Source organism: Chenopodium album, chromosome 16, assembly GCF_948465745.1.
Source record: "Chenopodium album chromosome 16, dcCheAlbu1.1, whole genome shotgun sequence".
Lineage (NCBI taxonomy): Eukaryota > Viridiplantae > Streptophyta > Magnoliopsida > Caryophyllales > Amaranthaceae > Chenopodium > Chenopodium album.
This window is the reverse complement of record NC_137849.1, coordinates 32,117,445-32,247,279: the sequence shown is the minus strand read 5'-3', so window position 1 is coordinate 32,247,279 and position 129,835 is coordinate 32,117,445. Positions and strand designations below refer to the sequence as shown.

General features: G+C 37.2%; 6 protein-coding genes and 1 pseudogene across 9 annotated transcripts; 4 read left to right on the top strand and 3 right to left on the bottom strand.

Moving 5' to 3' along the window:
• Positions 1-31,473: 31,473 nt before the first annotated feature.
• Positions 31,474-36,539, bottom strand: LOC145586373 (protein phosphatase 1 regulatory inhibitor subunit PPP1R8 homolog). Of its 3 annotated transcripts, none has more exons than XM_081643195.1 (3): positions 36,393-36,539; positions 34,685-35,174; positions 31,474-32,656 (listed from the first exon to the last, which is right to left on the bottom strand). In XM_081643195.1, the coding sequence occupies exons 2-3, from the start codon at positions 35,119-35,121 to the stop codon at positions 31,834-31,836; spliced, it is 1,260 nt and encodes a 419-aa protein (XP_081499321.1). In that variant the 5' UTR covers positions 35,122-35,174; positions 36,393-36,539; the 3' UTR covers positions 31,474-31,833. The 3 variants fall into 3 exon arrangements, with proteins under 3 accessions (XP_081499321.1, XP_081499323.1, XP_081499322.1); XM_081643197.1 differs by having other exon boundaries at positions 34,685-36,076; positions 36,393-36,408; XM_081643196.1 differs by lacking the exon at positions 36,393-36,539 and having other exon boundaries at positions 34,685-36,378.
• Positions 36,540-42,178: 5,639 nt separating this feature from the next.
• Positions 42,179-55,620, top strand: LOC145586372 (3-hydroxyisobutyryl-CoA hydrolase 1-like). 2 transcript variants are annotated; one of them, XM_081643194.1, is made up of 15 exons: positions 42,179-42,299; positions 42,431-42,497; positions 43,759-43,839; positions 45,765-45,833; positions 47,603-47,666; positions 48,070-48,149; positions 48,293-48,376; positions 48,997-49,081; positions 50,932-51,017; positions 52,552-52,673; positions 54,031-54,091; positions 54,237-54,341; positions 54,799-54,900; positions 54,980-55,021; positions 55,140-55,620. In XM_081643194.1, the coding sequence occupies exons 2-15, from the start codon at positions 42,459-42,461 to the stop codon at positions 55,275-55,277; spliced, it is 1,158 nt and encodes a 385-aa protein (XP_081499320.1). In that variant the 5' UTR covers positions 42,179-42,299; positions 42,431-42,458; the 3' UTR covers positions 55,278-55,620. The 2 variants fall into 2 exon arrangements, with proteins under 2 accessions (XP_081499320.1, XP_081499319.1); XM_081643193.1 differs by having other exon boundaries at positions 48,067-48,149.
• A 14,378-nt stretch (positions 55,621-69,998) lies between these two features.
• LOC145586370 (NADPH-dependent pterin aldehyde reductase-like) lies at positions 69,999-77,862 on the top strand. Its single transcript, XM_081643192.1, has 5 exons — positions 69,999-70,488; positions 70,601-70,670; positions 71,931-72,124; positions 74,439-74,611; positions 77,645-77,862. Exons 1-5 carry the CDS (start codon positions 70,243-70,245, stop codon positions 77,712-77,714), a joined length of 753 nt encoding a protein of 250 aa, XP_081499318.1. The 5' UTR covers positions 69,999-70,242; the 3' UTR covers positions 77,715-77,862.
• Positions 77,863-85,005: 7,143 nt separating this feature from the next.
• On the top strand, positions 85,006-85,626 carry LOC145584076 (uncharacterized). Its single transcript, XM_081641014.1, has 2 exons — positions 85,006-85,448; positions 85,584-85,626. The coding sequence occupies exons 1-2, from the start codon at positions 85,006-85,008 to the stop codon at positions 85,624-85,626; spliced, it is 486 nt and encodes a 161-aa protein (XP_081497140.1).
• Positions 85,627-87,975: 2,349 nt separating this feature from the next.
• Positions 87,976-88,665, top strand: LOC145586369 (ubiquitin-ribosomal protein eS31 fusion protein). Its single transcript, XM_081643191.1, has one exon. It carries the CDS (start codon positions 88,020-88,022, stop codon positions 88,488-88,490), a length of 471 nt encoding a protein of 156 aa, XP_081499317.1. The 5' UTR covers positions 87,976-88,019; the 3' UTR covers positions 88,491-88,665.
• A 2,268-nt stretch (positions 88,666-90,933) lies between these two features.
• On the bottom strand, positions 90,934-122,321 carry LOC145584075 (aminotransferase ALD1, chloroplastic-like; annotated as a pseudogene).
• A 3,800-nt stretch (positions 122,322-126,121) lies between these two features.
• On the bottom strand, positions 126,122-127,112 carry LOC145584074 (uncharacterized). The gene is made up of 2 exons (XM_081641013.1): positions 127,016-127,112; positions 126,122-126,705 (listed from the first exon to the last, which is right to left on the bottom strand). The coding sequence occupies exons 1-2, from the start codon at positions 127,110-127,112 to the stop codon at positions 126,122-126,124; spliced, it is 681 nt and encodes a 226-aa protein (XP_081497139.1).
• Between the last annotated feature and the right edge of the window lie 2,723 nt (positions 127,113-129,835).

Below are 129,835 nucleotides of genomic sequence, written 5' to 3'. Positions count from 1 at the left end.
TTGGTGTGAAGAATATGAGAGGTATGAAGGGGTATTTATAGGCTCATGAATGAAGGAATTATGGTAGGAGAATGTAGGAAGAATTATGGTAAAAAGTATTAAGGAAATTACTTGGAGAAGTGAATAAAGAAATATGGAAACTTTTGATATTAAGGTGTAAAGAATAATAGAATTTAGGAAAGTGTGTTTGTCACGAAAATAATATGGAAAAAGAGATTACTTGGGGAATAATCAAAGAAGATATAAGGTAGGGAAATAAGATGATCAAATTTTTGTGAAATGGAAAATAGGAATTAAGGAAATAAGGAATTTGAGGAAGATAATTAAAATACAAAACTAACAAAATAATTAACCCAAAATCAGCATATGGTGGCTGAAAATATTGAGCATATCTATGCTCATATTTTCGGACCTCCACTTATAGTTTTAGGGAAATATTTGCTAGATTTTAAGGATTAAAAATGATTGCGTAAATAATATATTTTGTATAAAATAATTAATTAGGAAATAGCAATTATTCACTAAACAAAATAACTTAGAAAATCATATTTTCTACACATAGAAAATCCAAACATCATAGTTAATAATTTAGGAATTTTTGGCCCTTTTAAATAAATAATAAAATATAATTTTGTTTAATTAAATATTCGAAATATATATAAATAATCCGGTTTTTAAAATAAAATAAATGGATAATAAATCTTATGTAAAATAAAAAAATAATAATTAAGTTTTAAAATACTTTAGGTGCCGAAATTCAAATATCATTTTGGCTCCAAAATTCAAATAGTAAAATAAATTACTAAAATACCCTTTTTAAGAGAATACTAATTAGAAAATACCTTTCAAAAATACGGGGTATTACAAGATCGTTGTCTCTTCAATGTAGATGTTTTGACATCATTGTGACTCAATTTATGTTTAAATTAAAAGATAACTTTTATTTTTTATGTGATATAAAGGAAGTTAAGAAACTCAATCTAATTTACTTAAATAATTTATATTAGTTAACACGTTTTGACTTTAGCAATATTCATGCACTATTCTTTGACCGTATTTTGTGCGTTATACGTAACGAAAAATATAGTTATGTGAGATCTTATTAGATTTGTCATAATATATATTTTCAAAATATCAACTTTTTATAATTTTTGTTTATCGATAATTAAAGATATAATGATTAAATCAGTGCATCAGCAAATTAAACGTGACTAAGAAAACGTGTCAACTAAAAAGAAAATGGAGGAAGTATTATCTAACTATATGCAAAAAAAACTACTCCCTCCATATTTTATTACTTGCTCCACTTTTCTATTGCGGCAGTATATTATTACTTACTCCATTTCCTTTATAAGAAACCTTTTAACATATTTTATTAATTTTTTCTCTCCTAGTGACCCCTAACTACCATATTTTAATATTTCCATATTCTCTCTCTCCTCCCAACTATTACACTTTATTCTTCCGTCAACCTCACTTCATTTATATTTTATTACTTGCTCCATTTCATTACATTAAAATCTCACACCCAAAATATATTTTTAAATTATCATTTTTAGAAAAAATCTTTGCAGTACGAAATGTTTTTGATAGTAAAATTAATTCATTAGTAAAAAGTCATACGGAAATTCAATTCTAACAAATACATAAGCTATTAAATCAATTAAAATTTTCCTTCATAAAAATCAAACTACGATCATCGAGTTAATGTTACATTGTTAAACATCTCCCACTAGGCTGGATAGTACAAGCTTGTTGGAGAGACAATCAAATGTTTCTTTATAGCTATGAGATTGTTTTCCATCTGATTTATATGAATATATTTGAAAACTTGATAACCATTATGATCTTGCATAATTTTTTACCAACAAAACCATTTCACGACAATTCATTAGACCTACTATATCACAAATTACAAATTAAGAAAATTCTTCCTCAAAAAGAGAAGATAAATTTTGTTTTTCGAAGGGGAGGTCGAAAAACCCATATCTTTCAAAGGAGATCAGAAACCTTTTATTTTGAGGTAAAAGGTTTCGCTCAATAGGAGGAAGCATATTTACAATCTTAAAAAAAAAAAAAAAAAAATCCTACTTTATAGAAACAAGAATTAGGCTTTCCACTAGTAAAATCGATGGAACCCCGTCAGAAATTAACAATAGAAAATTTAATACTACTTCCGGTTCTTATTACTCACAACAAAGGGGTACTATTTATAAGACATAAAATATTCCTTTGTTGCGAGTAATAAGAACCGAAGATAATACTAGCCTATTGCACGACTTTAATGTCTTTGTTATGCGGTAATTCAAGTCAAGTCAATTGGTGCATCACAAAATTTAAATTTTTTATTACTATATAACAATAATTTAGTTCATTTAATTCCCATCACAAAATCTAGTGATTATAGGTCAAAAAAAACAAATACTCGATAAAATATATGACAAAATAATCTTAATCATTCCCATTAATTAAAAAATTAACTAAATAAATAAATTAAATTAAACTTTGTATTTATAAAGTGATAAGACCCTAGATAATTCCCTTATTTTTCCACATAGGGTAAGTCTTGTATGTGGCTAGCCACACGGTGTGACCATATTAATTTATAATAATAATATTCATTTATATGTATGAGTAACCTCATTTTTTTCATAAGAGTAACTCCATGTTGTCCATAAAAGTAATTTAAATTTATTATACAAGTAAAATCAAGTAATTCAGAAATAAGTAACCCCATTTGTTCATTCGAGTAACCCCTATTATTTTGTTTTAAAAAATAAAAGAATAATTCCACTAATTCAAGAGAATAACCCCTTTTTCTCACTTAAGTAACCTACATATACGTTAAGGTAACCCCATTTAATTTTATTGTAAGACGATCAGTTTAAGGCCGGATAACTTTAACTAATTTTATTTAACTTTTTTTTTTGGTGTTTAGAGAGTCACAAATGGCGGGGGTGAGAATCGATCACAGGATCTCCTGGAACCGGGAGGTAAGCTCTAACCACTTGAACTATCCCTCACTCTCAATTTTAAGATAATTTTGAAGGATTTATGTCTTCGTCGTGTGCAATTACTAGATATATAAATGGATCAAATTATGGAGATAATTAAGTTCGTACATTTGGGTCGTCGTTATATCATAACTAGAGGTACTAACGATCTTTGGGCTAGTAAAATAGCCCAAAAACCCAATTGGACGGATCCTATAAGGTCACACAAAGGGCCTAGATCGAGCACGAGAGGACGAGACCCATGATGGGCCTCATCCCCTATAGTGGTCGGCCATATGGAGTAAGGTTGGAGGGTTTTGGGCTTCCTAACCTAGTCTAATTATAATGTGATTACAAATAGACTAGGTGCCTAGGGTTTGCATGACACAGTAATTCATTGATCAGTAAGATCAAAATCTGAGTTAGCAAACACGAAATCAAGCCTCTCAAACTCTCCTTTCTCTCACGGCTCTCTCCTCCTCCCTTGCGCCAGTGTGGTGGTTCGTGGTGATGGTGGTTCATGGTGGTCGGTTAGTCCATTAAAGGTGGTGATCGCGGTTTTCCTCAATCACTCGACCAATCTAGTATTGGTGGACGGCTCGTTCGAAGCTCGTGGACTAAGTAGAAAAGCAACGCTTGGGGCTCTATTCTCTCCCTAATTTGTCAATCAATTGCTACGTGGAATTCACGCTTCAAAGGTATGATTATGTGTCTTGTGTGTTATGCATGTGATCTTGGGATTAGGTGCTTGATTGAATATTATTCATGATTTTCCGCTTAATAGTACCTATAAACTCCTACAGTGGTATCAGTTAGCCTCTTACATGAACACGCTTGATTATAATAATACGATTATTTAAGTCTATGTTAATTTTATAATCAATTAAGAGGGAGAAATTAATTTAATTATGGTTCAATTGTTATATTTAATGTGATTAAACTTTTGGAATTGATTAAATACGAATTTAATTATGCTCAAATAGCCATGAGGAGGACCGAATTTAGCCCTAAAATGTTCGAAATTTTTGAACCCCCTAACCCTAATTTCGAATTTTTCGAAAATTCATAGCCCTAAAATATGATTTTGTGCTTGATTTTTGATTTAATTCGATTTGTTTTAATTTTAATTGGATTGATTTATGCATAAAAATGTTTTGTGTATAATCATCGATTTAATTTTAAGAGTTAGAATTAAATTGGGATTAATTTTTTGATGAACCCTAATTTTAATATTGAATGATGATTTAATTTTAAAATTTGGACTGATTTAATTTAATTTTTATAAAAGTTATTTTAATTAATTAAAACACAAAAAAAAATAGTTTTAAGGCCGGCAGCCGCGGCTGGGTGGTGCAGCCACGACGGCTGCCGACCAGGTGGCGGTCCAAGAGGGAGGGAGGGCAGGAGGTCCTGGAGGTGGCTGGACAGCAGCGTGCAAGAGTTGTACAGCTACTGTCACAACCACGCCAAGGCTGCAGCTGCTGCCTTGCGCGGCAGTGGCTGTTGCAAAGCAGCCAGCCACCGTGGCTAGCCTTGATGCCTTATGGCAATGGCTGCCGTCCAAGGCAGTCAGCCACCGTGGCTAGCTTCGGCTAGCCAACCACGGTGGCCAGGAATAAACTACACAACTACTCCCTAAACTTTGCACAAAGTTGCAGATCACTCACTAAACTTTCAAAAGTTGCAAATCACTCACTCACTTGAGTTTTGACCTTCAATAACAGGTAAAATGCAAGAACTCCCTAAACTTTCTGACAACTCCCTAAACTTCCTCACATGATTTTTAATTAGCTAGTCATTACAAAAACAACAACAACAACAACAATAATAATAATAATAATAATAATAATAATAATTATTATTATTATTATTAAAAAACCGATTATTATGTAATAAAATTATACTCCATTCTAACAACAGCTATATATATACTCCAACAACTATAGTTCAATATTTTTGGTTTTTTTTTATAATATATATTTTTGGTTTTTTATTTTTTTTTTATTTTTGTTGTTTTAGTTAGAATATTTTATAGCCACATACTAATATAAGTAAACAACCGCGCGCTATTAAACAATCTTAATTTCAACATCACAAAAAAATTCTAAACTTTTTTCTAGATCATGTTCGTTTCACAAAATTTGGAACTTTAAGTTTTTTTTTAATAAACGCACGCAACTGCAAATTCATACGACAATGAGAGTTTTTTTTTGTAAGGAGGCGATAAGGGATTTTTAGTACTAGGTTCTCGACTAAAGTCTGCTAATTATAAATTTTGTTGTGTTTAATGTGTATAATAATTCAAACATTTTTTTTTTGAAGAAAAGACAACCAAACTAATTAATATGTGATATATAATGGCACACAATGAATATGCTCATCTTGTTCGAAGAACAATGATTCCTAATTGTTTGATTTCGTAAATCATTCTTTCTACTCTGATGTTAATTGGATCATCTAATTTTATTTTTTTAAAAAAAAAATGAAAAAAACGAACCAAACTAGTGCAAAGGAAAAAATGAAAAAATAAATTTTTTTTTTCCAAGTTAAAAATTTAGTTAGTTCCCATTAGCTTACAAATGTATGATTAGATTGTTAAATTAAAAAAATACCAAAGTTTAGGGAGTTTACCTATTAGTATAATAGTTTAGGCAAAGTTTAGGGAGTTAACCTGCTATATCAGGTTACTACCTAAAAAATGACCTCCAGCCACCTGAGTAGTGAGTAAATTGCAACTTTTAAGAGTTTAGTGAGTAAAGTGCAACATTTGGCTAAGTTTAGGGAGTAGTTGTATGCTTTACTCCGGTGGCCAGTGTGGTGGTGCTCGGTTTTCAAAAAAAAAAATCTGTTTTTTGAAAAAATATTTCAAGATAAGTACAAAATTATTTTGGATAAAATCGGTTTTATTTTGGATAAAATCTTTTTTTTAGGATAAAATCAAATATTCAAAAGTTGTTATATTTGATATTATCAATATTTAAAGTTGTTAAATTGGTAATTATCCATAATTAAAGTGGTTAATTTTGGATAAGATTGATTAGGATATTCTGAGCATATTTCAAAAGGATAATAATTGATTTCAATAATGTGATTATCCCATAATTAGATTAGGATAATTGATTTTAAAATTATTTGATTGGCTAGTAATTAGGATAGAATCTTCTAAGTTTGTTAGGATAATCATGGAAGAATAAATATGATTTATCTTTCTAGATTAAAATAAGATTTGATTGTATCTCATGCTTAAATTAAAATATATGATATTTTATAATTGGTCATGAATAATACACGATATTATCTAATTATGATTTAAAATATAAGATATTTTAGGAAATGCGTTGCCTTAATTATGAACATTCGATGTTGTAGTTTAGACAAGCATGTTGAGTGATTTATTATATGACACTTTTATAATATATGATATTATGTTGCTATATATAGACTAGTATGGCCCATAGATTCTAAAATACGATATGCGCATCGTGATGTATTTTTGTAATCTAAATACGGTCTGCATACCGTTAAGTATTTTTGTAACTTTTATTTAAAGTAAATAGATTAGTTATTTAAATAGTGTTAGTCCAAAAAAGCCCATGAAGTGAAGGCCCAAAGGAGCAAGGTGGATGGAGATCCATGATGATTCAAGTGGGAGATTTTCATTTCTAGTTTTCTTAGGACTAAGGGGCCATACTATGTCACGTTTTATTGCATTAGTAGATTATGCATGATTAGATTTTATTTATGTTGATTGATGATGCGCTAGAGTTCACTAAATAATCACAACATAGTAAATCTAGGTGCCAGTAATATTGAGAATGCTTTTCCTATTAGATACCCAACAATCCTTGGATGGTGAGTGATAGGTCAGCCTCCGCAGAGTGTCACTTGTTATTCTAGGCATTGTGGGATAGATCACGTTCAACATATTTAATTGGTTATGCTCAACAAGGTTACCTAAAGCATTTAGAATCTTGAAGCAAAGGGTAATAATTAAGCATGTGATGGTTAATTATTCAACCAAGAGTTACAAGAGTTGTAATCAGTAAAGAGTTTACTCACCTTGAAAATGTAATGCTTAATAGTAGGGCCTCAGTCCGGTCAACTATTACATAAATAAAGGATCTTGGAATCACTTAAAATTCAATTGGGATCAATTAATGTTGTATAAAGTGCTTTAAAGTTACCAAATTGATTCGCTTATGGTACTTTAAATTTAAATTAAACATAATTATTAAACTTTGCCTTATTTTGAATTAGATAGGTAGCCGTAATCACAATGACAACAACATTTACAATCTTCGACCATTCCTTGAGAAGGATAGGTTGACAGGAGAAAACTTTTCCACTTGGGAAAGAATGCTAAGGCTCGTTATGAAATCTGAAGGTAGAGAGGATGTCATTGACACCCCATTGCCAGGACCTCTGCCAGAAACTGCAATTACGGCAGAAGTCAAGAAGCACAAGGAAGCTCATGATAGAGCTGTGCCTATCACTTGCTTGATGATTGCTACCATGGAACCTAGTCTTCAAAAGTGTTTTGAGGATCAGGATGCGTACACAATCATGCAAGAACTCAAAGATTTGTTTAAGAAACAAGCTAGAGTTTAAAGGTATGAGCTCCATCGTGAGATTCTAGATTGTAGGATGGAGAAGGGTGCCACAGTTCATGATCATGTTTTCAAAATGATCAGCCTTATTCAAAATATGGAGAAACTGGGGCACCCATACAATGATGAGATGGCAACAGACATCATTCTCCACTCACTTCCAGAAAGTTTCAACCAGTTTATCATGAACTTTAACATGACTGCGACTGCAAAGACTATGAATCAATTGCACGCAATGCTGGTTAGTGCTGAAAAGCAAATCCCTAAGGAACCTAAGAAGGAAGTTCTTATGATTCAAAAGGGAAAAGGGTTCAAGAAGAAGGGGCAAAAGGCTAGTGCCAAGAGAAAGGGCAAGCAAGTTGCCAAAGCTCTTGAGAAGCCTAAGGCGAATCCAAAACCCTAGGCTGCAAGTGAAAGTGAATGCTTTTACTGCAAGAAGAAGGGGTATTGGAAACGCAATTGCCAGAAATACCTTGACTTCCTCAAGAAGAATGGAGCATCAATCTCAGGTATTATGTTATAAACATTTAAACTTTCACTTAGGTATGTGATACCAAGTTGTAGTGCTTAACATTATCAATGTTGCGCAGGAACTGCAAGTAAGTGAAGCTGGAATGGAAATGGAGCTTGAAGGTGCACTAGAAGTGTTTGAGTGGCCAGAGATAGCTTCATAGTTTTATTTTCTGATCAGTTTATCATGATTTTAGAACAATTTTCAGTTTTTGATGAGACAATATTTCGGTTTTCTTGTTTGAATACTGAATTGGTTTTTACTTGGCTTGGACAAGTGTTGATCTATGACCAAGGTAATAAATTGTTTTTCATTTATGCTAGATATGAGTTATTTTGTTTTATGACATTGATATAAGTAGATCACAAAAGTAATATTAGATGATTCAAAATAAACTTACTTATAACAAAGTAAGATTAGGTCACATAAACCATTTGCACATCCAAAAATTACATTGGATGGACTCTTATTCTAATTTGATTATGAATCATTTGAGAATTAGAAGTCATGTTTGATAAGGTAAGATGACCAAGTTGCCTTTTAGTTGAAAGGGTAAAAGAGCTAATGACCTTTTTGGAACACAAACATATGATGTATGTGGACCATAAGTTCAAGAATTAGCAAAGAGATTTAACTATTTCATTGCTTTTACTAACGATTTAAGTAACTATATTGATAATTACTTAATGAAGTAAAGCTTGGAATCATTGAAATGTTCAAAATTCAAAAATGAAATGTAAAATCAGTTTGAGATAAATAATTAACACTACAATATGATTGTTGTGATAAATATTTAACTCGAAAGGAATGATCATCTAAAAAGGAATTGTTGAATTAGTTCACAATCCAGAAACATTACAATTAAAATGTATGTTTAAAGAAGGAATCAAAATTTGCTTGCCATGGTTCGATCCTAGCTTAGCTTTAATGATTTACAAATATCATTTTGAGGATATGCATTTACAACAACAATTGCGAATATACTAAATAGGAAACTTAACCAAAGCAGTAGAAAAGATGTCATAAGAGTTATGGACTGGAAATGTTCCAAAGTTATCTTTTCTAAACAAGATTAAGGGTTATGAAATCAATGTAAAATGTTTACAAAGATGACATAATGCACCCTAAATTAGACAAATAGTTCTTCATGGGTTTTCTCATGGAAATTAAGAGGTATTATTCCTACAATTGCGTAGAAAACAAAGTATTTGTTGCTCGCGATAGTGTCTTTATAGAAATAAATCTCTTCCTACAAAGCCAAGTGAGATTAAAGCTAGATCTCGATAAGATTCGAGACGAGCAACGAATGGATGTGGATAACACAACATCAGAGATGAAGGCATATGAAATCAGCTAATTTGCTAAATCATATGTCGAAGCAAGCTAATTCAACTAGCGATGCTTCTATTGTCCCACTTGAATGAAAGTCTTCAAAGAGTTGAAGAGAATAATTCTATTGTTGCTCATACCTATTGTAGGTTACTTAGGATCAAAACAAACAGTTTGTTGAAATTTTGAGAAAAGGTGGATTCTAAAATTTTCCTAATGGAATGATTGGAACCCATGCCTTACAAGCAAGCTTTGGATAAGTACCAACTCAGGAAATGGCTTAAAGTCATGAAATCCAGAATGGACTCCATGTCTATAAAGATGTGTTAGTCCATGATAGTCTTACAAATAGGGTAAACCTATTAGTTATGTAAGCCTATTCAGATTATTCTAGTTATGGAGATCAAAATCACCTTCATGAAATGTTCTTGATGGAGGATATGTATATGATACAACTTAAGAATTTTGAAATCCAGAATTCCTAGAAAGTTTTGCAAACTTCTGAAATTCAATTAATGGATTGAAGTAAGCACCAGGGAGTTGGAACATTCATTTCGATCAGGCAATCAAATAGTTTGATTTCCTCAAAGAACGAAAAGGATTCTTGTAGAGACAAGAAGTTTAGTGGGAGCAATTAGTCTTCTTGGTCATTGTAGACACCCAAATGTGTCTCCCCAAAACCAAACCCAGTGATGAATACCTTTCATGTCATTTGATTATCGAACGAAGTGAAAGTGTGAAAAGTCTAGTGATGTGGATGCTTTTTTTATTAAAATATCTCTCTTTCTGTTTTTGAAAATATTTCTTTTCTTACCCTATTTATGAAAACTTACAGTCCAGTTTAGTTTGATCCATGATATGGGTCCAATAATAGTGTAGTTGTATGGGGCTTGAAAAAACCTTTCCAACGATATATTATAAGCCCAATTCCGATGAATAATGAGGAATTTATGGCCAAAATACTAAACTAGGCCCAAACCGGATTTTACCTACGACCCAATGATCATATGGAGGGTCCAAAGGTTTAATCCTATTCCTAAACTAATTAGGATTTATTAGAAGCTTATATGAGTTTCTAAAAGATCTTAATTATCTTTTTTGAAAAGATAAAATCAAAGAGTTTGAAATTGAATAAAACTTTCCTTTTTTTTAAATCCTAATTCTATTCGAATCTAAAGATGTTCAAAGACATTCAGATATTATTTTTGTGCCTCATAATCTTTATCCAAATCTTATATGGTTGGATATATCTTGAAATTATTTTTCCAATGATATATTATAATATTAATTTCGAGCTATAACGAAAAAGATATGAAAGAAATGCGAAACTCTATTCAAAACTGACACCCTTCCACTATTTCGGCCACATCTTTTTATCTACAAAGGATTTTAACGACATATCTACAAAAATTATTGGGTTGGAATGTAGACTTCAAGATCTTTCCAACGACATATTATATGACTTATTTGGACTTCTGGGTCAAAAGATATGATAAAAAAAATCCACAAAAAAACTGTTCCAGCGCCAAACGACAGGTCTGTCGCCTGGCGCTGCTTCTGTCATCTGGCGCTGACTCCTGTCGCCAAGGACATGAGGTATTTTATTCCGAATGGGACTCGAACTCTTTTCTATCGTTTCTGAACTATTTTTTCTATAAATAGGGGTCGTATCTCCCCGTTTTTAATCATTCACAACCATCATCTCTCTCTTTCTCTCTCTAGAAGCTAGAAGCTTTCTCTCTCTCTATTTTTTTCTAAACCTAGCCAAGTTCGAGGTTACCTTCGCCCTAGACGTGAAAGGTTGATAATTTCTGAGGGTTTGGTCCCAAACCTTATTACAATTCTTTGATTAGATTTACTGTTTTAATATTTTTCCTTGAAGTTACTAACGTGTGTATTTTGTTATTAGAAAGAGATATGAGGCATCCAAGTAAGTAATTTAATTGCTTTATTGATCTTTTGATATAGAAATCATGCTTAGATTATTTTGTTGATTCCTAGTATCATGTTAGGATGTTTTATTGCTTCCTAGTATCATGTTTAGGGTTAACTAAAATTTCTAATATTATATATTATTATGATGCTTCCTATTTCTTTCCTAATAGCATGTTAGTGTCATGTTAGGATTAAAGCTTTAATCTTTAATGTTTAGTGACATGCTAGGGTTTGTTATTAATCTTGTTAGTATCATGCCTAGGATCTTGCTATTATTCTTATGCTTTACTTTTAACATGATTATGATTATGATTATGATGATGATTATTATTATTATTATTGTTATTGCTTGATCACACCTTTTATGCATATTAAAAGGGAATTTGTACTTATAATCACGTTTAATAAGATAATTAATAATCTTGTTTAGGATAATATGATTATAATTTAAGTGATCACCAATAATAGATTTGTTTGTGCATTAATATTCAACCAACATAGATAAACAGGTTTAGGGTTAATCTATTGATTGTATGTTAGTCAGAAAGTGCACATGAATACGAGAAGAATAAAGTAGAGGCCTATTTTTAGGGCAAATTCAATCTCCTTTAGGTTGGATTTGTACCTTCATCCCCGAACTTCCAGTCATGGTTCCAGACCTATTGGAGTTAATGATCTCCTTGATCGTTAAGGGGTGTAACCTTCACCCTGTGAACGGTTTACAAGTTCCTAAAACTTGTTGGCAACACTTTTGCTCTAGCTTCCTTCCCTTTGGACGCCACCATGCTTCAGTGTATGATCACAGTGGGGCTCAAGTGTGGGATTCTTGAAATATTCCCTACAGTCATGTATGTAGATGACATACAATTCATATGAAATGACATATCAATGCTTGAATCAGTCAAGCAGTGGTTAGAGAGTTGTTTCTATATGATAGACTTAGGAGATGTTGAGTGCATATTGGGAAGCAAGATCCTTGAAGTGAATCTTGAAAAATGATTGGACAACATCGAGAGACTTATGGTGATAAGGTTCTTGATAAGTTCATGAAGCAAGACTCTAAGAGAGGATGTTTTCCCATGTTTCATAGTATTACACTCAGTAAAACTCAGTGCCTTTCAAAAGCTAGTAAAGTTGAGTTGTATGGATGATGTACCTTATGCTTCTGCAAAAGGGTCCATTATATGGGCTATGATATATACAAAGCAAGATGTAACATATGACTTGTGCATGTGTAACAGGTTTCAAGTAAATTCAGAATAAGCATACTGAAAGTTGCTAAGAGTAAATCCTTGAATACTTGAGAAGGACTAAAGGAATGTTTCTAGTTTATGGTGTTAAAAGTAAACAAGTTGTCAAAAGGTTATACGGATGCAAGTTTTCCAAACGGGCAAGATGACTTTAGATGTTAATCTAAATACATTTTTGTGTCTGTATGGAGAAGTACAATAAGCTTGAAGAGTTCAAAGCAGAATGTTGTCGCATACTCAATGTCAGAATATGTGTGTTTAGCTACAGTAAGAGTAGTTAAGGAGGAAGTTTGGATCAAATTGTCCTGTGACTAAAGGACACCTTTATCAAAACAAAGGAGCCAGGGTCACATCACAAATCCAAACAAATAGATATGAGATATCACCTCATTCATGAGATCAATGACAAGCGGGATGTCGTGATCTGCAAAGTTTTATTATGAGTGAGAAATCACTAAACCCCTTCCATAGACTAAGATATGAGAGTCATATTAAAGACTTGGATTGAAGCAAGTTATGTAATTTAAGTTGTGTATGTTTTGAGAAAATATATTACATAAGAAATGCATTAATTTGCAGAATTATGTTTAAAATAGAAATTTCATTTCTCTTATTTAATTATGGTTTTGGAAATTAAATAAAATGTCCAAAATAATTATGAATTGATGGGCTCATCAGGTTGATGACCTGGTGAATGAAACCCCACAGGTGAACAAAATTCATACATTATTTAAGTTCCTAGTTCGAAATCATTAAAGTGGACATAAATGATTTCAATGAATGGACTAGCATGTAAGATGGATTGGATAGCGCAGTTTCATGGGCTATAGGGGCATAGTGATGCTCGGTCAATCACTTGGATATGCATGAATGATGTATGATCGAACTATTGACCTACTTTGAAGTTCAAACATAAAGCTTCCGGATATATTAGTGGATTCCTTTAACATGAGTGGAACATTGATTTCATTCAATGGATGTTATGACTGTGGTACACTCAAACGCCTACCCGTAACTGGAGATTATAAAGGGTGTTTCCTGGTTATTTCAAAAGTTGAGTGGGAGCCTTGTTGCCACAACATTGGATTGAGTCTACCTATTAAATTAGAGAATGTGTCATGGCCGCTTGAAGAAGGAAAATTCAGAAAATACGTGGCCGCGTTCAAATGCATTACTCTGTAATCATTTGGTTTTGTAATTCTAACTCAAATTTCAAGAAACGATTTGTAGATTAATATGATCTTGACATGTGATGCAATCATATTATCAAATCGACACATATTGACTTATGGAATTTGAATATTACACACTTGTCTCAGACAAGTGGGAGATTGAAGGATTTATGTCTTCGTCGTGTGCAATTACTAGATATATAAATGGATCAAATTATGGAGATAATTAATTTCGTACATTTGGGTCGTCGTTATATCATAGCTAGAGGTACTAACGATCTTTGAGCTAGAAAAATATCCCAAAGCCCAATTGGACGGATCCTATAAGGTCACACAAAGGGCCTAGATCGAGCACGAGAGGACGAGGCCCATGATGGGCCTCATCCCCTATAGTGGCCGGCCATATGGAGTAAGGTTGGAGGGTTTTGGGCTTCCTAACCTAGTCTAATTATAAATACACTAGGTGCCTAGAGTTTGCATGACATAGTAATTCATTGATCAGTAAGATCAAAACCTGAGTTAGAAAACACGAAACCAAGCCTCTCAAACTCTCCTCTCTCTCTCACGGCTCTCTCCTCCTCCCTTACACCAGTGTGGTGGTTCGTGGTGGTGGTGGTTCGTGGTGGTCGGTTAGTCCATTAAAGGTGGTGATCGCGGTTTTCCTCAATCACTCGACCAATCTAGTATTGGTGGATGGCTCATTCGAAGCTCGTGGACTAAGTAGAGGAGCAACGCTTGGGGCTTTATTCCCTCCCTGATTTGTCAATCAATTGCTTCGTGGAATTCACGCTTCAAAGGTATGATTATGTGTCTTGTGTGTTATGCATGCGGTCTTGGGATTAGGTGCTTGATTGAATATGATTCATGATTTTCCGCTTAATAGTACCTATAAACTCCTACAAATTTTAACTCGTCTTATAATAAACTAACTTACAACTGCCTTTTTGCAAAATTTGTGTACTTTTTTATATCAATTTTAACAAAGATATGATTTGTTTGGGCCCAATTTACTCCAATTGGGCCAGTCCATAAATGATTCAATTACAAAGCCCAAGGTTAAGGTTCAACCCTCCAATCCATGCCAAGTCAGGTCAAAGGCCCAGTCAACGTGGCAAGCCCACTTAATGCAAAGCCCACTTCTCCTATTATATCAAGGTATAAAAGCAATCAATCTTCTCTCTCTATATTCATTCAATTTAAGCCTCAAGCAACTAATACTCTTGCAAAGCTTTCTCTCTCTAAACACGATTCAGACTTTGGCATCGGAGGGGCCTTCCTCGGCACACCACTGTGGCCAGTTACGTGTGTTTTCTGTGCGGGAAATCCTCAGCCCAGCGACCACTTGGACTGAGTTCAGTCTTCAGCCCACCAGAAAGGACCCGTCCGAAGGTCCCATTGTTTTCACCTGAAACAATTTGGCACCGTCTATGGGGAAGACTTTCAAAAATCAAGCCAATCTCGACCGTTCTACATTTTCTTGGTAGTATGGCTAAGAATCGTAAGAACCAAAAAAGCTCCAAAAATGGAGGCCCTTCGTCCTCGAGGAAGAGCCCAATGGCGCCGGAAAGAGGTCCTCTCTCAACGCCATCCCAGTCCCCACCTTATTCATCGCCCCCGGCAAGCAGGTACTCCTCGGGGAGGGTCAGCTCGAAGAGGGTGCTTTCAAAGAGATCATCATCTCCGTCCAATCATTCTAGACAAGCAACCGATTCCTACCACCTGAGTCGGTCTGATGCTAAGAGCCACCTCGAAGACATCACTCTCATTCTCAGCCAAGGATGACCCCTCAGTCGGGGCCCTCCACGGAAGAAGTGGCGAGAGCCGTAGCGGTTCTTATGGAGGTCATGAAGGCCCAAACGGGCAATCTCCAGCCACCTCGCAACCGTTCACCCTTTCCGCCGAGACATTTGCGGAGGAGAACCGGTTAAGAGAAGGAAGGAAAGCCTCTATCCTACTGGGAGCTAGGGAGCAAATGGGATGAGGATACTTGGAGGACTGAGAGGGAGAGGAGAAAGAACCTTTAGTTCTTCGGGGAGTCCACCCAACCGAACTCCCGCAGCTACAAAAGCAGCAATTCCGCCTCTGCGCAGGATGAGCCTGTCCGCCGAAGCGTCCACGAACGCCTCAGCTCAAGGGAACTGAGTGTGCATAGCCGCCTCTCTTATCCCGAACATACTGAGCCTCACCCGGAACCTTCCCAGCCAAGGAAAAAAACCACTCCTACCTCTCTAAGAGGGCGGAGCGAGGTCCCAAGGGCTAGGAATAAGGGAGAGGCTGTGATGCTCCCCACCAGCTCGCCATTCGAAAAATGGATCTTAGAGGAGCACGTGCTGACAGTGAAAATTCCGTCGCACATTACGTATGATGGTACTTCAGATCCGAAGGAACACATTGCCTCTTAAGAGAGGCACATGCATCTGAACCTCAGGTCCGAAGCGACCTGGTGCAAATACTTCCCTACCACTCTCAAAGGTGTTTCATAGGCGTGGATTACCAAGGGAGTGCAGGAGGGGTCGATCACCGAATGGGATGATCTCTCCTCCAAATTCAGAAGCAAGTTTTCTACGGCAAACTACCGAGAGAAGACAACTGCAGAGCTCATGGGCTTGCAGCAAGGCGAGGGTGAGAGCCTCCGAGACTATCTGACTCGCTTCAGCAACGAGTCGTCTGGAGTCACAAGCCTGGACCAAGGACTGGCCGTTTTTGCTCTGCAAAACGGGCTGCAAGATGGCAGTAAATTCCTTGATTTCATGGTCATGCACCCTCCACGGACCTTGAAGGAGACCCTGGATGCCTCAGATAAATTCATCCGAGCCGAGGAATGGAACAAAGCCAAATCTTAACCTCAATCTGGGGCTGGGAAAATAAAGCAGCAACAATCTGAAGGCCACGACCAAAAGAAAGGGAAGGCAAAAGCCTCAGAACCGTCTTCAGCTCCTGAGCCGAAGAAAGACAAATCTGCCCCGTACACGGGTAGATACGAGTCTTATACCCCGCTCGCCCTTCCTCGTGCTAAGATCTATAGCGTGACGAAGGACGAGCAAAAATACCGAAAGCTGAGGCCATTTTCCCAGTGGCATCAGCAAAAATGCAAGGACCGATGGTGTGAGTTCCACGAGTCACCGAGACACCACACCGAAGACTATATCCAGCTGAAAGATCAGATCGAGGATATGGTCAGTAAAGGTTACTTGAAAAAGTATCTCGCGATGCGCCGCGAAGAGAAAAAGGCCGAGAAAAATCCTCGACAGGAACTTGATTTCCCCGGAAAGAACAACAAGACCTAGGAAAAAGAAAATCCTAACATCCTTGCCATTTCGGGGGGGACAAATTCTCGGAGAGAGCGGAAACGCCACTTGAGGGCACTAACCCATCAAGTTAATAATGCTGACATCCGATCGCCTCGGTCTCCGGTGCCGAACATGACGTTCACAGCCGAAGACTGCCGGGGAGTGACATTCCCCCATGAAGACCCGCTGGTTATAATCACAACGGTAGTTAACCACAACGTTTGGTAAACCCTCGTCGACGGTGGCAGCGGCACGAATATTCTGTTTCGTTCGGCCTATAACCAGCTGAAGTTGAAGACCAAGCATTTAAATCCGGTACCCTACCCAATATCAGGATTCAACGGGTCTACATCATATCTTGACGGGAAAATAACTCTTCCTGTCACCATTAGCCACGACGAAGCAGCCAGGAACGTTATGGCCGAATTTTTAGTCATGGACGTCCCATCAATATACAACGTGATCATGGGGAGACCTATGATTCACAACATCCAAGGGGTAGTCTCCACGTATCATCAGTTGATGATCTATGTTTCAGACGACTCCGGCTACCCCGAAAAAATTCAAGGCAGCCAAAAGGAAGCTGCCCGATGCAACTACCTCAAGCCATCCACAAGTCGTTCTGAAGATAACGAGGATGAGGAGTAAAAAGAAAAAGAAATGGAACGAAGCGCAAAGAAGCCAAAAGGCCTAAGTTCTTCGGCCCAAGGAGCCCTGGCAAGAGAAAGCTCGCTAGGGAAAGAAAAAGCCGGTTCCTCATCTGAGCCGAAAGACTCAGAAAACCCGCCAAAGTCTAGGAGACCTGCTGATATTGAAAGTAGGCCCGATTGTGAAAAATCCGGCCCCAAGGCAATGAAGCTGGATCAGCAGACTGAATCAATAGAGTTGACTGAAGGAGACCCTGAAAAATGCGTCACCATCGGACTAGATCTCGATCCAAATGTTCGGGTAGAGCTCATCCAACTCCTTTGGGACAATAGAGATGTGTTCGCTTTCTCAGCGGCAGACATGCCCGGGATAAACCCGAGCCTCATCTCCCACAAGCTTAATGTCGACCCCACGTGTCGATCCATTAAGCAAAAGAAGCGAAACTATTCCGCAACCAAGAACCGAGACATCACAGTCGAGGTCAAGAAGTTGTTGGACGCAGGTTTCATCGAATTCTGCCAATATCCGGAATGGTTGGCCAATGTGGTGATTGTTCAAAAGGCAAATGACACCTGGAGAATGTGCGTTGACTTTACGGACCTAAATAGAGCTTGTCCAAAGGACTTCTACCCCTTGCTGAGAATCGATCAGCTAGTCGACTCGACGAGTGGACATGCTCTGCTTAGTTTCATGGACGCATTCTCGAGGTACCATCAGATCTTCATGCACCCCGATGACCGAGCAAAAACGACATTTGTCACGAACGCCGGGGTGTATAACTATAAAATGATGCCCTTCATGGTAAGCAAGAATTCGAAGAAGTGTGTCTTTGGCGTGAAGTTAGGGAAATTTCTTGGCTTCATGGTAAGCAAGAGAGGGATTGATGCCAATCCCGCAAAGGTGCAAGCAGTGCTCGATCTTTCCGAGCTGAAAACAAAGAGGGACATTCAGCGGCTCACCGGGAGAATGGCGGCCTTGTCTAGGTTCATCTCTAAAGCCTCGGACAAAGGGTACCCTTCTTCAAAGCGCTAAAGCTCCTAAAAACAAAAGAGCTCATCTGGGAAGATGAGAAAAAGGAAGCCTTTAAGCAGCTTCAAGAGCATCTGGCTCAACTCCCGACGCTGACTCGCCCAGCCGAAGGAGAAACCCTGTACTTATACGTGGCAGTCAGCCCAGCCACTATAAGTGCAGTGCTGCTGAGGGAAGAAGAAAAAGTTCAGTAGCTAATCTATTTCGTCAGCCACACTCTGACGAATGCCAAGACTCGCTACCCCCTACTCGAGAAAGTTGCATATGAAGTAGTGGTAGCCGCTCGGAAGCTGAGGCCATACTTTGATTGCCATCAAATAGTGGTCTTGACTGATCAGCCGCTGGAAAAAGTCCTCGGCAAAGTTGAAAAATCTGGTAGGATGGCGAAGTGGGCCTTCGAGCTCATAGAGTTCAGCATCAGCTACCAGCCGAGAGCAGCCATCAAGGCTCAAGCTCTAGCCGATTTCCTAGCCGAGTGCTCGTACCGGGAGACGCTATACGAAGAAAAGAAAGTCTGGACCGTTTTTACGGATGGATCCTCCACCGTAAATGGTTCGAGGGCAGGGGTAGTGATAACCTCTCCCGAAGGCAAATCCTTTGAGTAAGCACTCAAATTTTCTTTCAAAGCTTCGAATAACGAAGCTGAGTACGAGGCAACGATAGCTGGTCAAGAATTGTGCATCTCACTGGAAGCTGAGCATGTCTGCCTGAAAACAGACTCTTAGCTCGTTGCAAATCATATCCGAGGCGAATATGAGGCCAAAGAGCCCTCCATGATAGCATACCTTGCGAAGATCAAAACAGTCATTGCAAAGCTGAGAACTTTTGAAGTTCAGCTGATCCCAAGGGGTCAGAATGCGCAAGCCGACGCACTCTCCAACTCGCCAGTTCAACTCTAACCGAGCTGAACTGATCTGTATATGTGGAGGTGCACTAAGAAAGAAGTGTTGACAAAGTGCCTAAAGTGTGTTGTGTCAACCATGAGCCGAGCTGGATGGACCCCATCCTAGCTTACAAGCTTCGGGGAGAAATTCCCGAAGATAAAATTTTGGACTCCAAGTTGAAGCGAACCAGCTCAAGGTTCATCGTCTTCGGAGGAGAATTACTGAAAAAATTCTTCTCAGCCCCGTTGCTGAAGTGCGTGGGACCAACAAACGCTGATTACATCCTTCGGGAGATTCACCTCGGCATCTGCAAGAACCACATTAGGGGAAGGACTTTGGCCCACAAGGCATTGAGGGCAGGGTATTACAGGCCCACCATGATCTCAGATGCTAAGGAGTTGGTCAGAAAATGCGAGAAATGCCAAAAATTCGCACCAGTTATCCATCAGCCGGCCCGAGATTTTCAGCCGATCTTGAATCCGCTTCCATTTGCCCAATGGGGGCTGGATATAATAGGTCCCTTTTTCGATGCTCCATATTAGAAAAGATGGCTGATAGTCGGCATTGACTATTTCAGCAAATGGATTGAGGCCAAAGCTGCTTCGAACATCACAAAGAAAACTGTTAGGAAGTTCATCTGGCAGAACATTATCACTCGCTTCGGTATCCCGAAGGTTTTTGTCTTTGGTCATGGGAGGCAATTCAATAACATGTCGCTGAGGCGGTACACTGACCAGTTCGGCATCAAATTGGCATACTCAGCAATGCGTCATCTGCAAAGCAACAGGTAAGCCGAAGCTGCAAACAAGCAGATCCTCAATGCTCTCAAGAAGAGGGTGGAAGATTAAAATTCCAAGTGGATAGAGGAACTCCGTGGAACCCTCTAGTCACTTCGGACGACTGAAAAAGAGGCTACGGGCCATTCACCTTTTGAGCTGGTGTATGGAGCCGAAACTGTCCTCCTAGTGGAAATTGGTTCTGAAAGCCTACAAGTGCACCATTTCTCAGCTGAAAATGAGCAACTCATGAAGGAATCCCTCGACTTCCTAAATGAGGTAAAAGACTCGGCCCGAGACAGAATGGCTGCATACAAGTAGAAAATCAGCAAGTTCTACAACCGAAGGGTTCACGCGAGGCCTCTCAGAATTAGGAATCTCGTTCTTAGAAATGCTACAGCTGTGTAGAAGAGTCGAATTCATGGGAAACTCTCAGCAACTTAGGAAAGGCCCTATGAAATTTATGACGAGCTTCAGCCTGGAACATACCGACTTCGGCAGTTGGATGTAACTGAGCTGAAAAATCACTAGAATGCTGATGTACTTAAGAAATATCACGTGTAAACCCTTCAGGGCTGAACAATCTATGTAAGTGCATTTTCAATGATTAATAAAAAGGCATTAGAGCCACCATTTCTACAAAAATCTTGCAAGTTTTTATTTTTCTACTTTTCTCATTTTTCAATAAAGGTTCTCCCTCAGCACTATCCGAAACATTGCCCCTCAGAGGCGTTATGTTTCAGACTGCCGCTGAACCAGCCTAAAATGGAACAATGATCTCACCACCCAAGTATCGCCCCTTAGAGGCATTATACTTCGGATAGATCAGTTCTTGGGGGGAAAGAGGTCGTGGACGAGTCTGAGGTATTGCCTTAAGCTGGCCCTGTACCTCGGCTGGCTATTATTCGAGACATTGCTAGAAAATGGCCCTGTGTCTCAAATATCCATTCCCTCGGATAAAAAGTGAAACAGTGAGAAGAAACAAGAAAAATAGCAGAAACTACAGAAAAATTTTACCTAGAAATTTTGCTACGGTAAAAGCTTTGTCTATACCAAAAGACAATAGCAATCACCTTAGAAATCCGAAGACAGTCACTTCAGATTTCTAGGGGGCAAGGAGCACTCATATTACCTTCGGAAAATCTCCAAGCCGAGGTTCCATACTTAGAGAAATTTTGCGAAATTTTTGAAAAATTAGAAAAAGCAAAGAAAAGCTAAGACAACAAGAACAAGGCAATGGAAAGAAGAAAGTAATGCATATTATAAAAAGAAAACATGCTCGGATCACCGGGCTACATGAAACTTCAGTTTTAGAAACACAAATACCAGAAACTAAATCGGCAGCCGCCCTCAATCGGCAGCCTGGACCTCGTCCTTAAACTTTTGCTCAATCCGAGGTCGAAAGCAAGGGATGTTCACAACCCCATACTCGTTGATCAGGGCCTCGCCCTGGTCAATGGTCGGAAAGACATTCTACTCCATCTCCTGGAAGAAGGTATTGAACGCAGAGGCCATCTTTTTGCACTCCTCTTCGGCCTCAACAGCGGCCTTCTCAGCCTCAGCCTTCTTACATTCAGCTTCCTCGAGCTTGGCCTTCAGATCATCGCTCATTACGATGGCCAGGAAATGGTTCTGAGTAGTCTGCAAAGTGGAATTCGAAGAGCAGATGTAAAAAAGAAAAAGAAAAAAAAATACTTAACTGAAAATATAACTTAAGTACGAGAATTTACCTGCATCCACGAGGAAAGGATCCGGCACCCTGTCCGAAACCTCAGGAGCACCAGCAGCAGCTCCAGTAGTCTAGTACCTCGATCTCTCCAACTCAAAAGCGTTGGCAGGATCGCCGAAGTACATAGTGGCTGAAGGACGCCACGCATCGAGCGTAACTCTGGCGCGATCGGGGACCGGAACAAGGGGAGCTGAACCAAACCCCATTTCAGAGGAATGTAAAGTCCCAAAAGAGCCAGCCGCTGAAAAGGAGGGCACATTGTTCTGCTGCTCTGTAGCTTTCTTCTCTTCCTCAGCCTCTCTTAGCTTCTCTTCAGCAAAAATTTGGGGGATGTTCTCTAGGATCTCCACATTCATTCGCCGATCTATAAGTTCGGAGCAACGGATTTGTGTTTCGGAAGCTTAATCTCAGTCAATAAGCGAAAATTCAAAGTCGCACTGGGGTTCGTTGTGGGATTTTTGCGTGAGTTTGAGTGTGGGTTGCAAAGAAGTGAGGAGAGAGAGTGGGGCGGAAGGACTAAATATTTCCAGAAATGGGAATTCTAGGAGTCTGCGCCATTAAGCCCCTACTAACTCACCTTAAAGTAACCGTTAAACACACTCCCTCCAATTAAACTTCCCACTAAACCTTCCAACTTCCTTAATTACTCTCTAAACGGTAGTTATTTCACCAATAACTGTCCAATTCAAATTTTTTAATTAAATCATTTACTTCCCTCCTTTTTGCAAGTCAAAACCCGACTCGTCATGCTTCCAAATCGGGTCTGGGGGGCAAGTTGTTTGGGTCTAATTTACTCCAATTGGGCTAGTTCATAAATGATTCAATTATAAAGCCCAAGGTCAAGGTTCAACCCTCCAATCCATGTCAAGTCAGGTCAAAGGCCCAGTCAACGTGGCAAGCCCACTTGATGCAAAGCCCACTTCTCCTATTATATCAAGGTACAAAAGCAATCAATCTTCTCTCTCTACATTCATTCACTTTATGCCTCAAGCAATTAATAATGTTGCATAGTTTTCTCTCTAAACACGGTTCTGACTTTGGCATCGGAGGGGCCTTCCTCGGCACACCCCTGAGGCCAGTTACGTGTGTTTGCTGTGCAGGAAATCCTCGGCCCAGCTACCATTTGGACCAAGTTCAGTCTTCAGCCCACTAAAAAGGACCCGTCCGAAGGTCCCATTATTTTCACTCGAAACATGATTTATTTATTTTTTCAAACAACAAAGATACTACCGAGTATAATATTACATTTCATTTTTAGTTTAAAAGTTGTGATAAAGATTATTTCTAAACATCTAAAAATAGTGTTATTCTTCGTATGATACTTTTATTTCGAGAATGAAAGAATAAATTTTCCTTTAACAATCAATCAATCCAGCACCCTCTCTCGTATGAACAACGTATCATCTTCATGTAGCTCAATAAGTGACGAAAATTTACCAAAACAAAAGTCATACAGTACTTGATCGATAAATAATAAAGTTCTTTTCTTAAAAAACTTTTAGTTTTGTCCTAGATTCTCTTGTTTTATTATGAGAAATTCAATAATTCCTTGTTAGGTTGTTGCATAACCATTATGCCAAGACACTTTACTTTCAATCCAAATAAACAAACAAAAGAAATTATGTATTGGATTATTGGACACTTTGCTTTCCTATGCATGGAAACAAAGATGAAATTATTATTGCGTTAGACGTTTAACTTTATTATTGTATATGTAAATAGAAACGAAGAAAATATAATCATATTATATGAATGTTAACTAATTTCATCAATAAAACATAATTAAAGATGATGAAATTTATAACTATTCTGAAGTAATCAACTCAAATTTTCATCCTTTCATAATAAATATCAACAAACCCAAAAAAAAATTATTCTATATGTCTTTCTTTGTTGTTATTGCACCATTGCTTCTTCATTTTTAGTGACATTGTAAACATGAGTCCCAATTGATATCAACAATTCAATACAGAATACTTGTGTTTACATAACGAGGAAAGATATAACAGCATTGATCACTTCTTATTATTCCACCCTAGTAAGTTAAAGGTTCGATTTTCATAGAAGACGGGATATAATAGTTTATTCACTTAGCTAGGTGTGCATAAAATTGGTCGGCCCAAACCCATATACTCGTCTCATATGAAAAAACTATGAATTCATAATTTCAGCCTCCACTAGGATGGCCACAAAGAAAAAAAAAAAAAAAAAAAAAAAAAAAAAAAAAAAAAAACCTTAAATAAGAAAAAAATATTTTAAAAAGTATAAATGCTTCGTTTATTTGCCACCACCTCTTAAAGCTCAAAAGCTAAAGTTATTACCTTCTTTACAAGCTTATATGATGAATCATTGGTGCTGCCTTTACATTTGTGATCTAAAAATTGTGCTCACACACCTTGATTATTGGCCCTTTAAAACACCAAAAGGGAAGAAATGGGTGAAAGATATTTTTTTTAATCAAATCTGTCCACATGTGCCCTATTTTCCTTAAAAAATTTCTACTTAATTGTTTAACTTTTTTCTAGATTTTATTGATCTTATGACACATTAATTTTAAAGAAATTGAAGTCTGTTCAATAAAAAAAAATCCACTATGTATGGAAAGTTTCACATATTTTTAGTGTTTTATGTTCAAAATATTAGTCTAAACATAATACAAGTAGTAGGTTACAAAAATGTGTAAAATAATACGATCCGAGTTATATACTATTGCATTTTGCGTGTAGATGGATGATAAATGGAAAAGGGAGTGGGGTTTAGTGATTTATAAATTAAATATTCATAGTAGTTTGATATTTTCTTTGTTTTTTATTCATTGTATAATTAATTAGGATTTTTACAAACAAAAAAAATATATATATAGAGAGAGAGAGAGAGGGGGGGCTCATGTAAGAACCCTCCTCTATATAAGAACACATTATATATAAGAACCCATCTGGACCATTGATCATATTTCATCTAAAAGCTGAAATTAATTAGTGAGTAATGACATTTTTGTAATTTGCAGAACATACACCCCCAAATGTATTACTTTGACGAGTTGACGTTTCATTTTTTGTATCCTCTTTGAATTCAGCAACCCACTTCTCTCCCTCTCTCTCCTCCATTGAAGCATGTATTTAAAGCCGCATCTAAGCTTTCTATCCTCCATTAAAGCAGCATCTAAGCTAACTATTCTCCATTGAAGCGGCATCTAAGCTAACTATCTTCCATTAGAACATATTGTAAGTTAATTATAAATATATTTTTCTTTTTTGCAATTGGACATGCCGAAATTACGTGCAATTCAAATGAAATTTCTAACTTATGTAGTAAGTATATTGAATTTAAGATTAAATTAGTTATTGCAATTTCAGATTATTTTTTTCGATTTTTTTGGCGAAATTTCAGGGGAGGGGTGTTTGAAGGTTAATTAGGCTTGTAGCTTGTCATAGTTGGTTAGTAATGGGCTGGGAGATTATTAGGAATAGGATTAAAAGTTATTAATTCTTATAGTTTGCTAGCTACTTGTTAAATAATGCAGTGTTAATGTTTTGTGTTTTTAGGTAGTAATTGAGTTCTAATCAACATAATGTAATGTGCACCCCAAGTGTTTGATAAAAGTCTCTGATACGATGTTACATATGTTTGAGTTCTAATTAACTTAATACATATCATTTAGTCTTAGAGGTAATCATAATTTGCGTAAGTTGCTGTTCTTGATCTAAATTGCATATTTATAGCTTTAGTACTCATCAGTCTACATTATCGGTGCTTGTAATTCTTTGGTGACTATTGGACTTTAGCTTGCTCATATTTTTTGGATTGCCTAATTTAGTAATCAATAAGATTGGCTTCTCTATGTGTTTTAATCTCTTTTGTCTATATCAAAAGAAACGGAAGCAAAGCAGCCCGTATACTTGCAAAAAATAGTCTAGCTCTTATTGCTTTTTATGTTTGGTTGGAGGAAGATCTTCCCCCAACGTCATGTTGGTTGTAAATGAAGATATTTTTGATTAAGAATAGTTTGGTTGAATTTTATTAAAAAAAAAAAAGGTTTATCAACATTTTGAGCTCTTCACCTCTGTGACTTGAGATAGTGGTAAGTGATGACTTGTAATTTCTAGTTACTTTGATTTTCGATTGCGCTAAGAAAGTCTTCTTAAAACGGGTTGTGATGAGTCGTATAATTCCTATGGTTAGTCATGTGATAATTGGAGTTGTTGTGCATAATTACTTAATTAGTCCACTATAATTAAATTTATATGTACAACTCTTTTTTTTCCCCTGAGATTTATTTTAATAAAATTTTGTAGATTTTGCCACATTTTTGTGTTTTTGAATCTAGCTATAACTATAAAATAAATTATAGTTTAGAACGTAAAACAAGTTTGCATAACATAAAGTAATTCACTATGTTCCAAAGTTTTCCCTATGTTCTAAAGTTTACCCTCCATGTTCTAAACTTTACCCTATATATTTTATAATTTTCGCTCTATGTTCTAAACTTTAGTTCATTATGTTCAAAACTTTGTCCTTTATGCTCTAAAGTAGTTCATTATATTCTATAGCAAAAGCAAATTTAGACATAAGTATGTTCTAAAGTATTTCTCTATGTTCTACGAAAATTTTAGAACATAAAGTAATATCCTATGTTCTAAAGTTTTCCCTCTATGTTCTAAAGTTTACCCTCTATGTTCAAAACTTTACCTTATATATTTTATAATTTTCTCTCTATGTTCTAAACTTTAGTCTTTATGTTCTAAAGTAGTTCATTATACTCAAAACTTTGTCCTTTATACTCTAAAGTAGTTCATTATATTCTATAGCAAAAGCAAATTTAGACATAAGTATCTTCTAAAGTAATTCTCTATGTTCTACGAAAATTTAGAATATAACGTAATTTATTATGTTTCAAAGTTTACCCTCTATGATTTAAAGTTTACCCTCTATGTTCTAAACTTTACCCTATATATTTTATAATTTTCTATCTATATTCTAAACTTTTTATGTTCTAAAGTAGTTCACTATGTTCAAAACTTTGTCATTTATGCTCTAAAGTAGTTCACTATATTCTATAGCAAAACCAAATTTAGACATAAGTATGTTCTAAAGTATTTCTCTATGTTCTATGAAAATTTAGAACATAAAGTAATTTACTATGTTCTAAAGTATTTCTCTATGTTCTAAGAAAATTTAGAACATCAAGTAAATTATGTTCTAAGTAATTCATGTTCTAAAAGTAATTCACTATGTTATAAGGAAATTTAGACCCTAAAATAATTCATTATGTTATAAAGTAATTCACTGTGTTCTAAAGTTTTCACTATGTTCTAAAGTTTTCCCTTTATGTTCTACAGCTTTCCACTATGTTCTAAAGTTTTTCTTTATATTTTAAAGTTTACCCTTTATGTTCTAAACTTTATCTTATATATTCTAAAATTTTCTCTCTATGTTCTAAACTTTATCATTTATGTTCTAAAGTAATTTATTATGTTCTAAACTTTATTCTTTATGCTCTAAAGTAGTTCACACATAAAGTAGTTCACTATATTCCAAAGTATTTCTCTATGTTCTAAGAAAATTTAGAACATAAAGTAAACTATGTTCTAAAGTAATTCACTACAATCTAAAATTTAGAACATAATATAACTATGTTCTAAAGTAAGTTAGTATGTTATAAGGAAATTTAGAACATAAAATAATTCATTATGTTCTAAAGTTTTCCCTCTATGTTCTAAATTTTTCCCTCTATGTTCTAAACTTTACTCTATATATTCTAAAACTTTCTCTCTATGTTCTAAACTTTACCATTTATGTTCAAAAGTAGTTCATTATGTTCTAAACTTTATCCTTTATGCTCTAAAGTAGTTCACTATATTCTATAGCAAAAGTAAATTTAGACATAACTATATTCTAAAGTATTTCTCTATGTTCTAACAAAATTTAGAATATGAAGTAGTTCAATATGTTCCAAAGTATTTCTTTATGTTCTAAAAAACTTTACAAGATCAAGTAAACTATGTTCTAAAGTAATTCAATATGTTAATATAGCTATGTTCTAAAGTAATTCACTATGTTATAAGGAAATTTAGAACATAAAATAATTGATTATGTTCTAAAGTTTATCCTCTATTTTCTAAAATTTTCTATCTATGTTCTAATTTTAGTCATTATGTTCTAAAGTAATTCACTGTATTTAGAAGTAATTCACTAAGTTCTAAACTATTATTTAACAATCTTTGCATGCTCTAAACTATTATTTAGCACATGTAAAATTATATTATTGTTGCATATCTTTGTGTATTATATTTTTCAGCATGTTCTAAAACATGATTTCTTTTGTTTTTATTATTGATTCATTATATTTTTTTATTTATCTACTTGTATATGGAGTATACTATGATATGCATATAATGGGTATACTTTTTTATATTAGCACTACTTTTTATTGTTAATTAGTTGTGTTTTTGTCAAACCTTGCTTGATTAACACTAGTCTTAACTTGGGATAGCAGCATTTGCCTTGAAGGACTACTGTCTACTAATGATTGTATAGCCAATAGAATGAACCAACCTAAATGCAAGTATACAAGGGATAGCAGCCTTTGCCTTGAAGGACTACTGTCTACTAATGATTGTATAGCCAATATAATTAACCCACCTAAATGAAAGTATTCAATCATCGGATTGCAATAAATAACGCTTAATATTGTGAATAGAAGTGCATAGGAATATGATGTGATAAAAAAAAATTACTTTTGTGATTATTTCATATAGTTGTTATTAATTTTTTTCTAATTTGAGTGGTTTATATACATTAACCTACTAGCTCAACAGGTAGAGCATTGTGCAAATGCACAAAGGATGTGGGTTCGAATCCCACGTAGGTTCATTTGTGTAACACAAAGATAAGAGTTTGTACGTGGGTTCGTATAATTTAGTGCCGATTTATTTTCTTTTTATAGTTTTTTTTTAAGTTATTCTTAGAGATAACCTATGTAGGAATTGAACCTACATCCCTATGCATTTGCATAGTGCTTTACCATTTGAGCTAATAGGTTTATTTATTTTTTTTTAATTTTTTTTTTTTATATATACATAGCATTTCTAGCACCTATGAGAATTAACAAGATGTAAAATAACGTTTATAATTGAACCACAAGCCAAGATGTCCCTCTAACTAATTCCGAGATGTTTCATGTAATCAATCTCTAACACAATCTTGTTGATGTTTCATGTAATTTTGAGATGTTTCATGTAAAATTTTTATGTCTATTTTTTTATACTCATATGTTTTAAAAATTTTCTCTATTTTTTATACCCTTATTATGTTCTAACTTTTATTTATTTATTTATTTTATCCAGGTTCTAAACTTTTTTCCCATGTTCTAAGCACATGTTCTAATTTTTTTTTTCTATGTTCTAAATTTTATTCTTATGTTCTAAAATTGTTCAGTCTACGGTCTAAATTTTTTCCCTATGTTCTAAAATTTGTTTATGTTCTAAATTTCTACCTGTATTATAATTTTTTTTCTATGTTCTAACTTTTTTTTTCTATGTTCTACACCTATATTCTAATTCTAAACCTATCTTCGATTCTTTTAGCACTCACTAATTAACCACAATCACACTATTAAACTGCTAGCACAACACATAACCCAAACACATTCCATAATCCTTCTCTCATAATGGAATGTACATCAGATGAGCAATAGTCATACTAGTCATAATAAAACAAAAAGGGAAAATTAAAAGAAGAGCAAAGCCATTTAAGGTATTTTGTTAAAAGTGTAAAAAAAATGTAAAGAATTACATAAATGCCATTACTAAAGGAGTATTTTAGATGGTTAGATCAAAACCAATGAATGGCTGAGATGGATACTTATATAAGATTGGGTTATTATATAGAGGAGGGTTCTTACATGAGCCTTCCTCTTTATATATATCACAAGAAATTCTGTAAAATTTGTCAAATTAAATGACATACTGATTAGTATAAAAATCATGGAATATTGTTAAAATCTTACATAAAGCAATTTTTTAATAAAGTATATTATACGTGCTCAATTTGAGAATTTATCAGGTCGCCACATACGTAATTACATGTCATTTAGTAAAAAAGATAAATGCACCACGATAAAATATATGTATATATCGGGTTTTAAGAATCGTATGGATACGCAATATCTCTCTCTATTCAAATACACTTTACTTTACTTGTAGTAGTCATTTCATTGTTTCTAGAAAATACTAAAAGAGTAAAAGGGAAAAGGAGTTGATGTTTGAATGGTAATTTTGGTGCAATTATTTGCTCGAATGAATGAGATGTCGATTACTCCTTAAATGGCTATAAAGAGGTTCAAATACTTGCATAGGTTCAATGGTTGAAATAAGCTAAATACGTTACCACTTCTTTTACATTTGTTTCACATTATATTTTTTGTTTTACCTTCGATTATTTTGCTGCTTCTCAAATTTTTTCTTTTATCTTCAATTATTTGCTACTTCTCAATTTTAATTTATTTATTTATTTATTTTATTTGGTTTTTATACCAGGATAATGAAAATCGATCCAAAAACCTCCTAGAATTAAGAAGCAACAAGGACAGGGTAAGCTCTAACCACTTGAGTTACCCTCACTTTCTGCTTCTCAAATTTTCCGTTGGTTTCACATTAAATTTATTTATCAACAAATATCATTAGTGCTTATCCAAATTTTTGCTAACACTCCACCTTTCTCTCTCAATAAGGCCATGTTCTTTTGAGCGGCTGTGGTCTACTCTACTCTGCTGAGCCTTGCTCAGTCAAGTATAAATTAGTTGTTTTGCTCTGCTGACATGTGTTCTACTCTGCTCTACTGTGTTAAAATCTACCTTGCTCTGCCATAAGCTCAAAAGAACCGAGTCTAACTCAGTCGCAATGATAATCAAGTAAAGTGCCAAAGTATCCCATACTAAATTATTTTGGATACGAATTTAAAATTTTAAATGAACAACTAATTTATAGTGCACTAATTCAAGCCAAGTCTTGAACACTCAATGTTCCGTATGTGTTCGAGCAACCAAGGAGCAGGTAATAGCAACACTTCAAAAGGGATCTTCATTTCTCAGGCCCAACAAAGTAATATGATCCTTAAGAGGTTTGAATTTCACACCATAAACAAATGAAATTCAAAACATATGCAATCAAGCACTTAAGGGCATCAAAAAGTGCAGGTAGGTAAGTCACCAGAAGCAGGAAACAAAGATATAATTTGTTTCAGAGGGATCCTTAACAACATTACACAAAAAATTAAAAATCAAATAATAAGCTGTACTTTTTAAGATGTAAGAATCAAGATGCAAAAATGCAAAAGCTGTGATGTGAGGCTCAGATTTATGACACACATGACGCACCATACAAACTCAAGGGACTGTGAGTTTAAGCACAATCCGACTATTCCGTACAAAGCATTGCATCTATACAGCAAGAATCTAAAGATCAAATCCTAGGCCTCACACAGATGGTGAAATTGCACCAAAACAGAAAACTAATATTAAAATACAACAAAATCACCTCTCTAAAGATGCCTCCCTGTCTTGAGCAAAAAATTATGCATCTCAGTCAATTGATTTCATTGACAGTGGCTAACCAATCAAAGAGCATTTTTCCTTTTAAGAGAGGCAGTCAGGAAATTTTCCGCCTGATCACTTGCCTCAATCAGTCACCAAATAAGTCATCGTCATCATCAAGAATATTATTGCTTCCTGAAGCAGTGTTGGACAAAACATCCTTCATCCCGCCATTGTTTGAGGGAGATGGTTCTCTACCAACAGGGTTACCAGAGGAGATTGCCCATGACGAACCCACCTTTCCAGAAAAAGAATCTCCATATAGGTCATCATAGATGCCACTTTTTGATGAGTTAGATTTTTTAACCTTGTTCAAGACTTCCTGTAATTTGTCAGTAACGCCTTTTGGAGAGACATTATCTTCCTTGACAGACGTCTGGCCTTTCCCTTTTGGAATCACCGTGATTTGGACTAGTGACTCATATTGACCAACAAGGCTTCCCTCTTTTAGACCAAGAGGACCAGGTTCTGTTTCTACATCGGCACCATCAGAAATCCCAACAACTTCAACCAGCTCACCCCCAACTTGGTCTCTGAAGGCAACTCTAGATTTCTTCATTCTCTTAGCTGCCCTAGTTGGTGGTTGGCTATCATCATTACCACTGGATACAGCAAACAAGTTTGTGGATCTAACAAGGTCTGATTTGCTAATACCATAACGATTTAATAGTGTGTTATAAGTAACAAGAGCTTCCTCGTCAGAAGGGTCAGGGGGTGGCGGCAAATCAATTTCTGTGGGTATAGGAGGTGGAGGGAAAAGAGCTGCTTCATTCTTTCTCAAGATATAAGTTCTAGTTGATGCAGCAAATCGCAGAGACTGCCCCACTTCAAGTTCAACAGGTGTATCTTTTGTTAACCTCTCACTCGCAACAAATGTACCATGTGCAGATCCCAAATCCATAACATATACGCTGCAACAAAGCCAGGTCGATCACAACGTTTAGCAAATAATTTCAACACGTATATCTTTTGTCAAAATAATTCTCTTAATAATTTTTCCTCCACTGAGCGAGGAGAAGGTCTTGCACATTTAATCACATCTTAGAGCAAAATCCAAACTCCAAAATGACTTTAAGTCTTTAACATGTTACTGACCATGGGTGTTTAATAAAGTGCTCAATGGAAAACTTATAGCTCTCCGAGATACTGAAATTGTTTCAGGTATTAAGTAAGAACTTATCATCAGATAAGCTATTTTGCAATATACTGAATGCACATTATATACTCTAAACTGTAGCAATTAAAATGACAAACTACTTAAGTCAATCGGGACCCTATTTAATGAATATCCTTACAACTATAGTTATGAACTCTCTTGATTTTACTGTACTTTTAACACTCTGTTTGGATAGAGAAAATTGGAGGGAAAGGAGGATTAGAGAAAAGAAGGGATCCATCCTCCCCAATTTGGAAACCATTTGGTAAGATGGAAGGGAAAGGAAATGGAAGGATTCATTTTCCCTCCCTCTTTAATAAACCAAATCCTTCCAATGTTAGAAAGATTTGGAGGGAAAATGTAACCTTACCTTCTACCTCCCCTTCCTTCTTCTTCCCTCCCTTCCATTTCCCTTCCACTTTGCTATCCAAACAAACTGTTAAAGTGGGGGTTTACAAGTGAGATTTCATTATTGCTGGTTTCATCTAAGGTGTGTTGGGCCTTCAATTAGGATCTTTAAATATTCTAAGCCTCTTTCCTTAATTAATTCTTTTAAGTATTGTCGTTTTTATTTTACAAGGTTGTTTAGTTTCTTTTTCATGTTTGATTAGGAAACCAGACAGCACTAGGCATAAATATAAGCTTAAGTGTTGTTTTGAGAACAAAGTAACTTAATTATTATTAGAAGTTGAGCATATGCATTAATTTTCGAGTGTAAGGGAATATACTTAACCTTACGTTGGCAAGTTACAGGCTTCAATACAACTATCCTTTTAATTTACAAGTCCTACTGAATCACAGCCCCAAATAGAATTTAGAAAGAAATGTGTTCTTGATTTTCATTCACCCCACTACCCATCAACTATTTAACTTCTTTAGATTTTCTTCAAACAATTGCCTAAAAAATACTACATCCAGTTCAGGGTTCCCTAAGTATTACTCACTTTCAGGTTTTTTTGTTTTTATAAGTTTTAATCACTTTATCGTTATTGAGTTTATTCCTTTTATGCCAACCTTATATCAACAACTAATCATCTCTCTCTCTCTAAAAGCAAAGACACCCACATGGCCACATGAGTGGTGATAAACCAATTTATCATCACTTCCTCTGCTTTACCAAACTAACAACCAATCAAATAAGTGCTTAGAATAAATTTTAACTAATAGTTGTATAGCATATAGGGCCTATGTTTGATTTTCATGAAGAAAAATGTCCCATAGTAAGTGTTGCTATGGAATGACATTCTTTTTGTTCATAATGTGCTAAACAATTTGACTATAAAACTTGAACATTTCGACTGTCTGACGTTTCATTCATTTTTCACTCATTACTTGACCTGAAATCACAAAAGATGTATATACTAGGAGCACTTTCGGTTAAGAGATATAAGTGTAGACACTAAATAAGCATCAAGTACATGCTAGGAATAATAATAGTTAAGAGGGGAATGGGTACCCATTATTTCACGTATTGTGAAATGGAAAGGTGGCTGCTGCTGCTGCTGCTACTACTACTATTAACGTTGAAGGAAATTCAGAATTATTGTACCTTGTAGGAAATTTACTAGTTGGCCCCAGAGAATTTTGTTCCTTTTAGTCATAGACACTTTGTATCACTTAAGAAATTGATAGATGCTACTCGGATATAGTATGAAATCTTGTAGACATGGTAATTATCAATGTAGACAAAATAATGTAATTATTTGAAGAGACAGCCCAGGCCAAAGAAGTACACAAGAAACAAGGTGAAAGAAATTAAAAAAAAAGGTGAAAGAAATCAAACCTTCCATTTTTATGTGGAACAACAGCCGCATGTTGACGTGAAACAGATTGATGATCAAGCACAAAATCACATGTATGTAACTGCCTGCCAAAGATGTGCCTCCTTTTGTCAAGATTAATCCGGTCAAGGACTTCTCCATCTTTCACAACCTCAAGATAATATACACCAGGACGAGGTTCAATAGCCCAATCTGGAGGCTGCCAAGTAGATTGTCCCCCACCAATCTGGGTAACATTGGGAGTTGTCGTGGAGGGTACAGACACAGCTGCATCCAGAGCCGGTTTCTGTGACTGCACCTGTCCTTGTTGAGTAGGATGCTGAGGATAAGATTGTGTTACAGATTTAGGAGGTGGCAAGGAAGATGTTTTGGGAGTGACAGCAAAGGGCTCCAAGGCTTGTGCCTTCTTAAATCTGTCAAGACCTGCTCTTCCATACATTTATTTTTTTTATACCAACCAATCCTGGCAGCAGTGGCAGATTCTCTGAATTTCTGGAATAAATTTAGCAGCACCAATCTCAGCAGCAGAGAACCGAAGAGCAACCAAATAAGACTCTAGAATTACATTTCTAACCAAATAAAGTTTAATTGATCGGCAAGGGCATAGCTTAAACACTCAATAAAACACTGCATCTAGAATCGACTAAAAATTCAATATGGAAATAGCAATAAAGAAATTCTTCCATCCAATTGACAGTAATAGATTAACTGTGTGCTTGAGTAGCAAACAACTGCAGAATAATTGCAGTGATGGCATTAACAGAATAAATGAAAAAGGAGGGGAGAGAAAAAGAAGGAAGGGTTAATTTTGAATTGGAAACCAGCCAAATTCATCCACCCCACAACCTTCCCTTCAGTAGAATTCCTGGTTAATCTTTGATGCAACTTTATATATCTTCATTCCCCTCTTTTCTCAATCCAACACGGAAACTTTTGGTTCATAAACTATATTTTGAGTTCCGTATAAGTCTATTTCTATGTTACTTCCTCTATTTTTATTTAGTTGGAGCATTTTTCTACTCTTCATTCTTGCCAATACATAATTCTAAGCATTAGATCTTTAACTATCCACAAGTAAATGTAAAAAAATTTAATCTTTTGAAAGAACATTAAGAAGAATTTTAACAGCCAATTGGTGGTTGTGATCTGTGATAATCGGTTCTAATAGCCAAAATTATAAAATTACTTGAATCCCTTGAAGTAAGTTATAATACAATGTGTAAGTCAAAATAATCCGGGGCATCAGCCGGACCTAAGGGCCCAATTTACAGGTTTATCTTGAACTCGGTACTCGATTTAGGTAAGCTTGGCTCCAGCTCAAAGCACGACGAGCCTTAAATCCTAAGCTCGGCTCGGGCTCCAATAGCCTCAAAAAGCTTTAGCTCGGGTGTGGGCTAGATTAAGTTCGAAAAACCAACACATAAGCAACCAATTCTGACTCAATTAGCAAATCAGGCTCGAAAAAATTCACATAAATTTCTTCTAGTTTTCAAAATATCAACGAAAATTGCACAAAAACATAATTCAAGGAACAAAACCGCTCATTATAATCTTTCATAACTTCAGAAAAAATTACAAATAGTTCAATATTATATCCAATATGAAGAACCCTAAATCGACTAAACTGGCAATTAAATCAAAGATAGTGAGAAATTAAACCCTAGACAGTGAAATTGATATTCGATAATTAAAAAAAAAAAAACATCATACCTAAGAAGCTGGTTGAATGGAGGAGAGAAAGCTTCGGAATGCGCTTCAATGGAGAATTCGGAGTATGGTTCAATGGGGGAGAGAGAGAAAGGGGTGCAGCGTAAAAGTGAAAAACTCCAAAGGTGTAAAAAATAATACTCCGTACTGTTTCCGTATATTCTGGATGATTTACCAAAATACGGTTACTTTAAAAGTTATTTAGGCGGCGTTTGGTTCACAGAGTGGTATGGGGTTGGAATCAGGAATGGGGTTAAGGTGGTATCGGGTTGGAACTTAATACTTAATACCATGTGTTTGGTTTAATTCTGGAATGGAATATCTCACTATTCTCTCCTTTATTTGATACCTAAGGGAATGGAATGAGCCAAACCCACCTCCCCCAAATGTTTCTAAACCCCATACCTCATGGGTTTGAGGTGTGGGTTTGAAATTCATATTTTTGACAATCAAATATATGGTATGGGTTTTAGTCATTCTAAACCCATACCTCATACCTATATTTCGTGAACCAAACGCCCCCTTACACTTTTGCGTCGGAATGAAACTTAATTACGGAACTACTGTTCATGTAGGCTCGGATAAGTTTATTTTTGTTTTTTTATTTTTCAGAGGAGCGGTTTTACCCTTTATAATGCTACTCCGTATCTATACTTGGAGTGTACTAAAGGCAAACCGCTACCTTAAGTAGAGGTTTTAGATTATAACCGCTACTTAAGGTAGCGGTTTGTCTCTAAAGAAAAAATCACCCCAAATGTATTACTGAGGCTACGTGGAATGTATTTGCGTAAATAAGTTTCATTCCAACGCAAAACCGTAAATAAGTTTTTTAAAAGCTATATTTTTGTAAATCATTCGTATATTCTGCCTATTGACGGACAAAGAGTCAAAAGGTGTGTTCAGCACTAGCTTTTGAGTAGCTTTTAGATAGCTTTTAGTGGTTTGACCAAATCAAACCACTACTTAACAAAAAATGTGAGTGTTTGGCAAAGTAGTGATTAAGGTAGCTTTAAGTGGTGGAGGTAGCTTTTAGTGGTGGGGGTAGCTTTTATGAAAAGTTAGAAATATTAGCTTTTGAAATTAGAGATAGCTTTTGAGGTAACTATTGAAAATTTAATCTATAGTTTTAAAAATAAAATATTGATTTTTATATGTAACAGCTTGTCAACCGCTATTTTACCGAACATTTATACCTAAATTATTAATTTTCACATCTAACAGTTTGTGATAGCTAACAGCTAACAACTACTTATACAGTTTACAGCTAGCTACCTTCACAGCTAACAGCTACCTTCACAGTTATATTTTGCCGAACACGCCCAAAGACTCCAAAATTTAGCAATTCACCATCGTTATAAATTCCATTGATATAGTTTGTGGCCCGGACGATGCCCCGGATTCCGTTTAAGTACAAATTAAAAAAACTATCTTAAGTTTGTATAATTATTTAAAGGAATGTTAATTAAGTAATAAAATGGCATTGTTGTGGAATAAAAACAACAAATACAATAGATTAAAAGGAAATTTTATTTTTGTTGAATAAATGTGAAATAATTTTCCACTTAATATGACAATATAATGGTATTAAAATATCGAAATTCCAAGGGGTGTAAGGGTTTTAATGTGGTCCAAATAATTATATGCATCGACATGTCATAAATCTCATGATGACTTAAGAGTGACATATGTTATCAACATGTTGTCCCTTTGAGTTTTAATAATATTATAGATATGAAATTCACAATTTTCAAGAAAAGGAAAAGTCATTTTTTTTTTTTGAATAAATGGAAAAAATCATTTTGGCCTTATTTGGCAATTGGCTGCTGGCTGTTGGCTGTTGGCTGTGAGCTGGTTTGATTGGCTGGTTGTTTGTATTGGCTTTTTTGTTAGTTGTTTGACTCTTTATTAGTCTAAAAACATGTTTGGTAAAATTGGTTGTTAGATGTTATTAGTAACTTAGGTAGCCAAAAGCTACTCCAAGTAGCTTTTTCATTTTGGCTTAAAAGCCAGCTTTTCAGCTGGCTGAAAAAGCCATTTACCAAACACAAGTTTTAGATGTTTGGCCAAATGAAAAAGCCAAAAGCCAATCAAAAAGCCAATGAAAAGCCATTTACCATAGGAGTAATATGAATATCAACTTTGATCAATCAACTTTAAATATAGGTTTTTTTTTTTTTTTTTTTTTGATGCAATCTCAAATGTAGTTTATTCTAGGAAGATTTGTGTAAAAGGATTAGTGGTTGATTTTGTTTACAAAGACTTTTAATGAAAAGTTGTGCAAAAAAGACCTTTTATGAAATTGTAATTCCAATCAAAATTACCATGAATTTATTTGTCAACCAAATAATGCTTTAGCGTGATGATTTGTTTGTTGGTTGTATAAAAGGACATGCTTGCAATTAATAAATAATGTAGAGCTACATGCTAGCCATTGTGGAGCTATATAGGTTGTAACTAGAAGTGTTCATAAATCGGTGCAGACCGAAAAAATGGACCGGATCACCTCAGACCGATCCCGGACCGAGTTATTCGATCCGGTCTTCGGGTCTAAAAATTTATTTTTCTGGCCTTCGGTCCGTTCCGGTCCAAAGCCCTAAAAAAACCGATGTTGGACAAGATCAATTTTTTTTATTAAAATATGCGTGAAACCTTAAATAATGGTTAAGATTATCCTTAATAAGCTTAGAAAACTTTAAATTTATAAGATTTTTTGTACTAAATATACAAAAAAAAAAAAAAAAGACGTTAAAGTGTAGATTTTCCTTTACTTTTTTTTCGAGTTTTCCATAAAATTATTAAAAAAAAATTAGAATTCTTTATTAAAAAGTTCTTAAATCGGTCCAAAGCGGCCGGCTCGGGTTTTGGACAAATTCTTTTGGTCAGTTCCAGGTTTGGTCCTAGCTTAATCGGTCCAATCTTCGGTTCTTAAAATTCTAACTTTTGGTATTTGGTCCGGTCCGGTCTTGGATTGATGAACAACCCTAGTTGTAATTAAGCCAAACTACATAGCTGGGTAAGAGGATTAGGACCTGTTCTTTAGAGTTACTCTGCTCTGCTATTATGAAATGTGTTCTGCTCTGCTCTTCTCTGCTTAAAAATAATACTTGATATTGAATTATTATAATAATAATAATAATTAATAATTAAAAATAATAATATTTAATGTTGAATTATTATAATAATTAATATTTAATAATAATAATAAATATTTAATATTTAATAATTATAATAATAATAATATTAAAAATTAATAGTTAATAATAATAATAATAAATAATTAATATTTAATAATAATAATAATTAATATCAAATAATAATAATAATAATTAATATTTAATAATAATAATAATTAATATTTAATAATAATAATAATGATAATAATAGTAATAATAATAATTATAATAATTGATTTTTTATAATAAAAATTAATATTTAAAGATAATAACTAATATTTAAATATAATAATAATTATTAATTTTTAATAATAATAATAATAATAATAATAAATAAATAAATAAATACATAATATTTAATAATAATAATAATTTATATTTAATAATTTATATTTAATAATAATATGATAATAATGTGATAATAGTAATAGTGATAATAATAATAATAGTAATGATAATAGTAGTAGTAGTAGTAGTAGTAAGAATAACTGATTTTTCACGAAATACCACTGAGTTTTAACAAAATTCACCAAATACCACCAACTTTTTTCAAATTCACCATATACCATTCAGTTTTTACACATTATCACACAATGCTTATTTTTTTAACGGACGTTAGGTTGCTGTTTGTGTAATTTTACAAATTCACCATATACCACTCTAAATTTTTTTTTTCACCATATACACACTAATAAAACTTATTTCACCATATACCCAAAAATTAATAATGACTACTTTTCCACCTAGGCAGCCTACACCACCACCAACAAAACTTGTCACTTGAAGAAAATCTTATGGTGTCTTCAGCAAGGCTATGCAGGCATCTGTTGTAGGACTTGGAGGCAAATCCTGACATTATAGTGGATTCATTGCATATTATCTTAATGTGAAGCCGAGGTTATTCTACAAAGTGAAGACATTATCTAGGGTGCAAATTTATGGGGGTTTTGCTGATTCGTATGGATTGTTACCCTAATATGATTAAAGCTACAAATCATGGATCCTATGCACTTGTTACCTAGACTGATAGTGAAAGTGAAGGATCAAAATTCAAGGCTTGTTTTATTTCATTTGCAGCTTAGGTGAAGGGTTTTTGGGTGGATGTGGACCCATCATAGGCATAAATGGTGCACATCTTAGTGATTATTATAGAGGCCCGGCATAATGCTCACTGCAGTTGCAATTGATGACAATAATGAATTTTTGTCATAGCATACAATCTTGTTGATACAGAAAGTATAGATAGCTGAACATATTTATTTAGGAACCTCTGGATTGTGTTTCAGCAGTATAGATGTCAAAAATATGACTGGACATTCATTAGTGACAAAATGAAGATAAGTAACTATATATGCATGTTCTGTTTTTGTACCAACCTACACTAACTACTTTTGTTTCTTTTATGAAGGGTGTTGAATCAACTCTGTTTGACATTTTTCCAAGACTAATAACATTTGGAGATTCATAACATGAGGATGAGGATTTAGAATGTGTGGACAAGTTTGTAAATGAACTTAGTGGTGTGGTTGTGCTTTAACTCCCTATAGGTAGTTGCTTTTATTATACATAAATTAGGCGTTAGAAAAGCAATGGCTAGTGTTTGTTTTTTAAAAAAGCAGAAAGTACCTGTTATTATTTTTGGGTATATAGTGAAATAAGTTTTATTAGTGTATATATGGTGAAATAAATTTCCTCAAAGTGGTATATGGTGGATTTGTAAAGTATCATAAACAACAGCCTAACGTCCATTAAGAAAATAGGCATTGTGTGATAATGTGTAAAAATTGAATGGTATATGGTGAATTTGAAAAAAGTTGGTGGTATTTGGTGAATTTTGTTAAAACTCAATGGTATTTCATGAAAAATCCGTAAGAATAATAATATCTTTAAAAAAAAAAAGTAATAATAATAATAGTAGTAGTACAATACCCCAAAGAAAGAACATGGCCTTAGAAGTTTAGAACCCAGGACCTTAGGTAGATAAGGTAATGTTCTAACCACTAGGCTACTAGTATGTGTAAACACTATAATACACTTTGTATTCCAATTAAACAAATTATTACTAACCATTTTTTTTTTTTTAAAAAAAAATCTATTAGGCAAGTGCTCTACCAGAACCTATAGTGGCTCTGCACTGCCTCTATCGAGCTATGTAGTGTCACTCCGCCCTATACACATAAGTATATTGATTTGTTATATTTTTTATGCACTCGTTTGTTTGTTTGTTTGTTTTTTTTTTTTTTTTATGGTTTATTTATATAAAATGATGTAACTTATCATTGTAGAGGTTGTAGCTTACATCATGTAGGTTGAGGATTAATGATGTGGCAACCCAAAACTTCATGTACATGTAGCTAGCTATTGTGAATGCTCTTATGATCATTAAAGTATGTAAAAAAATGAAATCAGTGGAGGCAAAAATTTGTTTGACAATGACCCCTAGATATAAAGAGGTGTTAATTTAAGTACTTGAGTCGGGTTCAATTAGACCGGATCGGATTGAATCGTCGGGTCAATTTTTGACAAGTCTAGCATATGTATTGTTTATGTGGGCCCTTTTTTTTTGTTGCACTTGCGTTTGAGAAACTAGCATCACGAGCTTCAAAACAAAAGAAAACTAGCATCACAAATTCACATACCAACAATAGCATGATTAGCATCTTCTCAAACAGGAAAACCAAGAAAACCCCCATATTTTCCTGCTAAATTGCACACAAAAATTCAACAGCCTTCAACGGTAACAATATTACCTTCATTTCTCTTTTGATCAAAATCTTTTTATTTTTTTAATCACTTTCTGAATTGAGAGTGTGTAATTAGCAAGTTATTCTTTTCCTTTTTTTTTTTTTGTTAATTTTTTTTTTCCAGATTTCTAGCAAGCGTTGGAATATTAACAATGGCGTCGGGAAATGCTCAAAGTTCCGAGTATGATCAGGTATTGATTTGATTTCAGTAGTTGCTACTTGTCGTTTAATTTTATATTTACAAATTTGTGATTATATGATATTTCATTGTTGCTGCTTGTTTAATTGATTAATATTTCATTGTTGCTGCTTGTTTAATTGATTAATGAATTTGTGTAAATTAATTGACATGATTGTTCGAGGGCGATTCGGGTGATATACGAAGTATTTTTTTGAAGGGAAATTCTTTATAACTAGAGAAATCTAGAATTTGTATATGCTAGAAATGCTTAATTTCTACTAATGTTATTGGGTATTGGTGATTTGGTGATCATACTTGTATTTGAATTTGGTTCAAATGATTTGTTTTATGATAAGAGAGGAAAAATTCAATTAATTAGATTTATCATATCTTGATTACATATATCTTTAAATGCATAATCGACATGATTAGTTGTATTACATTAGAATCAATTGGATGCATAATATGGTTAAGTTGTTCTTTGAGTATGTCTTGGGTTTTGTCTAAGAGTTCGACTTTATTTGAGTTATTGACTCTTAGGTTAAATAGCTCCATTTTGAGTTTATCTTGGGTTTTGTCTACGAGTCGTTTTTATTTGAGTTGTCGACTCTTAATTTAATAGCCCCTTGAAATTGTTCAAACCTTTAAAATTAGTATAAAAAATCAAATTTGCTTCTCACTTGGAAATATTTGCCTTCATACTCATAATATATGAGTAATAAGGACCCCTTCTGTTTTGCAAAAGAGTGATTACAAAATTGACTTGAAAGTATCAATTGACAATGAGATACTCCATAGTATTTTCTGTAAGAGTTTAGTAATGGTTGATGGCTCGTTGTATGATGTTGTCGTCAATTGTTGTATGATGAGATACTCCATAGTATTTTCTGTGCATAGTGAAAAGAGAAAAGCAGGTCAGCTGTTTCTTTTAAGGTTTTGAGCTTTTATTCAAAATACAACCAATGCAGCAGGGAGCCAGGGATTACTTGTGATGTTGTGACTGACCAATCCATGTATATGGCTGTTCGTTGCATGGGTTTCTTATTTGTTTTTTTTAGGATGTTAGTCATGTTTTTTTTTATTTATTTATTTTTTTCGTGAAGTTGCATGTTTATTTTAGTGGGTGTGTACAGTCTGTACTCTGTACACATATTTTGTTGCAAGTTTCTTGATAGAATTCTAGCTTATACAGTGAAATTATTTAGTTGCTACTATTCTTCATTTTGCCAAAAATCTTTCCTGCAAATTTATCTTCGATTTTTTCTTTTCAGATTTTGGTTCAGGACAAGCAATTTGTGAAAGCGATTATAATGAACCGGCCCAAGCAATTGAATGCACTCTCTGACTATATGGTAAGCAATTGTTGTGGCATGTGGTGAACTCTAGCACTGCTCCACCCCCCCCCCCCCCCCCCCCCCCCCCCCCTCCTTCTTCTAAGGTTAATGTAGTTTGTCTTTATGAGCTTGCACATTTTTGGTTACCGTTGAATTGACTGATTGTGTCCTTTATGTGATGCACTTATTTGAAATTGATGTATAGAATAATTAAAATGTATGCTTTAGAATCTACAAAGTTTATTAGAGAGAATTGCGTAAATGACATTATATTCCAATGTAGAGTATTAGAGAGAATGCGTAAAAGACATTATATTCCAATGTAGAGTATTGGGATACAGGTTTTCATCTAACTACTTTTGGTGCTTCTATTTTGGGCTATTTGGGAAGTGTAACTGGTGTTTTAATTTCTAGATATGATTCTTGCAATTGGTTAACATGTATTATATTCTTGTGTTCGTATTTTGTTAAGATGTTTTTTCTTTGTTAAGAAAGAACTTGTTTCTTCCATTGTACTTCAAGCCCCTCTCAAATTTACTATTTCCTCATCAGCTATAAAGTGATTTCCATCTTATCACTTAACCAGATTTCTAAAAGGGGTTTGGTGTTTGGATTATTCTTATGATCTGAGTTTGTTTCAAATCATTATTGTAGGCTCATTGCTGTTAGCCTAGAATGAGTTTGTGGGATTTATTGTTACTCCTTTTGTTTGTGTTAAGTGCAAAACTTTCCATCTTCTTCTTCCTTTTCATTTTTTTTTTTTTAGTAAAACATTAATAAAACTGGAAATATTCTACACTTTTTAATCATTTACTTTCTCCGTTTTCTTCTATATGCAACACATTTTTTTGGCATGCTTTGTTTAGGACTTAATTAGTTAATTAGCGTAGGTAAACGAGCTAATTTATCAAAATAATTTTAACACCAAGATTAGAGAAGGGTTAGGTACTATATGTATAATTTTTTTGATTAGTTTGTCTGTTTACAGTATGTAATCGCTTCTTCAAAGCGTGTGTAGTGGCGCATCTAGGATTTGGGTAATAGGAGTACGAAATTAAGTTTAATAAAAAAAATTTACAAAATACAAAGTAATATGTGGAGCGTAATAATTTTTTCTTAATTAAATTTTGAGTTAATAAACCATTTAACTATTGTATTAGTATTTGCGTGTACTATACACCCTATCTTCCGACAACAAGGCTATAATTGAGTAACGAAATATCTTTATAAAAAGAGATTGTCTAAGCAACCTGTTATGGTAACAATAGATCTCTTTAATCAAAAGTACAAGTTGGAAAAATAAACAATATCACCTAAGAGACCTGTTATTGTAACAACAGGTCTCTTTGTTCAAAAGCACTACTGTGGAATATATATCATCTAAGAGACCGCCTGAGACCAGGTTTAAAATAGGCGGTCGGCGGTCTTTTAGAATTTAATACTTGTACAAAAAAGGCGCGCTGATTAGGTTGTGGTAGACTACTGATAACAGTACCTAAGAGAACGCCTATTAGATGCAGGCGGTCTCTTTTTGTTTCAATTTTTTTTTTTTTTTTTTTTTTTTTTTCGCGGAATGGGAGTACAGTTGTAACTCTATGTACCCCCCTAGATCCGCCACTGAGTGGGCCAAAAAAGTGTGTTGCATTTAAAAGAAAATGGAGGAAGTATATCTCTACACCCATAGTCTGTACTTTCACCTTACCTATTATGTAAACTAATTCAACGCTGGCTCCTAAAGCTTTGGTTGCACTTTACAAAAAAAAAAAAAAAAAAAAAAAAGAGGGAGTTCATAACAAATTTATTATCTTTGTTGGTTTCGGAAAATGAAGAAAGTAATAACAACATGAAGTCTGTAGTAATTGTGTAATCCAATCCTTTGCACTTAAAGGGATTTGTTAGAATAGGGTTGATCTCCATTTTACATTTACATTTGTTCTATGCAGATTTCTCAGATGTTGGAACGTTTTTTGGCGTATGAGGAGGATCCTAATGTCAAGTTGGTTCTTTTAAAGGTATTTTTTCATCCACTCCCTCCATGCCCAAGTAAAAGTCTCTTTGCTTTTTGCACAAGTTTATAGGAACATGGAAAAAAAGAAAGATACTGTGGTTTTGTTTAAAGGTGAATATAAAAACTAAGATATTGGAGTTTGGTTGGTATTGGTGAATAGAAGAGTAAGATTGTGGAATTTGGCTGATTAAAAGTAAAATAAATAGACAAAGGTGAAACGAGACTTTTATTTAGGAACAAGGTTTTTGGGAGTAATAAAACTATTATTTGGGTACAAGGGGAGCACTCCATTTGTTCATGAGTTAATTATCTACCTGATAAAATTCCTTGGAGCTGTGATTCGGTCAAATTTTTTATTTCTACTACATTTTGTAGATAAGGTGTTTTTTATTTATTATTATTATTATTATTTTTTTTTTAATGCATGTCAATCAAAGATTCAAAGGAATAGTGGACTAGTGGTACATAAAATTGTAACTCAAATTGTATTTGAGTATTTGTTTAGGTTCTACATTGTAACATATTGTTCAGGAGAGTTTAGCAGCATTGTCAAGTGTTATTTAGGTATGCCTTTAGGGGCGAACCGGTTATTACAAAGATTTAGAGGTTAGATGGATGGAAGAACGTGTTCTTCTCACTTAGTGGCAGTAAAAATTAAATTCTCTCTTCTTTGATTTTTTATGATCTGTAAATAAGTTATAGATTCCCGAAACAAGGTGGTGTGCAGATCGAAGACTGAAGAGAGCTTACCTTAATTCAATACCATCTTCTTCAAGCTAATAATTATTGAATCATAATGAAATTACTTGTATTGCCCCTCTCCTTTGGTTGATTCTTGGAAATTGCTTTATAGACCTGATGTTCACTTGTTTGAATTATTTTTATGAAATAACTGGAAAATAAGGTGAGGAGAATAGAACCTTTCCTTAATATTAGTAGATGTAAAATGAGACATTTTTATACCGTGACAGAATTCATGTTCAGGTTTAATGAGAGAAATTGTTTAAAGTCTAAGAAGTTGGAGATGATAACTTGTACCTCTTTGTTTTTTTTTTTTTTTTTTCAAATGGAGATGATAACTTGTACCTCAAAAGCCCTTTTCATATGACTTTTAAAGAAAGGTGCCATTTTCTAAATTCCCCTCTCTCTTTTAACATACTTTCTGTGAATTTCTAATCTAAACATGAATCTTGTTAGTGAAGGCGAATGAAGGGACAATAATCTTCTCTGAGTCCTTAAGCTTTCAAAATACCTACCCAAATTAAGTTCCAAAGTCAATTATTTACATTTTAGTACATCTTTAGTTGGCTGGCAAAAGATTCGACGATGTTATTGAACATGCAGCTGACCCATGTAATATTTTGTACCTTAAGCTAGCAGATTCAATTTTTGTCTCCAGTTATAGATTATACTTTGTAATAAATTCCATGCATAGTTTTGATTTTTGATTGAGTCATAGAAGGAGGATCAGTATTTAAGTCTTTATCCTCAAGCTGTTGTTCGGACTTGTTCTTGTATTTATTTTATCATCATTGTTTTATCAATACAAAATAGCTGCTATCAATTGTGTTTCTAAGGTTCATTTTATGTATATCCTTTGGTGTTTTTTTATCCAACAAATTGGTCAAATTTCCAATGTTGGGCTTTATATGCCATGCACTTTATGGGACATGTGTGATAGTTAATCACAAGGTCCTCTTTCTTTAAAAGTCTATGTTGTGTACTTGATATCAATTTATCAAATATATGTGCCTTGTTTAACTTTCTTATCAGGGAAAGGGAAGGGCATTTTGTGCTGGAGGTGATGTTTCCGCTGTGGTCCGTGACATTTCTAAAGGTTGTTTAATCTACTTTGCAGACTTGATATCAACTGTCTTGGATTGCACTGTTTGTCTAAACACCTTAGTCCAATAAGAGTGGTTGCCTGGGAAAATTCTAGATGTCCACATATTATTGATCTTTGGTAGCTATATCTACCTATCAGAAGTCAACAATTTGCTACTTAAAAACTCTCCTATCTAAGCTCTGTGTTTGTATTACTTTTGATGGCAGAAATATTGAAATTGATCTTATTGACTTTCCTCTCATTCTGTCATTTAATCTCTATTTCTTCAACCATGATTCAATTACACATCTCCTTGCTAGACTCTGAATCCCTAATTTGTGTAATTATATTTTTAAAAAATTACTGTATATATTAAATTACCGAGAGTTGAGTAGCTTTTGCCAATGCATAGCAGGTGATTGGAGATTAGGTGCAAGCTTCTTTCAGAAAGAATTTACCTTAAATTATGTCATGGCAACTTACAAAAAACCCCAGGTCATAATTTTATCCACCCCTTCAATTCTCCTTTACCTTAAATATTTTTGAAAAAAATCTTACCTCCTCTGAGTTGCCCTTCAATTCAGTTGGTTAAACTATGTCATATTTTGACGTGACTTTGTGTGCAAACACTATTGAAGGTTTCAATTCTTCATGGGATTGTCATGGGAGGTGGAGCTGGTGCATCACTTCATGGTAGATTTCGCATTGTTACTGAGAATACGGTACCATCTTACTCGGTTTTTAATTTGTTTATGTATTTTTTTTTTTACCCTTTGCATCTCCAATTTAGTATTGCTGTGGAAACTGTTAAACTATCATGTATTCATTTGCATTGATGCTTCATGTTTGATTTTGTGCTCAGCTGGGGAGAATTTGGCCAATATTGTAGAAACTTCTATAATCACTTATGCCTAAGTGGCAGACATTGAAGGCACTACATGTATTTTAAACAAATTTTAACAGAAAGTTTTTAATGTCTTCTTGTGATCATGCATTTTGACCCCATGCTAGGCATCTTGTTTTTATTGTTCTTTTTTTTTTTTTTTAAGAATTGTGAACTAATGTATTAGACTATTAGAATCTGTAGTTTTCTTTTCCATTTCCTCCTTTCCCTTTCCCTTCCCCACTGCCCTTTCCTTTATAGATTAAAGATGCAACTTATAAAACAAATAAAGCCTTAGTTTCTAAATGATTTGGGGTCGGCTAACATGAATTGTCGTTAGGGACCTTCCGCTACAAATATAGAGATGCAACATATAGGTTCTAAAGATTTATATTTGCTAATTGCCTTATAATTATAGTTTTCAAAAGTTGAATGGCTGTCTAAGTAGGCTTTCTGCAGGTGTTTGCAATGCCTGAAACGGCTTTAGGACTCTTTCCAGATGTTGGTGCCTCCTATTTTTTGTCAAGGTTACCAGGATTCTTTGGTAAGCTGTCTCCATTTCATATTGTAAGCTAATTAAGTTTTTGAGATCCAGCTAAGGATATACAGAAGTATCATTGTTGTCTGACTAAAATACTCTTATTTCCCAAAATTATACAATGCTTCAATAAGTCGTAAAAGAGCACTAGCGAAAAATGGAAAAGATGTAGATTGTACAGATAAAAGGTAGAATTTGGAACAACATTTTACATCATCTATCATCTATATTTTTGAAGAAAATTATTTACATGATGAGATCCCCATTACATTACCACATTCTAAAATTTGATATGAGTAATCCCACCCCCTAAACTCCTAAAGTGATGCTGAGGGGCTCTTATTTTTTTTTTTTGGTTGAAATAATTTGGGGTCTCATTTTCTTTCTATCTAACATGGATAATAAATAGGAAAGGATGTTTCTTTCATTGCATGGTAGAACTCTAACCAGAAGTAGGGGTGACTTCATGCTATTTCCTGACACGTCGATCTTAGTTTGAGGGAAATTTTCCGTGTCCTGCAAGTGTATGACAAGTTGACAACAGTTGAAGTCTAAGATGGATATTCAAATATGCAAACAAACATTATTTCTTCCTTGGTATTATACCATCAGCCAGTGTTGATATTGCCGCTTTTCTAGATATTTATTGATTTATATTACATTTGAGTATATTTAAGATACATCAATGGAGTGCAGTGATTCCTTTTATTTTTATCTATACATAAATGTCAAAGCAACATATCTCTACATATCTCCACAACTCATAATTCTTCGGATAGGGAAGAGAAAGATTTAATTATCTTGCTTTGCTAGTATCCACTGAACTTTTAAGGGAGACTAGTAGAAATGCAGAAAACCTTTTGTGTGAAGCTGATAAGAGAACTTCACCTTCCTTTTATCCAGTCCCACCTCCAATATTTTTAGTAAATGGAAATTGTGCAAAATTATATGGAGGGTGCCCCCAGCCCTCTGGCTCACATTGTGATACTGACTAACCACCAATTAGTGTTTATGTTAATGTCCAGCACCCCTGCATCCTTTATGTAATCGTCTCTCTCCCTCTTCCACCCTTCACTCACCCCATCCTCTCTTACAAGCCCTGCTTACAAAAACACCAGCAACAGAATTCATCAGTGGTTCCTGTATTTACTCCAGCTCCCTGCTCTTGCCCATTCCTAGGATACCACATGGCCCTCTTTAATCCTCTTGGCCATGCCCTTCCCTCTCCCCCAGTGCCCCTTTTCTTCTCTTCTTCCTATTAACCTCTCTCTACTTTCCTCCCTTAGGGAAAGGATGACACACCACCTTCACCAGTTGTCTCTTTTAACTGACCTTGTCAACTTTACTACATTGTCAACTCCACCACCATAATAAGACATGGAAATACACTAGGTTGGAATTTATCGTGAATCAAAGTAGAGAGAAAGAATGACTTGAATGGTTGTAATTTGTAATGGACATCATACACTCAAAAAAGATTTGTAATGGAAATACACTCATCAAGGGAAAATGGTTGTAATTTGTAATGGACATCATACACTCAAAAAAGATTACTCATTAGAGTGTCAGCTGTGCTCATATGATGTAGTCTGAACTCCTACACATGATGTAGAAAGAGAAGGAAAGGGGAAGGGGGTTAGAAGACAACAAAACAAAGAAATTCTCTGGATATCCTTAGTGACACGTGATTAATGCTATAGAACTCTTATGTTCTTTACACTTATTTAATTACGATGAAAGGGGGGTGGACTGATTTTATTTTTGTCCCATCATTCCTCTATAAAGAACATAGAAGTGTTTTTTCCCTCATTAGCAAATTTAAGCGTTTGTAATCTGCTTCATGATATTACTTGTAGGAGAATATGTTGGTCTCACTGGAACTAGGTTGGATGGTGGAGAGATGCTCGCTTGTGGTCTTGCAACTCATTTTGTTCACTCCACGGTACACTCTTACCTTATCTACTTTTAAAGAACTCATGTTTACGCATTTGGAGAACAAGATTTCTTTGCTTAGTAAATAATTGTTTGCTCCATATCATAATCAGGATTGTAATTCTCAAAGTAATCACATGTACTGTCTTAAGAATAAGGCTGATAGATATCTTTATTGATAAATCTTAAGAATCCAAAAAAGAATCTTATGTTTGTATTTAGAGCTCAACATCTACTACTTGCATTTCTGAAAGTGGACTCACTGACTGTTCATGAGGTCAAAATAAAAACTTTGACCACATTTTATGATTTATACAAAAGAAATAAATTATCATGTGGGATCTTATTAGATTCACTTGAGTATAAATTCCAAAATTACCTCTTTTAAATTTGAACTTATGCATTGTTGAAGATATTGATGATGAAAAATACTCATTAGAGACCGCGTAAATGCAAAGTGAGTCAATAATAAACAGATTCAACACCTGTCAATATTACTGCATTGAGTTTTACATAATAGAAAACATCTATAAAAAGCATTTTATAAGCTTGGTCCCACGGAGGTGGGAGTTAAATTGCAAACAAGGTTGGGGACTTAGAGATGGGAAATTTAACTTCAATAACTTAGGATATGAATACTCTTAAGATACAACAAAAAACAAATAAATGAATTAGAAATCAAGAAATGAAATAGGAAGGAAATTTACAATGAAAAAATGAAGAAATTAGTGTAATTAGAAGGAAGTTAAATTGCAAACAAGGTTGGGGACTTAGGGATGGGAAATTTAACTTCAATAACTTAGGATATGAATACTCTTAAGATACAACGAAAAACAAATAAATGAATTAGAAATCAAGAAATGAAATAGGAAGGAAATTTACAGTGAAAAAAATGAAGAAATTAGTATAATTAGAAGGAAGACCTTAATATCAATGTTGCATGAAAAGCATTAGAAGAATAGAGGATTCCAGGTTTGGCTCTTGTAATGTTAGTCTCTCTGATCATCAACCTTTTCTCCCCAATTCACTGCAGAAAAAAGGATTTCCTGACTATCACTGTATGAGTATAATTAATCCCTTGAGCAGTTGAGCTAGACTCTAAAGTATCATATCTTCTTTCTATATCTTTTTTCCTAAATTGGAGATGGTTTCACACTTATCCACATTTATCTATGGCAACATACAAAAGTACAATTAATAATTTTATTAAAAAGGTGCATCAGAACTACATTTTTTGTCCATGTCATCTGCCTTTAAACAGAGAAACTTGACAGTAGATAAACTGGTGAAGTAAAGGATTATATCTTCGGCACTGTATGCAGATTTTTATATGTATCAACATTTATGTTGGCTTCTCTGTAAAAGAGCTGTATTTGACGTTTCATTACGAATGATGCTTAATTTCTTTCCGTGATCTGGGTTTGGAAGCATACCATGCTAAAGATCCAGATAACGACAACTGCTGACAAGACTTGTGCTCACATTTTCAAGAATCTCTTTAATAAATTAATTTGTGTGTAGCATTTCTTATTTTTCATTTACAGAAATTGTCTCTGCTGGAGGAAGAACTTTGTGAGGCGAACTTAGATGATCCATCGAACATTTGTAAAATTTTTGATAAATATGCTGAGCAACCTGTCTTGAAAGAGAATAGCGCTTTTCGAAAGTAAGAATTGTGTGATTGATTATTTTGTAAGTTGTTTTAGTTGTATGTAGTTCTATGTGTAGCAAGTTGCTAAAGATGCAACATCTTCAACTATTAGGTGTTCGATGTGCTTTTATGCTTTTCTTTGAACATGTTCACATTCAAGTGCAAATCTAATTTTTGCCTTTCTTTTCATATCATTAAAATTTTAAAAAAGTTAAAGAGTATAAAATTTATCATCATATTATTGCTAATTTCTCATGTCATGGGATGTGATAAAGTTTTACACTGGCTGTCATTGGCCTACCGTAACCCTCCTCCTTTATCACTTTTGGAGGAGGAAGATTTTTGTGGATGAGTATATGGAATAATCACTTTTGGTTCATGTAGCCAACCTCACTTATGGGATTAAGGCTTTAATTGATTGATTGATTATTGTTAATTTCTGCACTTCTTTGTTTCACTTTGAAAATTTTGGTGGAATATGGTATTGAATAGAGACTGCCAATTTCAAGTTGCTAGAGCTTCTGAAGCATTTATATTCAAAGCTAGTGTTGATATGTGGTATCTAAGTCATCTCGTAGTTGTGTAGTTAGTTGTAGACTAAGTAAAGCCACAAAATTATGCTCCCTAGAAGTGAGTTGTTATTGAGATCCAATGCATTAACCTTGGAATCTCTACTGGCATGTTCAATTGATGTTACAACCCTTAAAAGTTGCCCAAAACATAAAAGTACTTACAAAAGCAAACCTCTGTTGCAACTATTGCTATAAGCTAGGGTGGAATCCACCTTAAAGGGCTTCCTTGCTTAAGAGGTTAGGGAACAAAAAGGGGAGAAAATATCACAAAAATATTAGGAGAAAGTCTAAAAAGGTAAATAAGATGGCATTGCTTTACATTACTGTTATGTAGCGCGTATGTTTCTGCGTTTTCTTAGCTCACATTGTTCTTATTTTTTAATTTTCTTTTATACTTTACTCTTTGCTTCCTCTACAAAACCCAAATCTTCTGGTTACTAAAATCATGGAGCCGTTAACATTTATCAAATCTTAAAGGGATAAACTGAAATGAGCCAACCCAATTCTTGGGATGCAATCTTGCAAAGACGAGTAATCAAAATGCTATACCAGAACTTTCCTTAAATACCAAGAGTTATGATCCAAAATGTAGCGATATAACCAACGTAACCCTCCCCCCCCCTCCCCCCCCTCCCTCTCATGATTCACAATCTTTAATATCACCTGTACACCTGATATATTTGTTGAAGGCATAAAGTATACGTGGCATATTATGGTAGCATGGAAAGGAAGAGAAATATTTTATCAGACTTGGCAGTTTTTAGAATTTTCCACCTTATTTTCATCTGTTTGTGTTGTAGGTTGCATATCATTGACAAGTGCTTTTCTCACAGAACTGTTGAAGAAATTTTTTCTGCTCTTGTAAGTTGTTTTAAAGATAGGTTCATCGTATGTAAATGTATTACTCTGGAGATTTTTATATTGAAACTTTTCAGGCTATGGTGATTTTCCCATACATGATATGTAGTTTTCCACATTATTTTAAAAAGAGAATTGTCTTTGGCAGGAAAAGGAGAATGAAAATGCTGAGATAAATGGTGATTGGATTTCGTCAGCAATAGATTCACTAAAGAGAGCATCTCCAACTAGTTTAAAAATCTCTCTTAAGTCGGTATGATTATGTTCTTCAGGTTATACCAGCTAGATTTAAGAATATTGTGAGCTTATCTGACAATATGGGGAGCCCTTTATGTGAAGTTCTTCAAGAATGATTTTTGTCCATGCATATCTAAGCCATAATATTATGAGATTTAGACAAAATGAATCCAGGATTTGAGTGGAAGTTTCAATAGACATAGATATGCTGACTTGCTCCCCAAAGTTTCACGACTAACAATGTATCTATGTATTTTGTTTGTCTTTGGGACTTTTGTAGATTAGTTTTTGCCGGTATTGCTCAACTAGTTTGGTCTAAAGTGCTCTTACCTTGAAGACCATACGACAAGAGGCCATTAAACAGGGTGGGGAAAGTAGAACAAATCTAAGAAAATGGGGGGCTATGTTGAACTTGCTGAAGTTGTACTAATCTTAAAGATGCTTCTATACTAATACAGTGTATTTTATATCAGATCAGAGAAGGCAGACTTCAAGGTGTTGGTCAATGCCTTATCCGTGAGTTTAGGATGGTTTGCCATGTCCTGCGAGGAGAAGTCAGCAGAGATTTCTTTGAGGTTTTGAATGACTAAATTATGTGTCTTTCTTGTCATTTGTGTGCCTTGTGTGGTTCTAAAGTCCATACTTTTATTCCAGGGTTGCAGGGCAATCTTGGTTGACAAAGACAAAAATCCTAAGGTAAATTTATATTCAAGTTTTCCAACAGGACAGAGTGATTATGTCCTGATACTGTCTTCGCTAGGCCTTAATTTCTCTAAATTGGACTTTATTTCTTTGGATGTGATTTTTGGTATAGTGGAGTCCTTCTCGATTGGATCTAGTCAGTGATGAAATGGTGAACCATTATTTTTTGAAAGTGAATGATGAGGGATGGATGGATCTCAAGCTTCCTACAAAGTCAAATTTGCCTCCCTTGGCCATGGCTAAACTCTAGAGATTGTGAAGGGAATGTCAACAACCAATGTCAAATCAATATCTTCCTGTCAAAAAAAAAAATGTCAAATCAATATCTATAGAACATGTTTCATATGTACTAATATCAAGTTAGTGAAATGATGTAAAGAAAATTTTAGGGTTTTTACAATGTAGCACCATTTATTAAAAAATCCAATCAACGGTATTTGTTAAATCAAATGCTTCGAATTTTAACAACAAAAAGTTGAAATAATAATTAGAGGCCAGAAAATGTAATGGCCATAATAGCTCTCAAAATGTGATGTAAACTTTCAATTATTTATCATTAAATATTATTTGGCCCTATGGGTTGTGTTTCACAATTTTTGTCACCATGTATTGCTTGTTTTGTTTAGATAGTTTGACTAGTTGATGACATTAGTTATTTAACATTAAATTAATTTTTGGCCCGAACGATGTCTTGGGTCATTGCTTGTATTGAACACATTACATCCCAACTTTTCCAGTGAATCTTACTTTGAAAATCACGGCTCCCCCACCAAAATCTTGCCATTACACGAGTGGATGCTATTAATGACTGAAACAGGAAATTTGTATATCCCTATTAAATACATCGGAATAGCTTGAATTACATATTTAAGGAGGACCTCCTTTCTTGCTCTTGATAAAAAAAATTTCTTTCTAACCCTGCAATTTCTTCCATATCCTGTTAATTAGAGCACTAAAAATCGTCTTTTTTGATCTACCAATTATTGTAGGAATTCCGAGATATTTTCCATGTTCATTCATCAACCTGTTGCATATTCAAAAGGCTCATCAACTCTTCTTTTTGCTCCGTGCTTACCCCTTTGCTAAAAGAAACCTTCGATTTTTCATAATTAATTTTCTGCCCGGATGCTGCTTCATATTGGTTGAGAATATCAACGATTAGGAGGCATTCTTGTCGATTGGCTCTAGCAAAGAGGAGATTGTCACCTGCAAATAAAAGATGTGAGACTTGTGGCCCATTCCGACTAGCTTCAGCACCATGAAGCTTATTATCTCGAACTTTATTCTGCAACATTCTAGAAAAAACATCAGCTATGTTCCGGGTAAGTTCCGATACCGAGATGCCTTGGGGTTGGTAAAGGTTTACCGTCCAATACGATACCTGCACAGTCAACACAGATGATCTAGCCCGGGGGTTATCCGGGAACAACCACTCCGATGCTAAAGTTAGTAACCTGAGGAGGAAGGTTTTAAGAGAGAGAAAGAGTGAATATAGAGAGAGAAAGAGAGATTGTACCTTTGAACAGGAAAATGTGGCTGGGTATATATAGAGGGATAACCAAGCAGGTGCCACATATCCCTATAGGTGGCGCACCGACCTTATAGGTGGCGCACCGACCTTGTAGGTGGCAGGTGCCTGCGTGGTTTTAAGCTGCTCTCCACGTGGCCGAGAAACCGGCTACTGTGGATGCTAAGCTAGTTTGCTAAATATATCGGCCTAATGGCGACGCTGTCGGTACCATCCCGTACAACTAGCCCCCCAAGTGGGGACGTTGGACAAGTAGTCAACGTTCGCACTTTAACCGCAAAATGCGTATTTGCAGAATTTAAAACTTTCTTCTGGCTTCCTAAATGAAGCATAGTAATTAACGCTATGCTCAATACTAAAAATAAGTGTTGGAGATAAAAAATCTCCGATTTATCCCCAAAGTGAGCAGATTACCGATAGGAAGCTGCTCAGTATAAAGACAAGTGTTGGAGATAAATAATTTCCGATTTATCCCCAAAGTGAGCAGATTACCGATAGGAAGCTGCTCAGTATAAAGACAAGTGTTGGAGATAAATAATTTCCGATTTATCCCCAAAGTGAGCAGATTACCGATAGGAAGCTGCTCAGTATAAAGACAAGTGTTGGAGATAAATAATTTCCGATTTATCCCCAAAGTGAGCAGATTACCGATAGGAAGCTTTGTGTAAGAATGTTGTATTTGGAAATTTTTATGGGCGGGAAAAATTGAAAATAAGCAAAAAGTACAGGGGCACGTGTCAGAAGTCTACCGATATTTGATGAAGAGGTGCTTTAATCCTGGTCGTTGGATTTCATGCACCAAACGTCAAATCAAATTACTGTTCAATTGGGGTATAAATAAGGAATACGAACAGTTCCCATTTCATCTTTCCTTTGCGAAAAATTTCTCAAAAAACTCCCAAAAATTTTCTCAAAAATTCCCAAAAAGTTTCCCAAAAAATTGCTCTGTTGCTACTCCAAGTGATTTTTGGTGCGAAGATTTTCTTGGGTCATACGTTGGTAAACGGAATTTAGCTACTTTGAAGACTTAGTTCCTCCGCCGTACTTTTGCGATTTATTGAAGTTGTTCGCTTCGGGTAGAGGTAAAAAACTTTGAACTTCTCTTTTTAATTTTATTGTTCGATGTTTGTGACTTGTATGTAGTGGGTTTTGATGTTCATGTGTGTGTTGAGTGGTTATGCGTGATTCTATAAAAAATTCTATTGCGGGTGAGGCCTGTGAGGCTGACCCGTTTGTGCACTTGTCCTCAGCGTCAGAAAAGGAAGTTGAAAAGCCTTCTCAGCTTGTTAACATTGGTATATTAGAAGACATTGATCTTGTTGAACTTGAATCTATCAGTGTTATTGAGGACACAGAATCATATATCTTCCTCGACGAATACGGGTCTAATTTTGGCAAAATCGGCGTCCAGAAAATGCCGAGAACTAAACGTCCTAGTGTTAATCCTAACCAGTCCGAGAGCGCTGATAAGCGTCCTGGTAAAGAGCCCCTTGTTGATCCTGAAGCCGAAGCGTCAGGTCCTAATGAAGAAGACATGGGGTCTACTGAACGCAACGCAGCATCAGGTGGGGATGAGATCTCAGATGAGGAAAGTAGAGGTAGTGAGAATCAGGGAGAGGAAGAAGAAGCTGGCGGAAGTGGACGGCAATCTGGGTCTGATAATTCAGAGACTGACTCCGATATCAATGATGACATTAACCTAGGCGAACAAATCATTGTCGAGGAAGCTCTAGACGAAGGTTACAACTCAGAAGAAGATGATGAGCAACACCGACGTCCTCTAGTGATGGCCGATACGCTAAAGGTAAAAACTGTCGTTATTGACGACAAATGGTTAGCAACTGCTGCCGAGAAGGATTATTGTGGTGTTGGGAAGAGGTTTTTCGGGCTTCCTGATGACTATGTTCTTACTCTACCACCTTCTGGTAGTACTGTATTTAACTGCCCAGCTGGGCATATTGCCGTGTATGCTAAACATTTGGAGTTCGGACTCCGCTTTCCACTTCATCATTTCATCGAAAAAATGTTTAGGGCCTGGAACATTTGCATTGCCCAGTTAACTCCTCCTGCTATTCGGAACATTGTATCTTTGGTATGGACGATGATTTATATGGATTTTCCGTTAACTTTGAATCTTGTTCGTAAGATTCACCGTCTTAAAAAAGACAGTCAATCACCTGGTTGGTGGTCTCTTCTCACTACTAACGGTAAAATTACAGTGTGGCCAAAACTGACCAGCTGTAAGATTGGCAAAATCAATTTTATTTTCTAAAGGTTCCTAACAGCTTTGCTTTGCGAAGGACCTTCTACCCTCCTCATACTTGGTTTGATACAATTAGGGATAGAAGTTTAGGCAAGCTTGAAAGAAAAGCTTTTCGGTTTTTTGAGTGTATTTATGTTAACGAGGGTAGACAAGTTAAGGCCGTTCCAAGGGAGTGGCTGCCCAACTGTAACTATATTCTGGGCAACGCTCCCCTGTCTCATGTCGGTCTCTGCCATACTGACGCAATGGGTATGATTTAGTCATTTATTTACACAGTTTTCGTGTTTTATACTTGTATTGTAATTCTTTCCTTGCATGCTTTCTCTGCATATTATAACTGTTATCGTTTTTATATTATTATTTATATTATTTTCGTCTTTTATTATAATTTTTCCCTGATTTGTCATTTGTCTAATATTTCCGTTATTCTTATCGTTGGTTTAACCATTCATCCGTCTTGATTTTTAAACAGGTGTTGATAAGTTAGATAACGCCCGACTCGGCCTTTACCCTGACGGCAGCGTCAAGCATCAGTGCCCTCCCAATCCTCAGAAAAAGCCCGACAATCTTCCCAAATTCGCTACCAGAGCTCAAAAGGGAAAGAAAAGAGACAGAAGAGATATGACGGCTGTTTCTCAATCGAAACCGGCGGGATCCATTGTTCTTCCCCTTAGGAGGGGTGGTGGTACCGGTAGGTCGAGAAGGAGTACCTCAACCAGCGAGCAGGATCAGTCAAAGAAGCGAAAGACAACTCCTGCTTCTGAACAGCAAACCAATCAACCTAAAGCATCCGCTACCGAGCTCAACGTTGTAAATTTGGACGAGGATGATGTCGGTGATGTCGGCCTGTCGTCCTTGCAGCCGCCCCGTCCTGAGGCCGAGAAGTTCGTCACTGTTACCAAGGTGACCACTCAGGCCAACGTCGGCTTATCTGGAGTTAGCGGTCAGAACACCTTTGTACCTGCTTCTGTGTCGGAGTTTATTGAGGTACCACATGTAAAGATTCCTCAAGAGGTAGTTGATGAGCTCTCGGCCTTCCCAGCTGGTAACGCCAGTGAGCCTTGGCGTCCAGTACTGACGGTGAACAGAGGTGAGTCTGTTCATTTTGACGATCCGTCAGTTGGGGGTAGCCTTGGCTGGCGAATGCTGAAAGATCTGCCCACACCTGCCGATAGGCCTACTGGCCGTGTTGTGGCCCCTTGCGGCGAAATGATGAACAGCCTACTGAAGGTATGTTCTTTCTTCTTTTCTACTGAAGTCATATGTCTGTCAAGATAAGTTTTTATGACGCGTGTTTTTTTTTTTTTTTTTTTTTTTTTTTTTTTTTTGAAAGACCGTCAACTCTGCCGTTGAGGTCGTTCATATGTATAGGCACTATCAGAGGCAGGCAGACAAGGCGGAGCTTGTTCTGAAAAAGGCCGATAACGAACGCAGGGCCCACAATGCAGAGGTTGAAGGTTATAAGGGCAAGCTGAAGCTGATGGAGAGCAAAGCAGCTGATCGTGATGAGCTTTTCAAGCGGCTTGAGGATCAAACTCAGCTAAAGGCTCGAATTGCTGATCTTGAGCAGCAGTTGGAAGCCGAGAAGAGCGGCAGAAAGAGGGCCGAGGATAGCCTTGAACTACTGCGTTCAGAGAAGCCGGCCATAAAGCGTAGAGCTGTCAATCGGTTCTTGCGGTCGGATTTGTATCGTAACAAGTTGGTCGATCGCTATACCGGTGGTTGGGTTGCTGCGCATCGATGCGTTTGCAAGGCCGAGGAGTGGGGTGAGGAGAAATGGCAGGCAGTGGAGGATGCGTACAGTTCTGACCGACATCTATCCCCCACTAGCTATGAACAAGAGTATTTTGATGACCCTCCCAGCCTTACTACCATGAAGAATCTCGACCCTCGCGGCCTTCCTGAAGAAGAGTTTGATGACGGCCTTCTTGCTACTCCCCCTCATGATGACGAGAATTGAAGTATTTGGGTCGCTGTCTGCTGTTTCTGTTTCAACTGTTTTTGTGAACAACAACAAAAAAAACTATGTCTGTATAATTTATGTTTCAACTGCTTATCCAACTGTTTTATTATCCAACTTATGTCTGTATAATTTCTTTTGAATCATTATCGCCACCGCACAATAACTTTCTTTAATTATTAGCATCGGCTATCTGCTTGTTTTTATCTTTTGATGATCGTTATTGTGTGCGATATTTTTGTCTATGTATAATAACTGCTTATATTTTAGCTGTTACTTTCGCTGATTTATTCATAATATACTTGCCCCGCAGTTTCTCGGTTAAATGCCTTAGCATTTAATCGGGAAACTTATTACCGGCTTTGATCAATAGACTATTGAAACGGATTATCAGAAGTCCGTTAGTCGTCTTAAATAAATGTGCTTCCTTTGCTCTTGTTTGTTATGATTGCAACCTTTAGCAGGCCGAGCAACGACAGTGGATCAGACCGTCTATTCAACTCACCTTTAGGTGCGTAGTTATCCAACCATCTCGACACTTGAATGGCCGTTTTACGACTAGCTAGGCCGAGTACGAGTCCATATCGAAAGTGGGCAGATGGTTCTCTTGTTTTGCTGATTATTTCATATTTCTTATTAACGGCTTTCCGCCAAAAATAAAATTTGCGTACAACATAGTCTTTAGAAATGACTGATACAATACAATATAGAATAGGTATGCCGATATCTAAGACATGGGATTGAGCCAGTACATTATTGTTACAAAATTCGTATCAGCTGTAGCTAATTAGTATCAGATATATAGGACTAAGCATAATACTTTTTTAGGACAGCGGCGTTCCAAACGTTTTTCAATTGAGCCCCCTCTAGAGTCATTAGACGATAGGAGCCTTGACGTATCGTTTAATATATTTGGTACGGACCTTCCCAGTTAGCCGTGAATTTACCGTCGGCGTTGCCTTTTCCCGTGGCTGCTGTTCTACGCAGCACCAAATCTCCATCTTCTAACGGCCTATGGTTGACGCGCTTGTTGTAGGCTTGGCTCATTCTATTCTTATAGGCTGCAGATTTGATTGATGCCGCTAGCCGTACTTCCGGTAAGAAATCTAATTGCTGGCGCAACAGTAAATCATTTTGGTCCTCGCAGAAGTGTTGAACTCGAATTGTCGGTAACCCTACTTCTGCAGGGATGACGGCCTCTGTCCCAAACGCCATATTAAAAGGTGACTCCCCTGTTGTCTCCTTTGTTGTTGTCCGGTTAGCCCATAGTATTTCCGGTATCAAGTCTGCCCAAAGTCCTTTGGCGTCGTCAATCTTCTTTTTTAGTGCGGTTAGTATTTGCTTGTTAGCGGCTTCAGCTTGGCCGTTGGATTGAGGGTGGCAAACCGCGGCGTATGCGAACTTCACTTTATATATGCTGAGAAAAGTCTTGACCGGATTACAGTCAAACTGCGAACCGTGATCAAACACCATTGCTATTGGCAACCCAAACCTAGTGAAAATGTTTTTCCAGATAAACTTCTTCACCTCAGCAGCAGTTATCTTTGCAACCGGTTCCGCTTCGATCCACTTCGTGAAGTAGTCGATTCCTACAATCAGAAATTTACGGCCTCCCGTCGCGGAAGTGAAAGGTCCGACTATATCCATTCCCCACTGGGCGAATGGGATTGGGTTGAGAATTGGTGTTAGGTCGTTAGGTGGTTGGTTTATTACTGGACCAAATTTCTGACACTTATCACATTTCTTGGCGTAGGATATAGCGTCGGAGCTCATTGTCGGCCAATAATACCCCCTTTTCATTGCTTCTAAGGACATGGATCTGCCGCCTGAATGGTTACCGCAATCACCCTCGTGTATTTCTTCTATTAATCTAGCAGACTCATATGCCGTTAAGCATCGTCGCAAAGGTAATGAGAAGCCTCTTTTGTACAGCATACCCCGAAACATAACAAACCAGACGCTGTCTTTCTTGACTTTTTGTGCCTCGCTTTTATTTGTCGGAAGTACACCCTGCAGTTTAAACGCCAGGATGTCATCGTACCACTCTCGGCCATGCGTCACACAATTTACTTGTTTCTGCTCTTTTTCTTCTATACTTTTACGTTCCAGAACCTCAACCATCACTGTACGCTGTAAGGTATCAAAACATGAACTTGCCAATTTGGCCAATGCATCTGCCTGAGTGTTTTGCCCACGTGGTATCAGATTGATCACAAACTGATCAAGTGTTGCTGTCGTATTTTTGAGTTTCTCTAAGTAAGCCATCATTGTCGGCTCACGTGCTTCATATGTCCCATTGAAATGGCTGGCTACCAGCTGCGAATCCGTGGAAAGCTCCACTTTCTTTGCTTCCGCCGCTATACATAGTTGTACCCCGGCCAGTGCCGCTTCGTACTCAGCCTCGTTGTTGGAAGCTTTAAACTTGAATCTAATTGCATATTCGAAGATATCTCCCTGTGGGGAAGTAAGGATGACACCGGCCTCGGATCCTGTTGCGGCTGAGGAGCCGTCAACGGAAACTTTCCAGATGCCGATTTCTGCTTCTTCTTCATTGTAAGAGGTCTCGACTATAAAATCCGACAGGGCCTGCGCCTTTATTGAGACCCTTGGTTTATAGATAAGAGCATATTCCGACAACTCAATTGCCCACTTCAGTAGACGGCCAGAGGTTTCCATTTTTTGAAGAGATTTTTCCAATGGTTGATTTGTTAAAATCTCGATTGTATGTGCATCAAAATATGGCCGCAGTTTTCTTGCCGCTATGATAACTGCATATGCAATTTTTTCTACTAGGGGATATCGACGTTCTGCAGCGTTTAACACATGGCTTACAAAATATATAGGTGTCTGTGTTTTCTTCCGTTCCACCAATAATACTGTCGCTACTGTTTTTGGGGCTGCCGAGATATAAAGTTGTAGTGTTTCTCCCGTTTCCGGCCTTGCTATTGTGGGTAATGATCGTAGATGATTTTTAACAGCTTCTAACGCCTTGACCTGTTCTGGTCCCCAAACAAAGGTTTTGTTTTGCCGCAGAATTATGAAAAATGGTAGGGCCTTGTCGGCAGATTTACTGATAAATCTTGTTAACGCCGCCATTCGGCCCGTTAACTTCTGTATATCTTTAATTGATCTCGGCTGTGGAAGACTGAGAATAGCTTCTACCTTGTCGGGGTTAGCGTCTATTCCTCTTTCACTAACCATGAAGCCCAAGAATTTTCCGGACTTGACTCCAAACACGCATTTTTCGGGATTCAGCTTCATCCTATATTGCCGCAAGGTACTGAACGTTTCCCTCAAGTCTTCAATATGATCTGCAGCTAGACGGCTTTTCACAATGGAGTCGTCAACATAAACTTCGACATTTCTTCCTTTTTGGTTGGCGAAGACTTTATCCACCAATTTTTGGTAGGTTGCTCCTGCGTTCCTCAGCCCAAAAGGCATGGCCTTATAGCAATAAACTCCGGCATATGTGATAAACGCCGCCTTGTTTCGGTCTGGCTGGTAGAGGCTGACTTGGTGGTATCCAGAAAAGGCATCCATAAAACTTAAGAGCGCATGTCCTGACGTGGAGTCAACCAATCGATCTATTCTCGGCAATGGATAGCAGTCTTTCGGGCAGGCTTTGTTTAAATCGGTAAAATCGACGCACATCCTCCACTTCCCTGATGGTTTTCTAACCATTACGACATTGGCTAACCATTCCGGATATGTGCACGGCTCAATGAAACCTGCCGCTAGTAACTTGTTGACTTCCGCTTGTATCGCTTCGATTTTTTCTGTTGAAAAATTCCTTTTCTTCTGTCGTACCGGTCTAGCTCGCCTATCAACATTTAACTTGTGCACCATTATATCGGGATGAATACCTGGCATTTCATCGGCCGAGAATGCAAAAACATCCGCATTTTCTCTCAAGAGTTGAATTAAGTGGCACTGCATATCACTACTCATATCAGAGCCTATTTTCACTGTTCGATCGGCTACCCCAGGTCGCAGCTCGATGTCAATCGTTTCTCCTCCCGGCAGTGGTCTTGGCACAGTTATTGGCCTTGTATCAAAATTCGTCATTGCCAACTCTTGTGTAGAAGGGGATCGCTCTCTTTTCTGGTGGTGCGAGTTCGCTGAACTTTGTCGGCCAGGTTGCTTTAACGTCGATACGTAGCATTCTCTGGCCATTGCCTGACTGCCTCGGATACGCTCTGTTTTGCCCATGTTGGACACATAAACCATGGTGAGGTGATATGTCGATACCACTGCTTGCACATCATGGATCAACGGTCTACCAATGATAACATTGTATGCTGACGGCACATCTACAATGAGGAATTCTGTCATAACGTCCCTTGCCATTGATCCTTCTCCAATTCTTACTTGCAGTACTATGCTTCCCTCTGGTCTGACTGTTGATCCGTTAAAACCAATAACCGGGTACGACACTGGAGTTAAGTACTTTCGACCTATCATCATTGCATCAAACACTCTTGCGAACAAAATGTTGGCCGAGCTGCCCCCGTCTACCAACGCACGTTTGACGTCACACCCATTGATTTCCAATATTAACACCAACGGATCATCATGAGGAAAAACTATACCCTTTGCATCGTCTTCGGAGAAGGATACACACGGCATCGTTGCAGGCCGAGGTCGTTCATCCACACCTAAAGCGTTCACCACATGCTTGAATTCCGACAAACTTTTCTTTGCGCCGCTAACAGAGCCCCCATGCACAGGCCCTCCGGTAATTACTTCTATGGTTATCTTGCGCCCAGGAGGCGCAGCACCTTGCCGATAAGAATCAGTATGGCCTGGACGATAGGTATCGTCTTGCGTTGGCTGGTCACCTTGCTTCCGATATTCGGTTTGTCGCGCTATCGGTGCGGGCTGTCGGCTTGTTCCTCCCTGAGACCGGTATTGGGAAAGGTGTCCCCTTCTGATAAGGTCTTCAATGTTTTCCTTCAGCTGGATACATTCTTCGGTGTAATGGCCGACATCTTTGTGGAACATACAGTATTTCTTTATATCTCGACCCTTCGTTATCATCGGTGCCGGTCGGGTCCAATCCTCCTTGTGCTGATTTATTGAGTAAATGGCGGCTCTTGGTGTGTTCAATTGAGTATAACTGTTGTACCGTCCCAGACCTCTGGTTGGTCTATTCACTTTCTGGGGGTTCTGTCTTCTACCTCCTTCCATTGAGGTCTCTACTGACACAAACGTACTTTGTCGCCGAGAGGGTTCTGCCGAGACCGTCTGGTTGCTTGCTTTCAAAAGTTCTTCGCTTTTGATATACTCATGGGCTTTGCTGAATGCTATCCCTAAGTTGGGGAAGGATTTTCGCGCCATGTATCTTTTAAAATCACTATCGGCTAGACCATTCATCAAAGCCATGACGGCTATTTCTTGTTGTAACTTTGGAATGGTATTAGCTTCATTATTGAAACGCCGAACGAAATCCCTCAGTGATTCGTCCCTTCTTTGTCTGACAGACATGAGTTCCCCTGAGGTTCTCTGTCGTGCGCTGTTGCTTATGTATTGACCTGTGAACATCTCAACAAGGGTCTCAAAACAGTCGATAGACCCAGGTGGGAGATTAGTGAACCAATCTGAGGCAGCCCCCACAAGTGTTGTAGGAAAAACCTTGCACCATACTGCATCCGTATCGGTATATAACAGCATATGGCTTTCAAAAGCCGCTACATATCTCTTCGGGTCGCCTTTACCGTCATAGGTACACGCCGGCATTTTTATTTTTTCCATTTGCTGATCAAGGACCCCTTGTGTAAAGGGAGACGTCCTTGGTCGAATGATGGCCCTGGATGAGTGCCTCGGCGGCCCGCTACTGGCCTCTTGTCGGTAAGATTCTGATTCTCCTCTTTCCGCACTCCTTGCGACCTGTCGTTCAGAGGGTATCACCATTTCGCGCGATTGTGGTCGCGGCTGAGGCTGCTGTTCGGCCTGATTGAATTGATCTTCAAGGTTGATCCTCACAGGCGACGTCGGCCCCCTTAGTGGTTCTCTCATGGCCGTGACCCCGGCCTCTTTCCTTTTCCGAGACATTGCCTGCATAACTTTGGCCGTTATCTCTAATTCTTCCGGTGTGAACTCTCCCCAGGGATCCGGGATAGCCTGGGTTCTTTCCGGCGTCGGCGGTACGTTTATCGTGTCCTTATAGAGAAAGTGAGTTTCATCCTCCACCGTTATTTCCGGTATGGTGCTTGCGGCTCTGTTGCCGTCAGTGGCCAGGGTGCCGCTATTAAAATTCCGATTTCCTGACTCTGGAATGGGTGTAGTTAGGATATTTCCTTCCATGACTGTGGGAGGTCTTTTTTGGACGATAGAAGTTATTACACCCCTCCTTCTAGCGCCAATTGTTCCGGGTAAGTTCCGATACCGAGATGCCTTGGGGTTGGTAAAGGTTTACCGTCCAATACGATACCTGCACAGTCAACACAGATGATCTAGCCCGGGGGTTATCCGGGAACAACCACTCCGATGCTAAAGTTAGTAACCTGAGGAGGAAGGTTTTAAGAGAGAGAAAGAGTGTATATAGAGAGAGAAAGAGAGATTGTACCTTTGAACAGGAAAATGTGGCTGGGTATATATAGAGGGATAACCAAGCAGGTGCCACATATCCCTATAGGTGGCGCACCGACCTTATAGGTGGCGCACCGACCTTGTAGGTGGCAGGTGCCTGCGTGGTTTTAAGCTGCTCTCCACGTGGCCGAGAAACCGGCTACTGTGGATGCTAAGCTAGTTTGCTAAATATATCGGCCTAATGGCGACGCTGTCGGTACCATCCCGTACAAATGCGATTTTTCTTCTTCCTTTGAGATGTTGTATTATGGAAATATGATGTGTTCTTGTCCCCGTCTCTAACCTCTGAAACCCAGCTTCTAATGTACCAATAAGCTTCAAGCTTTTCATTCAACTCATCAAGGGCTTTTTCAAGTGAAGCACATTCCTTAACACAATCCACCAAAATACCAGATTGTTGTGCCTCATGTAACTCTTTTTCCTTCTCAGCAAGCTGCTTTTCAAGCTTATAGAAATTTTACGCACTCCAAGTAGCTAAGCCTCTGCCCATAGCAGCGATTCTATCCACTGTCAACCGCCCCTCTGAACTGTCCCAAGCCTTCTTAACAGCTTGCTCACACCCATCATCAAGGAGCCTACAAGTTTCGAACTTGAACTCCTTTCTCTTCCCTTTTTTCCTCCTCCCTGACGGTTTTTCTCGCAATAAAATGGTTGTATGGTCTGATATCTCACCATATGTTCAATAGTATAATTCGGAAACATAGTCACCTAATCATGAGAAGCAAGAAAACGGTCAAGGCGTTCATGGACCCGAGTTTCAACTGAGTTTCCTCTTTCCTAAGTGTACCATTGACCCTTATAACTCAAATCACGCAGACTGCAACCATCAATACCCTCACGAAAATTAGGAATCTCACGACGCTCCCTATCCGCACCTCCCTCCTTTTCTGCATAAGTAAGGATTTCATTAAAATCCCCACCAAAAACAATGGGGAAATTAATGTCATCACAGAAATTTCGAATGAGACTCCATGTCTTGTCTCTAAAATTCAATATTAAATGTTTAATTAGTCACTTTGATTAGACATTAAAGGGAGTAAACTAAAAAGTATATGGTGAAATATTTGATCCCATCAACGGTTACAAAATTTCATTAGTGAACTAAAGTTGAAATTAAAAAATGAATTTAGATTTGCTTATTAATTGAATAATAAATAATAAAACAATAATATATTGAGTAGTTAATATAAAGTTGCGAAATAAGGAGTATAAATTAGAAAGTTACAATGTGTGGTTTAAATCATTCTATTTAAAAAACTAAGTATTAAGAGGCGTTGATAGTTTGATGGTAGATGTCGTTCTTAACTTTAGTGGTTCAAATTATATTTCAATCATAAATTTACATTGAATTTTGATATTTAGTGTGGAGGAAAAGGTCTTGACATGTCATTGCTCATGTGACGCCAAATTTAGGAGTAAATAAAGAAGGACACATGGTGATACCATGTTATCCAATTGAGTTTTAATAATATTATTATAGATTATAGATTTGAATAAGGGGAAATACCGGTTTATCAATATGATAAACAAAATATGTTTATCTAAGGGTATAATAGTCTTATTTATGGGTAACTTTGTAATTTCGGGGATAGAAGAGGTTAATGAAGTTAATGGAAACTGGGGGATTTAAAGTGTTTCAATGGAGAAATCAGTAGATGCAATAAAGAAAATCGAGCTCACGAACTACATCAATGTAGGTTAACAGTTATGTATTTAAGACGAAAAGCCGTACCCTTTGGGGTTAGCCATACCCTTCATTTCTCCATTTCTTTTAGGGTTTTCGTTTTTCGCCACCGAAAATAAGGTAATGGAGATGGTCGGTCGCGAGGAGGAAGCTTCAACAATCCGTTTCCATGGTGGAAGAAGCTTCAATAATGGAGTCAAAAGCTTCAAACGACGTCGGCATGGAGGGTCACGAAGAAGAAGTTTCAATAATAGTGATGAGTTGGCATATTTCACTGTTCTTAATATTTACAATTGAACCATTTGATAAACATAATACGTTTATCTAATTGATAAACTGGACAGCCCCATTTGAATAAAGAAAGGGAAAGGAGAAAAAAAAAAGGGAGGGTGGGAGGGAGAGAGGGAAAGGAGTGTTGGTTACAATTTAATGCCTCCATTCCCCTCCCATCTAATTAAGTATACACCCATACCTGGTATAGTCCATATCGATGTTGAGGAGAGGAAAATATAGAGAAAGAGTGGTGAGCGGAAATTTTCTTCCTTCACCATTAAGAGTGCTTTGATAGCCTAATTAGTTTAGCAATCCGTCTTGTGTGTGACTAGCCACACTATGTAACCATTTATAAAAAAAAACAAAATAACTCATATAGCACTGACCAAGTAACCCTTATTATACTGACTAAGTAACCCTTATAACACTAATTGAATAACCCTATATCACTAACTAAGTAACACATTTAACACTGATCAAGTAACCCCTATTATATTACGAAGTAACCCCTGCCATACACACATATAGTGTGACCAGGCATATATAAGACTTTTTTTTTTAATAGTGGGTACATATAAGACTTTGTGATTAGTTTAACATCTTTTACGAGTAATGCGTAAATTTTGACATCACAAATTCGAGCCCTTAAACCCCGGAAAAAAAAAAAAGGAAATTCTTCGATTCGTTTCCCCGAATTCCCCCTTTATTTCTCAGTTCTCACACCCACGGGCCACGGCCACCATTTCAGCTCCTCCACTCGTTGCCTTTTGTTTTCCATTTTTCATTACTCAAACTCCCTCTCTTTAACTTCCTCTACCCATCAAATTAAAATCAAAATTAAGCAAATCGAAAGTCTATAAATCAAATACTAAACTCTTAGAACACAAATTTCCATTGATTGCTATCAATCACGACAGTCATGGCGGCAGCAGCAGCAACAGCAACAGCAACAGCGGTGTCGGGTGGACAAAGAACAGTACTCATAACAGGCGTAAGCCGAGGTTTAGGCAGAGCTTTAGCTCTTGAAATGGCGAAACGAGGTCATTGTGTTGTTGGGTGTGGTCGTTCTCAAGATAGAATTGATTCTCTTCAAGCTGAACTTCACAATTCTCCTTCTTCTTCTACTTCTGAAGAATCATCCCATCTTCTTCTCAATGTTGATGTGGTAATTTTAATAATTATAATTCATTTAATTTGTTCATTTTTTTTGGTGGGGTTCTTTGAATTTTGAATATGAATTGATTAATTGGGATTAATGGGTTCAATTTTGGGTGTAGAGGTTGAATAATAGTGTGCAGGATCTTGCTAAGTTGCTTGTTGAGAAGAAACGGGTTCCTGATATTATTGGTATGTTGTTTTCTTGTTGATTAGTTTTTGATTATTTGTTTGTTATTATTTTGTCAATGGGTTGAAATTGTATGATTATTAGGAGGGCAATTGTATTTATTTATTTATTTTTTTGCTATGTGGATTTAAATTAGGTTGATTAATTGTGAAGGGTATTGGATTTCTCCTCCTCAAAAGACCATATAGTTGGCAAGAGTTTGTTTCGAACAATTTTCTGATTCGGGTTTCAGCTACATATCTCAAATGTAAACTAAGTTGCCCTATGATGTTTATTTAAATCTAAACTATTCAGGATTTCAGGGTCTAAAAGAATTATCCTTTTCAATAGCTTGTCTCGAACAATGGCATGAGTTGGCCTTCAACACTGTTGTTACACCTGCTGTAACTGGTGTCTGTATGTCTTATGATTAAAGGTTTAATAGGAATAGCTTTTGGATTGTTAAGAAGGTAAATTTGTGTAAACTTGGAGACCACTTGTAATGTGATAGACTCGAGCTATATGAGAGGTACTGAGTTAGTAGTATAGTATGTTGATTAGTCCCTGTGTTGGTATCATTTTCACATCACTAGTTAAAATTATATTATCAAAATGACTATTTATTCTGGACCCTCGGACAGAGGGAGTACATGTGGAAAGGTGTTTATTGCTATAGTTAATGTTCTTGATGTTATTTGAAAACTTTACAATGGTGGGTTTAGGCGTTGCATATTTGTCAAATGTGTCGCATTACTCGCATAGCTAACTCTTATCAAGATTTTGAAGTACAAAGTGATTAGTTAAGATGTAATTATCTCTTCTCTTGATGCACTAAAATGTTACTAAGAGACCATAGTTTGTCATATTTTGGTAGGTAACATAATTTTTTGAAGTTTTATTATGAGTGACAGTATACTAATACAGAGACAATATGAACCTAGCCTTTTTACCTAGAGAATTTGGTTAATGGTTATCATTGGTACTTAATGGCGTGCTAAGTTTAGGTATGATGTGAAAAAGAAATTATTGCTAAAGAACTTTTCTATAGAGGAACTTGGAAGATTATTGAATGTAATAATCACCTTATAAAAGCTAAAAACATAAAGCCTGAAGTTGATTTCTTTAAACAACTATGGTTCATGTATCTTCTTGAGAATAATAGTTGCAATTAGTGTAAGAAGAAAGTTTCTTTTTACCAATTTTTTATGGTTTGTATCATTTTTTTATTTTTTTTGTCATGCTTGCATCTATTTTCAGTTAGTCATATTATAAATTTCTTGCAGTAAATAATGCTGGCACCATTAATAAAAACAACACCTTGTGGGAGGTTCCAGCAGAAGAGTTTGACACTGTGATTGATACTAATGTGAAGGGGGTTGCTAACGTGCTTCGTCACTTCATCCCTCTTATGATTGAGAGGAAGCGTGGTATCATTGTCAATCTGTCATCTGGATGGGGGCGATCTGCTGCTGCTCAGGTAAAAAGTTTTGTTGTCATTTTTTTCTTATAGGCATACTTGCATTATCATTTTTCTTGAATGCTGCTGTATGTTTCTAGTGGTGGACTTGAGAGTACTTCAGAGTGATTTAAGGAAAATGCCGGAGAGCAAATTCTGAAAGTAAGGAGATAGAAAATTACAATTTGAATCATCATCATTATGACTACATCTATCTACATCAATAGCTTATAGTTGGTATGAAGAGAAAGTTTTGACTTATTAGGAGTAAATGCAAATAAAGAAGTTGCCAAAGAGTAATGCAGAGAACTGACTTGAGAAGCTAAAACTGCTATTTGCAAGGACAGAGGGGTAAAGATAGAGTATTACTGATGCAATGTTGGTGAAACTATTTATTACTGCACTTGAAAGATAGAAAAGAATGAGATCTTGTGACATTGTTGAACTTTTTGAAGGTTTGTCATGCCAACGTGCAGATTTTAAAATATAAGTTCCTAGGTTATACCAAAAAATTATTCTTTTCTCAGCTTAGAATCTTTGAAGAGTCAACATTTTATGGGGACATGGTTGATATGCGAGATACTTATATATGAATCAAAATGAAGACAAATGTTTCCTAAAAAACAAATGTCTTAAATATCAGGAGGTTACGTGGAACTATGTTTTTGATGCTATCAACAAAACAATCTTAGCACTTTGCCTGAAGTTGATCATGGATTTGCTCTTTCGAAAAGGCTAATGGCTTTGGTGGGCAAAGTTACGATTTTTCGATGTATGTGTAAATGGGTAATTGTATTGCAACGTATTTATGGGTGGCGTAAAAGGGAGGGGATATCTGTGATGGGTAATGGTTAGAATCTTTTGAAGTGTCAAGGAATCATTTTATGGGGAGATGGTTGATATATGAGACACTGTCAAGATTTGGGAGGTTATTCATGAAAAAAAATGATGAAAAATGTCTTAAACTTTAGGAAATTATCATGGAACTATGTTTTTGGTGTCATCAACAAAACAATCTTAGCACCTTGCGTGAAGTTGATCAGGTTTTGTTGTTTTGGAAAGGCTAATGGTTTAGTGGGAAATTTTTTGAATTTCTAAAAGTATGTATAATTGTATTGAAAATATTTGATGAGTGGGACTCAGAAAAAGGGGAGAGGATATTTGTGATGGGTAATTGTCTACTTGCAGGTTGCAACTATACAAAGCTTAAGGAAGAAATAAATAATAACAATGTGAATTACGTTGATTAGGGTTGCTAGATATTATTCAATTAGGTTTTCCTGTGTGATAAGCATATTTGTATTGATTACCTAATAAGAATTTGTTACATTATTCCCTGGTTTGAAGCTGTATGGGATATGTAATACATGCCAAACCAAATCACAATTACAGAAAAATCAGGATGACAAAGAAACCAAGAAACAATGTATTATTGTAAAGATGTTTTGTCAAATTAAACTTTTTACTGAATTTACTTGCCTTGATAAGTTTTTCAATCCCAGGATAAGTTTCCTTGGAAAAGAAATTGTGTTTCTCTCAACTGAATGTGATATGTTCAAGCAAAAAATATAAAAATGGCATTTTGGATGTATGTAATTGTGACGGATCTAACAAGGTCCCACATAATAGATGGTCAAAAAGGGAGTGTAGGTAGTGTAAAAGTCCAGATATTGTAAATTCTATGGAAGTGAGAAATATACATTGTGATCTTGGCAAAGATGATGATTTTTTGATAGATGTGTTTTGTTTATCTGTGAAGCTATTGGTGTTTTGCTTATAAAACTATCGATTTAGTTGTCATTGGAGATTATTGAAAAAGAGAGCACTTAAGAAGATTCTGGATTAGTGTGTGGAATGGTTTTACATTTCAAGGATGTTGGTGTTGTAGTTGAGTTCATTGGAGAACATAATTTCATCGTCTAAGTACATACTTCTCATTTGCAATTTTAAAAATAAAAATATTGTTTTTATATCTTAATTCTTCGGGCTATAAGCAAAGTTCACTTTATCTCTAAATGGTATACTACTTTTGCCTGGGCATAATTGAGAATTGACCCTCTCTCTCTCTCTCTTCTTCTTTTTCCTTTTTTTTTTTTTTGCTGTCGTTGTTGGGGATGGGGTAGCTACTTGACAAACATTGGAGGGAGTATTATATTTTGAGAGACCAAAATATATATTATACTTAAAGCTCAAATGTCTTACATCTATATTGATTAGTGAATTCTGAAGAATTCAGATAATTTTGGCTCTGGAGGCTAGTTGGTTCTTCCTGTTTAGTGCTGACACTCTATTTTGTCTAGCAAACATAACTCTGAAACTGTTTCTGTTCTGCTAGGTTGCTCCTTACTGTGCTTCAAAATGGGCAGTTGAGGGTCTGACTAGAGCAGTTGCAAAGGAGCTGAGTAGTGGTATGGCAATTGTTGCTCTTAGTCCTGGAGTGATACATACTGAGATGCTTGAGTCCTGCTTTGGAAGTACAGCTCATGTCTATCCAAAGCCTGATCAGTGGTAATATATGAATTTTCCTTTTCTCTATACAAGTTATGAGCTAGTGATGTTTTTTATTCAGATATATCTTATGTACCATGCTTATCAAAAAACCTTTTTTTTCTTCACATTTCTATATATTTGATTGCATCTGTTTCTTCTTGGCTTATATTATGTTTCAAATGCTGAAACCAGTATATCAGGCCATCCCTATAGCTGGCTGAGAAACTTCTTGGTGGCTTTTGTGGTCCTTGTTTAGGCTTTTCTTATTCCAATAACAGCTTTGGGGAATATACTTGTTGGCTACCCCATGTATATTCATTAACTCAAATACGCATCAACTATCCAATTTCTTAAACTTTCTTAATACAATTGCCTTAAAAGTACTATTTATGTTTCCCTAAGTATTACTCACTTTCGGTTCTATTCGTTTTTCTATAATTTAATCACTTTTACTTTATTGAGATTATTTCATTTATGTCAACCTGTTATTCACAATTTATCATCTCCACCCAACTTTGTCAGACCCCTGGTAGTAGGTTTTTTTCCCTATTAAAATTCTTCTCTCTCTCTCTCTAAAAGCAAAAGTACCTACACAGCCACATGAGTAGTCTCCCTCTTGAATTATCCTTGCTAGATATAGAGTTTGGAAAAGAGAGTACTCTCTCCAGCCTTATTTTTTGCCCCCTCGAATTTTTGTGGGGTTAAAATTTAAAAAAAATTGCCACAAATTCTTAATAATCCATAAGCAATAATATAGTCAAGTGGGGTCTTGTTAGATTTGTTACAGTGTTAATCAATCAATCAAAGCCTTAATCCCATAAGTGGGGTCGACTACCAAAAGTGATTATTTCGTGTAGTCATTGACAAAAATCTTCCTCCTTCAACCCTTACGATCCAATGCCTCATCCTTATGCAAATCCATATACTTCATATCCTTCTTAACTTCTTCCAACCAAGTTATTTTCGCCCTCCCCCCGCCCCTCCCCCCAATTTAACCCCTTCATGGTCCCACTCTTCCACTTTTCGTACTGGTGCACCCTCGAGTCTCTGTCTTATATGCCCAAACCAACGTAGACAATTTTTCATTAGTTTGTTTGCAATGCCTGCCACACCTACTTTCTTGCAAATAACCTCATTTTTTTATTCTATCTCTTAAAGTATTCACGCACATCCATCTTAACATGCGTATTTCCGTAACCTCCAACTTTTTAAAGTTCTCTCCTATAGAATTTTCCCTTCAATTGTAAGGGAATGCTTCGGTCACATAACTCTCCCATGGCTGCTCTCCATTTAAGCCACCTCGACTTAATCCTGTGTGCCACATCTTGATCAATGTCACCTTTTTACTGGATGATTGACTCAAGATATTTAAAACATTCACTCATGGTCAAGTTCTTTCCATCCAAACTCACCCCATCATCGTTTGTCCCCCTTTGAGTACCAAAGTGGCATACCAAATATTCAGTCTTACTCCGACTTAGCTTAAACCCTCTGGATTCCAACCTTTGCCTCCATTACTCCAATTTGGCATTAACCCCATCTTTAGTTTTATCCACCAAAATGATATCACCCGCAAACAACATACACCATGTAACTTCATCTTGAATTGGTTTGGTTACTTCATCTAGATTTGTTACAGTGTCTACTTTAATAATATAATATTTTTATAAATTGAAGAAAATTTATTTTTTAAGACGTATCTTGAAGTATGTGATTTCGTGAAAAGTTTAATGGGACGGGGTAGTAATAGATAACTTTACCAAACCAACAATCAATTAACAACTGATAAGCAAGACAAATAAGCTCTTACAATCACTTTTAGCTAATAGTTGTGTAGCATATAGAGCCTGTGTTTATTTTCACAAAGAAATATGTCCCTATATAAGTGTTGTTTGAGAATACTATTCTTTTGTTCACAATGTGCTAAACAATTTGAATATAGAACTTGAACATTTCGATTATTCGACATCTAACATATGTTTTCACTCCTCTACTAGATCTAAACTCACAAAAGACGAGCCATACGAACATACTAAGAACACTTTTGGCTAAGAGGGAATGGGTAGCTTGTGCATGCTAGGAACGCTATTGGTTAAGAGGGGGATGGGTAACATTGGGATTTGTCGTGGACGGCACAGAGACAGCTTGCATCCGAAGCTGGTTCCTTTGACTGCACCTGTCCATGTTGGGTAGGCAGCCAGGTATAAGAATGGGTTGCAGATTTAGGAGGTGGAAAGGAAGATGTTTTGGGAGTGACATCAAAGGGCTCCAAGGCCTGGGCCTTCTTTAATTTGTCAAGACCTGCTCTTCCATACATTTATCTTTTATTCCCACCAATCCTGGCAGCTGTGGCAAGGTCTCTAAATTTCTGGAATTAATTTAGCAGCACCAATCTCAGCAGTAGAGAATTCAAGAGCAACCAAACAAGCCTCTGGAATTACATTTCTAACCAAACAAATCTCATTTAATCAGCAAGGGATAGCTTAAACACTCAAAATAACAGTATAGTGTACATACATGTTAGTATGTTACAGAGGCAAGGGTGAGAGAAAGTGAAGGGAAGATTTAGTTTGATGGGGATCAGTGAGGATGAGAGCATTGACGGGTGTCACGTGTCAGAGAAAATGGTGCTTTGGTTGTTTCAAACCATCCCATGATACCAGTCCACTTCATGATTTCATTGTTCTCTCTATGAGTATGTTATGCTTGAGAAAAGTTTCAGGTTGAATGTTAGATATGTCCTTGTTGCAATATTCTGCTGCATACATGTATTGTTGTCTGAGAAATACATGTACGACTTCGTTTGCTGATTTTTAACTGACAGGAAGCAATGCTTCATCTGTTACTTTCAGTCTATATCATTGCACGACAAGCTAACAGAGTTGGTGGTTGTTGGACATGAAATTGTCGAAGCTATGATTATTGTTGGGCATCAAATTGTTGAAGCTATATGACATGTATTCTGCGGTTCTGCCATAGGAATGATCATACCTGTAGATGTGATTGTTATGCACTTGTCATGAGATTAACTTTATTCATATTCTCTTGCAGGGCTCCGAGGGCAGCAACCATGATACTTAATCTGACATCTGCTGACAATGGTGCGTCATTAACTGTGTAAAGACTAAAGAGTAAAAGCTAACTTAACCAGTGTTTTTTCCTTTACAAATAATTGAAATTTTGATAGATTGTATAATGCGTAGATGGGACCTGTTCTTGTTCTCTTATTGCTCAATCTCTATCTAGGAGGATCATCATTTGAAATGTAACTACAGATTTGCAGTACTGTGACTTAAATTTAGCTTGACCTGTAAATTTTGTTCCCCCCTCTCATATTATTCTTAGAATGGAATTGCTCAGGTAGATAGCAGTCATAGCACTACCCCTCTGAGGCTGTGACCTCCTTGCGTATAGGAACTCCCTCCTAAGGATGTGGGAAGAACTGGACACTCTAGTACTCTACCTTCCTCTGTTGTGTCTAAACACAGGTTTTTTTGAATTATCAAATAACCATCAAAATTTAAAACGTGCTATGGACTACCCCGAACAGAAAAACATGCCGTTTAGGTTAGGTTGCTTGACTACTTGCATTTCGCATTTGGATTTTATGGTCTCTTGGCTATCTTGCTCTTCTCGTTTCACTTTTTTATTCTTTTTTGAGCTTGATGACTATACTCAGTCTATATGGAAGTTAAGGCTAATCCATTTATGTTAAGAACTCAATTTATTCTTTATTTATTTATTTATATTTTAAAAATAGAAATATGTCTGTGTCAACTCACTATGAGATGACCTTATTGGCTTATTGCCTTTTACCAATCAATAACCACCTTTACTTAAAATGTTAATACCGAGTAACTCATAGGTATATATAACATGACTTTTTTTTTAAAAAAAGTTATGGTCAGAAAAAGGACTAGTCTTCGAAGGACCTGTGATAACAACTTAAATAATGGAAATAAGGGGGAAAAAAAAACTACTTTAATCATCTTCTTTAGTGCATTTCGGTGCTCCACCCTCTCTGCAGCCTTCCCATTAATTACTTGGACCAGCATGAAGTTAGAGATTTTGATCTGTATATGGAGAAGACCTCGTCCCTTGACTTCTTTAAGACCACCATAGATCCTTTCTAGTAGACTAATAGTGTGAGATTGGCATCGTTCCCACTAAGGGCATGTTCGGCAAAATATAGCTGTGAAGGTAGCTGTTAGCTGTGAAGGTAGCTGTTGGCTGTGTAGATAGCTTTTAGCTGTTAACAAGCTGTAACTGTGAAGATAGATAATTTAAGTATGAGTGTTCGGTAAAATAGCGGTTGACTAGCTGTTGCATATAAAAATCAATATTTTGTATTTAAAACTATAGATTAAATTTTCAATAGCTACCTCAAAAGCTACTTCTACTTTCAAAAGTTAATAGTTCTAACTTTTCATAAAAGCTACCTCCACCACTAAAAGCTACCATAACCACTACTTTGTCAAACACTCACATTTTTTGTTAATTAGTGGTTTAACCAAGTCAAACCACTAAAAGCTACCTAAAAATTACTCAAACACTAGCGCCGAACACGCCCTAAGCCTAGTAGTCCCTTTCCCTAAGCACCTGTCATCTTCCTTGAGAACCCAAATCCCTTTTTTCCCTGCCTTACCATTCCTAAGCAAACAGATAGTAATGGAACATTTCCCGCAATTCGAATTACCAGTGAAGAGATCCTCCTGTTCATCATGTAGCTTCTTCATATATATATTGGCAAAGCTTTGGGGGGGGGGGGGGGAGGGGGGTGCCCCTCCTATCACAGGATGGGTGGAGTGAGAATCAAACTCATGTCACTCCTAGGGTCCACTCCATGATCCTCATTTCACATGAAAGTTATGGTTAATGTTTATGAGTTAAAAACTTGTTAATATAAAAGATGTTATCTCTTATAACACCTCATTATGTAATGTGAAAAATTGCGTTCAATTCATAGGCATGCATAAATAACACAATATCGTACAATTAGTCAATAATACTATCAATTATCATAATATTTAAAAAAAAAAAACTAAGAGAGGCAAATGGAAAAGGGGAAATATTGAAAGAAAAGTATAAATACAACAGTAATTTAATGTTAATTGCTAGGATGGAGAGCGCTCAAGAAACGGAGAAAAGCCTATGGAGTGAGGAAAATGATATTTTGCAACGTTCTAATAAGAAATTCAAACGGAATTTCGAAGGTGAAAGCAATAACAATGTTCCCATTGTTATGGATGGAAGTAGTGAAGATATGGAAATGGAATCCTTTGTGGATGAAACACCGGGAATTAGGGTGAAAAACCCTAATTTTAATTCGTACAGCCAGGCTGCTAGTGGTGGAAACTGCCATACTAACCCTCTTTTTGGAGGAAATGGATCTGAGGAGTATGTATCTGATGATGATACCCCACTATCGGAGTCAGAAGAGGATGAAAGTTGCCCTACTATCCTGCTTACTAAGGAAGAGAAGATGAGACTTCGTAGCCCATGGCAAAATGCACTAATTATCAAGCTGTTTGACAGGAAATTAGGGTATGAAATGTTAATGAGGAGATTGAAGACCAAATGGATCTTGAAAGGAGAGATTGCTCTGACTGATGTTGGACATGCCTTCTATATTGTTCGCTTTAGTAGCATGGATGACTATGAGTTTGTATTGACTAATGGTCCATGGATGATTGGTGATAGTTATTTGACTATCTAGAAGTGGGTTCCCAACTTTGTTTCAGATGAGGAACCAATCAAAACTCTCACGGCTTGGGTGAGAATACCTTAACTCTCTATTGAATATTTTGATAAGGCGTTCCTTTTCAAAATAGGTTCGAAGATTGGAAAAGTAATCAAGATTGATAAAAATACTGAATCAATGGATTGAGGACAATATGTCCGTTTTGTATTGAGGTTGATCTTACCAAGCCATTACTATCCAAGTTTCGTTTAAATGGAAGGGTTAGGAGAATCCAGTATGAGGGTTTATGAATGATTTGCTTCAAGTGTGGCAAGTTGGGTCATAAGGATGATAGTTGTGGTGCCTTTCAAGACTTGAAGAGGGATCAACAAAAGGAGCCTTTGAAAATCAACAGTGATCGCAGTATCTTTGACCGAAGCCAAGTGGCAAAGGAAAAACCAGAAATTCAGGACAAATATGGTTCATGGATGCTTATGCAAAGGAACAATAGGAAGAGTGCTCCAAGGCAGAAAGCTATGAACCAAGAGAAAGGGGCGCCTGGGCAACCTGGTCATGTTCAAGATAAGGGAAACAAGAAGCCAATCACCAAAGAGTGGAGGCCACGCAAAGAGGATACAACTCATATTGAGCCTAGAAAGAAAACAGGGGAAAATCAGGGGTCGTATTTTGTTGCATTAGAAGTTGAAGATATTGAAGAGGATGATGAAGACTTCCATGTCGACCATAATGCTACAGCAGCTCAAGCTGTAGTTCCTTCCCTTGATGACAATTCGGTCTTGAAAGATGCTGTTGACTTAGGCGCAAGTGATTTGCATACGGAAACTACTCAAACTGGAGAGGTTAATATGGATGAAAACGATTCTGTAGTGAATTTCGGATCTCCTAATGTGGGAAAAGATATTGTGATGGAGGAAAATTTTGTTGATTTAGGTAACACTGGGAGCTCAATTGGCAAAGATAAAGAGGGAGAAAAAGATAAGTTTTCATCTAAGGAAAGTATTTTGAGGAAAAGATTTGATAATAATGGGAAAAAAGATTTGAGAATTCCTTTATCAAATCTTAACAAATCTTTTAAGCCTTCGAAACCGCTTGGAAAAAAGGGAGATCTGAAAGTCTCTTTTAATTCCAAGTTGTTAAGTAGCAGTTTCAAAGAAAACTCGTTTGAAATTGTTTCTCATACTCCTACAGCTCTTGCTCAAGGTAGAGATTCGAGTGGTGGTGAGTTGAGTGGTGCTATTCGTAATGAATCCAATGAGGGTCCCAATCACTCTAGAGACAAAAGTGCCTCCGGAGTACGAAACCTTCATAGACTACCAGACGGAGGGACCAACAATTATTACGGTCCATCCCCTAGCAAACAAGATCAATCTTGTGGTGACAACATTCCTCCCCCCTGCCCACAGCATGCCAGAGATGATGATGTTGTTCTAGATTTCGTTCAGTACGGACAGGCTGATGAAAGCACTAAGGGAGGTGTACCTCCGAATGCTGCTTAATGTCCCAGTGGACGTGTATGATAGTTTCCCTATTTTCCCGGAGTTTAATATGTCGATTAAAGTCATGATATGGAATGTTTAGGGTGTAGGAAACAAATTAACGATTATTCATGAAGTGGTTAGAATCAATGACCCTACGGTGTTGGTTTTAGTTGAGACTCATGTGAGTGGCGATCAAGCTACTCGAATTTGTAATAGTATTGGTTTTTTTGGCCAATTGAGAGTTGAAGCCCAGGGATTTCGAGGTGGTATCTGATTATTTTTTAGGGCAGAAAAGGTTGGAGTTACCCCTTATGGGGAACACTCTCAGCATCTAACTGTTGAAATTTCGAAAGTTGGAGATACCCCTTGGCTTTTCTCGGCTATATACGCAAGCCCGGATAGTTCTCTTCGTAGGGAGCTATGGGAGGAATTAGGAAAAATCAAAGAGAGGTACTCTGATCCGTGGCTTTTGGGAGGAGACTTCAATGAGACTATGTCTTTGGAGGAAAGGAATGGTGTTGGTGGTTCGGAGATGCAAAGAAGGTGTAGTGATTTCTCGAATTGGATTGAAAATAATGAATTGATTGACCTAGGTTGCTCGGGGCCTAGCCATACTTGGTTTCGAGGGACATCGCCTGAGACTTTCAAGTGAGCTCGTTTAGACAGAGGTATTGCGAATGAAGCTTGGAGAATGAAGTTTGTTGAAGCTGCTATCCGCAATTTGCCTAAATCCCAATCGGATCATTGTCCTATCCTTATAAGCACTACAAGTTTTGCTCCTCTTCCTACGGCTATAAAGCCTTTTCGGTTCCAAGCGGCCTGGCTAAATCATGGGAAGTTCTCTGAATTTGTGTACAAGAACTGGGATAGCTTTGCTCCTATTGTTCAGTTTCTAAAAAATTTTGCGGAAAAATTAAATGACTGGAATAAGGAGGAGTACTACAATATTTTTCGAAAGAAGTCTGAGCTATATGCGCGTCTGGAGGGCATTCAAGTTAAATTGTTAATGGGCGACAACGTCATCTAGTTAAACTAGAAGCAAAGTTGAGAAAGGAACTTGATGATGTGTTGAATGAGGAGGAAATGTTGTGGTTTCAAAAATCTCGTGTTGAGGCAATTTGTGATGGAGATCGTAACACTAGATACTTTCATATATCTACTGTTATTAGGCGTAAGAAAAATCGAATAGAAACTCTGCAAGACAATGATGGGAATTGGGTGACTGAGAACGATGATGTGAAAAAATTGGTTGTGGAGTATTGGAAAAATCTATTTAAGGAGGAGGGTAATTTGTATGATGGTGTTCCCTTATTGTGGGGTTATTTTCCAGAATTAGAAAAAGAAGACATGGAACAGGTCACGAGACCTTTTAGTTCTTGTGAAGTAGTGGCTGCTCTCAAGACTATGAATTCGTTTAAGGCGCCAGGGCTTGATGATTTCCAGCCAATCTTCTACAAAAATTTCTGGAATTTGGTTGAGCCGAATGTGGGCAACTCGTTCGGGAAATTTTGGATGGCAATGATTTTCCTAGTGGTTTTAATGAAGCGTTTTTGGTTTTGATTTCGAAGATTGAAGCCCCTCAAAGAGCTAACCAATTTCGCCCTATTGGTTTGTGTAACATTATTTACAAAATTGTTACAAAAGGGATAGTTAATCGGTTGAAACCAGTACTATCGAAGCTCATTTCTCCGACTCAATGCTCGTTTGTTCCAAAGAGACAGATCACGGATAATGTGATAATTGTACAGGAAATGCTTCATACTATAAGGAATAAACAAGGGAAAGATGGCTATATGGCAATTAAAATTGATTTTGAAAAAGCTTACGACCGTCTTCGATGGTCGTTTATCAAGGAGTCATGAGTGAGCGTCGATTGCCAATCCACATTATTGATGTTGTCATGAAGTGTATCTCTTCTACGAACCTCCAGATTCTTTGGAATGGTGAACCAACGGAGTCTTTCAAACCAACTCGTGGTATTCGCCAAGGTGATCCTTTATCTCCCTATTTATATGTGATATGTATGGAACGTCTAGCACATTTGATTGAAAGGGAGGTGAAGTTGGGTGCGTGGATTCCGGTTCGTGCCAGTAGAAATGGCCCCCCGGTGTCGAACCTTGCTTTTGCCGATGATTTGATACTATTTGGTCATGCCTCTGTAATCTAGGCCGAAGTCATGATGCATTGCTTGAAACAATTTTGTAAGGCTTCGGGGAGTAAGGTTTGTGTTGATAAGTCAAGGGTCTATTTTTCTAGTAATACCAATCTGGAAATTCGAGAAGCTATTTGTTCGACTCTTGGTATGGAAGAAACGGAAGACTTTGGTAAATTTCTTGGAGTGCCTACGATAAATGGTAGAACATCCAAGAGAGATTATCAATATCTTGTAGATCGCATAAATGGCAAATTAGCTGGATGGAAGACTTGTACTTTGTCCATGGCTGGTCGAATGACATTGATCCAATCAACCTTGAATGCAATTCTTTTCTATACTATGAAATCCACAAACCTTCCAAGATCGACATGTGATGACATTGATAGAAAAGCAAGGAAGTTTTTGTGGAAAGAGGATGATGGCAATCAAAAGATCCACCTAATATCTTGGGATACAATCACTAAATCGAAACTTGCTGGTGGGTTGGGCCTTCGAAATATACGTCAATCTAACAAAGCTTTTTTAGCTAAATATGGTCTCGAGTGTTGCGGGCCAAGTATTGTAACAATCGTTGTGATATCGATATGTTTAAGGAGAAGGGAAACGCTTCGAATGCCTGGCGAGGGATTATGAGTAGTATTGATGTGGTGCGCAAGGGACTAAAAATGGCAGTGGCTAATGGTGGCCGTACATTTTTTTGGCATCATAGATGGGCGTGTGATGAACCTCTCTTAAACTTGGCTGAAGAGGAGCCACCTTTGGAGCTTCAAGATTGTACTGTACGTGAGATGTGGGATGTAGATAGTGGGTGGAAGTTTGATGATTTTGCTAAATTTGTACCTGAATCTATCTTGAAGATTATTGCTTCCCATGAACTAGTTGAAGATGAAGAAGCTATTGATGAAGTCTCATGGAATGGCTCTAGCTCTGATGGGTTCATTCTCTGCTCAACATTTAATATTGTGCGCGAAATTGAAGGTGTTCTTGATGAAAAGAAAGATGGCTGGCTGAAATTTGGATGCTCCCTATACCTCAGAGAATTCGGTTCTTTATTTGGATGGCATTGCATGATAGATTAATGACTAATGTGGCGAGATTTATACGCACTTTGACTAATGACCCTAGGTGTGCAATCTATGGAGCAAGTGAAGAGAACGTTTACCACATCCTTAGGTTTTGCCTTGCAGCTCGTGTGGTGTGGGCTAAGTTGGGGGTGAAATCCTCAAATATGCAAGAATCTCTCACATTGGAGCAGTGGATGTTGGGTAATCTAGATGTGCGCAGGGCGGATATAGGAAGTGAATGGTCGAAATTTTTTGCTGTGAGCTGTTGGTGGCTATGGAAGTGGCGTAATACTAAAACCTTTCAAGACGAACCTAGCATTCCCATTGACCAGGTGGGCTTCATTCTTGCACGAGTCGGTGAGATAAAAAGGGCATTGGCGAGAGACTTATTCCAGGTTGATGATGGCAAGAAGAGGCGAGTTGAAAAGCTTATTAAGTGGCAGTTTCCTAATGAAGGGTGAGTTCGACTCAACACAGATGGAGCCTCGAAGGGTAACCCTGGTGATGCTGGTGCAGGGGGTATTATTCGAGGACACAGAGGAAAGGTGTTCGAAGTTTTTGCTGCCAATTGTGGTCACTGTTCTTGTAATAGGGCCGAATTGATGGCTGTGCTTCGTGGTCTGTCTGTTGCGTAGGATGGGGGACATCGAAAGATTCAACTTTTAGTGGACTTCGAGGTTGTTGTTCGTTTGTTGGTGGATGTAAAGCTCTCATTTCTCATAGGGATTGGGAGGTGACCATCAATCACTGCTAAAGAGAGGCTAACCGGGCTGCGGATTGGTTAGCTAATTTTGGGGTGAACGCGAGTGAGAAAGTTACCATGTTTGAGGCGATCCCGAAGGATCTTCGTGCTATTTTATTGGAGGACCTCAGTGGTGTCTCTTGGTCGAGAATGGTGCCGGAGAATTAGAATAGAATCCTTCTAGTCTAGTTCGTTTGGTGTTTAGTTTATTTTGTTGTTCTTATTTTTGCTTTCTGTTTCCTTTGTTCTGTTCGTTTCTTGGTGCTTGCCCCTCTTCAGCACCAAAAAAAAGAAATATTGAAAGAGAACAATAGAAAGAAAATCAAGTCATGCTCATGGCCCAAAAAAATAAGAAAATGATCAAAAACTTGTAGTACAAAATGTCCGAAATTAGGGTGGTAAAGTAGATTAGTCGAGTGTAAAACTGTTCATTTTCAAGCTTGAGACTTCAATCGAGCTCAAAACTTTGTTCAAATTCAGTTCATACGGTAGGTTATAATGTGTAATGTTTTGAACCACTTGTTTTTGTATGGTATCGCTGTGATTTTTCTTTTTCTTTTTTTTTATTTTTAAAAAATTTTCTAAACTTTTTTATTACATATAAGGAAAAAAAAAATGGTCAAACTTAATAAAATGATAATAATTTTGAAAACTGATAACAAATAAGTGCAAACATTTTTTTTCTTGTTTTTTGTGTTTCACGATACGATGTTGTATCGTGCAGCAGTGGTTAACCAAGTTACTCTGTCAGGGATTACTTGAGAATTGCAGTCGACTAGAAGAAGAAAAACTTAGATTACCAGATTCTGGACACAAACCTCCTAGAGATGGAGAGCCCTAGGGTTACTCGAGTTACTCGGTCAGGGGTTACTCGAGTTGCCGGGGTTACTTAAGTTACTCGGTCAGGGGTTATTTGAGTTAAACCTGATTGAGTAGCCCCTTAAGTAACCTCTGACCGAGTAACCCTTTGAGTAGTCCATGACCGAACCCCTCAAGTAACCCCTGACTGAGTAACCCTTGGTTGAACCCTCAAGTAACCCCTAACCGAGTAACTACTGACCGAACTCCTTAAATAACCCACACCACACTTCACATGCCGAAAGCGATACCTGGCTCCATACTCCTATACATTCCATATATCAAATTTAGCTATCTCTTTGAAGATTACTGAATTTTGGTATGGAGCTATATTGGATTTCTAAACTATCTCTTCCTTCGGTCGAGCATTTCTGTCTCAAAAATCCAGTATAGGAGGTGGTGAAGGAGAAGCAGAGGCCCTCGCCCTGGGGGCTGCTATTCTTTTACTAGTTCTGTAAGAACTTCATTACTAGCTTATAAAGGAGTTAAAAAACTTTAGAAAAAGCTATATATAATGATCTAATTACTCGAGTAACCCCTAACCGAACTCCTTAAATAACCCCTGACCGAGTAACCCCTCAAGTAACTCTTGACCGAGTAAACCCCTCAAATAACCTTGGTTGAACCCCTAAAATAACCCCTGACTGAGTAACTCGAGTAACCCCCGATTGAATAACTCGGATAACCCCTAATAAAATAACTCGGGTAACTCATGCCACACGATGTGGCCTGCTGCACCAAAAAGTTGTTGTTTGTGTCTTGGTTTTTTATGTTTCAAATAAAAATAAATGACAAACCAACCCTTATTAATTGAGCTAAAAAACGGAGGGAACGAGGGAGTATATAAGCTAGTTTGATTATTAATCCTTCCGTTTTTAAATACTTGCTTCACTTTCCTTTTTCGGCCATTTTTAAATACTTGCCTCATTTTCCTATTTGGAAAGATTTTACAATATTTCATTCATTTTTTTCAACTAGTAGACATAACATAAATCATATTTCTCTCCTCTAATTCTCTCAACTACTTTTACTTTGTACAATTTTTTATTCTTTCACCTACTTCACTACCTCCATATTTTACTACTTTTTTCTGTTAAAACTCCGCGCACGAAGAAGTGGAGTAAAGTATTTAAGAAAGAAGAGAGTATCAAACTACAATCAGATTCGGACAATTTTTGACACCTTTACAGATTACAGCAAATGACGGACCAAAAAAAAAAAAAAAAAAAAATCGAAAACCAACAAGTCCATCCCACTATCCATTATCCAATCAATCCAAATAGTCCAATGGGCTATTGAACTAGTAACACAACAACCCACTCAACAAAAACCCAAGCAATCCCCAAAAACCCTAATTTCCCCTCCCTCATTTCAGCAGCAGCCTCAAAAACACCAGAGGAGAGAGAAATCATCCTCAACCCCAGAAAAATGCAGATCTTCGTGAAAACCCTAACGGGTAAAACCATAACTCTAGAAGTCGAATCCTCCGACACCATCGACAATGTCAAAGCCAAGATCCAGGACAAAGAAGGCATCCCACCAGACCAACAACGTCTCATCTTCGCCGGAAAACAGCTCGAAGATGGCCGCACTTTAGCCGACTACAACATCCAGAAGGAGTCAACCCTTCACCTTGTTCTTCGTCTTCGTGGTGGTGCCAAGAAGAGGAAGAAGAAGACCTACACTAAGCCTAAGAAGATTAAGCACAAGAAGAAGAAGGTTAAGCTTGCTGTTCTTCAGTTTTACAAGGTTGATGATTCTGCTAAGGTTCAGAGGTTGAGGAAGGAGTGCCCTAATGCTGAGTGTGGTGCTGGAACTTTCATGGCCAATCATTTTGATCGCCATTATTGTGGTAAGTGTGGTCTTACCTATGTTTACCAGAAAGCTGGAGGTGATTGATTCATTGATTAATCGAGGTTTCCAGATTTTGAGAGATTTGGGGTTTAATCGAATTATTATGTTAAAGTAGTTTTTGGGTATTTAGTTTTTGTTATCAAACTTATGTTTTGTTGAAGATTGGTTATTATAATTACTCTTTTGAGTTTGGAAATGTTGGATCTACAATTTTGAATCAGTTTAATGCTGTTTTTATTTATAATTCTGTGTTTGATTGTTGTTTTTTTCAATTGGGTATCGTTTATTTTGCTAAAGTTATAATCTGGGGTTGTTAAGTGTGTTTATATGCAATGAATTGAACAATTTTAGGGGTTTTGTATTGTTTTTATATGGTTATATATGTTATTCTGATTTGAGATTGTTGATTTTGATGTTTGAAAGCTTTTCGAGAGAAAGCTTTGGTGTTACTTTACTTGTTTACGTTTAGGGGCCGGATTGAGCAATGTAATAGCTTCGTTTCGAACTATATCCGATAATTTGATTGGGATGTTTAAGTGGGGTGTAGAAAGAAATTGTTGAGAGATTATTAGACAAGACTACCTTGTGTTTGAATTGAGCTATCCCTTCTGTTTGATTATAGCTACTGCATTAGTTCAAATGGGCGAGGGAGTGTTTCTGATTATTGGTCAGATTGTTGAAGGGATTCTTTCGTCTGTTGAAAAGAATGTTTATAAGGCATTGGTTGTTTTAAATCTTAGTGATTTTGAAATGTTTATTTGACGTGTTTTTGTGGCATTGTGACTGTGGTTGTACTAGAGTCTAGTACTGCTTATGAGTATATACAAATGATCTAGCACAAGTATTGTATGAGATAGTTTTTGGGTCGGGCTAATGTATTGCATATACAAATTGGGGGTTTAACAGGAAGAAAGAAAGGATTAGGATGGGAAAGTAGATTCTTATTTGAAGTCATATATGCATGTGACTCGTAGTACACTTAAATTAAGCTATAAAACGATTTTAATTATAGAACTCTTGAGAAGTTTATATGGATTCCAGCAAAATTATGCATTATGCTTCGTGTTAGATTATGATCCTAGGCTTTTTGGTTGGTTGGTTTGATTCAATTGTTTGTATGAATCCTACAATCAGGTTGAGTTATGTGAAAGAATCAAAGAATCCTCACTTTTATCAATGAAGTAGGCGTTTGTATTTCAAGTATGATTTTACAATGGTTAAAATCACAATGGTATAGCAAAATTGAGGTATCAAGTTTACATATAGAAGTTCAAGAGGGGTTGAGTTTTAGTTCATTCATATCAAACAAATAGGCTAGTATCATAATTTAAATCGATTAATAATGGTCTATTAAAAATTGTCTTTTGAAAGCATTTTTATAACTAGGATGGTATTTAGTTGCTGCCAAGCTTTAATTTTGATTAAAATAGGTTGCTGCCAGTAGCCCAGTATCAACTATTCGACTACCACGTGTATTGTACACTAAACCTTTTTTATATAGGCTGTAATTAATAGAGAAAGAGGCCAGCCAAACCTGAATTGTATTTCAAGTCCCTTTAAGCCGTTCAGTTTAAGATGCATAGACCATTTTTCACAGAAATGTATGTACTCTGCCTAAGTTCTACAGCGTAGGGTTGTCTTTCATACCATGTACTGTGCTCTATTTACGCGAGATAATAGTAACGTCGAAACTCGGAATGATGCATGATGTCTTGCAAACTAATTGTGATATTTGGTAAATTCTTGGAGAAAGTGGTTTGTGCTTAATAATGTCGAGTAGCTGCTGTTGTTCATGGAACAAGCTTTTCAAAAACAAACTACTAAGGCAAACTGGTTTGTGCTTAATAATATCGAGTAGCTGCTGTCTTTAGTTTTGTATTGAAATATTTTACAGTTGGGCTCCTTTAATTCCTGTCTGGTTGGATCCATTGTGGAGTTCACCTGATTTTAATTTTAAAGACATAATTTTAGATACATGATACGTGAACTATAAAACTACTACGGCAAAATACTGTTTATGATACTGTTATTACGCTGTAAGCGCTTATTCGAAGTTTTATCACATCATTAAATGCAATGCGAATTTGAAAAAATCACTGTTGCTGGTATGTGTTTGTGTAATCAACGATGGAGGAGGAAATAATCATTAAGTTGGCGATAGCAGCGGCCTTTAAGCCTCATGGAAGATTTATTAATGCTTTGTTTGGATAGCAAAGAAGAAAGGAAAAGAAGGGGAGGGAAAATGGAGGAAGGGAAGGGAAAAGAAAGGGAGGGGGAGATGAGCTCCATTTTCCCTCCAAATCTCTCCAATTTTGGTGATGAGCTTCATTTTCCCTCCAAATCTCTCCAATTTTGGTGAGATTATGCTTATTAAAGTAAGAGGGAAAATGGATCCCTCCTCCTTCCTTTTCCTTCCCCCAATTCTTTACCCAAACAAGAGAATTTGTCCCCCTCCATTTCTCTTCTCTTCTTTTCCTTCCATTTCTTCTTATCCAAACAAAGTGTAATAGCTTCTTGCTTCACTAAAATAGGTTGTTAGCCTCATGGATGCTTCGTAAATAGCTTCTCTGGGAGCAAAGGCGCTAACTCGAACGAACTCTTCACCTTTGTAATCGAATCCCCTGCCTGGGACTGTTAATATATGAGTATTCTCAAGAATCATATTGAATATATCCCAAGATTTAGAGCCCGGAAAATGAGCCCATAAATATGGTACGTTTTGGCCTCCATACACTTTTAATCCGAATGATTTAAATGTATCAGCCAACATTTCAGCATTCTTCATTAGGGATGTCAGTGGGGCGGGTCAAGTAGGAGATCCGCCCCATCCCCGCCTCTCGGTTTGGCGGGTGGTGGGGCGGGGATGGGGATAAAAACCATACCCGCCATGGGTGATGGGCGCGGGGGTGGATTTTAAGTTGTACCCGCCCCATCCCTACCCCGCCCCACTTTGTACTCGCCCCATCCCCACCTCATACCCACATCTATATACTTCTATACTATTTTATAAAATAATTACATGAATTAAATATTAATTATAATACTTTGTACTACACTTACATTATAAACAAAAATGTGTGTAATATTAAGAATGTTTTGTTTTTATATTATAATCCATATTAATTATGTAGGATCATGTATTTGAGAGACGGAGATTAGGTGGGTCTTGGGTGGGGATTAGGCAGGTATTTGGTGGGGATTAGGTGGGGATGGATATCCAAATAGGGGGTGGGGCGGGGATGGTTTTGGAGTTTTACCCGCCGGGACGGGGATGGGAATGAATATTAGACCCGCTGCGGGGATGGGGATGGAGATGAACATATTAGGTGGGGATGGGGATGGGAAGACCAACATCCGCCCCGCCCCGCCCCATTGACATCCCTATTCTTCATGTAATAATCGATTGTAGATCGCAAGGCCGGCAAAAACATACCAGAAGAATAAAGCAATTAAAAGAGACTTTATGAGAATTACGTGGTTTTTAAGTTAGAAATTTTCCAAATGCTGGGAAGAAACCTTGTAGCCCTGTGCAGAAAGGCACGCTAAGCCACCGGCTTGAGCAACGTTAGAGGCACCACTAAAACAGGTGCATGCAATTCGGTCGTAATCGTTAATAACTGGATAGCCACTTGAGTAGCATAAATCTTTTGGAACTACTGTCCATCCCAGTCTTACTCCTGTAAACCCAGCGAGCTTTGAGAAAGATGACACTTCGATAGCAACCTGCACATACAAATTCTTATTAGCTTAGGCTATGTACCAGATTATAGGGCACCAACTGTATCAAATTACAAAAATTTGGACTGAAGCCTTGTTTTCCATTGGTAAATGAAATTATATTCGTCGAGTGAGTAAATGGAAATGAACACACCTCCTTGGTACCGGGGATCTCAAAGATTGATCAAGGGCTATCATCTGAGATATAAGTTGCATATACAGAATCAAAGATTATAATTGAGCCATTAATCTTTGCAAATTCAACAAGCTTCTCTAATTCTCGACGAGAAGCAGCATAGCCTGTTGGATTATTAGGAGAGCAAAAGAAAATGATATCTATTCTAAGAGTATTGCTCAAATCTGGAAAGAAATCGTTTTCAGGGCCACTGCTCATGTACACAATGTTATTGTACTTTCCTGTGTGTTCTTGAAATTTGCTGGCTTGGCCTATTATAACACTTGAATCAACATAAGCCAGCTCAACAAAAGGGTTGAGAAATGTCATGTCAAATTAGCGTCTGGTGCACACTATTTGTGGCTTAGTGGCTTAATATTTTAAAGTAACACGAGATATAAAATTAAGCCTTCTGAGTACGTTAGTTTATTGTAACAGAAAAATGATATTAAGTGTATAATAGAGATATGTCTTAAATTATTACCGGAAATGTAGGATCTTGGACAGCTATACTTATTTTGGATCCCATTAACATCTGTATATTTCAAAGGAAATAAATTTGTGTTACAAAACGTTTCATTAGTACATTAACAAATCGGATTTTTCATGAAATGCCATTGAGTTTTAACAAAATTCACCAAATACCACCAACTTTTTTCAAATTCACCATATACCATTCAGTTTTTACACATTATCACACATTGCCTAGTTTCTTAACGGACGTTAAGCTGCTGTTTATGGTACTTTACAAATCCACCATATACTACTCTGAGGAAATTTATTTCACCATATATACACTAATAAAACTTATTTCACTATATACCCAAAAATAATAACAGGTACTTTCTGTTTTTTTTTTAAAAAAACACTAGCCATTGCTTTTCTAACGGCTAATTTATGTATAATAAAAGCAGCTACCTATAGGGAATTAAAGCACAACCACACCACTAAGTTCATTTGCAAACTTGTCCACACATTCTAAATCCTCATCCTCATGTTATGAATCTCCAAATGTTATTAGTCTTGGAAAAATGTCAAACAGAGTTGATTCAACACCCTTCATAAAAGAAACAAAAGTAGTTAGTGTAGGTTGGTACAAAAACAGAACATGCATATATAGTTACTTACCCTCATTCTGTCACTAATGAATGTCCAGTCATATTTTTGACATTCATACTACTGAAACACAATCCAGAGGTTCCTGAATAAATATGTTCAGCTATTTATACTTTCTGTATCAACAAGATTGTATGCTATGACAAAAATTTCATTATTGTCATCAATTGCAACTGCAGTGAGCATTATGCCTGGCCTTTATAATAGTCACTAAGATGTGCACTATTTATGTCTATGATGGGTCCACATCCACCCAAAAAACCCTTCACCTAAGCTGCAAATGAAATAAAACAAGCCTTGAATTTTGATCCTTCATTTCCACTGTCAGTCTAGGTAACAAGTGCATAGGATCCATAATTTGTAGCTTTAATCATATTAGGGTAACAGTCTATAAGAATCAGCAAAACCCCCATAAATTTGCACCCTAGATAATGTCTTCACTTTGTAGAATAACCTCGACTTCACATTAAGATAATATCTTTCTATATATGCACACTCTCCGCAATGAATCCACTATAATGTCAGGATTTGCCTCCAAGTCCTACAACAGATGCTTACATAACCTTGCTGAAGACACCATAGGATTTTCTTCAAGCCTCCAACAAGTTTTGTTGGTGGTGGTGTAGGCTGCCTAGGTGGAAAAGTAGTCATTATTATTTTTTGGGTATATGGTGAAATAAGTTTTATTAGTGTGTATATGGTGAAATTTTTTTTCTTAGAGTGGTATATGGTGAATTTATAAAATTACACAAACAACAACCTAACGTCCGTTAAAAAAAATAAGCATTGTGTGATAATGTGTAAAAACTGAATGGTATATGGTGAATTTGAAAAAAGTTGGTGATATTTGGTGAGTTTTGTTAAAACTCAGTGGTATTTCGTGAAAAATCCGTTACAAATTCCCTCAAAAATTTAAAAATAATTAATTATGAAGCTATATACTTCGTATTTACCTGTAGGCGAGAAATGTCACACTGTGCTCCATCTGATATGAATATTTCATCACTCGTAATACCTGTATTTTTATAGATTGTTTCAGCAATTGTCTTTCTTAATTCCTGTCACGACCAATATGAATTTGTTATAATTTGTTCTAAAGAAGATTAAATGAAGATGTTATTCCCAAAAAAAAAAAATAAAATAAAATTAAATGAAGATGTTATAAAATACGTACTTTAATTATTTTAGTAGTACTTGGCTACTTGCCACTTGGTATTCTCAGTTACTTTTGTCAAGATACAAATTTGATCATAGCATACTGACTTATGTGTTAGTAAAAGTTGATAATTTGTACAATTAGACTGATTCAATGTTATTTTATATGACAAATTTATTTTTCTTATTATTAGTATTTAATAATGATATATTTGGTTAAAGTTAAAGATTTCAAAAACTAATCCGACCCATTTAATTCGAAATTGACCCAAAATAAATCAAATTCAAATTTAAACATGTAGATACAATAGATTACTGTGATTCAAATTGAAAATAGACTCGACCTAACCCAACTTCATCAAACCCGACCTAGATTCAAGGGACTCAATATGAACCCTAAAGTCTGTATTGGTTATTTATAATTTCATATAAGTAAAAAGTTAAGTTTCAACCTAATAAGTTCATATTCTTGTACAAAGTATAAAGGAGAGAAAGTTCAAAATTGTTATGAACAGATAAGTCAAAATTAAAAGAATAATAATAATACACTTGTTAAGTAGGATAAAAGTCACCTTATTTTGGAAAATTGGCTATTTAAGTTGGGTGTCGTGAGTTAGAATAGGGCAGGGAAGAAATAAAAGTCACCTTATTGCCTTGTTCTGCTCCATAGCCATTGTAACCTTCAATAGTAGCTAAAGCTTGTGCATACTGAACATGATGAAGATAAACATATTTACACAATGAGAAACATGCATGTATGATAAACAAATGGCTAAAAGTTGAGAATTTAACTTGGCTATGACCTATTCTGTTTACATCACTTGTTTCAAAAAAAAGTACGTACTCCAATTAAAATTAGTTCAAGTAAGATACAGTTGTGTGAGTTACTCGAAAAATTCAATTATATCTCAAAAGAATAGAGTCTTAGAATGTCAAGAAAATTTTTCAGCCATACCCCAAAGTGAATCTAGTGAGGTTCATTATTGTAGAATAGTGTAATTCTCCTTGAGAGGTGGCTTCTCATTCATTTAATATATATAGGGTGTACAACCTAATTATGAGATAACCTAAATTACACAAGATATATCTTTACAGAATATTAACAAGATAATATTAACCTATTATCTATCACACCCCCACAGTCGAAGTGTGAGAAGGTCGGACACTGAGACTGTTCCTGAAGTCTAAAAATAGTTAGCGAGGTAATCCTTTGGTGAAAATATTTGCGTACTGGTATGAAGACGGAACATGTAAGACCTTGATCTCACCTAGAGCGACCTTATCCTGTACAAAATGAATGTCCATCTCAATGTGTTTGGTACGTTAGTGTTGTACTGGATTGCAAGATAAGTACATGGTAGAGATATTATCACAATAAACCAAGGATGCCCGTCGAATAGGGCAATGTAACTCGAGAAGTAGATTCCGAAGCCAACATAATTCAGAAACAACATTAGCGACACCTCTGTATTCTGCTTCGGCACTTGATTTGGACAATGTACCTTGTCGTTTTACAGACCACGAGACAAGATTATCACTCAACACAATACCTCGAAGTGGAGCGCCGAGTGTCCGGGCAGCCCCCCAATCTGCATCTGTGTAAGAAATAAGTCTCGTAGGAGCAGAACGGTATAAGTGTAGTACGTCCATGATCGGAAGTGCCTTTGATATATCTGATAATACGCTTAATAGCATTAAAATGATGTTCCCTAGGAGCATGCATGAATAGACAAACCTGCTGAACGGCATAAGCAATGTCAGGTCTGGTGAAAGTGAGGTACTGTAATGCACCTGCAAGGCTCATGTAGAGAGAGGGATCCTTCATTGGCTCACCATAGTGAGCCCCAAGTTTCGACTTAGTGTCGACGGGTGTGACAACCGGTTTGTAATTATCCATCTTCTCCCTGTGAATAATTTCCTCTGCATACTTACTCTGACAAAGAATCATGGAGTCCTTTGTTCGTGTTACAGAAATTCCCAAAAAATAACTCAACTTCCCCAAATCAGTCATGGAGAATTCGGACTTTAGAAGAGCAATAACATCACACTTGAGTTGTTCGGAGGAAGCTGTAAGAACAATGTCATCAACATAGAGCAAGAGATATGCAACATTAGCACCATGTCGCAATATAAAGAGGGAATTATCACTTTTGCTGCACACGAAACCAATCTGCAAAAGATAAGTAGCAAACCATTGGTACCAAGCACGGGGGGCCTGTTTAAGACTATAGAGAGATTTTCGGAGCCGAAAAACATAGGTAGGAGCATTGGGATTTATAAATCTTGATGGTTGATGCATGAATACGGTCTCCTTGAGGTCACCATGAAGAAAGGCATTTTTGACATCTAACTGATGAATATGCCAATCTCTACCTATAGCAATGCTCAGAACAGTGTGAATAGTTGCCGGTTTAACCACAAGGCTAAAAGTTTCATCACAATCAGCACCAACCTGTTGAGACTTGCCATTCACAACAAGTCTCGCCTTGTGTCTCTCTAAGTCACCATTTTCCCTGTATTTATGTTTAAATAACCACATACAATGAATAGTGTTCACACCCTCCAGTCTCGGGACTAGATCCCAAGTGTGCTGTTTAGTAAGAGCATTAAATTCCTCATTTATGGCGGCATTTCAATTCTGATCAAGCATAGCTAATTTTGGATTTTTAGGTAGTGATGAAATTGCTTGAACTGTAAGATTGGCTTGATATTTGGGATTGGTTTAAAAATTCCACTCTTGGCAGGTGTGTTCATGGTGTGAGATGGGAGTGGTATTTGTTAAGATATATTAGTTAGAATATATCTTTGACTTTGTAAATATATAGTTGCCTAACTTATAGCCTAGATTATTTGATGTATATCTCTTAGCTTAATTAGTGGCCTAACTTAAGCATGTACAATGTATATAATGACAGCAAGTGGAATGCAAAGATTCACGGAAAATATTTCTTTTATGGTATCAGAGGCTTAGGGTTCTTCCGCTGCACCCTAACGAATTTCCGCCCTCTGTTCTTCTCTTCTTCATCAACCTCTTCTCTTTTATACTCTGTTTTCTATCTATGGGGGATTCAAAGCATTCGTATCACCCTGCTCTTACTGTGAACAACATCAAGACCTCCATTCCGGTGGTTCTTGAACTTGACAACTCACAATATTCTACTTGGGCGGAACTCTTTAAAATTCACGCTCGATCGCACCGGGTTCTAGACCATATTATCCCTCCCGTATCCAAGGATCCGGCGAAGGAAAAGGCTCCTCTCACCGACGAGGAGAAAGAATGGTGGTCCATCTTGGATGCAGCCGTGGTTGGGTGGATTTATTCCACAATTTCCAATGACCTTTTGCAAACAATTATGGAACCCGATGCTACGGCCATGGAGGCTTGGAATAGGTTGCGTGATATATTCCAAGACAATCAAAACTCTCGTGCCGTTACTCTAGAACAAGAATTTTCCTCTACAAAAATGGAGGATTTTCCCAATGCGTCGGCTTACTGTCAAAGGCTCAAGAGCCTTTCGGATCAATTGCGGAATGTTGGAGCTCCGGTGGACGACAATCGGCTGGTTCTACAGTTGGTTTCGGGCCTCACCGAACCGTATAATGGCGTGGCTACTCTTATACGACAAAGCTCTCCTCTCCCTCCTTTTTACCAAGCCCGATCAATGCTCACATTGGAGGAATCGGGCTTGGCAAAACGGGCAGCTATGGCGTCGGGCTCGGCGTCTGCTATGGTGGTGACTTCTCGTGACGGTGATTCGGGGTCTGATGGCTCGAGAAATGCACGTGGGAAGGGTAAAAATCAGAAGAAGAATGGTGACCGGAAAGGGAACAACGGAGGTGGCCGCGGCACGTCTGCTGGTGGTTCAGGCAGTGGCGGCGCCGGCGGTGCTGGCCGTGGTGGCAGCGGTCAGCAGCAGCAGCAGGTGTGGGGTCCAAGTTCTTGGCAGCAGCAATCATACCCTCCTTGGGGTTGGCCGTGGGCTGCTCCACCATGCCCATTTCCAACCCAAGGTTGGGCCAGGCCTCAAGGTCCATCCAGGCAGCAACAGGGTCTTCTCGGTCCACGACCTCCACAGCAAGCCTATGCAGCCTCTCAGTCTAATTCCTATGCACCAACGGATCTTGAAGCAGCTTTCCACACTATGTCCTTGCAGCAACCCGATCCCTCATGGTACATGGATACCGGCGCCACTTCTCATATGACATCCAACAATGGTAATCTCTCGTCTTATTTTAATTTGAGCAATCATCATAATGGCATTATTGTTGGTAGTGGTCATTCTATTCCAATTCGTGGTTGTGGTAATACTACTTTACCGTCCCCAAATCCTCCCTTGTCCCTCTCCAATGTCCTACATGCCCCTAAACTCATTAAAAATTTGATTTCTGTTCGTAAATTTACCACTGAAAACTATGTGTCTGTTGAGTTTGACCCTTATGGTTTTTCTGTGAAGGATTATCGGACGGGGATGCCAATAATGAGATGTGATAGCCAAGGGGACCTTTATCCACTCACTACCAATATCTCTAGTTCTACTCCATCAAATTTTACTGCTTTAGCTTCTTCTTTTTGGCATGATCGTTTGGGACATCCGGTATCTTCTATTTTAAAGACTCTTAGAAATAATAAAAACATTGAATGTACTCACTCCTCTAGCTCAAGTGTTTGTCATTCTTGTGTACTTGGAAAGCATATTAAATTGCCATTTGTTTCTTCTACTTCTTCTACTACTATGCCTTTTGATATTGTTCATAGTGATATTTGGTCTTCACCTGTTTTGAGCTCATTGGGCCATCGTTATTATATGCTTGTTTTGGATGATTTTTCTAAATTTTTGTGGACATTCCCATTAGCTAAGAAATCGGATGTTTATGATAAAATTTTAGCATTTCAAGCATTAATACGAACTCAATTTGAACGACCTATTAAGACCTTTCAATGTGATAATGGGAGGGAATATGATAATAGACCTTTTTGGGCTTTGTGTGAGTCTAATGGTATGTCTTTCCGTCTTTCATGTCCTCATACCTCATCACAAAATGGGAAGGCCGAGCGCAAAATTAGATCATTGAATAATATTATTCGCACTATTCTTGCACATGCATCTTTGCCCCCTTCTTTTTGGCATCATGCATTACAAATGGCTACTTATCTTCATAATATTCTTCCAAGCAAATTATTAGAGTCTAAGTCTCCTCTTGAAGTTCTCTATCAAAGGAAACCGTCATATTCTCATCTTCGTGTCTTCGGTTGCTTGTGTTATCCCTTATTTCCGTCCACAACTATTAATAAACTCCAAGCCCGGTCTACACCATGTGTTTTTTTGGGGTTTCCATCCAACCATAGGGGTTACAAGTGTTATGATCTTAGCACTCATAAGATTTTTATAAGTCGACATGTTGTTTTTAATGAGTCGGTTTTTCCTTTTTCCAAGTTGCATACACCCAACTCTCATACCTATGACTTCTTGGATGACGGTCTTCATCCTTCTCATATTCACCATTTACAGACCACTAGGCAGCCCACTCCGTTGGCCCAAACTGAACAGAGGCACGCTACTCCACCTAGCCCACCTCCGTTCTCTCCTTCCCAAACTGGGCCGACTGATGCTCCTTTACGCAGCCCAATCCGCCAGCCTACTTCCCCTAGCAGCCCAGTCCACCCCTCTCTTACTCCCTCTAGCCCAACTTCAGCTCCTCACTCTTCTCCCAACATGGATCACGGCCCACCTTCTCCTCCTAGCATTGAAGCCTCTGTTGGGCAGAATAGATCGCAAGCGGACCGTGGGCCTGTTCAATCAGCCACGGCCCACTTGCGGTCTACCCAAACAGATGGCCCAAATGCTTCTATCTCCAACCCAACTCCGATTCCTTCTTCGTTTATGGTCACTAGGAGAAAAAATGGTATCATTAAACCAAACCCGAAATATAAAAATTTCAGTGCTGTGGTTTCTAAGGTTACAAAATCCCCTCTTCCTCGTAACCCCGTTTCTGCTCTGCGTGACCCGAATTGGAAAATGGCTATGGATGATGAATTTAATGCTCTTATTAAAAATAAGACGTGGGAGTTGGTGCCCCGTCCACCTGATGTTAATGTTATTCGTTCTATGTGGATTTTTACTCATAAGGTGAAATCTGACGGTTCTTTTGAGAGGCATAAAGCCCGTCTTGTAGGTGATGGCAAAACACAACAGGTTGGCATTGATTGTGGGGAGACTTTTAGTCCGGTTGTGAAGCCGGCTACTATCCGTACTGTTCTTAGCCTAGCTTTGTCTAAGGCTTGGTCGATACATCAACTGGATGTTAAGAACAGATTTCTGCATGGTAAGCTTCAGGAGACAGTCTATATGCATCAACCCCTTGGGTACCGTGATAAAACTCACCCTGATTATGTGTGTTTATTACGGGGATCCTTATATGGTCTTAAGCAGGCACCCCGGGCGTGGTATAAGCGGTTTGCAGATTTTGTTGCTACTATTGGTTTCACTAATAGTAAGAGTGACAATTCCCTATTTATTTATCGTCAAGGGAAAAATGTGGCTTATTTACTGTTGTATGTTGATGACATTATTCTTACTGCTTCTTCTGATACTCTGCGACGTTCTATTATGTCCCTTCTTGGCTCGGAATTTGCTATGAAGGACTTGGGTCCTCTTAATTATTTTCTTGGTATTGCTGTGACAAGGCATAAGGGTGGTTTATTTTTGTCACAACGGAAATATGCTGAGGAAATCATTGACAGGGCAGGTATGAGCTCGTGTAAACCTTCGGCTACTCCGGTGGAGGTCAAATCGAAGGTCAGTGCTTCGGGTTCACCATTTGCAGATCCGACCTTATATCGCAGCCTTGCTGGGGCGCTGCAATATCTCACTTTCACCAGGCCAGACATATCTTATGCCGTGCAACAGGTTTGTTTGCATATGCATGACCCGAAGGAGACTCATATGGCTGATCTTAAACGTATCATTCGGTACGTACAAGGTACTCTTGATCATGGTTTACATCTTTATCCTTCATCTATTTCTTCTCTTGTGTCTTACACTGATGCTGATTGGGGTGGGTGTCCCGATACGAGACGCTCCACATCTTGATATTGTGTATTCTTGGGTGATAATTTGATTTCTTGGTCCTCGAAAAGACAAGCTACTCTCTCTAAGTCTAGTGCAGAGGCAGAGTACCGGGGTGTTGCTAATGTGGTTTCCGAGTCATGTTGGATTCGGAATTTATTATTGGAGCTACATTGTCCGATTAAAAAGGCTACATTGGTGTATTGTGACAATGTGAGTGCTATTTATCTTTCGGGTAATCCGGTACATCATCAACGGACCAAGCATATTGAGATGGACATACTTTTTGTTCGTGAAAAGGTGGCTAGGGGTGATGTCCGTGTTCTTCATGTTCCTTCTAGGCATCAAATTGCGGATATTTTTACAAAAGGCCTTCCCCGAGTGCTTTTTGAGGATTTCAGAGATAGTCTAAGTGTCCGTCCTCCTCCCGCTTTGACTAAGGGGGTGTGTTAAGATATATTAGTTAGAATATATCTTTGACTTTGTAAATATATAGTTGCCTAACTTATAGCCTAGATTATTTGATGTATATCTCTTAGCTTAATTAGTGGCCTAACTTAAGCATGTACAATGTATATAATGACAGCAAGTGGAATGCAAAGATTCACGTAAAAGATTTCTTTTAGTATTTGCCTTGTTTGAGGTGTCGAAACCAGGTTAGGATTATGAACTGACCCGAATTGAATAATGGGTGGAGTGTGTGAACTTGGAGATAGTGGGGGAGAGTTATTTGCACTATGTGCAGAATGTGGCAGGGATCGGAGCTCTGCAATTTGGTTATGGCGAATTGCTGTTCACCACAGCCCAGTTGCGGAGTGGGCTGGTTGGTTTGTGGTGATGGAGTTTTGGGAAGGGGTGGGGTAGTGGGCCGTATGGGGGGCTGATTTGGGCAATCAGGGCCTGGTTGTGAGTGGGCTTGCATTAGGATTTGTGAGGTGTTAATGTTTGGTTCCAGAAAACTATAGTCATGTTCTTTAAATTGGTGAATGTTTTTAAAAGGGAAGATGTCTTCAACAAAGTTTACATGACATGATATGATAGTTTTATTTGTGGAAAAATCGTAACATAGATAACTCGTATGGTTAGATGGAAATCCTAGGAAAACACAAGGTTTAGACCGAGGTGCAAGCTTATGAGGTGCAGTGGCGCTAAGATTTGGGTAACATAGGCAACTGAAAATGCATAGGTGATCGTAGGTAGGCATCCTGCGATATAGAATATCGGTTGGAGATTTATTTTGTATGGTGGTCGATGCTAAAATATTGAGAATGTGAGCAACTATACTAATCGAAAATACCCAAAAAAGGGGGGAGGGGGAGAGAGGCATGGAAGAGAATAGTGCGAGACATATTATTAATGGTGTGGATAATTCTTTCGGCTTTGCCATTTTAGGAAGAAGTGTTTGGGCAAGAAAAGCGGAAAACCATGCCATTATTCGCTTAAAATTTATGAAAAGGGGAATTATCAAATTCACGGCCATTGTCACATTTTAATGTCCTTTTCAAATTGTGTTTTAACATATGCTCGGAAATTTAGAAAAGTGTCATAGACTTGTGATTTGTATTTGAGTGGAAAAACCCATAAAGAAAGAGAGAAATCATCAAGCAAAACCAAATAGTATTTGTGACCCAATTTTCTACGAATAGGAGATGTCCATAGATCCGTATGAACAATATCAAACGGGGAAAAAGTAATAGACACAGAAGACTTAAAAGGAAGTTTTACTACTCGTACATGTTTACCCAAAGGACAAGAGTTGCAAAAATGAGAACTATTTCTCTTATTACAATTAATGAAATTGTTTATCCTAAGAAAATCAAAAACAAAATCGCCCGGATGTCCAAGTCTATGATGCCAAGTTGAAGGAGAGATTGAGGCTAAGGAAAGATGATTGTTTCCGTTTGTAGTGGAAGATGAAGAAAACGGATAAAGGTCCCCCACACTATTGCATCTCGCTAGAGTTGTCCCCGAGTGAAGGTCCTTCACAGGAAAATCGAAAGGGTCAAACTCGATTGAAATAGAATTGTCACAGGAAAATTTTCTAACAGAGATTAGATTCTTAATAATGTTAGGAACATAGAGGACATTCTTTAAAGTGAAGGGTGGGTTGGGTGCGGGGGTGGTAATAGTGTCATAACCGTGAATAGGAATGCGTTTGCCATTGCCAACTAAAATAAATTGAGGAGTGCTCAAATTAAACAGTTGAGAAAAATTACCCGAATCACGACTGAGATGTGATGTAGCTCCCATGTCCATGTAACATCCATTGTCGGGGGTCGAGAGACTCATTGAACTATATGCTGGCCCAAATTCTGTTAGAGTCATGGGTGGCCCATAACCGGATTGAGCTGGAGCCATATAGTAGACCTGGTTGCTGCCTGGACGGGGCCCTAGTACACTGCCTTGCTGTTGTGTGGGCCCACAATAATGCTGGTACTGCTGTTGTGTAGGCCTAGTAGGGAATGAGTGATAGGAATGGTGTCTTTCGAATAAGTGTATTATTCCGATAGAGGGTTCAGAATTATTAGAAAGCTAATTATTCAGTGAGGTCAAGTGATCGGAATGCCTAGGTGGAGGCCGCTTTCGATCAGTGATATTAATGTATAATTAATATTACAGCTTAATCTTGACTGAACTCTTCGGGTTACACCCAAGCAATAAACGGACCGACACGACGAATTAAATCGGAAGGAATTAATAAGTCACTCGAGTAATTAATATTTAGACGTCGAAAATTTGAGCTTGGAGCGTCCAATCCGAGCGTCGGAAGTAGAGTCGAAATAATAAAGGACGAGACGGTAAAATTACTAATAAATCTACAATTTACCGAAATACCCCTAGGATCGGAATGCCTCGAGTAAACCGATGCCTAGGGGCATTTGGTAAAAGCCGAGGTGGCTAGCAAATGCACCAAGCCGAGCCTAGGCTGGCTGGGGCATGCTAGAACACCATGGATAGCATGGTGCTAGCCACGACAGCAGGCCAAGGGCAGCAGCCGCAACCAAGGCCAGCAGCTAGCTGGGCCGAGGCTGCAGCCGCAAGCCGCGCTTTGGCTGTAGCTGCTAGGCCTTGGCCGCAGCCCAACCGGCTACCATTGGTGCCCAATTTGGGGTGCCACGTGGCAGCTTCCTATTGGGGATTGAAGGGTGTAGGTGGCTGGCCATATGGGAGCTCCTTGGGGATCAAGTTTGGTCCCCTTTCCTCCTTGTGGTCCTCACCTAACTCTTCTCCTAAATGTGCCACTTATTGATTTATTAGTTGCTTGATAATTAATTTTATTTTTGATTTAAAAATAAAAGGAATAATCAATTCTCCCACATTGATGGAAGAGCAAATCTCACTCATGCTTTTCCCTATAAATACCCAAGTTGGGGTATGGGGGATCACTTGAGTAAGGTGTTAGAAAAGGCATCTCCATTGAGAAAACCTTTAAACACATATAATTACTCGAGTTTAGGTCGGGCTTAGCTAACCTCTAAGCATTGGACCTTTGTCGGGGTCGAGTTGCGGGTGGACTTCCGTTAGAGGTCTTCGTGCGAGCGAGACTAAAGGCTTTCCGAAGTAAGTGCTCTTGTTGAGAGCGAAGCACGCGTCAAAGGTATTAATCTTTCCTTAATTCTTGTTGTTTAATTTAATTATGTCTTGTGATTATATTAATTGTGAGTGTGGTCTTGGCTCGGGTTTTCTTCCGCGGTGAGTTGGACTCATTAAAATCCAACAGCGGTATCGGAGCCTTGCTGATTTATTTTTATAATCATAATTTTCAAGGTGTTTTTATGGCTTAATTTTTCTGGTTTTATGTTGCTAATTAGATTAGTAGCTCGATTTTATGTTTCTTTCGGGGTGAGTTGGACTCATCAAATCCGACCAGAAATGCCTTTTTCAAGGGATTTTTCGTTTTGACGAAAATTTTTAAGTCTTTCTAACCTTGAATCTTAATGGCATATTTATGGTGGTTATGTATTTGGTTCTTTCCTTAATTTTTCTGCAATTTTAAACTTCTTTAAGCATGGTTTCTTTGTAGTAATTGGTGCTTGAAATATTGGTTCATATTTTCACATAATTGCAAATCCATTGCATTAAGTGTGAAAAATTTGTTCTTTGAGGCTTCTAAGTACTAAAGATGCAATCTTTAATTGTCTTAAGTGATTGAAACTTTGAGTTTCTAAATTCCATGAATTTTTTAGTTGAACTTTTGATTTAATCATGTATTAAATTGATTGGAATCATAAAGTTTGAATCTTGTGATAGAAATTTCATTTATCTTTATGTTGGAAGATATAATTTTTCAAGGATTCACAAGTTAAAGTTGGAATCTTTATTTGAATATTTGTGTTCATAATTCCAACTCCCCTTTATTTTGTCAAAATCTCATGATTAATTTAAATTAATTAAATTAATAGTGAGTTATTACCCTTGTTCATTTTATTGCACCAAATAAACTAATTTTATTAAAGAATGGTTCTTTGAAATAATTTTGGGTTAATTCTAAAATGAACTTGGAGTTAATTATTTAGTCACGCAAAATTGGGGTTAAAAACCCGAGGTATTGCACGAAAATCGAGGGAAAAACGTCCCTTGGCGAGCTGGGCTGCATAGCAGTCCGCATGTGGCTGCCAAGGGGCTGCCTCGAGGTAGGTGCAGCCTGTGCGTGGCTGTAGACACGGCGCGCCAGCCGGAGCAACAACGCCGGCCATGTGGGCTGCTGTGCGTAGGCTCGGCTGCCGTGGTTGCTTGCATGTGGTTGAGCCTTGTGGTGCATGCATTGCTTGGTGCGGCTAGGTGTGTGTGTGGGCGTGCTACGAGTATGTGACACGATGCACACAACAACAAGCTTGCGTGGCCTTTGTGGCTTGTGTCGCAAGCACGCCCCGTAGGGAGTGCTACGTGTATGCGATATTCTAGGCTATGGGTGTGACGCTTGGCATGAGTCATGGCTGTGCGCATAACCCCTCACTTAGCACTTGTGCCTCGTTTTAAAGCTTTGTAAATTTGCAATTTTTCCGTTTTAATTAATTTTAATTAAATTTTTAAGGCTAGACCTCGGTTTTGAGCGGCATTGGCAGAATTTAATTTTGGCAAAATTTTGGGTTTACCGACTTAATTAATTGGATTAATTAAGATGGATGCGGAATTTGGTGGGAGATTCAATTTTAATTGCGCTATATTAAATAATCGATTAAACAACTTTGACTAGTTTTAATTCGGCATGTTAATTTGATTAACGACCTAAATTAGTTACTAGTTTTCGCGTGTTTGTGCATTGTTACTTGTTTATTGTTGTAAAATGCATGGGGCCATTCACAAATAGTGAATGGATGAATGGAATGTATATATATATTCTCTCACAGGTTTTATGAAATGGCAACTAGTGGGGCCCGATTAGGATAGAAAATACGGACTGCGATCCGTGATGTATTTTTGTAAATCTAAATACGGTCTGCGAACCATTGAGTATTTTTGTACCTTAATATTTAGATTTATCCTAATCATAGATACTAGTATTTGCATAATTATGGTCATGTCTTGAAGACGGAGGTTCTTGGAAGACGAAGCCATGAAGTTGCAAAAGCTGTCCCTTGAAGACTCAAGGGGTCATGCTAGTTGCCAAATGCATCTTTATTTATGTTTTCGATATATATATTTATGAATTTATATATGTGTGATTCATATGTTAGATGTATGTTTAGGATTTCGAATGTTGCGATGATTAATTAAGTTTACTTAAATCAACCACCATAGAAACCCTAGGTCCCTAAAATATTGAGTGAAATTGTCATTTCAATACAACATTTATCAACCTATTGAGAGTAGTCATGGGCTACGCCAAAGCGAGGCATCACTATTATTCCCTAGGATACGTAAGGTATGATGATGGGTTTGCCAAAGCAAGACATCGCATACATGTTGGTTTTGGTTATACTCAACGATATGAGTGATAGAGTCCTAACATGTCGTGGCAAAGTGGATAAGTTGTTGAGAGAGCATTAGATGCGACGATTTATCCAACCAAGAGTGGCTTGGAGCCATTAGCAAAGAGTTTCTTACCTTAGAAGATTGAGTGTTAAGACAAGCCAAAGCATGCTTAACCACTCTTTGTTTCTTTGGATCTTGGAATCGACTTATTCTCACCAAATGGGGATAATTTTAATGTGTGAATAAGACGTTTAAATAATTTTGATTAAAATGCATGATTTCAATCTTATTTAAGTACAATGAATGGTTTTCCATTTCAAAATCTTTCAATTGTAGAATCATGTCTTCAAATAACTCAAACAACTAATTCTCGTTGCACTCGATTCTCAACAAGGAGAAGTTGAGTGGGCCAAATTTTCTTGATTGGTAAAGGAACTTGCGTATAGTTCTCATGCAAGAGCAAAAGGAATATGTTCTTGATGAGGAAATGCCCGAGAGTCCCAATGAGGAGGTGACTCAGGCTGCCCTAAACTGATGGCAAAGTGCCAATCGGGATGTCAAATGCATCATGTTGGCCACAATGTCTCCCGAGCTTCAAAATACTTTCTTTGAAAAGGAGACATCTTTTGAGATCATTTATGAGCTGCAGAACATGTTCCAAGGGCAGGTCCAAACTGAAAGGTTTTAAACCCACAGGCAGATCCTTGAGAGCAACCTCAAGAAAGGAGAGCCAGTCAGCCCACATGTACTCAAAATGATAGGATTGTTTGAGAACATGGAAAGGATTGATGCGGGGTATTCAACCGAGATGGCAATTGACATCATTCTCCACTCGTTTCACATAGGCTATGATCAGTTCAAGATGAACTATTATATGCACAACATGGAGAAAACCCTCACCGAGCTTCATGGTATGTTGAAGCAAGCCAAGCAAACGCTCAAGGATGAGGGGAATCATGATATGCTCATGATAAAAAAGGGCAAGCCGTTCAAATTCTCAGGCAAAAAGAAGAAAGGCTTTAAGGGGAAGGGTAAGACGAAGAAGACCTTTCCGCCTAAGTCTAAAGCTACCAAGGATAATAAGGAAAGGAAGGTAGCATCTTCTAAATCTGATTCCGAATGCCTTTATTGCAAGAAGAAGGGACATTGGAAGAGAGATTGCCTCAAATTCAAGGAAGGTAAGAAGAACGGAACCGTTGCTTCTGGATCAGGTATATTCGTTATAGACTTAAACTTCACTAGCTCAACATCATGGGTATTAGATACCGGATGTGGCTCACACCTTTGTTCCAATTCTCAGGGACTAAGGAACATTAGGAATCTAGCGAAGGGAGAGGTTGAACTCCGGGTCGACAATGAAGCCAGAATTGCAGGCGTATCCGTAGGAACTCTCAGTTTATCTTTGCCCTCTAGGCTTGTTTTGGAATTTGAAAACTGTATTTATGTTCCCAACATTATTAAAAACATTATTTCAATTTCGGCGTTGGACACCAAGGATTTTGAATTTCGAGTAAAGGACAATGAATGTTTGTTTTATCCCGATAATGTTTTATATGGTATTGCACATTCTGAAAATGGTCTTTATGTGCTTTATTTAGACAAACAAGTTTATAATGTGAATAATACCGCAAAAAGGGCTAAGACCATGGAGTCAAATCTAACGTACTTGTGGCATTGTCGTCTTGGCCACATTAACATTAAACGCATCAAGAAACTTGTTCAGGAAGGTGTTCTTGACTCATTCGATTTGCAATCGTTTGAGAATTGCGAAGGATGTTTATTAGGCAAGATGATTAATCAGCCATTCTCCAAGTTGGGAGAAAGGGCAGGAGACTTGTTGGGTCTAATACAAACCGATGTATGTGGACCAATGAGCTCCGCCACAAGGAACGGACATCGATATTTTATCACCTTCACAGACGACTAGAGTAGATATGGCTATGTCTACCTTATGTCGCACAAATCTGAATCGTTTGAAAAGTTCAAAGAATTTTAGAGTGAAGATGAAAATTAACTTGGCAAGAAAATCAAAGCCCTTCGATTGGATCGAGGTGGTGAATACTTGAGCCAAGAATTCGATGACCATCTGAAAGAAAAGGGTATACTTTCAAAATAGGCACCTCTAGGAACTCCACAATGGAATGGAGTATCCGAAAGGAGAAATCGAACCTTGTTAGACATGGTACGATCTATAATAGGTCTTAGTGATATTCCTATCTCTTTCAAGGGACACACACTTCTAAATGCGGCACTAACACTGAACCGTGCTCCATCAAAAGCTGTAGAAAAGACTCCATACGAGTTATGGACGAAGAAACCTCCTAGGTTGTCTTTTCTAAAGATATGGGGATGCGAAGCATATGTCAAGAAATTGATTTCTGACAAACTTCATCCCAAATCTGACAAGGTTTACTTTGTGGGCTACCCAAAAGAAACCATAGGGTATTACTTCTATAATAAATCCGAGAATAAAGTGTTTGTTGCTCACGATGGTGTCTTTTGGGAGAAGGAGCACCTTTCCAAAATGACAAGTGGGAGGAAAATCGAACTCGATGAAGTTCGAGAGGACAAGCAACAAAATCAGATTGACAATCAAAATGCTCAAACAGCATGTGTTGACGCTGGTCAAAATGTGCAAAGTTAAACCAACAATGCAAATTCTCAGTCCGTTACCCTGCGTAGGTCTCAGAGGCCGAGATCTCAACCTGATAGATATCTTGGTATTGTATTAACCGAGAATCAGGACATCCTGGTTATGGATGGAGATGAACCGGCAACCTACAAGCAAGCGATGGCAAGCATCGAATCTGCTAAATGGTAAGAGGCCATGAGATCTGAAATGGATTCCATGTTTGAAAATCAAGTCTAGGACTTGGTTGACTTACCCGAGGGTTACACACCTATCGGATGTAAGTGGATTTTCAAATTGAAAACCGACAAAGATGGAAATGTATTCATTTACATAGCTAGAGTGGTAGCAAAAGGTTACAGGCAAGTTCATGGTATTGATTACGATGAAACCTTTTCTCCAATCGCAATGCTTAAATCCGTTCGGATCCTCCTAGGGAATGCTGCATATTACAATTATGAAATATGGCAGATGGACGTCAAAACCGCCTTCCTCAATGGGATTTTGGAAGAAACTGTGTATATGACACAACCTGAAGGTTTTGTTGACCAAAACAATGCTGGGTAAGTTTGTAAGCTTAAAAAGTCCATTTACGGGCTAAATCAAGCTAGCAGGAGTTGGAATCTGCGATTCGATGAAGCCATCGGTAAGTTTGGTTTTATCAAGAATCCAGATGCATCTTGTGCTTACAAGAAGGTCAGTGGGAGTGACATTGCCTTCCTAGTCTTATATGTCAATGACATATTGCTCATTGGAAACAGCATTCCGATGTTAGAGTCTGTAAAGGCCTGGCTCGGAAAGTGTTTTTCAATGAAAGACTTAGGGAAGGCTCAGTACATATTGGGTATCAAGATCTATAAGGATAGATCGAAAAGGATGATTGGATTAAGCCAAAGTACTTATATTGATAAGGTACTGGCACGAATTGGCATGCAGGAGGCCAAGAGAGGTCACCTATGCATGTCACATGGCATAACCCTAAGCAAGAAGCAGTGTCCACAGACACCTGATGAGCGGGAAAGGATGAATCAGATTCCATATGCTTCGCTAATTGGATCGATCATGTATGCCATGATATGTACTAGGCCAGATGTATCGTATGCCTTGAGTGCTACGAGCCGATACCAATCAGACCCAAGAAAGGCCCATTAGACTGCGGCCAAGAATATCCTAAAGTACTTGAAAAGGAACAAGGATAAATTCCTAGTGTATGGTGGCTCAGAAGAATTAGTCGTTGAAGGTTATACCAACGCAAGCTTCCAGACAGACAGAGACGATTTCAAATCGCAATCTGGATATGTGTTCTGCCTAAATGGAGGAGCGTTTAGTTGGAAGAGTGCCAAGTAGAGCACAAATGCATATTCTATAATTGAAGCCGAATACTTGGCAGCTGCTGAAGCAGCTAAGGAGGCTGTTTGGATTCGTAAGTTCATTGGTGAACTTGATGTTGTACCCTCTATCAAGGGTCCAATAGCCCTCTATTATGACAACAGTGGAGCTATTGCTCAGGCCAGAGAGCCAAGGGAACATCAGAAGGTTAAACATGTCAAGCGGCGATTTCACATGATTTGAGAATGGAAATCAGAAGGTGAAATCCGAATTTATAAAGTTGGAACGGATGACAATGTAGCCGATCCACTTACTAAACCTTTGCCTTAAGTGAAGCACAACAAGCACGTTGAGGCAATGGGAATCAGGCACGTTGGAGACTGGCTTTGATTTCCCTATTTAGTGTTTTAGTTAATTTTAAATATTTTAATGTATGGCACTAAGAAAAACCATTCAAGTTTTGGAGTAATTTAAATTTAATGCAATTTTATCACTCCGTTTGCTATTTAATTGTGGTTTAGGATTAAATAATGAGTCCATTCGATTTTGAGAATATTTAAAATAGGGTATCAAAACCAGTCTTGATAAGGAAACACCTATTAAGTGAACAATGAATATTATAATCGAGAATTATCCCTAATCGAGGTCATTAAACGATGGACGGTTAATGACCACTTGAGATTAGTGTGTAGTTTGATTTATAGCACCGTTTCTTGTGCTACAAGGACATGATTGTCATAAATCATTTGCACAAGTATTGGTTTAGAACCATACTGGATCGACCTATGAGAACACTTTAAGAGATTTAAAAATCGTCATAAGTATACTTTTCTTATTATGGATATCGGAACCTATTTCCTCGACCATGAGTATTGTGAGTTCTCTTGTTTGAGTACTAGTTCGCTTTGATGTTGTCAAATATCTGTCATAAAAGGGGATTATAACGGCAACACTCGGGCGGCTAGGTCCTCTTAGTAAGAGAAGCTACATTACAAGACTGGGAATGTCCCCCTAGTAAAATAGGGAAGATGTCTTTGTTGTTTACAAAGCCTCTTGAAGAGCGAGACTGTAAAAATGCATGGCCGTGCTCGGATTTTAGAAATCATCTGTTTATTAACAGTCGAACTTGGGATCGAGAAAACATTCTGCACATAATAAGGATGATGAATAAATCTTACCTTATAGTTCATGAAGAGACATTAAGCGACATATGAAAAAGGCTATACACTTAAAGCGTACTTTTCTGGAAGGATAAGTGGGATATTGATAGGAATGGTGTCCTTCGAACAAGAGTATTATTCCGATAGAGGGTTCGGAATTATTAGAAAGCTAATTATTCAGTGAGTTCAAGTGATCGGAATGCCTAGGTGGAGGCCGCTTTCGATCAGTGATATTAATGTATAATTAATATTACAGCTTAATCTTGACCGAACCCTTTGGGTCACACCCAAGCAACAAACGGACCGACACGACGAATAAATTCGGAAGGAATTCATGAGTCACTCAAGTAATTAATATTTAGACGTCGGAAATTCGAGCTTGGAGCGTCGAGTCGGAAGTCGAGTCGAAATAATAAAGGACGAGACGTTAAAATTACTAGTAAATCAACAATTTATCGAAATACCCCTAGGATCGGAATGCCCAGAGTAAACCAATGCCTAGGGGCATTTGGTAAAAGTCGAGGTGGCTAGCAAATGCACCAAGCCAAGCTTAGGTTGGATGTTGCATGCTAGCACACCATGGCTAACATGGTGCTAGCCACGGCAGCCGGCCAAGGGCAGCAGCCGCAACTAAGGCCAGTAGCTAGCTGGGTCGAGGCTGCAGCCCAACCGGCTGCCATTGGTGCCCAATTTGGGGTGCCACGTGGCAGCCGCCTGTTGGGGCTTGAAGGGTGTAGGTGGCCGGCCATATGGAAGCTCCTTGGGGATCAAGTTTGGTCCCTTCCCCTCCTTGTGGTCCTCATCTAACTCTTCTCCTAAATGTGCCACTTGTTGATTTATTAGTTGCTTGATAATTAATTTTATGTTTGATTTAAAAATAAAAGGAATAATCAATTCTCCCACATTGATGTAGGGGTGAAACAAGTGCGGTTTAAAACCGAACCAAACTGAAAACCGAACCGAATAAGAAATTTGGTTCGGTTTTTTTAGGAAGTGGTTCGGTTTCGATTCTTAAAAAAAATATAATTCGGTTTTTGGTTTGGTTTCGGTTTGCCAAAATGGAAAACCGAACAAAACCGAACCAAACCGAACTACAAGCCCACCCCAAATAACCCTAGCCCAACCCTAGGTATATAAGGGAAAAAATAACCCTAATCAGTTTACTCTCAGCCCCTCTCTCACTCTTCACTCTCCTGTCCCTTCCTCTCCTTCGAGCTCCGACCAGTCGACCACCGTCTAGTCCACCAACAACTTTCTCACTCTCCTCCTACTAAGGTAAATTCCTTAATATAATTAGCCTTCAACAACCTCAAATTTTTTCGAGGTCCAGATTTTGAACCCTCTTGTGAAACCCCAGAAAAACCCAGGTTAAGGAGCTCAAGATAATCAAAACCCAGTTAAATTTTAACAAATCAATCAAACCCCAAATCAATTAATTGCAAAAAAACATGAAATTGGGAAGAAATAATTTGAAGAAAGAGAAGAATATGAAGAACAAGGACGTTTGGGCTTCGAATTCATCGCCTAATCACTAATGTAGTCTTTATTGAGAGTACACATCCAACTGTAATAATAGTCTTGATTGAGAGTACCCAGGCTTCGAATTCTTCGCCTAATGTAGTCCATTGTCATCGCCGTTGTTGTGTGAACGTTGCGTACCAATCTTCTGCACTTTCGAGTTTTTTTTGTAAAAATCGGTTTGGTTCGGTTTTTTAATATGAAACCGAAATAAATATGGTTTGGTTTGGTTCGGTTTCTAAAGTAAAGTGGTGCGGTGTGGTTTCTGAAATACAGAAACCGAATTAAAGTGGTTCGGTTTCGGTTTGGGCAAAAAACCAAACCGAAAACCGAACTTTCACCCCTACATTGATGGAAGAGAAAATCTCACTCATGCTTTTCCCTATAAATACCCAAGTTGGGGTATAGGGAAAATCACTTGAGTAAGGTGTTAGAAAAGGCATCTCCATTGAGAAAACCTTTAAACACATATAATTACTCGAGTTTAGGTCGGGATTAGCTAACCTTTAAGCATTGGACCTTTGTCGGGGTGGAGTTGCGGGTGGACTTTCGTTGGAGGTCTTCGTGCGAGCGAGACTAAAAGCTTTCCGAAGTAAGAGCTCTTGTGGAGAGCGAAGCACGCGTCAAAGGTATTAATCTTTCCTTAATTCTTGTTGTTTAAGTTAATTATGTCTTGTGATTATATTAATTGTGAGTGTGGTCTTGGCTCGGGTTTTCTTCCGCGGTGAGTTGGACTCATCAAAACCCAACATTGGGTAGGGTGGTGAAGCCCACTGCCCATTCTATTGTGGCTGCCATTGGGCGCCCCATTGTGGGGCCTATTGTTAGCCTCCCTGATTCGGGCCAGGCTGCTGCGAATTTATGGAGTTCGCTGGAGAGCGTCCTTGACCACGACCTTTGTTGTTTTTGCCACGGCCACCGCTGCCCCGGCCACCGCTGCGCTGCTGATTGGCTGACTAGTCTGCCGATTGTTGTGAAGGTGGACGATGTGGATGTGTTGGTGGAGCCGTGGGCCACAAGAGCTTTTTGGCTGTGCTCCTCTTGCTTATTTTTGCGTGTTTCTTCTAAAAGAAACATCGATCTCGCCTTGTTGAAGCTAGGGGTCGATTCAGTTTGCGAAACAATAGCAGCAACGGCATTGTATTCGCCCTAGTGAGTCCTGCAATTAATTCCATGACCATCTTTCGATCAGAAACCGAGCAGTCAACATTAGCTAGTTGATCGGTAAGGAGTTTAATTTCCTTGCAAAACTCAGACATATTAGCAAAATGTTCTAGCTTCGTATTGGCGAACTGTTCCTCCAAATATACTGCCTTAGTATGTTTATTATCATGAAATAATTCCTCGAGACGGTTCCATAGTTCAAGTGCGGTGGCTCCAGGTTTCATGATTGTGCAAACAAGATCCTTGGAAATTGTCCCATAAATCCATTGTTTGACGATAACATCAAGGCGCTTCCAGTAGCATCATCTATCTCCGACGGGCGCTTAACAGTAGCATCAATGTGATCAAGAACATTGAAAGCACATGCTTGAATCTGAAATAGTTCAACCCAAGTAGCATATTGTGCATTTTCTTGGTCAAGAGTGACACTCATGAGATTTTTAATGTTTGATACGGCAAAAGCCGGGTGGAAGGTGTTAGAGGGAGGTGGAGAAGGGGAAGGAGGGGGCACATCATCACTGGCCATTGAGAACGAAAGAGAAGGCAGTACGGATGAGAGTGATGCACGACTATTATATTCACTGGTAGGCAAGGTCCAAGAGGATCGTTTTAAGATTTGAGATGGAGAAAAGAGAGAAAACCCTAACCTAAATCTGAAAACATGTAGAATAGTGTAATTCTCCTTGAGAGGTGGCTTCTCATTCATTCAATATATATAGGGTGTACAACCTAATTATGAGATAACCTAAATTACACAAGATATATCTTTACAGAATATTAACAAGATAATATTAACCTATTATCTATCAATTGTAATTAATTATATAATTTTTAAGTTAAAAACCTTAGTTATACTCCCTTCATTTTTTTTAGGGTCCTGGGTTGATTTTTCCACTATTCACATAATCCAGTTTAACCAATCGTCGTAATTTATATATAAGAAAAAAAATGGTTATATAGATACTTATTTCAATGTATAAGTTTTCAAATAGCAACTTTTTATAATTAAAAATCTAATATGTGTAAATTTTGCATTGGCATACTTGCCCAGTCAACCGTGACACACTTAAATAAAATTAGAAAGAATATTTAAAATAGAGGGAGTAGTTAAGATCGACGCTACTTAAAATAAAAATAATAGAGTATTTAAAGTAAAGTGCCAATTTTGCAAGAAATATAGCAGTAAAACCTATTGCACGACCATAAATTAATCTGATTATAATTAAAGTAGAAGGTTAGGTTAATTATTTATTACCTGAGACATGACAGAAGAAGTAGTGTGTGGAATAGGTTGAGTTGTATCGCCTACTCCAAGTTTAATCAATTTTGCATGGGGATAATTCTTTACATGCTCCTCCTCTCGCATGTTTATCTGATTATTACCACTAATCAGTTTATTTGAGATAAATTATATCACATGTACCATAGATTATAGCATAACACTATATTATATTTCTTGTAGATTTAGAAGAATAACTAATGCGGAGTAGTGTTATTCCTATATGCAAAAGCTAAGATGATCGGTAGGTTATTCTTGTACCATTTTTTTTTTTAAAAATAATTTCTAGGAAAAATCGTCATGATTAATTCCAATTTTATTTTCTCCATCCGTCAATATTAATCTCAACTTCCATTTATTTTTTATTAATCCCAATTTTATAGCATATCCGCCAAAAACACTCCCAAGTGACTTGCAACCAGCTAAGCAAGTTAACATTTGTGAGTTGGATATCTTTTGCACATGTGTCAACACGTGATTGTCAATTATTTTAAAAAAAGTTAACCAAAAAAAAAAAATGGCTGCCACCTAAAATGGCAGCCACCATAAAAGGCAGCCGAAACAAGGGTAGGATGGAAGTGGGTGGCCAAATTCGAGAAGAGAGAAAGAAGTGACGGCAGAATTCGGAAAGAGAGTAAGAGTGGTGGCCGGATTCGAGGTGAGAGAAAGAGTGGTGGCTAGAAGGGAGTGGCCAGAATCGGGGAAGGGAAGGGAGGGAGTGGCTGGATCGGGGAAGGGAAGGGAGCGGGAGTAGAAGGATTTGGTTGTGGTGGTCGGAATCGAGGGAGGGGAAGGATTTGGTCGTCGGAATCGAGGGAAGGGAAGGCTAGGAGTGCCGGAATCGGGGGAGGAGAGGTTGTGGTGGCTTGAAACCAGTGGGGAAGCGGGCAAAAACGGAGGGGGAAGGGAGGGGTTGGTCGGAGGTGGAAGGGGCTGCCACCTGCCAGCCTTCCAGGTTTGGTTTTATTTTATTTTTTAATTTTTCAAAAATTTATTTAAGTTTATCTTTTTTTTTTTAATTTTTTTTGAATCAATCACTTGCTGACACATGTTTGGTAACTTGCTATATCAAGTTGGATGACCGATTGGGTGCAATGGAAGCAGATTGGGTATATAAAGTTGGGATTAATAAAAAATAGGAAAAATTGCCACCATTAATCCGAACTTTGCCTCGTCCGCCAATAATAATCCCTACTTTTGTTTATTCACCATCACTCCCAACTTTGTATACCTTTAATTTCTATCACCCCCAACCGGTCAAATAACTTGATATAGCAGGTTACCTAGACATGTGTCCACACGTGATAGGTCCAAACAAAATTAAAAAAAAACTACCAAACCCAGCCCCCACCCCTATCCCGGAAAACACTCCACCCCCACCCCGCCGGAAAAATCGCCCCCACCCCCGAAAACCCCTCCCCCGCTGCCAGAAAACGGCGCCCGGCCCACCCCTCCCCCGCCCTCGAAACCCACCCCTTTCCCTTCCCCCGCCCTCGATTTCGCAGCCCAGAACAGGCAAAACAACCCCGGCCCCTTCCCCGCCGATTTCGCCCCCTTCCTTGCCGATTTCGCCCCCTTCTCCGCCGATTTCGCCTACACCTTCCTTTTCCCTTCGAATTCTGCCCCTTTCCTCGACGAATTTCGCCCCTTTTTCCTCCGAAAACCGGCAACAATCAGCCACGAAATGGGCCACAAACGACCGAAATCGGCCGGTTTAGGGTTGAAATCAACCATTCAGCCCCAACATCGGCCGATTTCGGCCATTTGTGGCCAATTTTGGTGATCGATTTTGGGGAGGGGATTGTTTTGGCTTCGCTGGGAGAGGGTGTGCGTCGGTGGTGGTGGTGTGGTGGTTGAGGTGCGGCAGCTGCTGGGTTAGTTTTAGGAAATTTATTTATTTATTTTTTTTACATTTTTGTTTTTGTTTTTTTTTATTTTAATTTTCTCTTTTTTTTCAACCAATTACATATTCACACGTGTGCAAAAAAAAAATCTAATTCACAGATGTTAACCTGATTAACCGGTTGCAGGTCATATGAGGGTGATAAAAATTAATATGGTATAAATATGAAAGTGATAGGGAATAAACGAAAGTTGGGATTAATATTGGCGGATGAGGCAAATCTAGGATTAATGGTGACAATTTTTCCTAAAAAAGAAACCGTAGTTGGGATTAATATTGGCGGACGGAGCGACAAAGTTGAGATTAATCATGACAATTTTTCCTATTGTTAAAGATCTTTTGTGATAAAATATTGAAAAATTCATCGGCAAGTAATAACGTCTCATTTGATAATTTATTTTTCTTAAGAGTTAGGCCCAGTTCACTTCATCATATTTTTGCTGAAATTAAATTATTTTTATTGAAGTTAAATTATTTTTTCCTAAATTGAAATAATTTTTGTTGATTTTCTACTATATTTCTTGTTTAAAATTACTGACTTTTAAATTGAAATTATTATTACTGAACTGAACTTAGTTTTACTGAACTGAAATTCTTTTTACATAACTTAAATTATTTTTACCAAATATCATTTAGGCCTTAATATACAATTAATAATATCAAAATTTAGTTGACTTAAAAAATCAGATCAAATCATATTAAAATAGATAAATAAACATTATATTAGACCTGAGGAAACAAGTAATTGTCTTATAAATTCTCCATATTGGTATTACGTGGAACTTTTGTCCACAGGTTTGTGATTGCTTTCCATGTCAACGAATTAAGCACATGCCCAAATACAAAAGTCAAAGTATCAGATTTATAAAAAATTAACAGAAAAAAGGTTACGTATTTACAAAATTGGTGAATATACAGCATGACGTCTTGGGTAGCCACACATGCCATACTTGTTTGATCTAAAAACAAAGCTGCATTAGATTAAACGTGTTTCCCTCAAAAATTAAAAAAAAAAAAAAAAGACTAAACGTGTTACAAATATAAAAAAGCATTAATATTGTTTAATAAAGTTTTTTGAGGTGTCGTCTATTAGGATCATCGGTCAACTCTAATCCGGATCTAGTTGAATTGAGCTATCTCAAATTTGAATCATGCAAAATTAGTAAATTATTTTGCACTCACGCGGATTAGATCATATTATTTTGAAGTTTTTAACCCTTTTATGCCAGGTTAGGTTCACATCTTGAATATTTTAATTGTTCGATGATATATTAATTAGAGGAGGTTAATGTGTCGTGCTAACTTGAGCCTTTTGTATCAATTTAATAAAATTTTTTACAGTAGGGTCTATATGTTTCATTTTAATTTAACTTATTTTATCCGAGATACTTTTTTACACTATTATATTGTATTGGTACACGCACACCAATAAAAAAATTATAAAAAAAATTGTATCGGTAGATGTTAATCCTTAAAGTACTAACTTTCATTTGCATTTAAATCTCAAGATAACCAATAGGAAATGAATAACTATATATATTTTGAAATTTACAATTGAGATGAATCTAACAATATTCTACATAAATACATAATTAGTCATAACTATAACTTATTTGAAGTGTATGTTTATAATTAAGTATGTACAAGTTCCATACAAATCTTTGAAGATTTTAGATAGAACAAATAAAACAAATTAAATGGAGGGAAAGTTAAAATATAATTTGTTTGGAAATTACACATACATTATACGAATGTATCTAATAAGCTAAGATTGTGACTTAAAATGTGCCAATATCGTCAAATTAAAGTTGGGCACTGATATTGCCAAGGCAAAAAAAGTCACTTTAAAGGCAAATTATTTACCCGATACCCATAATATTTGAGAATCTTAATATGTCAAACTTATTAATTCAATAAAATAATTTGTAATATTTTGTTGCCTATAATAATAGCTAAATATTTTTTTATTTTATTTTTGGGTAGTCTTACTTATTGGATTCATTTGTATATATACATATTTTTGTAAAGATATGCAACATTTGTTCCCGTTCATTGTTTGTACTACATAGAGTACATACCACTACTATATGCATGCACATATACTTTTTATTAATTAATTCATTCTAATAATCGATATAAGAAGAATCAAAATATAATCAAAAGTTGAATTGATGATTGTAATGGATATAAACCAAAACTTCCAATAGCACATCTTCTTCCATCATTATATAATTAGCATTAATCTGCCAAAGAATATGATAAATAATTTAAAAACCTTTGTCTACCAATCATAACTAGATTTTAAGAGTTTGAGAATTGAAGTATCCCACGTTAATATACAAACATAGTGCTATTATTTGTTTCAATGGAAAATTTAATAATAATAATAATAATATCTAAATTTTTTTTTAAAAAAATTACACCTAAAAAAGTAAATATGAAATTTTGTTTCAATGGCAAATTTAATAATAAAAGTAGAACATCAGTATATCTTAAGTTAACATGAAAGTACCATTACTAGTCAACTATAAACAAGTTTAGAGGTAGCTAATATCTGTAAACCTTTGATAATGGTGTATCTTCCAATAAAATGTTAAATCAATGAGTTTATGATAGTGAATATTTCAATTAATTGCATATTTTGACGAGAATAATTAGTAGTTAGAGTTGAAAAGATTTTAATTATACCTACTATCATTATCGGCAACAAAATATTACGAAGTATTTTATTGAATTAATAAGTTTGACAAATTAAGATTCTCAAATGTTGTGGGTATCGGGTAAATAATTTGCCTTGAAAGTGACTTTTTTGCCTTGGCAATATCAACGCCCTTAAAGTTTATTCAAGCTAGGAGATAACATATGACTTAAGAAATAATTAGACCGACTAGATTTAATAAGATTATACACAGACCAAAAACACCTAATTTCTTGTGATGATCGTTATATCGTCTCTTACACCCAATTTAACCTAATTAGTTCCTGGTTTTGCACCTACTAATCTAAGACTCCTAGTAAATCGACCCAAATTATTTTGTATAATTTTTTTTCTTCTCATTATGTCCATGGCACACACAGATGTATCGCACCATGGTATATTCCCCTCATTTTATTGTTCATTTTGTATATTTTGGGCTCTAATAAATGACCCCAAAGTTTTAGCTTTGATTGTATAGTAATTTGTAGTCTACATTATTATTGTACAATTGAATTATCGTATGTAATATGTAAATTACACTTTTTTTTTTTTCGGCTGTATTACCTTTGAACATAGAGAAAATAGACCTGACAATAATATATTTATGTTAACTTATTTAGGAATTTTTCTTTATCATTTTAAATAAATGTTACAATAACCTATACAAAACAATGAAAAAAAAAACATTAGAATTAGTTATATGAGGACCGAGACTATTACAAACAACTCATGAGCAACTCAACTCTAACAAACTTTAACGAGCACAAATCAAGGAATTATCAATCTTACTTAGTACAATAATTAATGAGCATGAGTTGATCAAAAGAATGGTCAACAAAATTTTCAAATTAAGTCGAGCAGTATTCAATTCAATAACTTGCATCCGACTCAATGAATTAATTAGCTTAGTACTCTACTCATAAACCATATATACAAAACTACACAAGTATACATTAGTACGTACCTTGGGTTGGTGACTCCACCATGTAACAATACTTCAGAAGGCAAGCAAGATTTGAATTGTGATGAGAAGGAAGTTTGATAAAACATGATTGAAAGTATTTTGATCTGTTTAATTAGATGCTAATATGCTATATATATATATATATATATATATATATATATATATATATATATATATATATATATATATATATATAATATTATATTATATTATATGTTAACGTTATTTATGCAGGTAAATGCTTTAGTATCGTCGAAGGGTCACATGCAATGCAGTCGATATATATAGACCAGACCATATAGTGTTCTACGTAATTTGCTAACGTATGTATTATTGGAGTAATATTTAAAGTAGACTAGACTTCATTGAATCACCGGTAATAAAAAAAAAATAAAAACAAAAATAAACTTGTAGTTTGAATGAATGGAAACATATAAATTCAGTCTTCCTTAATAAACTTGCTATAATAAGCCCACCAGCCTTTTTTTTGAAAACACGCAAACTCACTTATATTAAGTAATCAAGGAGTCCATGAGTACATAAGGAGCAATATCATTGGGACAATAATTTTCCCAAATTTGTTTAGCCCCGAAAGGAATATATTTAGCGAGGGAATGTGCTACACAATTACCATCTCGCTTTACATGGGACCAAATAACCAAATGAAACTTAGTACACATGAAGAGAATATCTCCTAGAATAGTATCAATATCTGCTGTGTTCCTTGCTCCTGTTGACAATCGATCAATGATAAGCTTGCAGTCCGATTCCATAATGATATCCTTGAACCCATACCTGCTGCCCAGCATCAAAGCACGAAGGATGGCCTTTTCTTCAGCTACCTTAGTTGGCCAAAAAGCTTTGACTCTCCTTGAGGCAGCCCATATGACCTGGCCCTTATTATCCCTAGCAACCATTCCTAAACCAATCCAATCCTCAATTGCAAGAGAAGCATCGGTATTGATCTTGACAATTTCGCTTGGAGGTGCACACCAATTGGAGGAGCTGCGGCTGATGTGCATTCCAGCAGCTTTGTATATTCTGGAAGCATATTTGTCAAAATCCTCCACCCACCTGAACACTCTCTGGGATAATATGGCATTTGGAGTTGTTTTATTCTCGAACACTTTTTGGTTTCTCTTACCCCAAATACACTAGGCCAAGAACATTCCACGATGCTGCACTTTTTTATCAAGATCCTTCCAGCTTACCACCAAGTCGCAAATTGAAGTAGCATTGCTCCAATCTGACATTTTCTCACACTCACAATCAACCCACAGATCCTTAACACGAGTGCATCCCACAAATGTGTGCTCAATAGATTCAAGCTCGTGCCCACACCAAGGACAAGATGCATCCTCAACCATATGTCTATGAAGCAAGAGACTTTGGGTTGGGAGTGTACCTGTACATAAACGCCAGAAAAAGTGCTTCACCTTTGGTGTAATCGCAGCCTTCCAAATTTCCACCCAAGCTTGGTGGAAGTTATCAAGGTCACATCCTTTGCTAAGGAGATATGCGGTTTTGACATTGTAATCCCCACCCTTCGAGAACGCCCATGTTAGCATGTCCTCCTGACCTATTTCACTAAGAGGAATAGCTAAAATTTTGTGCTTATCCCTCTCATTGAAATGTTCATCAATTACCTCATAGCGCCATTCCTTGTTGTCCATATCAATGATATCATTCACCACCTGTAACTCAGCAACTGCAGGGCTCGAAATGAAACGTCCCTCTTCATCAGCGATCCATGGATCATGCCATAAATTAATCTTTCGACCATCACCCACTCGCCAAATAATTCCCTCCTTGATTAGAGCTTTCGACGACCAAATGCTACACCAAGAGTAGCTACCCGCAAGCCCAAGAGAAGAATCGAGGAAATCAGCATTGGGGTAATATTTAGCTTTAAAGACACGCCCTAATAAAGAAGTCGGAGCTTGAACCAGACTCCATGCTTGTCTACCCAATAAAGCATCATTAAAGACAAGTCTCTAAATCCCATACCACCCAAGCATTTCAAGGTGCACATAGCATTCCAGTTCCTCCAATGCGTTTTTCTCTTTCCATCCGACGAGCCCCACTAGAACCTTGCCATGGCCGAATGAATACGCTGAATAATTGAGCTTGGAATTTTATATACTTCCATCAAATAAGTCGGGATCGCTTGAATAACCAATTTTAGGAGAATTTCCTTCCCAGCTCTCGAGAGAAGTTTTTCTTTCCACCCTTGAAGTTTTTTCCAAATTCTGTCAATAAGAGCTCTGAATACAGCTTTCTTCGATCTACCTACTATTGTAGGAATTCCAAGATACTTCTCATGTCTATCAACCTGTCGCATCTTCAAAATACTCATCAAATCTTCTCTAATATCGCTACTTACACCTCTACTAAAGGACACCTCTGATTTTTCATAATTAATTTTCTGCCCAGATGCCTTCTCATACTGGTTGAATATATCAACTACAATTTGACATTCCTGTCGAGAAGCCCTTGTAAAGAGTAAGCTATCATCTGCTAAGAGAAGATGAGAGATTTTCGGCCCGTTGCGACTTGCTTTAGCCCCATGAAGTTTCTTTTCCCGTACTTTGCTCTACAACATACTAGAAAAAACATCTGCCACTAGAATAAAAAGGTAAGGAGAGAGAGGGTCTCCTTGTCGAAGCCCTCTAGTGGGATTCACCGAGCCACATACTACTCCATTAATCACAAAGGAGTAAGAAACAGTCGAGACACAGTCCATCACCAAATTCACCCATCTACCATCAAAACCCATAGTGAGAAGCAGTCTTCGCAAAAAGGCCCATTCAACCCTATCATAAGCTTTGCTCATATCAAGCTTTATAGCAATTGACCCTTTCTTCCCGTTACTCCTATTTTTCATCGTATGAAAGACTTCCAGAGCAATAAGAGCATTGTCAGTTATCAGATGTCCCGGAACAAAAGCACTCTGATTTTCCGAGACAATTTCAGGGAGAATATTTTTGAGTCAAATCACAATCGATTTAGACACCAGCTTATATAACACATTACATAATGCAATAGGGCAAAAATCAGTAGTAGTAGTCGGCTTATCAACTTTTGGAATAAGGATAATATTAGTAGTATTAACATGACTAGGTGAAATAGCGCCATGAAGAATATTACTAACAAATAAAGCAATATCATCACCAATAATATGCCAAAATCGTTGATAAAAAAATTGCATGCATACCATCCGCCTAGAGCTTTGAAGGGGTGCATTTGTTTGAGAGCATTGTAAATCTCCTCCTTTGAGAAAGGTCGAGTGAGTTCCTTATTTGCTTCCTCCGAAATCATAGAACTCATAGAGCTGAGCACTTCATCAATAATACTCTCGTCGGGATTGGAGGTAGTGAATATAGAATCGAAATGATTAGTGATTATCTTTTCGATTGTCTCCTCTTGCTCGTGCCAAGTGCCCTCCATATCAAAAATACCTCCAATGAAATTCATCTTTTTGTGCTGCGATGCCTTATGATGGAAGTATTTAGTATTTTTGTCTCCGTCCCGAATCTCAGCTACCCTGCTTCTAATGTACCAGTAGGCTTCTAGTTTTTCATTATAATTATCCAGAATTTTTTCAAGTCGTGCACGCTCCGCAATATTTTCAGCTGAACTCCTTCTTCTTTGAGCCGCATGAAGGGCCTCTTTAGAATCTGTAATTTTCTTCTCCAAATATGAAACTTCTCACTACTCCATTTAACTAACCCTCTCGCCATTGCTGCAATTCGGGAGGGGGTACCCTCCCATGCTGAACTGTCCTAAACTTGCTTCACCGTGGCCTCACAAGTTTCATCTAAAGCCAACTTGTTTCAAATTTGAAACTCCTTTTCTTCTTCTTCTTCTTTTCCCCTTGAGAAACCTTCTATGATAGCAAAAGAGCAGTGTGGTCCGATCTGTAACGTACTAAGTGCTCCACCTTTGAAGTCGGAAATAGCCCAAACCAAGACTGAGAAGCAATGAAACGATCAAGCCGCTCCCTCACTCTAGTCTCAACCGAATTACCTCTTTCCCAAGTATACCAACTCCCCTCATACCCCAAGTCCCTTAGATTACAATCGTCCATAGCATCACGGAAATTTGCAATCTCTCGTCTCTCTTTCCCAACACCCCCTTCAATTTCGGTATAGCTTAGGATTTCATTGAAATCGCCCCCAAAAAGTATAGGAACACTCACATTAGAGCACAACTGTCGAATAAGCTGCCACGTTTTGTATTTTTCCTCCTCTTTCGGCCACCCATAAATTCCTACAAACCTCCAAACACCCCTTGGACTCCTAACATCTCCACAAATGTGGTTTTGAGAAAATGAAACAAGTTCAAAGTCCACCCCTTCCTTCCAATACAAACACAACCCACCCGCTCTCCCCGTGCTAGCCACTCCAAAAGCATTCGAATAGCCTAAGCGGTCCTTTATTCCTTCGACGTCAATTTTATTTATCATTGTCTCTGATACAAATATTAAATCAGGGGCAAATTTATTGCTCCACTTTCGAAGCTGTCGAACCGACGGGGAATTGCCCAAACCCTGACAGTTCCAACTCAGAACAATCATGGGGCGAGGCGGGGTTGGACTGAACCAACCTCCGCCGCCGTTGCAATATCCATAGTGCTAACATCATATTGCTTCGATTTTTTCTCACCACAAGCACCATCATCTAGAATATCACTCCTCTCACCAATGCTTCTCTTAGACAAAGAGATGCTGCATTTTCTACCTTGCCATCTTTTTTAGCACGGGTAATCCTCTTCTACTTACGGTCCCCTTCTTTAGCTCCCTTATTTAACTCCGCAACCGCAAGCTTGGGAGCATTCAACAGAGCTTGTGACTCATCAAGAGTATCACATTCTTCCATGGTCAGAAAGGTTGTGCCAAAAACAAAGGTTTAAGTGTCATCAGTAGCATGAGGCACGAAAGCCTTGGTTGAGGGCTCAACAATGGAATTTTTGCTGACTGTTAGCACAGGGTTTAAATTACCCAAATTTCCTTTCTTCTCACTGTATACTCTGTCTTCTTGTTGTGGCTTCACAGTAAAGGTGAGTCTTTTGGCAGATTTCAATCTTTCAACTTCTTCAATCTCCTGCGAGAGACCCTTCCTTGGGGTGGCTTTTAAGTCAGTACTCCACCCAAGTTGGTCTTGTCTATCCTCCTCTGCCACATTGTGGCAATCTTTCTCCGAGTGCTCCATAATGCCGCAAGCAAAGCAAAAGAATGGTAGCCTTTCATAGGCAAAATCAACTCTTAATACTCTTCCCTTGCGGTCCTTGATCATCTGGAAACGTCGCAGCGGTTTAGAAGTATCAATCATTAATTTAACTCGGCGATAACGCCCAATCCCAAGCACATCATCCTCTATTTCTATCACGTCTCCCATGCCTTCGACCAGGGCTTTGACATGGGAATCATACCTACAATTAAAAGGGAGGTTTTTAATTCGCACCCAAATGGGAGACTCCTTGAGCACCACCTTCTTCGGTTGTTCATCACCGTCAATGTCTTTTAGAAGAACCAACATCTTGTCAAAACACCACGACCTTCCTTTGAGCACCTTCTCAAGGTCCTTCTAATGGAAGAATTGAAACGTAAATAGATTAGGACTAAGAACCCTAATCGCTAGTCCTTGAATCGGAGCCCAAATACTGGTAATTGTTTTCTTAAATGCCTCGACATTGTAAGATCTCTGGGTTAATAATTTCCCTACAAGCATTAAGGATAGATTATTCTCCTCTGTTTCAATCGCAAGGGCCCCTAAATCGATTGGATTTTTCTCCTTTTCACGAATGCAAAGTTGAGAATACAGGTTCGTAATTTCATCAGCCATCCTTTGGAGTTAAATCAGAATTAAATCGCAGGTAGCAGCCATCGAAATCCGGTAGAGCCCTATCTCAGGGATAGAGGTCGCTCTTTTTCGCAAGAGGGTTTGCCCTTTCTTTCGAGGGAGTTATCAAAATTTTAATTATTTATAAGTCCACTAGCCTTATAATAATTTTACGTGGATTTCCATGTGAATATTTAGTAATGTTCGTATTAGTTGGTAAGCACCGAGTTTGATGGTCTCAATAAGCTAAGGTAAGCATAAATTTAATTACATCCATTTAAAAACCTAGATTTTTTTATTAGAAAATAAACTAACATTGCCTTAAATATATTTCTTAAAAAAAGTAAGCTAAAATATGGAGTCTAATTATAATACACCCAAAAATATTGTGTCGTTCTAGGCGAATTCATTAGACAAATGATTTTTTCAATTTTTTTTTTTTTGAGAATAGTTAATCTTTTAAAAACAATTATTAATTAATTACATCAATATAAGAATATCAAGGCAATTACATCCTTTTCAAGATTAAATTTAGCATGCAAGTGAAATAAAAGTTTTTTTTTTTTTTTTTTTTTTTTTTTTTTTTTTTTGACAAAGATTTCATATAGTAAAACAGAAGTACAATCTGAGAGAAAACTAAAGCAAGAAAACACAAAACAACAGAGGAAACTAAGGCCCTCTCCTGTTCAGCTTAATTTCAGTTCAATTCAGTTTAGTTCAATTCTTAATTTCCTTCTCTCATAAACAATTCATTTCAGCTCTATTCGGTTCAATTCAATTCATTTCAGCTCCAATTAGTTTAGTTCAGTTCAGTTCAGCTCTAATTAGTTCAGTTCAGCCCTAATAAGTTCAGTTCAATTCAGTTTTATTCCAATAAGTTAAGTTAAGTTAAGTTGTTTTCAGTAAATCGAAACAAGGCCTAAAATAAGGAAATCAAAACAAATAACAATCAAAATGACCAGAAAAGAAAACGACGTTGACAAGCCCGAACAGCCAACCAGTGTGCTGTAGCAACCTAGAGACGAGGAACCTTACGAATCCAACAAGAATCAATTTGGAACAGAATATATCGGATAGCCCCCAACAACCAAACACAAGAAATATCATCCGAACACGAACGACATAACATGGAAACTAGAATTATGATGTCCGTATAGAGTAGAGGACTTAAAAAACCTTTTCGTCTAGCAGCCTTAAGAGCCCATAAGCAAGCCCGTAGTTCCGATTGTAAAGCTGACAAAGACCGACAGGCTCGAGCACACCCACCCAAAACAGTAAGGAAAAACTCCTCTCGGAAAATCCAACCTGCCCCTGCAGTCTGATCACAACTGTTCCAAGCACCATCAAAGACTATACAACAATCTGCAATACCAGAATACAAGCCATATAAACACCCAGATGTAACGAGAGGAGGACACAAAAACTGGCGTCGCCTGAAGGACGAAAGAGAGCTAGAAAGCATAGCAGCCTCCGAACTACGCAAAACCCTTGTTGTAGAAATATAAAGATGTGAAGCAGGAGACCAGACTGCCTTTCTAAAAATGATTTGATTGTGATTAAGACAAATAGCCCACAAAAGAAAGACCAAAGTGGCTAGATTATGCCAATTTCGAGACTTCCCATAACCAGATTTCAGCTCTGTGAACAAGTAAGTAAACGAGTGTACACTTAAAGAAGTACTTTGGAGTCCCAAGGGACCAGTGTCAAGAGATGAGAAACAAACGAACAATCCCAAAATAAATGCAAAGTGATTTCCAAGT

Coding starts and splice junctions, on each gene's coding strand:
- LOC145586373 (XM_081643195.1), bottom strand. CDS start 35,121: ATGTATGGAAGAGCAGGTCTTGACAGATTTAAGAAGGCACAAGCCTTG. Junction 32,657..34,684: donor GTTCCACATAAAAATGGAAG/GTTTGATTTCTT, acceptor GCTTTGTTGCAG/CGTATATGTTATGGATTTGG.
- LOC145586372 (XM_081643193.1), top strand. CDS start 42,459: ATGGCGTCGGGAAATGCTCAAAGTTCCGAGTATGATCAG. Junction 43,840..45,764: donor ATGCACTCTCTGACTATATG/GTAAGCAATTGT, acceptor TGTTCTATGCAG/ATTTCTCAGATGTTGGAACG. Junction 48,377..48,996: donor GCATTGTTACTGAGAATACG/GTACCATCTTAC, acceptor GGCTTTCTGCAG/GTGTTTGCAATGCCTGAAAC.
- LOC145586370 (XM_081643192.1), top strand. CDS start 70,243: ATGGCGGCAGCAGCAGCAACAGCAACAGCAACAGCGGTGTCGGGTGGA. Junction 70,489..70,600: donor TTCTTCTCAATGTTGATGTG/GTAATTTTAATA, acceptor TTTTGGGTGTAG/AGGTTGAATAATAGTGTGCA. Junction 72,125..74,438: donor GGCGATCTGCTGCTGCTCAG/GTAAAAAGTTTT, acceptor CTGTTCTGCTAG/GTTGCTCCTTACTGTGCTTC.
- LOC145584076 (XM_081641014.1), top strand. CDS start 85,006: ATGACTAATGTGGCGAGATTTATACGCACTTTGACTAATGACCCTAGG. Junction 85,449..85,583: donor TGGCAGTTTCCTAATGAAGG/GTGAGTTCGACT, acceptor TTCTTGTAATAG/GGCCGAATTGATGGCTGTGC.
- LOC145586369 (XM_081643191.1), top strand. CDS start 88,020: ATGCAGATCTTCGTGAAAACCCTAACGGGTAAAACCATAACTCTAGAA.
- LOC145584074 (XM_081641013.1), bottom strand. CDS start 127,112: ATGGAAGAATGTGATACTCTTGATGAGTCACAAGCTCTGTTGAATGCT. Junction 126,706..127,015: donor GGGAGCTAAAGAAGGGGACC/GTAAGTAGAAGA, acceptor TATTTGTATCAG/AGACAATGATAAATAAAATT.